We start from the raw sequence: 142537 nt of genomic DNA, 5'->3' as shown, positions 1-142537 counted from the left end.
CGAGTGCTTGCAGCTGGTCTTTGGTATGGATGTGAAGGAAGTGGACCCCAGCGACCACTCCTACATTCTGGTCTCCATCCTGGGCCTCACCTATGATGGGATGCTGAGCGGTGAGCATGGAGTGCCCAAGACTGGCCTCCTGGTGGTGCTCCTGGGGGTGAGTCTCCTGCATGGCGACTGTGCCCCCGAGGAGGAGGTGTGGGAAATGCTAGGGGTCATGGGGGTGTATGCCGGCCAGGAGCACATCATCTACAGGGAGCCGAGGGAGCTTCTCACCAAGGTCTGGGTGCAGGAAGGGTACGTGGAGTACTGGCAGGTGCCCGGCAGTGACCTTCTTGCTATGAGGTCCCGTGGGGTTCCAGGGCCCACGCCGAAACCAGCAAGTTGCAAATGCTGGAGTATTTGCTCCAGGTCAGGCGCGGGCACCTGGCTTCCTCCCTGGCCCTGTCTGAAGGGACTGTGAGAGATGAGGAAGAGGGGGCCTGAGCCCTGGGGTCCGCCAGGCCCTTTCCAGGCTGTGCTGGGTTCGGCAGCCTCTCCTGCGGGGTGCTGGGCATGAAGTGAGGCCACTTGCTGGTTCTTCCCTGTGTGTGTGTTTGTGTGTGCCCGTGAAGACAGAGCCCTGGGCGTTTTAAGGAGTGCAGGGCCAGGGAGGGTTGGGAGAAAAAGCAGGGCAAGGAGCCTCCTGGGGGTGGGGGGGGGGTTGTTTCCTGGGATGACTCCCACATCCAGAGCTTGGTGTCCTTGAGGAAGCTCTCCTGTGGAGTTCCTTGCCATAGAAGGTTTCAGCTGCTTCAGGGGCTGATTGTGTGAGTACCATCCACTCTGCAGCATTTGTTCTTACCCAGTCCAAGAGTTAAGAGTTGTATCATGTTCATGAGGTTCCTGGATCCTCTGTTGGTTAAGCGTCTGCCATCGGCTCAGGTCAGGATCTCAGGATCCTGGGATCACACCCCACATGGGGCTCCCCGCTCAGTGAAGACTCTGCTTCTCTCTCTCCCCTGTGTGTGCTTTTTCTTTCTCAAATAAATAAATACTTTTAAGAAAAAGTTTTTCTTCATGCCCTGGACACCAGCCTGGACACCTTGCCTACTTGCTTGGGCTCTGGACCGAAATCACAGGGCATTGCCCTAGGGATGAGTTGGAGAGGCGCAAGAACGGAAGAAGCAAGGAACAGGGGTCAGAAGCTGAAGAGATAGAAGTTTGCTGGTTCTTCTGATGCCTTCCCGACCATCATTGTGCAAATGCCAAAGGCAAGCACGCGCACACAAGCGTGGGGACGGGGGCAGGAGGGCCCAGGTTCTGTCAGGAGTCAAGGTGAGGACCAGAGGGAGGAATGAAGGACCATGGACCCAGTAGGGAATCAGTCCTGGGAGGCCTCTGGGTGAGACAACGGTGACATGAGGCGTGTCCTGGCTTCTGCTCTGGGTCCCAGAGACACTGAGCGCTTGTTGTGAGGAGTGGCCCTCAGGAGCAGGGATGAGGGCACCAGCCATCCAGGGAGTCCAGATGGGGAACAGAGGGTAGGGCTAAGGGACCTGAAGGACCCATCTCGGGGAATCCCTGGACTGTGTAGCCTGATGCGATGTCCACAGTCTTTGCCCATGGCTCTCAGGGCAGGGAGGGCTTTGGTCCGAGGGAACAGGCCTGGAGACAGCAGAGACCGCATCACCAGCGGTGCTGCGGCTCATGCTGAGATCCCTGAGGGAGGGCTCAGGGAGGGACCTGGACTCCAGAACAGGGACAACGCACTGAAGCCTGCCCCTGCTGTCCGCCCTGGGAGGCCTGTTTGTGCCAAGTCCACAGGCGGTGTGTCAGGACGTCCGCATCCTGGTCTGACAGAGGCTGGGGGCCTGCTTTAAAAAACCGGGGGTCAGGACCTAATGGAGGAAGACCCAGGCCTGGCCCAGGGCCTGGTGGAAGCACAGCTGTCGGGGGCTGGGGAAGAGGAGGTCCCAGCAGCTTAGATGAGGAGGGTTCAAGCACCTGGGAGGAGCCGGAAGTCACGCAAACCTCTCTCCAGGACAAACTCCACGTGAAAGTGGCTGCCCTGGTGGAGTTCCTGCTCCTCAAATACCGCAACAAGCAGCTGACCCGCCAGGCAGAGATGCTCGAGATCGTCAGCAAAGATTACCAGGACGACTTCCCAGTGATCTTGGGCCAAGCCTCCAAGTGCATGCGGCTGGTCTTTCTCATGGCCGTGAAGAAAATGGACCGTAGTGACCACTCCTACAACCTGGTCAATGTCCTGGGTCTCATCTGTGATGGGATGCTGAGCGGTGAGCATGGCATGCCCAAGACCGGCCTCCTGGTTTTGGTCCTGGGGGTGAGCCCCCTGCATGGCGACCGTGCCCCCGAGGAGGAGGTGTGGGAAACGCTGGGGGTCATGGGGGTGTATGCCGGTCAGGAGCACATCGTCTATGGGGAGCCCAGGGAGCTCTCACCAAAGTCTGGGTGCAGGAAGGGTACCTGGAGTACCGGCAGGTGCCTGGCAGCGACCCTGACCGCTACGAGTTCCCGTGGGGTCCCAGGGCCCATGCTGAACCAGCAAGGTTCAAGTGTTGGAGTATGTGCTCCGGGTCAGGCACGGGCAGCTGGCTTCCTCCTTGGCCCTGTCTGAAAGAGCTGTGAGAGATGAGGGAGAGGAGGCCTGAGTTCCAGTGGCGGCCAGGCCCTTTCCAGGATTTGGTGGGGTCGGCAGCTTCTCCTGCGGGGTGCTGGGCATGAAGTGAGGCCACATTTTGGTTCTTCCGTGTGTGTGTGTGAAAAGAGAGAGCCCCGGGAGTTCTAAGTAAGGCAGGGCCAGGGAGGGTTGGGGGAAGAAACCAGGGTGAAGAGCCAGCATCTCTGGGGGTCCTGTTCTCTGTGATGACTCTGACATCCAGAGCTTGGGTTTCTTGAGGAAGCTCTCAAATGTTATTCCTTGGAGTAGAAGTTTTAACCAGCTTCGGCAGGTAAATGTGTGCGTGACATCCACCCCACAGCATTTGGACTTGCCCAGTTCAAGAGTTTTAAGAGTTTTGTCATGTTCTGGAAATAAGGTGGGAGATCTTCCCTCCTTGTTTGGGTTCTGGAATGAAATCACGGGGCATTGGCATAGGAATTTGTTGGAAAGGTGGAAAAATGGAGCAGTCAAGTGACGGGGTCAGGAAATACGGAAATAAAAGATCTTTTTTCAAACAACTTCTTATCAAGTCCTTCTATAAAATCTTTTATAATTTTCATCTTTACAGTCATCTTCCATCCGTTCATTGTATCAACCCTTATTTTGTACATATGTCTTTCTTCCTTTAAAATTTTAGGAGGCACTTTTTTCTAACAGACCAAAATACGCCCAAAATCTAGTGTGTGGCACTGATCTATGCACTAGCCTGATCATATTTGATCACATTCTGCTTTTTTTGTATTGTTCTGCTTTGTTTTTATCTTTTTTTTTTCTTTTTTTTCCTCTTTTTTCTTTCTTTCCCTTTCTTTTCCCCTGGTTTCAGGTCTTTTCTGATTTGTATACAGTATATTTGCTGGGGACGTTGTATACCTGTTAGCATTTTGTTCTCTCATTCATGTATTCTCCTCTGGACAAAATGACAAGACGAAAGAAATCACCTCAGCAAAAAGAACAAGAGGTAGTACCGTCAGCCAGGGACCTACTCAACACGGACATTAGTACGATGTCGGACCTAGAGTTCAGAATCATGACTTTAAAATACTAGCTGGGCTTAAAAAAAGCGTGGAAGTTATTAGAGAAACCCTTTCGGGAGAAATAAAAGAACTAAAATCTAACCAAATCGAAATCAAAAAGGCTATTGATGAGGTGCAATAAAAAGTGGGGGCACTAACTGCTAGGATAAATGAGGCAGAAGAGAGAATCAGTGATATAGAAGACCAAATGATGGAAAATAGAGAGGCTGAGAAAAAGAGAGAGAAACAACTACAGGATCACGAGGGCAGAATTCGAGAGATAAGTGATACAATAAGACGAAACAACATTAGAATAATTGGGATCCCAGAAGAAGAAGAGAGAGAGAGGGGGGCAGAAGGTATATTGGAGCAAATAATAGCAGAGAAATTCCGTAATGTGAGGAAGGAAACAGGCATCAAAATCCAGGAGGCACAGAGAACCCCTCTCAAAATCAATAAAAATAGGTCAACACCCCGACATCTAATAGTAAAACTTACGAGTCTCAGAGACAAAGAGAAAATTCTGAAAGCAGCTTGGGAGAAGAGATATGTAACCTACAATGGTAGAAACATTAGATTGGCAACAGACCTATCCACAGAGACCTGGCAGGCCAGAAAGGACTGGCAAGATATCTTCAGAGCACTAAACGAGAAAAATATGCAGCCAAGAATACTATATCCAGCTAGGCTATCATTGAAAATAGAAGGAGAGATAAAAAGCTTCCAGAACAAACAAAAACTAAAGGAATTTGCAAACACGAAACCAGCCCTCCAAGAAATATTGAGAGGGGTCCTCTAAGCAAAGAGAGAACCTAAAAGCAGCAAAGAGCAGAAACGAACACAGACAACAGACAGTTAACAGTCACCTTACAGGTAATACAATGGCACTAAATTCATACCTTTCAATAGTTACCCTGAATGTAAATGGGCTAAATGCCCCAATCAAAAGACACAGGCTATCAGATTGGATTAAAAAACAAGACCCATCCATATGCTGTCTGCAAGAGACTCATTTTAGAACCAAAGACACCCCCCAGATTGAAAGTGAGGGGGTGGAAAACCATTTACCATGCTAATGGACACCAAAAGAAATCTGGGGTGGCAATCCTTATATCAGACAAACTAGATTTTAAAACAAACACTGTAATAAGAGATGAGGAAGGACACTATATCCTACTTAAAGGGTCTATCCAACAAGAAGATCTAACAATTGTAAATATCTATGCCCCAAACAAGGGAGCAGCCAATTATATAAGGCAATTAATAACAAAAGCAAAGAAACACATTGACAACAATACAATAATAGTGGGGGACTTTAACACCCCCCTGACTGAAATGGACAGATCATCTAAGCAAAAGATCAACAAGGAAATAAAGACTTTAAATGACACACTGGACCAAATGGACTTCACAGACATATTCAGAACATTCCATCCCAAAGCAACGGAATACACATTCTTCTCTAGTGCCCATGGAACATTCTCCAGAATTGATCACTCCTAGGTCACAAATCAGGTCTCAACCGGTACCAAAAGATTGGGATCATTCCCTGCATATTTTCAGACCACAATGCTTTGAAACTAGAACTCAACCACAAGAGGAAAGTCGGAAAGAACTCAAATACATGGAGGCCAAAGAGCATCCTACTAAAGAATGAATGGGTCAACCAAGAAATTAAAGAAGAATTAAAAAAATTCATGGAAACCAATGAAAATGAAAACACAACTGTTCAAAATCTTTGGAATACAGCAAAGGCAGTCCTGAGAGGAAAGTATATAGCAATACAAGCCTTTCTCAAGAAACAAGAAAGGTCTCAAATACACAACCTAACCCTACACCTAAAGGAGCTGGAGAAAGAACAGGAAATAAAGCCTAAACCCAGCAGGAGAAGAGAAATCATAAAGATCAGAGCAGAAATCAATGAACTAGAAACCAAAAGAATGGTAGAACAGATCAACGAAACTAGGAGCTGGTTCTTTGAAAGAATTAACAAGATTGATAAACCCCTGGCCAGACTGATCAAAAAGAAAAGAGAAATGACCCAAATCAACAAAATCATGAATGAAAGAGGAGAGATCACAACCAACACCAAAGAAATACAAACAATTATAAGAACATATGATGAGCAACTCTATGCCAGCAAATTAGATAACCTGGAAGAAATGGGTGCATTCCTAGAGATGTATCAACTACCGAAATTGAACCAGGAAGAAATAGAAAACCTGAACAGACCTATAACCACTAAGGAAATTGCAGCAGTCATCAAAAATCTCCCAAGAAACAAAAGCCCAGGGCCAGATGGCTTCCCAGGGGAATTCTATCAGACATTTCAAGAAGAATTAATACCTATTCTCCTGAAACTGTTCCAAAAAATGGAAATGGAAGGGAAACTTCCAAACTCATTTTATGAGGCCAGCATTACCTTGACCCAAAACCAGACAAAGACCCCATCAAAAAGGAGAATTACAGACCAATATCCTTGATGAACGTGGATGCAAAAATTCTCACCAAAATACTAGCCAATAGGATCCAACAGTACATTAAAAGGATTATTCACCACGACCAAGTGGGATTTATTCCTGGGCTGCAAGGCTGGTTCAACATCCGCAAATCAATCAACGTGATACAATACATTAACAAAAGAAAGAGCAAGAATCATATGATCCTCTCAAAAGATGCAGAAAAAGCATTTGACAAAGTACAACATCTTTCTTGATCAAAACTCTTCAGAGTATAGGGATAGAGGGTACATACCTCAATATCATAAAAGCCATCTGTGAAAAACCTACAGCGAATATCCTTCTCAATGGGGAAAGGCTGAGAGCTTTTCCCCTAAGGTCAGGAACGCGGCAGGGATGTCCACTCTCACCACTGCTATTCAACATAGTATTAGAAGTCCTAGCCACAGCAATCAGACAACAAAAAGAAATCAAAGGCATCCAAATCGGCAACGAGGAAGTCAAACTCTCACTCTTTGCAGATGATATGATACTGTATGTGGAAAACCCAAAAGACTCCACCCCAAAACTGCTAGAACTCATACAGGAATTCAGTCAAGTAGCAGGCTATAAAATCAATGCACAGAAATCAGTGGCATTCCTATACACCAACAACAAGACAGAAGAGAGACAAATCAAGGAGTCTAACCCCTTTACAATTGCACCCAAAACCATGAGATACCTAGGAATAAATCTAACCAAAGAGGCAAAGGATCTGTACTCAGAAAACTATAAAATACTCATGAAAGAAATTGAAGAAGACACAAAGAAATGGAAAAACGTTCCATGCTCATGGATTGGGAGAATCAACATTGTGAAGATGTCAATGCTACCTAGAGCAATCTACACATTCAATGCAATCCCCATCAAAATACCATCCACTTTTTTCAAAGAAATGGAACAAATAATCCTAAAATTTGTATGGAACCAGAAGAGACCCAGAATAGCCAGAGGAATACTGAAAAAGAAAAGCAAAGCTGGTGGCATCACAATTCCGGACTTCCAGCTCTATTACAAAGCTGTCATCATCAAGACAGTATGGTACTGGCACAAAAACAGACACATCAATCAATGGAACAGAATCGAAAGCCCAGAAATGGACCCTCAACTCTATGGTCAACTTATTTTTGACAAAGCAGGAAAGAATGTCCAATGGCAAAAAGACAGTCTCTTCAACAAATGGTGTTGGGAAAATTGGACAGCCACATGCAGAAGAATGAAACTGGACCATTTCCTTACACCACACACAAAAATAGACTCCAAATGGTTGAAAGACCTAAACGTGAGACAGGAGTCCATCCAAATCCTAAAGGAGAACACAGGTAGCAACCTTTTCGACCTGAGCCGCAGCAAGTTCTTCCTAGAAACATCGCCAAAGGCACGGGAAGCCAGGGCAAAAATGAACTATTGGGATTTCCTCAAGATAAAAAGCTTTTGCACAGCAAAAGAAACAGTCCACAAAACCAAAAGACAACCGACAGAATGGGAGAAAATATTTGCAAATGACATATCAGATAAAGGGCTAGTATCCAAAATCTATAAAGAACTTATCAAACTCAACACCCAAAGAACAAATAATCCAATGAAGAAATGGGCAGAAGACATGAACAGACATTTTTCCAAAGAAGACATCCAAATGGCCAACAGGCACATGAAAAAGTACTCAACATTGCTCGGCATCAGGGAAATCCAAATCAAAACCTCAATGAGATACCACCTCACACCCGTCAGAATGGCTAAAATTGGCAAGTCAGGGAACGACAGATGTTGGCGGGGATGTGGAGAAAGGGGAACCCTCCTACACTGTTGGTGGGAATGCAAGCTGGTGCAACCCCTCTGGAAAACAGTATGGAGGTTCCTCAAACAGTTGAAATTAGAGCTACCGTTCGATCCAGCAATTGCACTACTGGGTATTTACCACAAAGATACAAATGTAGGGACCCGAAGGGGTACGTGTACCTCAATGTTTATAGCAGCAATGTCCACCATAGCCAAACTGTGGAAAGTGCCAAGATGCCCATCGACAGATGAATGGATAAAGAAGAAGTGGTATATATACACAATGGAATATTATGCAGCCATCAAAAGGAATGAGATCTTGCCATTTGCAACGACGTGGATGGAACTGGAGGGTGTTATGTTGAGTGAAATAAGTCAATCAGAGAAAGACATGTATCACATGACCTCACTGATATGAGGAATTCTTAATCTCAGGAAAGAAACTGAGTGTTACTGGAGTGGTTGGGGGTGGGAGGGATGGGGTGGCTGGGTGATAGACATTGGGGAGGGTATGTGCTACGGTGAGCGCTGTGAATTGTGCAAGACTGTTGAATCACAGATCTGTACTTCTGAAACAAATAACACAACATATTTTAAGAAAAAAGTAAAAGAAGAAGATAACAGGAGAGGAAGAAAAGGGGAGTATGTCAGAAGGGGAGACGAACCATGAGAGATGATGGACTCTGAAAAACAAACTGAGGGTTCTAGAGGGGAGGGGGGTAGGGGGATGGGTTAGCCTGGTGATGGGTATTGAGGAGGGCACGTTCTGCATGGGGCACTGGGTGTTATGAACAAACAATGAATCATGGAACACTGCACCAAAAACTAATGATGTAATATATGGTGATTAACATAACAATAAAAAAATAAAAAAAAAAGAAAACACATGAGTGGTTGTCAAGGTTAGGTATCAGGGGAAAGTAGGAATATAAATGAAATATCAGAAAAAGTTGACTTTATAAGAAGGAAATTTACCATGGATAGAAAGGAACATCACCTAATGATAAAAGAGTCAATTCGGGGTGCCTGGGTGGCTCAATTGGTTGAGCGACTGCCTTCAGCTCAGGTCATGGTCCTGGAGTCCCGGGATCGAGTCCCGCGTCGGGCTCCCTGTGCAGCGGGGAGCCTGCTTCTCCCTCTAACCCTCCCCGCTCTCATGTACTCTCTCTCTCATTCTCACTCTCTCAAAATAAATAATTCTTCTTAAAACTGATCTGACACAGCAGATGTGAAATTGAAAGGTCATTATTGTAAAACTATACATAGGAGCCACAAATACACAGAATATATATTTTATAAAAATTTTCTGTAATTGATTTTCTGGTTGAATATTTTCTCCCATTAAAGTCTTTCCTAAATTTAATATGTGCCTTTAGTTTCCAACTGTGTTTGCTGGAGAGAAGATGGCCTACTATAGCATGTAGGCCACTATCCATGCAACGCTTTTTTAAACCTAAACCTAAGGTCTCAAATTACCCCTACTGAAGCAACCTAAAAATGCCCAGCCCAAGCTCCTCTCCTGTTAGACCCATGTTTCCTCCTACCCACTGGACAGCCCCACCTGGACAGCTGGCAGAAGCTCACTGCTTACATGGCTCACACTGACTGCATCCTCCACACCTTTGCTCATTAACTTACTACCACTTCTTCCTCCCTGATACTCAATCTCAGATGAGAGGAAAAGCTTCTGCCAATGGAGAAATCTCGGAATTCAGTGTCATTATAGACTTTACCTGCCATCTCAAAGTTCCTAACTTCCTAAAACTCTTGTACATCACATCTCTCACCATCCTCCCATTCAGGCTGAAAATAAGTGCTTTGTCATGTTATTTTGTTTTGTTTACTTGATATTCTTTCTCAGCATATGTTCAATAAATGTTTGCTGGATGAATCAAGTTGCTGGAGCATGCCATTCCCTGATTCAAAATGTGGAGCCTGCCCCCTGCGTGGGCCTTCCACCTCCATGGATGAAACCCACAGTTCTCCAACTGCTCACGGAACTTCAGAATTCCTATGGAAACTATTATTGAGGGTGTCACCATGGACGTCTCCTCCCCAGGTCCAAACACCATCTTGGAGGTGGGGTTGCTCTCAACAAGATGGTCCGTGGTGCTTCCTTCCTAGGAAACATGGTCTATCAGATTTCCCCTGCCCATTTATGCTCCTTGCCCTGCACTGGCGCCCACACTTTCTTATCAGTTGGATAAGAAAAAGCCATCTCCACAGGTTTTCCGCCCAACCTGCAGACTGGTGGCAACACAGGCCAGCCGTCCTAGCCACAGGACAGGACACCCGCCCCTGCTATGCCACGACCTCAGGAGCCCGGGAAGGGAGTCTGAGCCGTGGACACCATTTGGACAGCTTTCAAGTGTGTCCATGCCCCGCCCTTTATCTGCAAAGTCTGAGGTGATTGGCCCCAGGGCTTTCTCCTTCCAATTTCACCCTCCCTGCAGCTAGCAGCACGCTCCCTTCCACTGCTCCTGGGTATTCCTGGCCTACCTCAGCTGTCCTTCCTCAGTCACCCACCCCTCACTCACATAGCCCCACCCTCTATGTGGGGTTGCACTCCACCCAGGGGGAAAGCCCCCTGCCTCCAGGAGGCATCATGGCAGCTCCCAGCCCTGGGACCCCGGCAAGGATGCCCTGGACCACTAGAGTAGTCAAGAGATGTCTCTCACCTGTATTCAGGGGGAGGGAGACAAGTTTACTCTTCCTGACAGATTTAGGAGGACTCTACAGTAGTGGGGTGTCTGGCATGCTGCCGATCCATTCATCCAACAGACCTGCCCTGTCAGACCACCCCACAACTTCCAGCTGGTGATAAGGATTCAGAGGCTTCCCCAGCCCATCCACGTTCTTTCTACTGAATCCCTCCGCCTCTCCACCATCTCTCCTTTTGGCCCCTTTCCCCCTAAGCCGAACTCTAGATTCAGAGCCCTGACTGCCAGCCAGCCTGGGGCTCTCCGGACTTGGTTTTGTACTCGTTTTCTCTCATGGACTCTGGCCATCACTTTCCCCAGGATGCTCTCAGTGCCCCTCACTAGCTGAGGGTGTCCTGGCTGGTCTCCTCCCCTGGCTGCTGGTCATTCTGGCCAAATCCCTCTTTCTCAAAGTAGAGGGGGGGAAATGTCTTGTTGATACTGCAGCCGTCATCTCTGGCTTCTGGTAAGAATGACAGGAAGATGTGACATTCCCCACAGGTGCACTGGAACCTCACGGCTGTGTTTGGCCAGACTTCAGTTTGCTTCTTCTAGTTTGGGCACATAACTGGGGCTTCTCGTACTAGCCACGCTCTTGTAGACCCACCACCTGCTCATACACCAGAATGAAGACGGCCCAGAGTCACATGACATAAGACCCCAAATAGGCAAGATGGATAATCAAGAACATTCACCATGCCAAAGTCCAGAAAAATATCATCTTGACCATGCCACACAATCCAAAGATCGCTAAGATCAATGATGACCTAGATGTTGGGATTTCCAATGGGTTTGAAAGGAACCATTATAAAAATGCTTCCACAAGCTATTGCAGTTGTGATGGAATCAAATGAAAGTAAGTCTCAGGACAGAAAGATATAAAAAAAGAATGTAATTAACAAAGAACTGAAAAAATATAACTAAATTTTTTGCAACGCAGTAAACTGGCTTAGTAGGACAATGTAGATAACAGAGGAGTCAGTACCTTGAAGGTAGAACAACAGAAAGTATCTCATATGAACAATGGAGAGAAGAAAAAAATCTACAAAAACAAAAATCTATTCATGTCACAAGAATCCCAGAATGAGAAAAAAAGAAATGTAGGGATTAAAACGTATTTGAAAGAAATGTAAAGGAAAAAAAGAATATTTTGAGAAAACATAGCTGATCATCTCCCAAAGTTGACAAAAGACATGAGCCTAAAATTTAAGAAAATGAACAAGACCCAAATAGAGGGAACCCAATACAGTCATCAAGACACATGGTATAGACTAAATTCGGTCCCCCATCCCATTCACATGTTTCAGTTCTAACCCCTATGAAACTGGACCTGTCACCTTGGGAGGAACATAGGTTGAGTTAGGTCACAAGGTTAGGACTCTCATGATGGGGTTAGCATGCTTACGAGAAGAGACACAGAGAGCTTGCACTCTCCATGCACACCTACAAAGAAAGGTTATGTGAGCACAAAGCCAGAAGATGGTTATCAACAAACCTCCAGGAGGATGGGCTTCCTCAGAACCTGACCACATTGGTGCCTTATGTTGGACTTCTACCCAGCAGAACTGTGAGAAAATACATTACGGATGTTTAGCCATTTTCTAAACTTAGCATTTGGTGCATTTTTACACAAGACAAGAAAGGAGGATTCATAAGGTATAACACTGGACTTTATCAAGATTAAAACCGTCTGTTGTTGTAAAGATCTTGTTAGGAGGATGAAAAGACAAGCTATAGACTAGGTGAATATATTTTCAAACCACTTATCTGACAAAGAACTTCTATATATAAAAAATTAAAACACAACCAGGGGAGAGGAAAAAAAAAAAAAACTATCCAAATAGCAAATGGGCAAAAGTCATGAACAGACATTTCAGCAAAGAAAACATGCAGATGGCAAATAAGCACAAGAAAAACTATACATTAGTTGCCATGAGGGAAATGTAAAGGAAAACCTGATTGAGTAATCACTACTACCTACCTGTTAGGAAAGCTCGTTAAATTAAAACAGAGTAAAAACATCAAATGTTGGAAAGAGCCAGATCTCCTACATTGCTAGTGGGAATGTAAATGGAACAGTCACTCTGGTAAGACAGTTTGACTGGTTATGCAAAAGCAAAACATAAATGCAAAAACCCACTGTCCTGAACCTTTATTCTCGAGAATGAAAATTTAAGATCCCACAAAACAATATGCCAAATATTCACTGTGGGATTATTTGTAGTCTCTAAATCCCGGAAACAAAAATATCCCTCAAAAGGGGAGCAGATGAACAAACTGTGGCATTTCCAAACTAGGGAGCCCAAATCAGTGATAAAAAGTCATAAAGTTAGGATAACACAAAACGTGAATGGATTCCAAGCGTATTATCCCGAATGAAACCAAACAACATCACCGGTCACAGCTGTAGGAGTTCCCTCATGTAACAAAATGCCAATATATCCAAAATGTAAAACACAGGGGTGAATGCCATGGGCAGGGATGGGTAGCATGAAGGAGATCTTTGGGCTGACAGAGTAGTTCCATACCTGGATTGTGCTGTTGAATATATAAATGTCCATGACAAAGTGACAGACCTAGACATGTCCATCATACCACACTGTCAGTGTCCTGGTGCGAATAGTGTCCTGCAGTGATGTAGGATGTTACCTTGGGGCAAAATGTGCCAAGAGTGCCTCTGCGATGGGACATTTCTGTACTATCTGAATCTCTAAATGGACCTAAATCCCTCCCTACCTATAGGATCGCTCTACCTGTCAACACACCTCAGCATAGTTCCCTAAAGCTATCAGTCCCACCCTGGCTCCTGGAAGCTCCAAGCTTCCCCAGGACCCTAATGTGTGGGTGTCAAGCAGCAGTGTAGGAGGCAGGAGGAACCTGGTCTGGTCTGTGACTGGGCAGGCGCTGGGCTGTGATGTGCTGTACCTAAGGGGCAGAGAAGGCCAGGTGTGGGACAGGACAGAGGCAGGACACAGACTGCTCTCCTGAATCTGCTGTTCTGAGTTTGGGAAGGAAGTGACGGGGCAAGGACCTGGCTCACAGCCTGCCCTCCCTCCTCTGGACAGCATCCGTCCCCTGGCCTTAGAGATCCCCTCCCCAACCCTGCCGTCTCCTGCATCCTGCTCACACAGCCACCCCCCAAAAGTTGCCGGCATTTTACAGGTGAAGGAATGGTGGCTTAAGGAGTCAATTGCTCTGCTACACACCCCCAAAGTGGGGTCCTAGCACCTCCAAGATCCTGCTGTGTCCAGAAACATGTGTCTGGTAAGTGGGGTCTGAGCAGGTAGCCACTAGAGGTTAGCAGCTCTGGGATCATACTGTGATCCACTTCCCCATCAAATCCAAGTGACCCGGACTGCAGCAGCCTCCCCACTGGCTCCTGAAAGCAGCAGCCCTCCTATAAGTTCAGACACCATCCATCTTAGAGATACTAACCTCTCTCATCCCAAGTCCCCCTCATTTTGACCTTCCCTAAGAGACAGCTTTTTCATGGCTCTAATCAGGTTATGCCCTGGTACTATGAGCAGAGTGCCTTGAGCTCCCCCAAGGAACCATGGCTCTAGGCTCTCTTCCACCTCCACTATAGCCACAGGCAGAACCCAGCTCATTGATATCCACAAGGCACTTGAGCTCCCACATCCTACCTTGAGGTAAGGGGACAAACTCTAGGGAGAAGACAAACCTGGAAACTTACTCTCCTCCTTCCCTCTGTCCATCCACCCCTCCACATGGAGCAGCAAGTAGTAATCTGTGTCTCCCCCAACTTCTGCAGTGCTTCTGTGGCTCAGAGCAGAGAGCCCACACTCCAGGCTCCTTACTCCAGTCTATACCTACCTCACCCACAGGAGGAAATCATCCAGAGGCAGGGAATGGTCCCCTGCTTCTGGCCGCCCTCCAGCCTGGTTCCCTCATCTTGTCACATTTACTCTTCAGAGGTCTGCATCACACAGGGACATGCAGTCAGGAAATAGTTCTGGTGACCAGAGTTTGGAAACTTTATGCCAGGGCCCAAACACAAATTTGCCACATCATGTGTGATGGGGCTAGGGACAAAAATCATTTTTGCAGAAATACCTACGTATGGACATTACAGCTTATTTTTTCCTTCCTTCAGAATGCGGATGACCTCAGCAGCTGACCTTGATTTCCAGAAACCAGGATGTCTAAAAGTGTTGATGGGGATAGGAAGGATGTGTTCAGGGTCAGCTCTGCATAATTCACTGACACTCTCTCAGAGCTGTGGAGGCCACTGCCCACCAACTGGAGAACGTGATGACTTACAAGGCACAGTAGTGAGAATAACCCAGGCTATACATCACAGTCACACCGGTTGTTTCCTGTACTTATTCTGAAATAATGTTTTTAAGTTATTTAGGCCTCTGAAAAACATTAAAACTCTCACTCCTGGAGATGACCAAACTTTTCCAAGCTCCGCATTTATGGCATCTTGGATGGGAGTGTGCAGGGACGTCACCACTTGGATGCCGTTGCCTGGGAGGCAAAAGCTTCCAGCAAGTCCTTGATGTACCCAAAAAATGTCTCTACCTTATAGACCTGAGCCTGCTTCTCACCCCACGACTTGATTTGTTTTTCTATGGTCTCCACCACTCCTTCTAGGATGGAGCACCTCTTCTTCATCTGGAGGACCTTTGCCAATGTGTCCTCTGTATTCAGGGCCTGGGGTCTCTTCTAGAATTCCCTCCAGTCCCCATCTCGTCTCCTGATATGAGTTCTGTTTCAACCCCCCACCTCATCTCCTGCTATGAGTTCTATTTCAAACTCTCCAAACTTTTGGTTTGACTCCACTTTTTGGCTTGGTATCCTTTCCTCTTGAGGGATATTCCCCAAAAGATGAGGGCTACCCAGGTGACAAGCCACAATGACCTTAAGCTGAAGTCTATCCCAGGGAACTGGTGACTCACTTGTCCTGGGGTCGCCTTAGTTAAAGGACTTCCAGTCAGTTTAGTGTTCTAGGGACTTCTTGGCGCAGTGCAGAGCTGAGATGGAGGAGTCATGACCACAGGGCTCCCAGCCAACCTCTGTCCTGGGGACCCAATTGTCCTGTGCTCTATGGGGTGGAGGGTTTTGGGTCAGAGGTCTCCTGCTCAGGCTGATGTCCGAGAGACTTGGCACAGTGTCAAGCTGAATCAGAAGGCTTGGCGACCCAGATCTCCCAGTTGGCCTGGGGTTCTTGCGACTCAGTTGCCAGCTGTCTCCTCAGTTGAAGGGCCCCCACTTGGAGGGAATCCAGTCATCCTGTTGTCCAAGTGAGTCCTTTGCCCACTGCCAACCTGAGTTGGAGTGTCTGAAGGTTCCTGTTTGGCCCAGTGTTGTGAGGACTCAATTGCCCTCTGCTTTCTTGGGCTGAAGAGCTGCCAGAGAGAGGACTCCCACTCAGCCCAGTGTCCAGGGCACTCCTTTGCCCAGTGTACAACTAGCTTGGTGGTGTCATAGTCTCAGGGCATCTATTGGGCCTGGTGTTCTGGGGAATTCGTTGCCATTTTCTCAACAGCAGTAGAAGACTCCCCTTCTTTGTCCTAAGTTCCAGGTAGCTCCTTTCTCTGGTGCTGAGTTGGGTAGGGGGGCTTTTGGACTTAAGGCTCCTGCTGGGTCCACTGTCCAGATAATATATTTGTCCACCTCCAGGTCTGGTTGGAGGGGTTTTGGTCAGAGGGCTCCGCAAAATCCTGTGTTTGAGAACCTGATTGCCTTATGCTTTTCTGGGTTGGAGAGCTTTTCTTCTGAGGGCTCCTTTGCAGTCTAGAGTCCAGGTGATTCATTTGCCCGTGCCAGACTGTGTTGGAGAGCTCCTAGCCTAAGGGCTCCTGGTGTTCTGGGGACCTGATTACCCTGTGCTTGGCAGGGATGGTGTCCTCATGATCCCAGGGTGCTTGTGTTCAGCCTGGTGTCCAAGCAATTCTTGTGGCCAGTGCTTGGATATGTTGGAGGGCTCCTCTTCAGAGGACTCTCCCTCAGCCTGGTGTCATTGGTCCTCATTTGGGCAGTGCAGTGCTCGGTTGGAGGTTTCATATTCTTGAGACTCCCAGGAGGCCTGATTTTCTGAGGATTCAATTGCGCTGTTCTTTGTTGCATTGGTGGGCATGCACTTGGCCCAGGGTCTTGGTGATTCCTTTGCCTTGTACAAAGCTGAGATGGAGGGCCCATGGTCCTAAGGCTCCTGGTCACCCTTCTGTGCAGATGACTTGATTGCCTTGTGCCAAGCTTGGTCAGAGGGGGTTTGGTCAAAAGCCTCCTGGCAAGTCTGGTTTTCTGGGGACTTGACTGCCCTATGTCTCTCCCACAAGTAGACAACAAAAAGAAATAAAAGGCATCCAAACAAGGAAGAAGTAAAATTTTCACTGTTTGCAGATGGCATGGTACTCTAGACAGAAAACCCTGATGATCCCAGCAAATGACTACTAGAACTGATCAAGGAATTCAGGAAAGTCCCAGGGTACAATATCAAGGTGCAGAAATCTGTTGCATTTGTATACACTACCAAGGATGCAGGAGAAAGAAAAAATAAGAAAACAATGCTATTTGCAATTGCACTCAAAATAATAAGATACCTAAGAATAAACCTAACCAAAGAAGTGAAAGACTTGTACTCTGAGATTTGATGAGCACCCACATCCACCCTCTATTAGCTGTTGCCCTTTGGCTTTGTAGTTCAGCCTCTCTGAGCTTCAATCTGCTCATTAACAGGAATAATGCATGGCCCACCTACCTCAGAGCACCATATGGGTTCACGTTAAAGACGCATGTGTAGATGCTTCCTGAAAGGTAACCCAGCTCATCATTCAGTTCAAGACTCCTACATTGAAGGCTTCTTCTGTCCTGAGAGCTGGTATATCTTTCCAGGTGTTTCTGGGCACCTCAGTTCACACCTGGGCCCAAGTTCTCAGCTTTCAGATACCCTCTGACCTTACAAAATTTTCCCCAACATTGAGAAAATCAGATTGTGCAAAAGCTACTTTGTGGTAAATTTCTTTTACATGACCTTAAAACATCTTACGTTTCTAAGACCTGAGACAGGGATTAAATCTAATACCTACAGCAGTTTGGGACACGAATTAAGTTTAAATTCTGAAGTAGAGTTGTTCAGGTCAGCAGGTATGTGCACTTCCTCCAAAGAAACATCACCTGTGTGCGGCTCCCAGACCCAGAGACCCCCAACGCTGGTAGGCATCACCCTCAGAAAGCTCCCCTGGTCATCCTGCCTACACCCCGCCACAGCCACACACCCCTAGCCTCTTTCCCGCTTGGCTTTGCCATAGGAGGGCCTCCATGGGAGAGTCTGAGCTAACATCCTCTTGTGCCTGATCTTTGTTGACTGCCTGTCTCCCCAGGCAGCGCCGGCTTTGCGTTATTTCCCTGTTTTCCCATGCATCATAATGCATGGCATAAAGTAGGCGCTGAACAATTATTTGTCACATGGTGGTCACCCTCCCCTCTCATAAAGCACATTTTTATTCCCCTGCCCAGCCCAGCCTTCTGTGGGCCACACAGATGCAGTACCCGCCCTGTGGGATGCCTGTCTATGGCTTCCCACCTGACCCAAGCTAAGAGCACTGCCTGTGACTTTCAAGAATAAAAACAACATCCTCAGAAGGGAGCAGCTGGATTACAGGTGAGTCTGGGAATCCTTGTTTGTCTCAGTGTGAAATAGTCCAAGCAGGTCCAAGACAGCTCTAGAGAAAGACTTGATAAGACCCTGTGTGAAGTAATGAATGTGCTCTGTGTATGTGTTTTGGGGTGGGGACAATGGTGCGCAGAGCAGAAGAGAAGAAATGCCTGAATTCTAAATGAATGGGAAGGTCAGTCAGAAGAAGGGTGACCCGTCCCTGTACTGTCAAGTAGAGGAATCATGGTTTGGTAGACAGCTTTGACCCAGGCCATGCACGGCTGCAGGCCATAAGGTGCGTTCGCCTGCAGAGTGAAGAGTCTCTTTGGCTCTGTCCCTTGCTAGGATGAGACGCAGGGCAGTGTGGCCCCACGTGGTTGGGGATGCATGCTGTGCACCCAGAGTTCTAACCCTGGTTTCCCCACTGAGTGGGCAGACAAGCCCGTCAAGCTTACCATCTTTAGAATGGGGGTGATCATAGAATTATAATGGCCTTAAACAGTGTCTGGTAGGAGCACATGGGTGGCTCCGTTGGTTAAGCGTCTGCCTTTGGCCCAGGTCATAATCCCAGGATTCTGGGATCGAGTCCCACATTGGGCTCCCTGCTCAGCAGGGAGTCTGCTTCTCCCTCTACCTCTGCCCCTCCCCACAACCCCGCTCATGCACTTGTGCACTCTCTCTCTCAAGTAAATGAAGTCTTAAAAAATAAAAACAGCATCTGGTATATAGTAAGTGCTCAATAAATGTTAGCTATTATTCTGTGATTCTATGACAGAGAGAGAGGGATTTTCCTATAAGTAAGAGTTAGAAAGGATTGAATTTTAATTTTTTTGCAATCATTTAAGGAAAAATATCCAATGAAGTTATCTTCAGGGTACTTTGGCACTCAAAAGATATCACCAGGAAGAAGAATTACAATTATAATTCTGTACTATTTTAAGAGTATAATTGTGTATTTTTTTTGAAGAAATGTTTTGTGGAAGTGCCAAGTCAATAGGCCATGAACTCAACTTGAGTTCAAGGGTCCCCTAGCTTTCCTTATGTGTTCCTCGGACAAACTACAGAAAACGTCATTGGGGTTAGTCCCCTAGGGCACCACGCTGGGTAATAGAGTGAGCATTTAGTTCTCAAACTGGTATTCGTGCGTCCAGAGACTGCGATCTCCTGAGACCCTGGCCCAGAGGGTCTTGGTGGCCAGCGATGTGGGCAGAATACAACCTCTCCCCAAAGCACAACGTTTAAGGAAGCGTTGGTGGGGTGGGGCGATGGCAACGAACAAGGGGAACAGATACTAGCAGAGTTTCTCAAAAGCTCTGGAATGTTTTTTAAGAGTTATTCTTTTGAGAGAGAGAGAGAGAGTGTAAGAGCTCAAGCAGAGGGAGGGACAGAGAGAGAGAATCTCCAGCAGACCCTCCCTGGGGCATGGAGCTCCACGCGGGGCTTGGCTCCATCCCACAGCCCCAAGAACATGACTTAAGCCGAAACCAAGAGTTGGACGCTCAGCCAACTGAGGCACCCAGGAGCCCCTGGAACTAATTTTTTAAAATAATATTTTGAGGCGAAATTCACATACAATAAACCGTTTCAGAGCAAACAATTCAGTGGCATTTAGTATAATTCCCAGTGTTGTGCAACCACCAGCTCTGCCTCGTTCCAGAACCTCTCTGTGCCCCACAGTAAAATCCCACACCCATGTAACAGCTTCTCCCCATTCCACCCCCTCTCAGCCCCTGGAACCGCCAGTCTGCTGTCTTTACGGATTTGTGTGCTCTGAATATTCCACGTAAGTGGAACCACACGGTGTGTGACTGTTTTATTGTGCTGAAATACATACAACACACAGTATACGTTCAAACCATCCATCCTTACAGCCCCTTCCATCCTGTGACTCTGAAACTCTTTCACTATTACACAGTGACTCCGACTCTCCCCCCAACCCCTGACTGCCAACACTTTACCTCCTGTCCTCATGGGTGTGACTACACCAAGGGCCTCACATAGTTAGAATCACACAGTATTTGTCTTTTTGGGATTGGTTTATTTAACTTACCGTAAAGTCCTCAAGATTTTATCCATGTTGTAGTATGTGTCAGAAATTTCTTCCTTTTTAAGGCCAAATATTATTCCATTGCATGGATATGCCACTATTTGTGTATCCATTTTTCTGTTGATGGACATTCGTACTGTTTCCATCTTTTGGCTTTTGCAAATAGTGCTGCTATGAGCATGTGTTTACAAGTTTTTGTGTGTGCAATATTTTCATTTCTTTGAGTATATATGTAAGAGTAGAATTTCAGGTTCCTATGGTAATTCTATGTTTAACTGTTTAAAGAGCCACCAAACTGTTTTCCACAGTAGCTGAACCACTTTACATTCCCACCGGTAATGTATGAGGGTTCCAATTTTTCTACACCCTTACCAACAGTTGTTATTTTCTTTTTTTTTTATTATTATAGTCATTCTAATGAGTATGAAGTGATATTTCATTGTAGTTTTGGTGTGCATTTCCCTAATGACTACTGATGTTGAGAATCTTTTTGCATATTTGTTGAAAAAAAAAGTCTATTCAAGTTCTTTGCCCATTTTTAAATTGGGCTGTTTATATTTTTGTTGTTGTGTCCTAAGAGTTCTTTATATATTCTGGATATTAGACTCCTCAGATATATGATTTGCAAATATTTTGTTCCTTTTGCTTTCTTGATAGTGTCTTTGATGCACAAAATTTTTATTTTTAATGAAGTTAAATTTATATATTTTTGTTGTTCATGCTTTTGTTATCATATCTAAGAAATTGTTGCCATCTGCAAGATCGTGAAGGTTTACCTTTATGTTTTCTTCTATGAGTTTTATTATTTTTGTACTTATATCATTGATCCATTGTAGTTAATTTTTGTGTATGATGTGAGATAGGGAGCCAACTTTCTTCTTTTGTATGGGGATATCCACTTTTCCCAGCACCATTTGTTGAAGAAATCATTTTTTCCTTATTGAATAGTCTTGGAACCCAGGTTGAAAGCCAATTGGCTGTAGTTGTATAGGTTTATTTAGGGATCTTCAATCCTTTTCTGTTGGTCTGTATGTCTGTCTTTATGCTAGAATCACATGGTTTTAATTACTGTAGTTTTGTAGTGGGTTTTGAAATCAGGAAGTGTGAGTCCTCCAACTTTGTTCTTCTTCTTTAAATTTTTTTATTGTTATGTTAGTCACCACACATTAAATCATTAGTTTTTTTTACTTTAAATTTTTTGTTATGTTAATCACCATACATCATTAGTTGGATGTACTGTTCCATGATTCATTGTTTGTGCATAACACCCAGTGCTCCACGCAGAACGTGCCCTCTTTAATACCCATCACCAGGCTAACCCATCCCCCCACCCCCTGCCCTCTAGAACCCTCAGTTTGTTTTTCAGAGTCCATCATCTCTCGTGGTTCATCTCCCCCCCTGATTTACTCCCCTTCATTCTTCCCCTCCTGCTATCTTTTTTTTTTTCCTTAACATATATTGCATTATTTATTTCAGAGTTACAGATCTATTGATTGCTTTGGGAATTATGGACACTTTCACAGTATTAATTATTCCAGTCCATGAGCCTATTATGTATTTCCATTTGCTTGTGTCGTCTTTAGTTTGTTTGTTTGTTTGTTTGTTTGTTTTTATTCAAGGTCTGTTAGTTTTCAGAGTACAAGTCTTTCATTTCTTTGGTTAAATTTATCCCTAAAGTATTTTATTATTTTTGGTACATTCGTAAATGGGATTTTTTTTTCTAAATTTCTCTTGCTGCCACTTTGTTATGGGTGTTCATATTCTTAAACTACTGAGTATTTTGTCTATTTCATATAAGTTGTCCCATTTATTGGTGTAAAGTTGGGTATGATATCCCCTAGAAGGCTTTCCAGGGCTAAAAGGATCTATGGTGATGCCTCCCTTTTTATTCCTGATCTTGGTAATGTGCATTTTCTTTGCTTTATTCTTTTCTTTTAAGATTTTATTTATTTATTTGACAGAGAGCGAGAGAGCACAAGCAGTGGGAGCAGCAGAGGGAGAGGGAGATGCAGCCTCCCCACAGAGCAGGGAACCTGATGCGGGGGATCCCAGGACCATGGGATCATGACCTGAGCCAAAGGCAGACGCTTAACCAACTGAACCACCCAGGCACCCCTCTTTGTTTTATTCTTGTTCATGTCTTGTAAGGGTTTAATATTTAAAAATTACTTCAAAGAACCAACTTTTGGCTTTGTTAATACTTTCTTTTTTTTTAAATTTTTTTATTGTTATGTTAATCACCATATATTACATAATTTGTTTTGGTGTACTGTTCCATGATTCATTGTTTGTTCATAACACCCAGTGCTCCATGCAGAACGTGCCCTCCTCAATACCCATTACCAGGCTAACCCATCCCCCCACCCTCCTCCCCTCCAGAAACCTCAGTTTGTTTTTCAGAGTCCGTCATCTCTCCTGGTTCATCTCCCCCTCTGACTTACTCCCCTTCATTCTTCCTCTCCTGCTATCTTCTTCTTTTTCTTTTTTCTTAACATATGTTGCGTTATTTGTTTCAGAAGTACAGATCTGTGATTCAACAGTCTCACACAATTCACAGCGCTCACCGTAGCACATATCTTCCCCAATGTCCATCACCCAGCCACCCCATCCCTCCCACCCCCGACCACTCCAGCAACCCTCAGTTTGTTCCTGAGATTAAGAATTCCTCATATCAGTGAGGTCATATGATACATGTCTTTCTCTGATTGACTTATTTCACTCAGCATAACACCCTCCAGTTCCATCCACGTCGTTGCAAATGGCAAGATCTCATTCCTTTTGATGGCTGCATAATATTCCATTGTGTATATATACCACTTCTTCTTTATCCGTTCATCTGTCCATGGACATCTTGGCTCTTTCCACAATTTGGCTATTGTGGACATTGCTGCTATAAACGTTGGGGTGGACGTACCCCTTCGGGTCCCTACATTTGTATCTTTGGGGTAAATACCCAGTAGTGCAATTGGTGGATCGAACGGTAGCTCTAATTTCAACTGTTTGAGGAACCTCCATACTGTTTTCCAGGGGGGTTGCACCAGCTTGCATTCCCACCAACAGTGTAGGAGGGTTCCCCTTTCTCCACATCCCCGCCAACATCTGTCATTCCCTGACTTGTTAATTTTAGCCATTCTGACGGGTGCAAATATTTTCTCCCATTCTGTCGGTTTTGTGGACTGTTTCTTTTGCTGTGCAAAAGCTTTTTATCTTGATGAAATCCCAATAGTTCATTTTTGCCCTGGCTTCCTGTGCCTTTGGTGATGTTTCTAGGAAGAAGTTGCTGCGGCTGAGGTCGAAGAGGTTGCTACCTGTGTTCTCCTTTAGGATTTGGATGGACTCCTGTCTCACGTTTAGGTCTTTCAACCATTTGGAGTCTCTTTTTGTGTGTGGTGTAAGGAAATGGTCCAGTTTCATTCTTCTGCATGTGGCTGTCCAATTTTCAAACACCATTTGTTGAAGAGACTCTTTTTTCCACTGGACATTCTTTCCTGCTTTGTCAAAGATGAATTGACCATAGAGTTGAGGGTCCATTTCTGGGCTCTCGATTCTGTTCCATTGATCTGTGGGTCTGTTTTTGTGCCAGTACCATACTGTCTTGATGATGACAGCTTTGTAATAGAGCTGAAAGTCCGGATTTGTGATGCCGCCAGGTTTGCTTTTCTTTTTCAATATTCCTCTGGCTATTCGGGGTCTCTTCTGGTTCCATACAAATTTTAGGATTATTTGTTCCATTTCTTTGAAAGAGTGGATGGTATTTTGATGGGGATTGCATTCAATGTGTAGATTGCTCTAGGTAGCATTGACATCTTCACAATGTTGGTTCTTCCAATCCATGAGCATGGAAGGTTTTTCCATTTCTTTGTGTCTTCTTCAATTTCTTTCCTGAGTATTTTATAGTTTTCTGAGTACAGATCCTTTGCCTCTTTGGTTAAATTTATTCCGAGGTATCTTATGGTTTTGGGTGCAATTGTGAATGGGATCGACTCCTTGATTTGTCTCTCTTCTGCCTTGTTGTTGGTGTATAGGAATGCCACTGATTTCTGTGCATTGATTTTATAGCCTGCTACTTGACTGAATTCCTGTATGAGTTCTAGCAGTTTTGGGGTGGAGTCTTTTGGGTTTTCCACATACAGTATCATATCATCTGCAAAGAGTGAGAGTTTGACTTCCTCTTTGCCGATTTGGATGCCTTTGATTTCTCTTTGTTGTCTGATTGCTGTGGCTAGGACTTCTAATACTATGTTGAATAGCAGTGGTGAGAGTGGACATCCCTGCCGCGTTCCTGAACTTAGGGGAGAGCTTTTCCCCATTGAGAATGATATTCGCTGTAGGTTTTTCGTAGATGGCTTTTATGATATTGAGGTGTGTACCCTCTATCCCTATACTCTGAAGAGTTTTGATCAAGAAAGGATGCTGTACTTTGTCAAATGCTTTTTGTGCATCTATTGAGAGGATCATATGATTCTTCTTCTTTCTTTTGTTAATGTATTGTATCACGTTGATTGATTTGCGGATGTTGAACCAGCCTTGCAGCCCAGGGATAAATCCCACTTGGTCGTGGTGAATAATCCTTTTAATGTACTGTTGGATCCTATTGGCTAGTATTTTGGTGAGAATTTTTGCATCCATGTTCATCAAGGATATTGGTCTGTAATTCTCTTTTTTGATGGGGTCTTTGTCTGGTTTTGGGATCAAGGTAATGCTGGCCTCATAAAATGAGTTTGGAAGTTTCCCTTCCATTTCTATTTTTTGGAACAGTTTCAGGAGAATAGGTATTAATTCTTCTTGAAATGTCTGATAGAATTCCCCTGGGAAGCCATCTGGCCCTGGGCTTTTGTTTCTTGGGAGATTTTTGATGACTGCTGCAATTTCCTTAGTGGTTATAGGTCTGTTCAGGTTTCCTATTTCTTCCTGGTTCAATTTTGGTAGTTGATACATCTCTAGGAATGTACCCATTTCTTCCAGGTTATCTAATTTGCTGGCATAGAGTTGCTCATAATATGTTCTTGTAATTGTTTGTATTTCTTTGGTGTTGGTTGTGATCTCTCCTCTTTCATTCATGATTTTGTTGATTTGGGTCATTTCTCTTTTCTTTTTGATCAGTCTGGCCAGGGGTTTATCAATCTTGTTAATTCTTTCAAAGAACCAGCTCCTAGTTTCGTTGATCTGTTCTACTGTTCTTTTGGTTTCTAGTTCATTGATTTCTGCTCTGATCTTTATGATTTCTCTTCTCCTGCTGGGTTTAGGCTTTCTTTGCTGTTCTTTCTCCAGCTCCTTTAGGTGTAGGGTTAGGTTGTGTATTTGAGACCTTTCTTGTTTCTTGAGAAAGGCTTGTATTGCTATGTACTTTCCTCTCAGGACTGCCTTTGCTGTATCCCAAAGATTTTGAACAGTTGTGTTTTCATTGTCATTGGTTTCCATGAGTTTTTCTAATTCTTCTTTAATTTCTTGGTTGACCCATTCATTCTTTAGTAGGATGCTCTTTAGCCTCCATGTATTTGAGTTCTTTCCGACTTTCCTCTTGTGGTTGAGTTCTAGTTCAAAGCATTGTGGTCTGAAAATATGCAGGGAATGATCCCAATCTTTTGGTACCGGTTGAGACCTGATTTGTGACCTAGGATGTGATCAATTCTGGAGAATGTTCCATGGGCACTAGAGAAGAATGTGTATTCCGTTGCTTTGGGATGGAATGTTCTGAATATGTCTGTGAAGTCCATTTGGTCCAGTGTGTCATTTAAAGTCTTTATTTCCTTGTTGATCTTTTGCTTAGATGATCTGTCCATTTCATTGAGGGGGGGGTTAAAGTCCCCCACTATTATTGTATTGTTGTCAATGTGTTTCTTTGCTTTTGTTATTAATTGCCTTATATAATTGGCTGCTCCCTTGTTCGGGGCATAGATATTTACAATTGTTAGATCTTCTTGTTGGATAGACCCTTTAAGTAGGATATAGTGTCCTTCCTCATCTCTTATTACAGTCTTTGTTTTAAAATCTAGTTTGTCTGATATAAGGATTGCAACCCCAGCTTTCTTTTGGTGTCCATTAGCATGGTAAATGGTTTTCCACCCCCTCACTTTCAATCTGGGGGTGTCTTTGGGTCTAAAATGAGTCTCTTGCAGACAGCATATGGATGGGTCTTGTTTTTTAATCCAATCTGATAGCCTGTGTCTTTTGATTGGGGCATTGAGCCCTTTCACATTCAGGGTAACTATTGAAAGGTATGAATTTAGTGCCATTGTATTGCCTGTAAGGTGACTGTTACTGTATGTTGTCTGTGTTCCTTTCTGATCTTTGCTGCTTTTAGGCTCTCTCTTTGCTTAGAGGACCCCTTTCAATATTTCTTGGAGGGCTGGTTTCGTGTTTGCAAATTCCTTTAGTTTTTGTTTGTTTTGGAAGCTTTTTATCTCCCCTTCTATTTTCAATGACAGCCTAGCTGGATATAGTATTCTTGGCTGCATATTTTTCTCGTTTAGTGCTCTGAAGATATCTTGCCAGTCCTTTCTGGCCTGCCAGGTCTCTGGATAGGTCTGTTGCCAATCTAATACTTTTACCATTGTAGTTACATATCTCTTCTCCCAAGGTGCTTTCAGGATTTTCTCTTTGTCTCTGAGACTCGTAAGTTTTACTATTAGATGTCGGGGTGTTGACCTATTTTTATTGATTTTGAGAGGGGTTCTCTGTGCCTCCTGCATTTTGATGCCTGTTTCCTTCCTCACATTAGGGAAGTTCTCTGCTATTATTTGCTCCAATATACCTTCTGCCCCTCTCTCTCTTTCTTCTTCTTCGGGGATCCCAATTATTCTAATGTTGTTTCGTCTTATCATATCACTTATCTCTCGAATTCTGCCCTCGTGATCCTGTAGTTGTTTCTCCCTCTTTTTCTCAGCCTCTTTATTTTCCATCATTTGGTCTTCTATATCACTGATTCTCTCTTCTGCCTCATTTATCCTAGCAGTTAGTGCCCCCATTTTTGATTGCACCTCATCAATAGCCTTTTTGATTTCGACTTGGTTAGATTTTAGTTCTTTTATTTCTCCAGAAAGGGTTTCTCTAATAACTTCCACGCTTTTTTCAAGCCCAGCTAGTATCTTTAAAGTCATGATTCTGAACTCTAGGTCCGACATCGTACTAAAGTCCGTATTCAGTAGGTCCCTGGCTGACGGTACTTCCTCTTGTTCTTTTTGCTGAGGTGATTTTTTTCGTCTTGTCATTTTGTCCAGAGGAGAATAGATGAATGAGAGAACAAAATGCTAACAGGTTTACAACGTCCCCAGCAAATATACTGTATACAAATCAGAAAAGACCTGAAACCAGGGGAAAAGAAAGGGAAAGAAAGAGAAAAGAAAGAGAAAAGAAAAGAAAGAAAAGACAAAAACACTGGTTGGCCCCCCACCTTCATTTTGACCGTGGGTTCATGGGGGCCAAGGAAGAAAGAACCTGTTCCCCCTCAGTCTGAGTCCATTCCCGCAAGGCCTATGAGGTCCTCCCCTTGGAGTTCTTCCTTGTAGCAGCTGGGCTTCTGAGACTTTCCCCGTTTGGGACATTTGTTTTTCCAATGCCCTTTCTCTTTACAGTAGGCATATTGATCCCTTGCCAAGGGGGTTCTGGGCTTCCCCCCTTTCAGTGGTTGGGGTCTCCCCATCTTTGTGTTGTCCTTTTCATTCAGGGTGGCAGCATGGAAGCTGACTTTCTTTTTCATCTTTTTGTCGGTTTCCCGTTCAGCTGCAACCTCCCTGTTCATGTAGACGTTACTGGCAATCTCGATTTGTTGGGTGATGTTCATCCAGGCAAAACCCTCTAGTTTCTGAAGTTTCTTTCTGATGTCTGAGGAAGCCTGAGCCACGAAGGTGGTGTTTACCATCTGATGGCTTTCCTGTGACTCGGGGTCAAATGGAGTGTGTATCCTGTAGGCTTCACATAGTCTTTTGTAGTAGTCCCCAGGGGACTCCCCTGGTCGAGTCCGAGGATACCTTATTCATGTTCATGGTTTTCTTAGTTCCTGCATGGATTCCCCGGAGGAGGGCCTCCTGATACTTGCGGATGTGGGCCTTTTCCTCGGTTGTGGTGAAGTCCCATGCTGGGTGCTCTTCGGGTGCGGATGTGTTAGCCCAGGCACCAGGGTCGATGACTCCCACTGGTGCATGCTCTTCCAGGTACTGCCGTGCACCTTTCATTATTCTCTTCCTTTCCCCTGTATTAAACAGGGTGCGGCATTCCCCCACCCCCTCCCCTCTAGAACCCTCCACTGGTTTCTCACAGTCCATCGTCTGTCTGGTTCGTCTCCCCCTCTGATTTCCCCCCCTTCATTTTTCCGTTCCTGCTATCTTGTTTTCTTCTTCTTTTTTTTTTTTTAACATATAATGTATTATTTGTTTCAAAGGTACAGGTCTGTGATTCAACAGTCTTGCACAATTCACAGCGCTCACCATAGCACATACCCTCCCCAATGTCTACCACCCAGCCACCCCATCCCTCCCACCCCCCACTGCTCCAGCAACCCTCAGTTTGTTTCCTGAGATTAAGAATTCCTCATATCAGTGAGATCATATGACACATGTCTTTCTATGATTGACTTATTTCGCTCAGCATAATACCCTCCAGTTCCAAACATGTCATTGCAAATGGTAAGATTTCATTCCTTTTGATGGCTGTATACTATTCCATTGTGTATATATACCACCTCTTCTTTCTCCACTCATCTGTCAATGACATCTTGACTCTTTCCATAGCTTGGCTATTGTGGACATTGCTGCTATAAATATCGGGGTGCACGTACCCGTTTGGATCCTTACATTAGTATCTTTGGTGTAAATACCCAGTAGTGCAATTGCTGGGTCGTATGGTAGCTCTATTTTCTACTGTTTGAGGAACCCCCATAGTGTTTTCCAGAGTGGATGCACCAGCTTGCATTCCCACCAACAGTGTGGGAGCATTCCCCTTTCTCCGCATCCTCGCCAACATCTGTTGTTTCCTGACTTGTTAATTCTAGCCATTCTGACTGGTGTGAGGTGGTATCTCATTGAGGTTTTGATTTGCATTTCCCTGATGCTGAGCGACGTTGAGCACTTTTCATGTGTCTGTTGGCCATTTGCATGGCTTCTTTGGAAAAATGTGGTTCATGTCTTCCGCCCATTTCCTGATTGGATCATTTGTTCTTTGGGTGTTGAGTTTGATAAGTTCTTTATAGATTTTGGATACTAGCCCTTTATCTGATACGTCATTTACAAATATCTTCTCCCATTCTGGTGGTTGTCTTTTGGTTTTGTTGACTGTTTCTTTTGCTATGCAAAAACTTTTTATCTTGTTGCAGTCCCAATAGTTCATTTTTATCCTTGCTTCACTTGCCTTTGGAGATGTTTCTAAGAAGAAGTTGCTGTGGCTGAGGTTGAAGAGGTGGCTACCTGTGTTCTCCTTTAGGATTTGGATGGAGTCCTGTCTCACATTTAGGTCTTCCAAACATTTTCAGTCTCTTTTTGTGTGTGGTGTAAGGAAATGGTCCACTTTCGTTCTTCTGTATGTTGTTGTCCAATTTTCCCAACACCATTTGTTGAAGAGACTGTCTTTTTGCCATTGGACATTCTTTCCTGCTTTGTCAAAGATGAGTTGACCATAGAGTTGAGGGTCCATTTCTGGGCTCTCGATTCTGTTCCATTGATCTATGTGTCTGTTTTTGTGCCAGTACCATACTATCTCAATGATGACAGCTTTGTAATAGAGCTTGAAGTCCAGAATTGTGATGCCACCAGCTTTGCTTTTATTTTCTATATTCCTCTGGCTATTCAGGGTCTTTTCTGGTTCCAAACAAATTTTGGGATTATTTGTTCCATTTCTTTGAAAAAAGTGGATGGTGTTTTGATAGGGATTGCCTTATGTGTAGATTGTTCTAGGTAGCATAGACATCTTCACAATATTTTTTCTTCCAATCCATAAGCGTGGAATGTTTTTCTATTTCTTTGTGTCTTCTTCAATTTCTTTCATGAGTATTTTATAGTTTTCTGAGTACAGATTCTTTGCCTCTTTGGTTAGATTTATTCCTAGGTATCTTATGAATTTGGGGGCTATTGTAAATGGGTTCGACACCTTAACTTCTTCCTTCTGTGTTGTTGTTGGTGTACAGGAATGTCACTGATTTCTGTGCATGAATTTTATATCCTGCCACTTGCCTGAATTCCTGTATGAGTTCTAGCAGTTTTGGGGTGGAGTCTTTTGGGTTTTCCACATAAAGTATCATATCATCTGCAAAGAGTGAGAATTTGGCTTCTTCTTTGCTGATTCAGATGCCTTTGATTTCTTTTTGTTGTCTGATTGCTGTGGCTAGGACTTCTAATACTATGTTGAATAGCAGTGGTGAGAGTGGTCATCCCTGCCATGTTCCTGAACTTAGAGGGAAAGCTCTCAGTTTTTCCTCATTGAGAATGATATTCGCTGTGGGTTTTTCATAGATGGCTTTTATGATATTGAAGTATGTACACTCTATCCCTATACTGTGAAGAATTTTGATCAAGAAAGGATGCTGTACATTGTCAAATGCTTTTTCTATATCTATTGAGAGGATCATATGATTCTTGTTCTTTCTTTTATTAATGTATTGTATCACATTGATTGATTTGCGGATGTTGAAGCAACCTTGCAGCCCAGGGATAAATCCCACTTGGTCGTGGTGAATAATCCTTTTAATGTACTGTTGGATTCTATTGGATAGTACTTAGGTGAGAATTTTTGTATCCATGTTCACCAGGAATATTGGTCTGTAATTCTCCTTTTCGATGGGGTTTTTGTCTGGTTTTGGGATCAAGGTAATGGTGGCCTCATAAATGAGTTTGGAAATTTTCCTTCCATTTCTATTTTTTGGAACAGTTTCAGAAGAATAGATATTAATTCTTCTTCAAATGTTTGGTAGAATTCCCCTCGGAAGCCATCTGGACCTGGGCTTTTGTTTCTTGGGAGATTTTTGATGACTGCTTCAATTTCCTTAGTGGTTATAGGTCTGTTCAGGTTTTCTACTTCTTCCTGTTTCAGTTTTGCTAATCTATACATCTTTATGAATAGATCCATTTCTTCCAGATTATCTAATTTGCTAGCATATCGTTGCTCATAAAATGTTCTTATAATTGTTTGTATTTCTTTGGTGTTGGTTGTGATCTCTCCTCTTTCATTCATGATTTTATTTATTTGGGTTATTTCTCTTTTCTTTTTGCTAAATCTGGCCAGGGGTTTATCAATCTTGTTAATTCTTTCAAAGAACCAGCTCCTAGTTTCATTGATCTGTTCTACTGTTCTTTTGGTTTCTATTTCATTGATTTCTGCTCTGCTCTTTATCATTTTTCTTTTCCTGTTGTGTTTAGGCTTTATTTGCTGTTCTTTCTCCAGCTGCTTTAGGTGTAGAGTTAGGTTGTGTATTTGAGACCTTTTTTGTTTCTTGAGAAAGGCTTGTATTTCCATATACTTTCCTCTTAGGACTGCCTTTGCTGCATCCCAAAGATATTGAATAGTTCTGTTTTCATTTTCATTTATTTCCATTAATTCTTCTTTAATTTCCGTTGACCCTTTCATTCTTTAGTAGGATACTCTTTAGCCTCCATGTATTTGAGTTCCTTCCGACTATCCTCTTGTGATTGAGTTCTGGTTTCAAAGCATTGTGGTCGGAAAATATGCAGGGAATAATCCCAGTCTTTTCATACTCGTTGAGACCTGATTTGTGACCTAGGATGTGATCTATTCTGCAGCATGTTCCATGGGCACTAGAGAAGAATGTGTATTCTGTTGCTTTGGGATGGAATGTTCTGAATACATCTGTGAAGTCCATTTGGTCCAGTGTGTCATTTAAAGTCTTTATTTCCTTGTTGATCTTTTGCTTAGATGATCTGCCCATTTCAGTGAAGGAGGTGTTATAGTCCCCCATTATTTTTGTATTGTTGTCAATGTTTTTCTTTGCTTTTGTTATTAATTGCCTTATATAATTGGCTGCTCCCATATTCGGGGCATAGATATTTACAATTGTTAGATCTTCTTGTTGGATAGACCCTTTAAGTAGGATATAATGTCCTTCCTCGTTTCTTATTACAGTCTTTGTTTTAAAATCTAATTTGTCTGATACAAGGATTGCCACCCCAGCTTTCTTTTGGCGTCCATTAGCATGGTAAACTGTTTTCCACCCCCTCACTTTCAATCTGGGAGTGTCTTTGGGTCTAAAATAAGTCTCTTGCAGACAGCATATCGATGGGTCTTGTTTTTTTATCCAATCTGATAGCTTGTGTCCTTTGATTGGGGGATTTAGCCCTTTTACCTTCAGGGTAACTATTGAAAGATATGAATTTAGTGCCACTGTATTGCCTGTAATGTGACTCTTACTGTATATTGTCTCTGTTCCTTCCTGGTCTATGTTACTTTTAGGCTCTCTCTTTGCTTAGAGGACCTCTTTCAATATTTTTTGTAGGGCTCATTTGTTGTTTGTAATTTCTTTTAGTTTTGTTTGTCCTGGAAGCTTTTTATCTCTCCTAGTTTCAGTGACAACCTAGTTGGATACAGTATTCTTGGCTGCATATTTTTCTTATTTAGTGCTCTGAAAATATCATGCCAGTCCTTTCTGGCCTGCCAGGTCTCTGTGGATTGGTCTGTTGCCAATCTAATGTTTCTATCATTGTAGGTTACAGATCTCTTCTCCCGAGCTGCTTTCAGGATTTTCTCTTTGTCTCTGAGACTCGTAAGTTTTACTATTAAAAATGGGTCGGGGGCACCTGGGTGGGTCAGTCATTAAGCGGCTGCCTTCGGCTGAGGTCATGATCCCACAGTCCTGGGATTGAGTTTCACATCGGACTCCCTGCTCAGCGTGAAGCCTGCTTCTCCTTCTCCCACTCCCCCTGCTTGTGTCCCTGCTCTCATTGTCTCTGTCTCTGTCGAATAAATAAATAAAATCTTTTAAAAAAATGGGTCGGGGTTTTGACCCATTTTTATTGATTTTGAGGGGTTTCTCTGTGTCTCCTGGATTTTGATGCATTTTCTTTCTCCAAATTAAGGAAGTTCTCTGCTATAATTTGCTGCAATATACTTTCTGCCCCTCTCTCTCTTTCTTCTTCTGGGATCCCAGTTATTCTAATATTGTTTCATCTTATGGTATCACTTATCTCTCAAATTCTGCCCCCGTGATCCAGTGGTTGTTTATCTCTCCTTTTCTCGGCTTGTTTATTTTCCATCATTTGGTCTTTTACCTCACTAATTCTCTCTTCTGCCTCATTTATCCTAGCAGTTAGACACTCCATTTTTTTTTGCACCTCATTAATAGCCTTTTTGATTTCCACCTGGTTGGATTTTAGTTCTTTTATTTCTCCAGAAAGGGTTTCTCTAATAACTTCCATGCTTTTTTCAAGCCCAGCTAGTATTTTTAAAATCGTCATTCTGAACTCTAGTTCCAACATCTTACTAATGTCCATACTGATTATGTCTCTGGTAGTCGGTACTGCCTCTTGTTCTTTTTTCTCAGGTGATATTTTCCGTCTTGTCATTTTGTCCAGAGAAGAATAGATGAATGATAGAACAAAATGTTAACAGAGTAACAATGACCCCAGAAAAATATACATTAAACAAATCAGAAGAGACCTGAAGGTGGGGGAAAAGAACGGAAAAGAAAGTAAAAAGATAAAAAAAAAGGAAAAAGCAAAGATAAAAAACAAACGAACAAAAAAAAAAAAAAACAGAATATGAGCAAATATGATCAGAAGAAAGTGCCTCCCAAAATTTTAAAGAAAGTAAAGCTTATATATGTACAAAAATAAGGGTAACTACTATGAAGGGATAGAATATGACTCGAAAAATGAAAAATGAAAAAGATTTTTTTAAAAAGGAATTGATAAGATGTTGATTGAAAAAGGGAAAAAGAAAATTTCAAAAAGAAAAAGAAAAAAAGAAAGTCAAAAAAATTAACTTTGAAAGACTAAAGAATCATGGGAAAAAAGCCATGAATTCTAGGTGCAGTATTCCCCTAGTGCTGGAGTTCTGCCATTCACATTGATCGGTAAACTTGGTCTTGGCTGGCTGTTCTTGCTGATCTTCTGGGGGAGGGGCCTGTTGCCGTGGTTCCCAAGTGTCTTTGCTGGAGGCAGAACTGCCCTGCCCTTGCCGGTTCGGGCTAAGTAATCCACTCGGGTTTGCTCTCGGGAGCTTTTGTTCCCTGCAAGCTCTCAGTACAGCTTTGGAGGATGAGAGTGAAAATGGCGGCCTCCCAATCTCCACCCCAGAGGACCTGAGAAATTGGGGCCCCACTCCTCAGCGAGCCCCCAGAGAATAGCAGTCAATCACTCCTCTCTCCCCAGGCTCTGGCCTCACTCTGTGCTCACCTGGCCTATGACCGTGTGTAGCATTTCTATCTCTGGCACACAACCCCATGTGGTGTCTCCAAACCCAGGAGATTCCTGCATTGCGCTCCGGCACTGCTCCTCCTGGGCGAGGAAGGGGAGTCTCCCTGCATCTGCCACTTGTTAGGTCCCTGCTGGAGAAGAAGTGGCCCGACTGTGCTGTGGATCACATTTTATGGCAACCCCTAGCTGAGAGCCCACTCCTTGGCTCTGTCTCTGCAGCCAGCTTCACCGCTCCGATACCTGGGAGCTCTACTGCCCTCAGGCACCCCTGGTCTTTCTGTGACCCCGAGGGTCCTGAGACCACACTGTCCCAGCGAGGGCTCCACCCTCCTCTTAGCCACTGGAGCGACATCCCTAAGTAGAGCTGACTTCTAAAAGTTCCGATTTTGTGCTCCACTGCTCTATCACTTGCTAGTAGTGCCTGACGGAGACATCCACCCCTGCCATCTATCGTCCCAAATATCACCTCAGATTCACTTCTCTGCATGTCCTACCTTCCAGAAAGTGGTCGCTTTTCTGTTCAGAGAGCTGTTGCTATTCTTCTCTTTCATCTCCTGTTGAGTTTGTAGGTGTTCAGAATGGTTTGATCCCTATCTAGCTGAATGCCTGTGACTAGATGAAATTTAGGTCTCTTACTGCTCTGCCATCTTGCTTCTCCTCTCAGTAACATACTGTTTTTATTCCTGAAGCTTTGTAGTATAATTTGAAGTCAGGAAGTGTGGTAACTATGGCTTTGTTCTTTTTCCTCAGGAAGGACATTTTAACAATATAAATTCTTCTGATCCATGAACAGAGGATGTCTTTCCATTTATTTGTCTTTGCATTTCTTTGATTTCTTTCAGCAAAGTCTTCTAGTTCAGTGTACAGGACTTTCACATCCTTGGTTAAATTTATTCCTAATATTTTATTGTTTTTGATGCTATTGTGAATGGGGTAGTTTTCTTTATTTCTTCTTCAGACGTTTCATTCCTAGTGTATAGGAATGTCAATGATTTGCATAAGTTTATTCTGTATCCTGCAACTTGACTGAACTCTAACAGCCTTTTAGATTTTCTATATACCAAATTGTGTATTATATGCTAACAGTGACAGATTCACTTCTTCCTTCCTGATTTGGATGCCTGTTATTTCTTTGTCTTGCCTGATTGCTTTGGCAAGGACTTCTAATACCAAACTGAATAAGAGTGGTGTGTGTGGGCATCCACATCTTGTTCCTGCTCCTTGAGGAAAAGCTTTAAATTTTTCACCAGCGAGTATACTGTTAACCATGGGCTTATAACGTATAGCTTCTAATACATTGAGGTACGTTCCTTCTATACCGGATCTGCTAAGGGATTTTTTTAAATGATGTATTTTGTCAAGTGCTTTTTTGCATCTACTCAGATGATCATGTGATTTTTTCCTTTCATTTTATTAATGTGATGTATCACATTTATTGATTTGTGTATGTTTAATGATCCTTGCATTTCAGGGATAAATCCTACTTGCTCATGATGTATAATCCTTTTTATGTGTTCTTGAATTCAGTTTGCTAATATGTTGTTGAGAGTTTTTGCATCTGGATTCATCAGAGATATTGGTCTGTAGGTTTCTTTTCTTGTGGAGTCCTTCTCTGGCTTTGGTATCAGGGCAATGACAGCCTCACAAGGTTATTTTGGAAGTATTCCCTCCTCCTCAATTTTTTGGAAGAGTTTGAGAAGAACTGGTGTTAATTCTTCTTTGACTGTCTGATAGAATCTCCAGTGAAGCTGTCTGGTCCTGGGGGAGGTTTCTGTGTTGGGAGGTTTTTGATTCCTGATTCAATCACTTTAGTCTCTATTGGTCTGTTCAGATTTTTTATTTCTTCCTGATTCAGTTTGGTAGGTTGCTTGTTTCTAGGAATGGATCTGTTTATTCTAAGTTATCTGAGTTTTTGGCTTGTAATTGTTTAGTTTCACAATCCCCCTTTTCTGCAGTCTCAGTTGTAATGTCTTTTGTTTTCTTTTTTTTAAAAAAATTATTTATTTATTTGAGAGAGAGAGAGAGAGCACAAGCAGGGGGAGGAACAGGAGGAGAGGGAGAGAGACAAGCAGACTCCGTGCTGAGCAAGGAACCTGACATGGGACTCGATCCCAGGACCACGGGGTCATGACCTGGGCTGAAGGCAGACGCTTAACTGACTGAGCCACCCAAACGCCCCTAATGTCTCCTTTTTCACTCTTAATTTTATTTGAGTCTTTCTTAAAGGTTTTATTTATTTATTTGATGGAGAGAGACATAGCGAGAGCAGGAACACAAGCAGGGGGAGTGGGAGAGGGAGAAGCAGGCTTCACGCTGAGCAGGGAGCCCGATGTGGGACTCGATCCCAGGACCCTGGGATCATGACCTGAGCCGAAGGCAGACACTTAACGACGGAGCCACACAGGCGCCCTTATTTGAGTTTTTTTTTTTTTTTCTTAGTCTAACTAAAGGTTTGTTGATTTTGTTTGTCTTATTCATAGAACCAGTTCTCAGGTTCATCAATGGTTTCTGTTATTTTTTTTTATCATTCCCATTTCATTTATTTCTGCTCTGGGCTGTATTGTTTCCTTCCTTCTGCTAACTTTGGGCTTAATTTTTTGTTGTTGTTTTTCTAGTTCCTTGAGATGTAAAGATAAGTTGCTTATTTGAGGTCTTTCCAATTTCTTAATATACACACTTATCACTTTAAACTATCAGAGCTGCAGTTGCTGCCTTCTGTATGTTTTGAAATGCTGTCTTTCCATTTTCATTTATTTTGAGATAATTTTTTATTTTCCTTTTGATTTCTTCACTGACCCGTTGATCGTTCGGAAGTGTGTTGTTTAGTTTCCACATATTAGTGGATTTTCCAGCTTTCCTTTTGCTGATTTCTCTTTCCATACCATTGTGGTCAGAAAAGACAGTGGGTATGCTTTCAGTCTTGTTAAATGAGCTAAGAGTTGTTGCGTGTCCTATGGTGCAGTCTTTTCTGGAGAAAGTCCCACGTGCACTTGAGGAGAATGCCTGTTCTGCTGCTGTTGGTTCTCGTGTTTTAATTCATGGAACCACTCTGCCTATTGATTGGTGAATTCAATTTTTAATATTTAGAGTGATTATTGATATGGAAGAACGCAGTACTGCCCCCTTATGTCTTACCTTTGATTGTTTTGTAGCCCCTTTCTTATCCCCCCCCCCGTTTCTGTCTACCTTTGTGAAGTGCTGGTTTTCCACAGTGCGTTTGGTCTCCCCCTTTTCTTGTTTTGGGACTCTAGAGTTTTGTTTTGTTGTTACCATGTGGATTACAAACAACATCTGTTATATAAGATAGTTCTTTTTAGGCTGATAGCACCTTATTTTCATTCCCTGTGACGTTTCCACAGTTTTACTCTTCCCCTTAATTTTGATGTTAAAATGTACCTCTTTTTATGCTGCAAATTCACTGAGAAGGGATAGTGACTTTGGTTATTTTTCATGCTCTTTTCCGTTAACCTCCAAACTCTAATGAAGGGGTTAACACACCCTTCTACTACAGAGTTGTCAGCCTGAGCCTAGCCTCCGTGGTCTGTCTTCTTTGCTCCTGGGTATGGCTCTTTCTCTGCCTCTTGAGGCTGTTGATTCTTATTTTGTTTTCTTCTGACCTGCACTATTTTGTGTGGGTTCAATACTGTTAGTTGACACAAAGCTTTGTGAAAATAAGTGGACTATAAATCATGCTTATTTCCTAATTAGATCTGACCGTATTCAATAGTAGCAGCCTTTTCCCAGGCCCCTGGATCTTCATCTGCTCACCACTCCAAGATTTTTAAAAACATATTATATTAACAGTTTCAAAGAATTAGTTTTTTTTAAAATTCAACCAAGTCACACTATTAATTATGTATAGAATGATCTGTAAACAGTGAATGAACAAGGTTTTACAGGATGAAGGAAGAATTGGCTTTGTGGCTGGGTTTGCCCTAATGTTTACTCACTGCTTCCCCCGTGTGGCCGTTTTCTAGATAGCACGTGGCAGAATGTTTTAACCCATCAAATTCAAGGGAGAATAAGATAGAGTAGGTTGGTCCCTGGATTCCCTAGCTCCTAAGATCCATCATATAATTTAGAAGCCATATTCTTTTTTTTACATCTGAAAGCTTTATGTTTTGCAAAAAAACTTAAATATGATTATGTGTACACAAAGAGTGCACACATTACCTATGCTGAACAATGCCAAGAAACAATATATTGGTGCAACAGTTGTCTTCTAAAATAAACATAAAAACTGAGCCCAGGCCGGCAGACAAAAGCAAAATACTTATTTCCCAGCAGCACAATTAAGCTATATTCTAAATCGAGTATATCTTAACTAGATATTAGGGTTAGGGTCAGGGTCAATTTGAATACATTAATTATGCACAGCTTTTTGTATGTCAGTCGTAACTCCATAAAGTGATTTTAAAAAATAAAACGGGAGAGAAGATAGTCACTCAAAGCACTGATCACCTTTCCTGTCATGATAATTATGTAACTAAACGTAATTATTGCTTCACCTTAGCTGAGGACCGGGAGGTGCTCCTACAGGTACTTGGCAGGTAGCATCTGTGGCCAGCTGCCCATCTCCCCACTGCACCCACCCCCAGCTCAGCACATCCTCTTCTAGGCTCAAGGGCAGCCCAGAGGGACCAGGCCCAGGTGTGGCTCCCTCCTCTCAGGCATGGCTTCCTTCCGACAGGTGGAGAAGGTGGCCAACTCACAGACACATGGCATCTTCCTTTGGTTACTTGCTATCTGCCTCCCCTTTTGTCACCCTGGTCCTTAAACTTTAGCTCCTATGAGACCCTGGGTTTGCAAGTTTCTGTTGATATTTCCAAGTGTGCAGATCTGTGTTGTCTTTGTTCCCTGTCATTGGGTCGGAGATAAAAGCAGGAAACGTCATCATATTATAAAAGCAACAAAAATAAATATCAAGTGTGCTGTGTGCCTGGTACCGCAGACTTGAAAGAAATGGCAAACTACCTACCTCATGTCATACACAACTAGCTTTAGGGGCTCATAAAAGCATGTAAAATGAAATCATACTAAAAGAAATCTCATTACTAATCTTTTACCTTACAGAAGACAGTTCAGCGACACCTCCCCCCCATCATTTCCTGTGTGGCCAAAGCCCAGTCACACTAACACCTGTCGCCACACAAGGACACAACTGTGACATCCTCCTGGAGCATTCCTCGTCCCACTGCCCCTGCTCTGGCCAACCCTGCACACCCCAGTCCTCCTGAGATTCCCAAGTAATGACAAGCTGTGATCATCCTCCTGGAGCATTCCTGGTCCCCATGCCCTGCTCTGGCCAACCCTGCACACCCCAGTCCTCCTGACCGTCCCTTATAGTGACACAGCCCTGATCATCCTCCTGGAGCATTCCCGGTCCCCCTGCCCCTGTTCTGGCCAACACTGCACACCCCAGTCCTCCTGACCGTCCCTGCAGTGGCACTTGTCGCAGCATGCTGTCATGTGTTGTTTCTCGGTCTGCCCTTCCTGTCGGAGTAGGTCTCTCTCACAGCTGCCTGGCTGGATGACAGGTAGATGAATGGTTTCGGGATCTTTTCCGCTGGGTTAGCAGGTACACAACAAAACCCTGATGGGCAGGGTGAGTCTCTGTCCCTCTGTGTGCCCCCAGCCTCGGTGGAGCATAGTGCCCAGGACAAGGGATTTGAGAGTCTTCCTAGATGAAGTTTGTTCTGTGAAGGTGGATTCTTTCCGATATCATTATGTAACCACATAATGTGGCCGTCCCTGTGAGACAGAAAGCATGCTACTGTATTGTGTTCTAATTGCATACCGTGGCTAACAAAGAGTCAACACACGCTCACACTCACACGTTCACACTTGCACCTCCGTTTCTGAGCATCACTACCATGTAAACTACAGTGAATTCCCATTGGGCTGCAGGTATGTAGATATGCCATTAAAGGTAGAAATAGAGGAGGGTGGATATGGAGTTCTGGCTAAAATGATGGAAGTCCTTGCTTACGCGGGTAAAGAAATTAGTTTTTCCCCAGAAAACGCTACGTTCTGCTCAAAGGAGTGACATGATAATATTACGTTTTAGAACGGGGATCGGCACAGACTTTTCTGTAAAATCTTCTGTAAGGATTTTCTGTTAGGTGTTGCAATCCACGTGGTCTCCCTGACAATGACTCCACTCTTGCACTGTGGCTTAAAAGCAGCCACAGACTGTCCATAACTAATGTTCCAGCCGCACTTTATTTACAGAATACAGGGGGAGGCCACATTTAGCCCATGGGTGGCAGTTTCCCACACCCCAGTTTTGCAACCTGATTTACGATGGCGGAGAGGGCTCTTATTTTCAAATGGCAGCATGGGCATACACTGGGATCTATCCTGCCTGACCCCGGCCCTTAAACCTGAAAGGAAAGGTGATAGCAAGACTGACTAACCATTAAGGCCTCAGGAATTCCCCTGCATTTCTCTGTATGCCTCTAGCTTCCCACAAGATGGTTGTCTGTGGTTGAAGTACACGTAGGTATTGTTTGGCTGAATATGTCCCCATTGCCTAGTGGGTGTATCTTGTGGGGTATATAACACGCAGACGGTCATCTTGTTCAGGCCAAGATCATGAACATGTTTACGGTTTCCATGAGTCAGTGGAGGACCTGGCACGTGTGGGCTTCAGGATGAGTTTGATTCAGCCCTCAGCAATGTTTTTGAGCCCCTGGCTTCCTGGGCCCTCTGTGGTGCTGGCACTGGCCTGGCCTAGGCCACTTCTGCAGTCGTGATGGAAAAGCCCCTATACTGGGCGGTCCACCCCATGCTTTGCACTGCAGGCTGAGACCCAAGGTTTCTGTCACCTCCCTGGCTGGGACCAGGTCACATGCCTATGGATGAGCCAGGGAGTGGGGCCGTGGAGACTGGTACAGGTTGTTAGGTCCTCTGTTGTAATGACTTTTCCAATTGCTGTGGTGGAAATGTCTTCTGTGATGCATCTGTTGATAAAATGAGTATTGATTTCTGGTAGCGAGTGGGTCCAAGGTGCTGGCTTAGTACCTAGCACCTCAGTCCCGGCACCTCAGTACTACTCTACTCTTCTGCAGAGACAATGGCTGAGAATGAGCAAAGTTGATGGAAACTGGTCTGGAATGCACAAGGTAGGGGTGTGTGTGGGGGGGTATGGGGATTGGGGATAATAGCTCTGGACACCCTGTATCTACAATTTAACCAGGTTCAAGAAGGAGCGAGGAATCTATGGTGTTTCATAGTCAATAATGTTGTAGATGAAGAATATGCCTTTTGCATGGAGTATGACAAGACTTGTTCAAAGTATTTTCTAGTTGGTACAGTAGTCAGGGAGAACAACACCCCGATCTGCTAGGATAGGCGTGAGAGGCTGAGTGCTCTCAAGAAGGTGTCTGGCTTTTGCAGGGCTCAATGTGAGCCTGCACACAGGACAGACGAGGACAGTTAAAGGTTTTGTTCTACGGATGGAGTATTGGAAGAATGTGGCACACCTCGTAATCCTGGGGAGAGCACAGATCTCAAGTGGACTGTGGAGTAACTTCGTGAGAGTGGTGGTGATTTGCAGCATCCTGCTAACCAGATTCCTTTCCTTTATTAAGTTCTGGGGGTGGTTTCTATGCCTTTGTCCTAACAGCTTGGATTTCCAGGGGGTGGGATTTTTTTATTATTATTTTTTATAGTTATTTTAATCACCATACATTACATCATTAGTTTTTGATGTAGTGTTCCATGATTCATTGTTTGTGCATAAAACCCAGTGCTCCAGGCAGAACGTGCCCTCTTTAATACCCAACCCCAGGCTAACCCATCCCCCCACCCCCCTCCCCTCTAGAACTCTCAGTTTGTTTTTCAGAGTCCATCCTCTCTCCTGGTTCATCTCCCCCTCCGATTTACTCCCCTTCATTCTTCCCCTCCTGCTATCTTCTTCTTTTCTTCTTAACATACATTGCATTATTTGTTTCAGAGGTACAGATCTGTGATTCAACAGTCTTGCACAATTCACAGCACTCACCATAGCACATACCCTCCCCAATGTCTATCACCCAGCCACCCCCTCCCTCCCATACTCCGACCACTCCAGCAACACTCAGTTTGTTTCCTGAGATTAAGAATCCCTCATATCAGTGAGGTCATATGATAAATGTCTTTCTCTGACTGACTTATTTCAGTCAGCATAACACCCTCCAGTTCCATCCACGTCGTTGCAAAAGGCAAGATTGCATTCCTTTTGATGGCTGCATAATATTCCATTGTGTATATATATATCACATCTTCTTTATCCATTCATCTGTCGATGGACATCTTGGCTTTTTCCACGGTTTGGCTATTGTGGACATTGCTGCTATAAACATTGGGGTGCACATACCCCTTCGGATCCCTACATTTGTATTTTTGTGGTAAATATTCAGTAGTGCAATTGCTGGGTCATATGGTAGCTCTATTTTCAATTGTTTGAGGAACCTGCATACTGTTTCCCAGAGTGGTTGCACCAGCTTGCATTCCCACCGACAGTGTAGGATGGTTCCCCTTTCTCCGCATCCCTGCCAACATCTGTCGTTTCCTGACTTGTTAATTTTAGCCATTCAGACTGGTGTGAGGTGATAGCTCATTGAGGTTTTGATTTGGATTTCCCTGATGCCGGTGATGTTGAGCACTTTTTCATGTGTCTGTCGGCCATTTGGATGTCTTCTTTGGATAAATGTCTGTTCCTGTCTTCTGCCCATTTCTTGATTGGATTATTTGTTCTTTGGGTGTTGAGTTTGATAAGTTCTTTATAGATTTTGGATACTAGCCCTTTAACTGAGATGTCATTTGCAAATATTTTCTCCCATCCTGTCGGTTGTCTTTTGGTTTTGTGGACTGTTTCTTTGGCTGTGCAAAAGCTTTTTATCTTGATGAAATCCCAATAGTTCATTTTTGCCCTTGCTTCCCTTGCCTTTGGCGATATTTCTAGGAAGAACTGGCGGCGGCTGAGGTCGAAGAAGTTGCTGCCTGTGTTCCCCTTTAGGATTTTGATGGACTCCTGTCTCACGTTTAGGTCTTTCAACCATTTGGAGTCTATTTTTGTGTGTGGTGTAAGGAAATGGTCCAGTTTCATTCTTCTGCATGTGGCTGTCCAATTTTCCCAACACCATTTGTTGAAGAGACTGTCTTTTTTCCATTGGACATTCTTTCCTGCTTTGTCAAAGATGAGTTGACCATAGAGTTGAGGGTCCATTTCTCGGCTCTCTATTCTGTCCATTGATCTATGTGTCTGTTTTTGTGCCAGTACCATTGATGATGACAGCTTTGTAATAGAGCTGGAAGTCCGGAATTGTGATGCCGAGGGAGTGGGATTTTTTTAGGTCACTCTAATAGTTGGTCCCCCGGGGGTGGGCAAGTCCTGTTCCGCTGTTGAACTTGTCTCTAGCGGTTGGAGTGTGTATTACAATCCCATAGGGAAATGGCAGGGGGGCTACAGTGGTTGGCAGGCTATTGTTATTGATGATTTTTATGGGTCGGTTCCATATGATGAGATGTGAGGTCTTATGGCTAGGGATCCTCATGAAGTGCCCGTAACGAGTGCTTTTTCTGAGTTTAATAGTAGATATAGTTTTATTACTTCTAATAGCCCTCCTTCTTCTTGGTCCCCCAGTGAGCAGTGCATTACAATGTTGCCGCATTTTATCCGTGTGTGGATGAGTGTTTGAGAACGGAAAATGTTGGCAATGCCTCTACAAATTGTACACTGGAACATCCAAAGAATAAAATTGTATTTTTGACAACAAAATAGGAAGTATCCTCCTGTGATTCTTAGTTTAAACCAGGGGAGGGGGCCTTTTTGTGGTATTGGTAATGAGTACCATAGTCCTTCCTAGGGAACATTATCAGACTCTATTGGGAACTTGGTCTTTGTTATTGTGGAAGAATCAGGAGTCGACAGATTATTTGTCTCCTGTTTCATTTTCCATGAACATTTCCACAATATTTGGTTTCACATCTCTGCCATTGTGAAATCATCCCAGATTTGGCAGCAGCTCACCCTCCTGTGCAAAGGGTATGTTTGAACCAAGAAAAAAGCAGCTTCTGGGTGACTGCGAGACTCTAGGATCAGAATGCTGTTGGTAGGCAGTTACTGTGACCCTAAATTCTGAACAAGCTCCTGATACCCAGACTAAATAGATTTCAGATTTAGAAACTTCAGATAGAAATTTTGTGTCCATGATGACAACTAAAGAACACGTGTGATCCTTAAACCGAACTCTAACCCTTGACTTTAACCCTAAAAGCTAACATGACCCTAAGCCCCAAACTGGAACCCTGAATCTCAAACCTGAAATTGAACCCCACACCCAAACTCTGAACCCAAGCCCTGAATCCAAGCCCTGAACCATGAACCCAAACCCTGAACCAGAACTCTGAGTCATGAGCCCTGAACCCAAACCCCAGCAAGAACCCAAACCCAAATATGACCTTAAACTTTATCCCCTAAGCCCTAAGTCTTAAACCCTAAATCATAAGCCTAAAGCCCTAAGCTCTAATCCTAACCATTAACCTCACCCTCACCCAAAACCCTCACCCTCACCCTGATCCTAAACCCAAACCTTGATCTCTGACCCAAACCTGAACCTGAACCCAGACCCAAACCCTTGACCACACTTTGTTTATGCATTCACCATGGATGGACAGTTGCATGGTTTCTGCCTTGTGGCTATTGTGAACATTGTTCGGGTTTGGGGGCTAGGGTTAGGGTCTTGGGCTGGGGTCAGGACCAGGCTTGAGATCAAGTTTGTGTCGGAATCATGTTCAGTCAGGGCCAGGGTCATGTTCAGTGGCACTGTTTGGGTCAGGGAGTGTTGTCATTCCGTATTGTTTCCAATTAATTGTTTCTTAGCTATTTTTGGAGAAGTTGGGGGGATATTGGGCTCCATTCAGCTTGAATTTTCAGAATTTAATGGCTTCAGCTGGACCCAGGGAGCGAGCAGGTGCTTCCATTGAGCGGGGAGCTCACCTTGTCCTGCACTGCCTCCCCCGCCTGCAGAGGGCGCACGACCGCAGCTCCCGCCCGGAGCCCAGAGCCCGGCCTGCGCAGCCGCCGGGACAGGGGCGGACCTCCTCAGAACCTGAGGTGGAGGCTTCTGGGGGTCGCGTCCGCGCTGACAGGAGCCCGGCCTCCTCAGAACCTGATGTGGAGGCTTCTGGGGGCCGTGGGGCGCGTCCACGCTGACAGGAGCCCGTCTCCTCAGGACTCGCTGTGGAGGCTTCTAGAGGACACGCGGCGGCGTCAGCAAGGACAGGAGCCCGGCCTCCTCAGGACCCGCTCTGGAGGACGTGGGGTCGCGTCCACACTGACAGGAGCCCGTCCTCCTCAGGACCTGCTGTGGAGGCTTCTGGGGGCCGTGGGGCCGCGTCCACGCTGACAGGAGCCCGTCCTCCTCAGGACTCGCTGTGGAGGCTTCTAGAGGACACGGGGCGGTGTCCGCACGGACAGGAGCCCGGCCTCCTCAGGACCCGCTCTGGAGGACGTGGGGCGCGTCCACGCTGACAGGAGCCCGGCCTCCTCAGAACCTGATGTGGAGGCTTCTGGGGGCCGTGGGGCCGCGTCCACGCTGACAGGAGCCCGTGCTCCTCAGGACTCGCTGTGGAGGCTTCTAGAGGACACGGGGCGGTGTCCGCACGGACAGGAGCCCGGCCTCCTCAGGACCCGCTCTGGAGGACGTGGGGCGCGTCCACGCTGACAGGAGCTCGTCCTCCTCAGGACCCGCTCTGGAGGACGTGGGGTCCCGTCCACTCAGACAGGAGCCCGGCCTCCTCAGGCCCCGCCGCGGGAGGAGAAGGTGAGGAGAAGCCGTCTGAGCGGGGACCGCGGAGGGGGCCCGAGCTCACAGGACGCAGCGGAGGAAGGGCGGGTGCGCAGACCGCGGGGTGTCCGTGGCTCTGTGTGCGGTGACGTGGGGTCCCCGCGGTGCCGTGCGCGGGGCTGTCGGGGCTCCGCTCTCCGGCCTCGGATCCGCTCGGCGGCCCCCGCGGCCGTGTCCACGCGCACCCGGAGTCGGTTCCTGGGGCTGCTCCCGCGGTCTGCGGTCCGGGCCGGCCGCCCGCCGCTGTGCTCCGGCTCCCCCGCCTCGGCCCCGCGGCTCCTCCCCGCGTCCACACCCGCGTCAGGGCTGTGGGTTCCGTGTCTGCGAAGACCCCGCTGGAGGCCCGTAGCGGCGGCGCGGACTCGGCGGACGGCGGGGGGAGAGTAGACGTGTCCGCAGCGTGCGCTCTGCCCTGAGCGCGGGGCGTCTTCCCGGCGAGTCTCCCTCGACGTCCGCGGTCCGTGTCTCACGGGGTCGGAGGGCAGGTGTGTCGGCTCCTGGGGACGTGTGCTCCTCGGTGTGTGGTTCTTCTCGATGCGGCTGTGAAGGAGCCTGTGCTCCGCGGGTCTCGTCCTGACGGTGTGTGAGGAGCGCCTGGAAATGCACCGGATTTTTGTCTCTCGGGTTTGCTCCTGGCCAACTTACCGAATTTATCCGTCCTGTTGACCTTAAACTGAAAGTGCCGGTCGTTTTACCAGCAAAATGGGCTTCTTTGGGAGGAGCAGAGACTTGCCGTCCGGGACAAGCCAGCTCCGGCCACATCGCGGACGAGAAAGGACGGAGAGGAACAGCGTGTCGTGGGGAAGGAGGAGGCAGCGGGGGGCGCTGTTCCGACGGGAAGTCCGCCGGAGAGAAGCCGGCTTCGCGGTGACGGCGGCTCGCCCCCCTGAGCTGCGGGGAGCGTGGGGTTCCTGGAGGAGCGGACACCTGCGTCCTCCGCTCCGGGGCCTGCGACTGACGGGTGTCTGCTGTGGAGGCTTCCGACCCCGGGCCTGTGACTGACGGCCGTTCCCGTCCCTGACCCTGAGCGGCGGGCTCCCCGCTCCGGCCTCCCTGCTGGCGTCCCCAGTCCACGTTCCTGAGGTGCCCGTCTTGCATTTTCACAGTTCTAACCAGGTTTTGGGGGAGGGTTGTGGAAAATGGGAATTCCAGATCCCACTGCTTCTGCTGCACCCGAGACACGGGGGCTGCTGACTGAATCCTCCCGCGAGTCTCTCGCTACCACGTGGCCTCCTTCAAGGGCCGGTGGGCTCTCCGCGGTGGGGGAACCGGGTCTGGGAGGGCGCGGCCTCCGTCACAGTCTGGTGTCGTCTCTGCTTCCGTGACCTGGTGCCGCCGTGGCGGTTTGAAGAGTCGTGGACTCTGCGGTGATTTCAAAGCGCGGTCAACCTGTCACCGCAGCGCAAATACGCTTTACCTCCACACTCAGACCCCGGCTGTCGTCTCCTTACCACATTTACCACTTCCCGCGGGGTGCTTCAGGGCGTGTTACCCCAAACAGGGACACTGTCCCGCGGAACCACCACATACCCGTAAATGAGGAAACCATTACACTCTCCACATTATAACCCAGACCACAGACCCACTTCCACTGCCACCACCTGCCCCACATCCGAAATGGCCTTTTCCATTCAGATCCAGTTTTCTTTTCCTGGAGCTGCTCTGAGACTTTCCCTTATTCGCACAACTCTGATGGATTTAAGGATTTAAGGATGGATTTCGAGCCATTTACAGACGGCTCTAATCTGAGTGGCATTTTCTGTCTGGCTTCTGTCACTTGGGCTGTTTTCAGTGTCCATCCACGTGGTGACATGCATCAGTCCTTCGTCCACTTTTCCACCGTGACTAAACATAAATAACCTTTACCATCTGAAACATTTCAGGTACACAATGCTCTGGCCTTAGCTGAGTTCCCACGGTTGTACCTCATTCTCCAGAACATGTTCATTCTCCCCGAGGGAGACTCTGTGTGCATTAAACACCCAACTCCCCGTGATTTCTCTGGAGAAGGGTCTATCCAAGTCCTTTGTCTATTTTAAAACTAGGTTGTCTTTTTGTTGAGGAGTTGTAAAAGCTCTTTACATATTCTGGACAACAGACTTACTAGATACATCATGTACAAATATTTCCCTCTGGGGGCTGTCTTTTCACTTTCAGGATTGTCACTTCTGATGTACAAAGATTTGTAATTTTTTTTTTTTTACTTTTTTTTTTAAGAGCAAGGGAGAGAGCGTGTGCGATCGGTCAGGGGCAGAGGGAGAGGGAGAGAGACTCTCAAGCAGGCCCTACGCTCAGCGTGGAGCCTGACATGGGGCTTGATATCATGACCCTAAGATCATGATCTGAGCCAGAACTAAGTTAGATGCTTAACTGACTGAGCCACCCAGGTGTGCTGAAAAGATTTTTAATTTTAAGGATATTATTTTATCTATTTTTTCTTTCTTTTCTTATGCTTTGGTGCCAGAGCTAAAAGCATTGCTAAATCCAAGGTTATGAAGATTTATCCCCATTTATTTCTTCTAGAGTTTATAATTTTACCTCTTACATTTAAACCTTTACTTATTTTGAGCTAATGTTTCTATGTGGTATGAGGTAAGGGTCCAGTTTCCTTCCTCTGCACATGGATAACCAATTGTCCCCCAACGTAATGTTGTCCACCCTTGTCAAAATTCAGTGGACCATAGAAGAAGGGGTTTATTTCTGGTCTCAGTTAAATCCCACTGATCTGTATGCATACCTTTTTAAAAGGGTATGCATAACAATAAAAATTGTTATTTTATTTATTTATTTAAAAACTTTTTAAATTTAAATTCAATTAATTAACATATAATGTATTATTTGCTTCAGGGTGAATGCATACCTTTACGACAGTATCACAACGTTTTCTTAACTGTTGCTCTGTATTAAGATTTGAACTTTGGAAGTTTGACCTTTCACCTTTGGTTTTCTTTTTCAAGATTGTTCTGGCTATCTTGTGGTCCCTTGAAATTCCATATGACTGTTAGGATTAGCTTGTGCATTTCTTCCCAAAGGCCTTTGTGAATTTTCTTGGGAACACAGTGAATTTCCACATTGCATTGTGTACTATTGCCATCTTATCAATAGTATATCTTTTCATCACCATGGGGTGTCTTCAGAATTATTTAGGTTTCCCTTACTTTCTTTCAGCAATGTTTTGTAACTTTCAGTGTACAAGACGTGCACCTTGATTACATCTATTCCTAAATATTTGGTTAATGTTGATGTTCCCTAAAATGGAATTGTTTTCTTAAATTCCTTTTTGGATGATTCATTGCTAGTGTATACAAATAAGAGAGATTTTTGTGTATTGATAGTTTGTCCTGTAACTTTGCTGAATTAGGTAACTGGCTGTAATCATTTTTTGTTGATTCTTTTGGAAGCTCTATATAAGATGATGTCATCCCTGGTCTCTGAATAGACAGAGTTCTAGTGTTTCCTTTCACATGTGGATGCCTTCTTTCTTGGCTTATCCTTCTGGGTAGAACTTTCAGTCCAATATTGAGCAACAGGTGAAAACCAGCATCTTGTCCTTGTTCCTGATTTCAGAGTAGAGCTGTCCATCTTCAGACTTAAGCATGGTGTTTGCTGGAGATTTAATGAGAAAATTACTCCTTATTCCTGCTTTCGTGAGTATTTATATCAGCAACAGACATTGGACTTTGGTTAGAACATTTTCTGCATCAATTAATATGACCACATGTTTTTATTTAAAAATTCATTGTGCTGTATAACATTGCTTGTTTCACTCCATTGAATAACCTTTGAGGTGTTTGTGCAGAGTCACTTGCTTAGGGTGCACAGTCTATTTATGAGCTCTTGGTTTTGCAGTTCTTCTGATCTGGCTTCTTACATCTCTTTTAAGAAAGGCACAGGAAGGTATTTTGCTGATTTTGTGGGGTTGGTAGTAGTGGTTAGGGTTAGGAGTTAGGGATTAGGGTTAGCGTTAGGGTCTCCCTGTCCTCTGCTGCACAGAACCCATTCTCCTCTGGTAACTAGAGTGATATTTTCGGAACATAACCTTTGGGCCTCTCTGTGGTCTGCTCCCCCCCTGCCCGTCCTCTCCAGCCTCACCTCTTCCACCACGGCCCCCCCTTCTGTGGGCCACCCAAGTGTGTGGTCGTCCCACATGTGCCCTGGGCCTGACTGCAAGCCTTTGCTTTTGCTGTGCCCTCTGCCAGGATCACCCTTCTATCCCCCTGCTTCATATCTGGCTTGTTCCCCCATTGGCTGGGTCTGCGCTTGCCCTCTGGTGACCTGACTCATGTTGAGTGTGCTTATCCCTTCTTTAAATGTAGTGCCCGCCTTCCCTGTGTGAGCGATTTACTAACGTGCCGGGTATGGGGCAGGCCCAGGGAAGTAGCCTTAGCGTCTGCACAAAAAAATCAGTCTCAGAGGGGCTCACCACACTTGCTGACAATGGGGGAGTTGCTGTCCTCACAGGGGGGAGCAGGTAGTACCCTTAAAGGGGGACCAGCCATGGGACGTGGTTGGACAAGACTTTGAACCTTTTGGGGCCGGGGAGATGTAGACTGGACCTGGAAGCTTACACCCTTGGATTCAAGGCTGGGGACTAAGAAAGCCCCCTCTCTTCCTGGTGTCGTCTTTTGCCTTCCCTGTCCATGGGCTGGACCTGATTCCTGATGTGGCAGAGTTTGAGGGTGACCCCTCCTAGGAATACCGGTGGCTTACTGAGCACCTTGTCAGCAGGATGCCCACTAGCCTTCCAGGGAGGACCCTACAGGAAGTGGAGACAGGTCTGCGGGGGCCAGCGGCAGCCCACTCAAAGCAAAGTGGGACAGGTGGCCGGCCCTGCTGATTCTAGCTGCTCTGTAAGACATAGAAATGAGGGCTGTGCCCAAAGGTGCTTCCTTTCTGGAAGGTGGGGACGGGATCTGCAGGGGGGGCGGCCAGTGGAGGGCACCTACAGGGTTTGCCCAGGAGCTCAGCACAGGGGGAGTGTTCCTGGCTCCAGCATGCTGACTGTGGGGCTGCATGGGTTTCCAGCCTCCGAAGCCTCAGGCTCCCCTTTGGAAGTCAGGCTGCTGATGGCCCCCATCTCTGGGAACAGACATTAGGGAGGTCCTGCTGGCAGACTCCCTCAGGAAGGTCAGGAGGTGGCTGTTGCTTAAAGCAGCCCAGGGCCTGCCCCCTTGAAGAAGGTACACACGTCCATGGCCCCCAACTCTGGGGTCCTGCTGCCAGCCTCTGGCAGTGACCCTCTTCCTGCCCTGTGCACTGCCCCTGTGGATACGTGGTCTTCCTGGAGCTGTTCCTGCAGACAGCAGAGAAGCACTTCATGGTGGGGCACGGGGTCACCTACTAGGTTTTCACCAATCAGCCAGCTGCCGGGCCCCGTGTGCCCCTCCAGGTGGGCCGGAGGGTGGTGGTCCTCATGGTGGACACGGGGTCACTTACTACGTCTTCACCGACCAGCTGGTTGCTGTGCCCCGTGTGCCACTCTGGGAGGGCCGGAGGGTGGTGGTCGTCGAGGTCTGTGGCGTCCTGCTCTGGCAGGATGTGTCCATGTGGCACAGAGCGATGATCAGCCGCTTCTGCGAGCAGCGCTTCCTCTGTGACATGGAAGACCTGGTGTGCGTGGACGTGGATGCGGGAATGAAGTTCTGGGACCATGAGGGCATGGAGATCCTGTCCCCCCTCTTTGGTACCCCACACCCCGGTTTCTACTGGGCAGCCCATGAGGACTTTAGCTACGAGTGCTGGCCACAGTCCCAGACCCACATCCCCAGGGACCAGGGCAACTTTTACTACATGGGGGCCTTTTTGGGGAATTGGCGATGGAGGTTCCCCGACTGACCTTGGCCTGTCACCAGGCGATGGTGGCCAACTGGGCCAATGGGATTGAGGCTGTGTGGCCCGATAAGAGCCACCTGAACGGGTACCTGCTGGACCACAGGCCCACCAAGGTGCTGTCCCCGGAGGACCTGTGGGACCCACGGCTGCTGGGCTGGCCCCCATCATTCCCCGGGTCATGAAGAAGCTGAGATCCATGGCTGTGCCCAAGAATCACCAGGACACCCAGAACTCATGAGGGGCTGTCCCCAGAGGAGCTATGGGACCCACGGTATTGGGCTGTCCCCTGAAGGACCTGTGGGACCCGCGGCTGCTGGGCTGGCCCCAGTCATGAAGAAGCTGAGATTCGGGCCATGCCCAAGAATCACCAGGACACACAGAACTCATGAGGGGCTGCCCCCAGAGGCCATGCAGGACCCGCAGCTGCTGGGCTGTCCCCTGGAGGACCTGCGGGACCCGAGGCTGCTGGGCCGGCCCCCCATCATTCCCTGGGTCATGAAGAAGCTGAGATTTGTGGCTGTGCCCAAGAATCACCAGGACATCTGGAAGTCACGAGGGGCTGCCCCCGTCTCCATCAGGGGGTGCTGCCTTGAGCGGAGCTGTCAGAGCAGATTCCTACTTCTGTCCCCTTGAGGGAAACTGTGGAGCCCAGCACTGCTTGCACGGGCACGCCAACGCCCCAGGCACCCCTGTGCACAGGAGGCCTGCCTGGGGGCACACGTTCCTCTCTTTGTGGTCACTACATTTTGATCATTTCGGGGTCATTTGCATCTGTGAACGGCTCCAGTTTTATGTCAGAGGTTTTTCTGTGTCAATGCTGAGCAACCATCTTTAAAAAGAACAATTGAGGGAAAAGGTTTTCTCTCTGGTTCTAAACAGACATTGCCTGTTGGGGCTGGGAGCAGCCCTGTAGCAGCCATGGAGCCAGAACAGGTGCTGGCCGGGTCTTCCCTCCCAGTCCTTACACCTCACCGCAGCCATGGGGCTTCAGGGTCAGGGTGTGCCGGGCCACCTCTCAGACCCCCCAGTGCCCTCACCACTGGAGGCCTTGGCCGTGGCCACTAGCTCGGCCTCCAGGAGCGTGGAGCCCTCTGGGCTATATAAGGTTCCTGCCTTGGTTTTAAATGGCTATTTCTGGGCGCCTGGGTGGCTCAGTTGGTTAAGCGACGGCCTTCGGCTCAGGTCATGATCCTGGAGTCCCAGGATCGAGTCCCACATCGGGCTCCCTGCTCAGCAGGGAGTCTGCTTCTACCTCTGACCCTCTTCCCTCTTGTGCTCTCTGTCTCTCATTCCCTCTCTCTCAAATAAATAAATAAAATCTTTAAAAAAAATAAATGGCTATTTCTATGCTGGTGTTTGTGAAATGTGGGCACTCGCTCTGTCTGGATGCACGTCCCCTTGGGATTCCTCAGTGCCCACCAGTGGGTTTGCACTTGTGCACTTTCTCTGGACCAGCTGCCTGCACTGTGTCTTAGCAAGCACTTACTGAGCTCAGTCACCCAACAAGGGGCAGAGCGTGAGAGCGAGAACTAAGATACAGGCTCCCTGCTCCTGGGCCCTCCAGGGATTTGTGACGGCCCCGACGTCCTGACTCATTTCTTTTGTATTGTGGTATAATGGACATACAGTTGATACCGTGAAGCGCGTTTCAGTGGCAATAAGTATATTCCCTGTTCTGCACCGGCTACTTCCGGTCCATTGCCACAATGTTTTCATCATCCCCAACTGAACCTCTACCCACGAGACCCTAACCCCCCATTCCCTTTCCCCAGCCCCGGCACCCAGCAGCTCCTTCCACCTCTGTGATGGGAGTGCTCTCCATCCCTCACAAGTGGGGTCCTCCAGTGTCGGTCCTTTAGGGACTGGCTTATTTCACATGGCATAATGGCCTCAAGGTCTGTCCCTGTGAGCCTGAACCTGACCCCACTTTTCCCCCAAAAGTGTGGCTCAGCCCTCTCCTGTCTGAGCCGAACCTCCTCAGTCCCCTCTGTTCCCCTCACCTTCCTCCTCAGCTGAAGATGATCCCAGCCAGTCTGCAGCTTTGAAGACCTGTTCAGTCTGGTTGCTAGGCACATACCCCGGGGGCCTCGGGCCTCACCTATACCCCATCTGTCCATGTCAGGTGCCTGCCCCCCTCCCCCAGCTGACCACCTGCACCTCCCACAGGTGTCCCCATCTCAGGAGAGGGAAACACCAAGTCCAGACCCTTGGAGTCCTCTGGGACTTCTTGCTTGCTACCAACTTTCCCAGTAGTGAAGTGGCTACTGGAGGACATTCAATGTCCAAAACATTTAAAGGCATACGTGAGTCTCTGCTGCCTAAGGCAATGGATAACAGTTGGGGCAAATAGAAACCAGGCAGAATCACCGGAAGAAAGGCTGAGGAATGGGGAGCTTTAGGGAAGAAGGGTCTGGAAGCTCTGACTGCCCCTACCTGAACTTCAGATGCTCCTCAGTTACTCCTGTGCCTCTGGTATCTTCCTGGAACCCTGACATGGCTGTTTTCAGACAGCTCGTCCAGCGGCACCCTCAGTTTCTGGGAGGTGTATTTGCTGGAATCCACAGTGTGTCCTGCTGCCCCACCGGGATCGCTTTTTGAAGGTGCATCGTCCGGGCCATCTGAGGAGCCAAGACTGTGGGTCTGTGACCTGGAGGGATTCTGAGCAGAACTGGTGGGATGGGAGGGCTGCAAGGCCCAGAGGCAGGTTTCCCGAAAGCCGACTGGGGTCCCCGGCATCCTACCGTTTTTGAATCAAAGCCCTGAGATCTTTAAAATGCCAGCAATGTTACAGCATGGGCCAGAAAAGCGAATGTCCCTGTGCACCCAACCCCACCTAAACTATTGGCCATTTCTTGTCACTTGAGCTGAGGTCAAAGGATTGGGAGTCAGGGCTTGAGGAGGGTCCTGGGCCAGACTTTGTATGTGGGGGACAAAGGCCATCCAGACAAGCTTGTGCTGAGCCTGAGGAGGGGGTCTGTGTGGAGACCCCAGCTGCAGGCACTGCTGTCCACGGATGCCCCCTCAGCCTGCCCCAGTGCACCTGCTGCTGGGGGAGAGCCTATCCCCTCCTCTCTGCCTGAGGGCTCTCTCCTGCACCAGGTGCCTCCTCCCCTGCCGGCCACTGCCATCCTGCACCCTGGGAGGGTGGCTACCCCGAGTTCCTCCAGCTGCTGGGGAAGCACCTGCCCCCTCCTCTCTGCCTGAGGGTTCTCTCCTGCATCAGGTGCACCTCCTCTCCTGCCAGTCACTGTCAGCCTAGAGCCTCGGAGGGTGGCTACCCTGACACCCTCCAGCCCTGGGGACAGAGCTGCTGTGGGTGAGATGCGGTCTCCCAGCAGGTCAGAGCACCAGGCCCACATAGTGCTCACTCTCCTCCTGCAGGCTCACTGTGCCACATCCTCCCTCAGTCTCCCTGGGCCCAAGTCTTCCTCTGCTCGCGGACCATCCTTGACCCAGGCTCCACACGCTGGCACTGGGAGCAGGTCGTCTGGACCTTCTGGACTCTCGCTTCCATGCCCGTGACATGGGTACAGTCCGGCCTCACAGACTGCTCAGAGGAGACCCAGCACAGGAAGATGCAGGCCACTGCAAGGGAGATGCTAAGTGACCCCAGAGGGAGCACACAGTCCTTGCAAAAAGCACCAGGCTCACGGGACCCAGCATGGGATGTGGGCGTCAGGCCAGGGGGCACAGGGAGTCCTGGTGGGGATGGCCCTGGTGGGGAGGCCACGGAAGGGTCCCAGAAGAGGCAGGAGACAAGGAAGACGACAGGATAGAGCTTCCCAAGGAGGTTGATGGAAGGATCAGAGAATCGCAGAGACCCTTGGGAAAACCAGAGGCCCTGGAGATGTTGGCTGAAACGTGTCATTTGGTCAGAAAAGTTGGGTCACAACACCCCAGTCGACACTGGATGATTTACTCTTTGTTGGTTCTAGGAATCAGTAGGTACCTGCCATTAGAACTCACATCGCATGAAGTCTAGGATATACTTACTTTTCATCACTTTTCAGGACTAGATTTTTCTAGAGGAAGTGCTAAGCATGGGTCTCTCCATTCTTTGTGCAACTGGCCTGTGTTTTCAGGAGCAGATTCCTGGTGCTCATCACCAGTGCTAGCCCTGAGGACTGCCCCCGTCACCTCCCACAGTGGACGTGACCATGTGGGTTGGGGGGTGCTCACTGATGAAGCCCCAGTGCTCAGTACACAGCAGGGACCCCAGATCCTCTGCTGAATGAGGGAGGAAGGAGGGAGGGAGGGAGGGGGAGGGAGGTGAGGGTTGGAGGTGGGGAATGAATGAGGGAGAGAATGAATGAGGGAGGGAGTAAAACCACAGAAGCTGGGTCCATAAATCAGGAGTCCTTATTTGGGGTGAAGTCCGAGGGCATCACAGCCTGGGCCCTGGATGGTGGTTCAGGGCACGTCCATCTGTCCTCCCAGTGCTGACCTTCCTTCTCCTTGGACCCGCTGTCATCCTGGATCCTCTCCCCCTCCTCCTCAAACAATTCTCAATGTTCCCAGGGGCAGGGTGGCAGGAGGGGTGGGTCTCAGGAGGGGCTTCCCGGATCCTGTGCCCCGGATGACACCGGGACAGTAGCTGCAGGGCATTCTATCATGAGAACTGGGACCGTGGATCCCATCCATCTCCTTGGGCATTAGTCTTGGTCCATTCCCTGCTCTCTCCAGCACCGCTGTGATGAACACTCCTGACAATAGGTGTGTGAAAAACCGAGCCAGAGTTTCCAGGGCTGAGTCCGAGGCTGAGGATGGGTGCACCTGTGGCCTGGGATGGGTGCTGCTCACTGTTCTCCCAGATAGGGGTGCCTGTCACCCTTCTCTCCAGGGGACCTCTACTTCCTCATGTTCTCCCCAGGGCTGCTGGTCCCCAGACCAGACACCTGCCAGTCTGACGGTGACCAGCACTGCCTCCCTAGGGTTTCCTTTGCCGGAGCCCTTCCCCAGGAGCTCCCGCATCTCTGACCCATATTCCCTGCGTGCCTATCCTTCCGCCTTGGACTTGCATGTGTTTGGTCTCCATCCCTGTGGAACCCAGTGACTTGGAGCGTGGTTTGGACCAGAGTCAGGTGAACCCTTTCTTTGGCCTTGGGTTGTGAGCAATGCTTTTGCCCTTTGTGGTGTGTCTTCCAGCTTTCTGCATTTCCCTGGTTTCTGTGTGGGTCTCAGGAGGAACCAGCCCTGTCCTGTCTGGGTTCAGGCTGTGGTGTCCCAGCAGGACCAGGGGTCTCGGCCCCGAGATTGTGCCCATAATTCCTAAAGTGGCCTCTATGATTCCATCTGATGTGTCATCCATCGGGGACTTCAATATCAAATAAGGGAAATTTTATGACAAATAAACACAGAAGAAAACGAGTCCCCTTTGAAAATAGGGGGGCAGACACAAAGGCCCCTATTGTGTGATTCCACTTACAGAAACATCAGGAATAGGTAAAGGAACAGAGAGAGAAAGCAGCTTAGGGGTCACCGGGGTCTGGGCTGCAGGAGAAATGGGCAGGGAGGGCTTCTGGTTCGGGGACTCCTTTGGGGAATGAGATATTCTGCGGCAATGTTCTGGGTGTGGTGGCACAGCGTTGGGCATGTACTTAATGCTCAAGACGTGTTCAATTGAAAACAAGTAATTTTATTTAAAACAAATAATAAACAGTATATAGGACATGGAAGGATAAAATAACAGTTAATATGTACCAGAGAGAAAGAACACAGGGGGAGGGGATGAAACAATCGGGCGGGGTCTCGGGTTCCAGGGATGGAACTAAGGGTGATTGTACGAGGAGCTCTCCCTGCAGGGCTGTGGGCTCTGGATGTGGCTCTGGGAGCCCTGCAGGAGCAGGAGTAGGGGCAGGGCTCAGGATAGGGGCAGGGACAGGGGCAGGGGCAAGGGGAGGGACAGGGTCAGCAGTAGTGGCAGGTGCAGGATCCAGGGCAGGAGCAGGGACAGGATCTGGCTCAGGGGGAGGAACAGGACCACTGGCAGGGGCAGGGGAAGGGGCAGTGGCTCTGGCAGGAGTACGGACAGGGGCAGGAGCAAGGGTAGGATCTGGGTCAGGGACAGTGGCTCTGGCAGCGGCAGGAGCAGGAACAGGGGCAGGGGCAGGAACAAGAGCACAGGCAGGGGCAGGGGCTGGGGCAGGGGCAGAGGCAGGGGTAAGGGAAGGGGCAGGAGCCAGGTCAGGATCTAGGTCCGAGGCAGGGGCAGGGGCTGGGGTGGGGGAAGGGGGAGTGGCAGGAACTGTAGCAGGGGCAGGGGCAGGGGCTGGGGCAGGAGCAGGTGCCAGTTCTTCCTGGACAGCGCCAGGCTCTCCGTGGGCAGGTGCCGGGTCATCTGCCGGCTCCTGGTCTCCTCCTGAAGTCACTGCAGGCACCAGCCCTCCCTCCAGATCGGGCTCTAGCTCCTCAGGTGGTGGAGCAGCTGTGAGAGGAGAAAAGCTCACCCCTGTGCTTACTCGCCATGGGCCTTTGCAGAGACAGAGCCCAGCCCAGGGCCTCCCAGAGAAGCCACAGCCGGGAAGGAACCCTCACGGGGACGTGTCCCCAGCTGCAGTCCACCTGCTGGGTGCTCTGTGCTCAGTCGTTGCTCCTGGCCCCACACCAGCCTCTGGGGGCTCCTCCCTGTGGGGCCGCACCGACCCGTCCCCACACACCACAAACACCCAGCCCCGGCCTTCTCACCCTCGGCCTCGGCCTCCATGGGCTCCGGCTCCTGGACCACTGTCCAGTGGACGACCACCTGGGACGGTGGTCCGCGTGGTGTCGGAGGTCTTGCCTGGCAATCCCCAGCACCTGTTTCTTGGGATGCCTTTGGGGTCACCCCCTCTGTCAGGGAGGAGGGCACGTCCGCCAGCTGCCTCTCCGTGTCCTCCGTGGCCTTCTGCAAAGACAGGGACCAGTAGCCGGCCCCAAGGCATCACAGCCCTGCCCGGCCATCTGCACTGTCCTCCTGCCCAGTCCCCCTGCTGCTCCCAGATCAGACACACACCTGTGCGTGCACAGCCCTGCACCCGGGATGCAGTGACCCATCCCTGCACGGCTATCGGGATAAACCTTGGGCAGAAGGGGCAGTGCCCACACACCCCATCCCACACAGCCAGCCTTGACCTTGAACATGACCTGCCCACTGGGTATCTGACCCCTCAACAGCCTGCTCCTGCTCGGGGTGGCCCCACCCCCATGACCCCTCTTTACACACACACTCACACACATATGCACACACACACACACACACACAGGGAGGGCATCTGGGGCTACACAGGTCAGAGCGAGTGGGGCTGGGTGGCCGGCTCTGGGCCTCCTGGTGTCACCTTTCTGTCCTTCCGACCAAATGGCCAGAGGCGGTGGGGAGCCCTGACATGAAATCCCCAGCGGGGGACAGCGTCTGCAGGGCTCCCTTTCTTCCATCTGCAGCCTCGGGACCTCGGCATGCAACACGTGAACATCTTGCCTTAATGATCTCCAATGAAATGAGCTGGGCAGGGGGCTGTCTGTGGAATGTGGGTGCCTGGTTACCGGGGTTCCAAATTCTGTTGGGCTCTGTTGTCAGGGAAGTGAGGTCACCAATGCCTGGGGTCCCCTTACCCAACTTCCTCCTCACACAAGAGCCCCCCGAGGGGCCCCCTCCCCCGCTGCGGAATGCTCACCCTCCCCCCATGCCCCATCCATACAGTGACACCCCCACAGCCCCCGGGAGGCCTGGGTGCAGCCGGTGTCCCTGCTGTGAGGACACAGAGCTGGGTTCAGACCGGACTCCTGTGCATGCCCAGGGCTATGACCCTGGACAGACCCCGTGCCTCTCAGGGCCTCCCCAGGCTCCCCATCTGCACATCGGGGTATTCTGGCTTCTACTTCTAGGGACGCCATCAGGGGTAGGACCTCTACACATGTTCCATACCTGCTATCACAGGAGGCTGGGGCATACTTGGCAATGCAAGGATGAGCCAGGGGCTCAGCTTGGCATGGAACACAGCTCAGAGGGGCTTGGGTCTGCTCTGGGGTCCAGGCAAAGCCACCCCCCTCCTGCCTGTGTCCCAGCCCCCGTGGGAAGGTAGGAATGAACTGATTCTGACCTTGTCCCCTGGTGACACAGACTTCCAGGGGCTCCCATTAGGGTTAGGCTCAGGTCCCAGGGCCTCATCTGTGCCCGTGTGCTGGGCAGTCCCCACAGTGGTCCCTGGCACCCCTGAATCCTGGTCACACATCCCTGTGGAATCCCCTCCCATCCAGGGTGGATGGCCTATGTGACGGCGCTCTCCGGAATAGAATGGCACAAAATGCCGGGATGTCATTTCCAAGCTGGTGGAGGAAAGTCTATGACTTCTCCTGGTTCCCTCTGTCCTGTGTTCATTCTCTGTCTCCTTCTCTGTCTCTGTGTCTGTGTCTCTCCCAGGAGCAGGATCTGTGGGTTCCATGAGCGATGTGAGAAACCTCAGAAGCCTCCCTTGTCCCCATTTCCCTCTCCGGTCCCGGTGCTCCAGTCCTTCCTAAGGCCTCCTCACCCTGACCAGAGCAGTGATTCTGGATCCTCTTCCACATGGGGACCCTGAGGCTGCAACAAGGAGGGCCCTGACCTTGGTCTCCAGACTGGTGGCCCAGTACTCTGCCCCGTTCTGCGTAGCCAGGTCCTCAGCTCCCCAAGCCCCGAGTCTCTCCTCTGCTGAGAAGGACCTCGAGGGGGTAGAAAGCATTTTCCCCAGACTGGGATCACAGGGGGTCGGGGATGGAGATCCAAGGCCAACAGGCTCTTCTACAAGCCTGTGGGACCCTTGGGACACTGCATCTCTGTAGTGCAAGTGACAGCAGAGGAAGCTGAGGCCTTTTGGGCTATTGCCTTCTGGACTTGGGGGTGGGTATCTCTTCCTACTCCCAAGTGCCCAGGGTGGTGGTGGACACCAGAACCCAGACCCTGTCTTTTCCCAGTGCCCTGGCAACCCCCCGGGCTTCTTGGGGACCCCTGACCATCAGCCTGGCCTGTCTCCCCTCCCCATGCTCTGGATCTCGGTCCTTGCCAGGAGTCCTGATGCCCTGCCCCATGGCCCAGCTGTCTCCAACCTCTTTCTTCTTTCCCCCTTGTCCCCCACCTCGCTCCCAGGGTGTCCTCCCCTTCTGACCCCCAGCTGGGCAGTCAGAGTGGTATGTGTGGGTGGGTTTGCAGGTGCACATGCCTCTACATGCCTGGGGATGCCAAGGTCATGTCCCCACATGGGACATGGTGGGTAGCTCTCCCCGAGGATCTGAGGGGCTCTCACCCCCAATGCGACCCTCATGGGAGGGTTGGGCCTGGCCTAGGACTGGAGAGCAGCCCTGCTCCTTGGGCTCTGCACCCCTCATTTGTCTTGGGCCAGTGCCTGCCTCTCTTGACCCAGGTTCCCAACTGTCCCTGAGGGTTGGACATGGAAACGCTTGTACGTGGCCGCTCCTCCAGGGGTAGGTGGGGGACAGGTGCACCAGGCACCCAGACCTCCCCACCGAGAGGGCCAGCCAGGTGTGTCATGGCCAGGTGTGCAAAGGAGACCTGCATGCAGCACCTGTACGGTGAACCAGCCCTGCAGCGGATGTACACGAGACCCATGGCTCTGCACCTGACCGGTCCCCCACATTCCCTCACCACAGCCGACTACTCTGTGGCCCCAAAGTCCGCTGGGCCCCGCAACCACGCCCACCCTGGGCGGCAGGCCTTAGGGTGCAAGGCCAGGTGGGTAGGACATCTGGGGACGCACAGGTCATTGAATACCCCTCCCACCCAGCTGCCCTGGAATGCAGACTCCCTCTCAGGGTCCAGCTAAGTGCAGGGCTGGGCCAGTGGACCTGCAGGCATCAGTGGAGGCCGACTCAGGACAGGGAGAAGATCAGTCTGCCCCTTCCCCTTCTCCACTCCTCCTTCTGCCTTTTCTTCCTGGCAGGATCTGGGACAGAGGTCCAGCCTGTGCCTGGCTGCAGCCCCGGCTGGAGTCAGAGGGGCGGGAAGGAGGCCGGGGTGGAGGGGCCCACCAGGAGGATGCCCGAGTGTGAAGGGGGTCATTACTGTAATGAGGGACCCCATGAGCATTCAGGGATTTCAGCCCTTTTTAGACATGAGCAGTGGCCCCAGGACTCGGCCCCTGCCCCATCCTTCACTCTCCACAAGGCCCTGTATCCTCCCCAGCCCAGTCCTGGTCCACAGCCAGTCCTCCCTCCGGCCCCAGGGGCTCCACGGGCTGTGAAATCATTACAAGGTGGAACCGAGCCATCCCTATGAGGCCTGGTTCCGGGTCCTGCAGCCCCACAGTGAGGAGAGCTGAGGCCAGGCAGGAGCGGGGAGAGGGCAGAGTGGACTCTCCCTGGGGGCCATGGATCCCTGGTCAGTGCAGACCCTATTTGTGCTGACCCCTAAGGCACCCAGATTCCAGCTCCTGGTCAGGCTCCGGGAGGGAGACCAGAGTGTGGCTCCTGCTAGCTCAGATGTGTCACTCTGTCCTGTAGCTACAGACTGTCCCACCAGCTGGACTCCCCCTCCTAGTCGGCCAGCTCACCTTCAAGGTCAAGAACAGGCCATCATGAAGGTCGGGGGCCAGTGTGTGGCTGGTCAGGCAGGGGAGGGCTCGCTTTCAACTCAGGGAGTCTCTGGCTGGTCTAGCAGGGGCTCTGGAGAGCTGGCTTTCCAGCTTCTCTGCTGACCAGCTCTGGGACTGGAGCCATTTACCTACCCTCTCTGGGCCTCGCTCTCCTCCTCTGTGCAATGGGGTGATGCTGAATGATCCCTCCCATGGCAGGAACATGTGGAGTGCTGGTGATCGACGTAAGCTGGGCACAGAGCCTGGATTGCAGAGTGCAGAGGGGGATGGCGAGCGGTGTGGGCAGTGAGCACTCCTTCCCCCAAAAGCAATTCAGCTCTTTGATGCAGCCACCAGGCCCCTGGCTGGGAGCCCAGGAGCAGTGGCCGACCACACTCCTGACATCAGGCCCCTGCGTGTGGTAAGAGGGGAGGAGGCTGCCCCCAACCAGTACATTGAAATTCTGCTTGTGTTAGAATCTGAGCATTGGGGTTTGGTTCTTTCACTTGCTGGGCTGACGAGTCACACTTGCTCTCCATGACTCCTCCTCAGATGAAGAGCTCTTGCAGGTCCCGGGAGTCCTGGACCTGGGGAGGGGAGAGGGGCCAGTCCCCTCCCTGGCTCCTGCAGGAGACCTGTCCTCCCAAAGACAGGATGGTTTCGGGTCGTGATCCTGGGCCAGGGTTGGACACAGCTCCTCACTGCTCCTGACTCTGGGGCTGAGGGGGCCTTTCTCAGGCATAGCAATGCCCACGGAAGGCAGGGGCTTCAGAAAGAACACACTCCTGGACCCGGTCCCGCCCCAGGACGGTGGCTGCCTTCCCCAGCTCCGGAGGAAGAGGGATATCCTCTGCTTCTTTGGCGGTGGTCCTCTGACCCATGAGCAAGCCCTGAAAAGTCTCTAGTCCTCCTCTGGAAGTGCACCAGCCCTGAGTGGGCCAGTCACTGTCCACACACGAAGACGGACAACGTTTTGAGGAAATGTGGGAGGTGATCCTGTGCAAATGGCCTGTGGGTCGGTGGGGCTGGCTGCTTCACTGCCCTCCAGCGGACCCCCTTTCCCTGGATAGGCATCTTCCTGGAGTCTGGTCTCTGCCCTTGGAGGTCCCTTCCTGCTGGTTTCAGAACCAGGGGAGAGACTGTGGTGTGGCTTGGAAGGCTCCACCCCAGCCTCCTCCCTTTTGCACACATCACTGCTCCCCAAGAAGCAGGGGCTGTTGCTCCTGCATGCCCCGCACAAGGCTGGTTTAAGGCACTCATTCCCTCCAAGTCCCAGCCGCTCTGGCTCCGTCACATACATCATGGCCACAGCTGCCTGGCTGGGCGAGGAGTCCAGGAGAGCTCTCCTTTCCCGGGATCAGGGTTCACACTCCTGGCCAGAGAAAGAAGTCCCATCTGTCTTCTGCTAGAGAAAGTGAATTCCTGGGCCGGGTTGCCCTCAGGTACCTGAGGACATGGGGGTCCCCTGCAGGTCCCCTGGAAAGAAGGGTGTTGGGCACCCCAGGCCTGGAAAACAGTGAGCAGCACCCATCCCAGGCCATGGGTGCAGCCATCACCTGGCAGTGCTTGGCCTCAGACTCCCCCCCGGAAACTCTGGCCGGTTTTTCACAGATGTGTTTTCAGGAGTGTTCAGCACAGCGGTGGTGGAGAGAGCAGGCAATGCACCAGTACTAATGCCCAAGGAGATGGATGGTGGCTCAGTCCGTTAAGCCGCCGACTCTTGATTTTGGCTCAGGATGTGATCTCATGGTGTGGGATCGAGCCCCACGTAGGGTCTGTGTTCAGGGCAGCGCGGGCTCACGATTCTCTCTTCCACCTCCTGTGTCTACTACCACTCTCGTGCCACGCTCTCTCTCTAAAATAAATTAATAAAATCTTTATAAAAATGGAATCATACAGAATGTACTTTTAAAAAATGGTAAAAAATCTATCATAAGATCTCACTGATATGAGGAATTCTTAATCTCAGGAAACCAACTGAGGGTTGCTGGAGTGGGGATGGGTTGGGAGGGATGGGGTGGCTGCGTGATAGACATTGGGGAGGGTATGTGCTATGGTGAGCGCTGTGAATCGTGTAAGACTGTTGAATCACAGACCTGTACCTCTGAAACAAATAATACATTATATGTTAAGAAAAAAGAAGATAGTAGGAAGGGAAAAATGATGTAATAGATGGTGATTAACATAACATAATAAAAAAAGGAAAAAAATTGTAAAAAATCATAACATTGATTTTGCCATTTTAAACATTTTCAGTATAAAGTCCGGTAGTGTGAAGTCTATTTACACTGCTGTGATACATATCTTGAGAACATTTCATTTGCAAGTCTGAAATTCTGTACTCATTATTATTTGTTTTTCATGTAGAAAGCATATTTATTTATTTACTTATTTAATTAGGTTCAGTTAGCCAACATATAGTACATCTTTGGTTTTTGATGTAGCATTCAATGACTCATTATTTGCATATAACCCAGTGCTCATCACAACATGTGCCCTCCTTAATACCCATCACCCCCAGATACCCCATCTCCCCACCCCCCTCCTTTCTGTAACTCTCAGTTAGGTTCCCGGAGTCCAGAGTCTCTCGTGATTTGTCTCCCTCTCTGATTTCTTCCCATTCAGTTTTCCTTCCCTTCCGCTGTGGTCCTCCACACTATTCCTTATGTTCCATATATGAGTGAAACCATATGATAGCTGTCTTTCTCTGCTTGACTTATTTCACTTAGCATAATCCCCTCCAGTTCAATCACGTCAGTGCAAATTGTAGGTATGTATCCTTTCAGATGGCTGAGTAATCTTCCCTTGTATATATGGACCACATCTTTATCCATTCATCTGTTGAAGGGCATTTCGGCTCCTTCCACAGTTTGGCTATTGCAGACATTGCTGCTATGAACATTGGGGTTCAGGTGCCCCTTCTTTTCACTACGTCTGTATCTTTGGGGAAATACCCAGTAGTGCAATTGTTAGTTAGTAGGGTAGTTCTATTTTTAACATTTTGAGGAACCTCCATACTGTTTTCCAGAGTGGCTGCACCAGCTTGCATTCCCACCAACAGTGTAAGAGGGTTCCTCTTTCTCCACATCCTCTCAAAATCTGTCGTTTCCTGACTTGTTAATTTTAGCCATTCTGACTGGTGTGAGGTGGTATCTCATTGTGGTTTTGATTTGAATTTCCATGATGGCTAGTGATGGTAAACGTTAGTCGTTTTTATGTCTTTTTTGGAGAAATGTCTGTTCATGTCTTCTGCCCGTTTCTTGATTGGATTATTATTTTGTTGTTGTTGTTGTTGGGGTGTTGAGTTTGAGTTCTTGATAGAGCTCGGATACCAGCCCTTCAACTGTAATGTCATTTGCAAATATCTTCTCCCATTCCATGGGTCACCTCTTAGTTTTGTTGACTGTTTCGTTTGCTGTGCTGAAGCTTTTTATCTTGATGAAGTCCCAAAAGTTCATTTTTGCTTCTGTTTCCCTTGCCTTTATAGACATGTCTTGAAAGAAGTTGCTGTGGCTGATGTCGAAGAGGTTACTGCCTCTGTTCTCCTCTAGGATTTTGATGGACTCCTGTCTCACTTTGAGGTCTTTCATCCATTTTGAGTTTATCTTTGTGAATGATGTAAGAGAATGGTCGAGTTTCAATCTTATGCATGTGGCTGTCCAGTTTTCCCAGCACCATTTATTGGAGAGACTGTCTTTTTTCCATTGGACATTCATTCCTGATCTGTCAAAGATTGGTTGACCATAGAGTTGAGGGTCCATTTCTGGGGTCTCTATTCTGTTCCATTGATCTATGTGTTTTTGTGCCAATACCATCCTGTCACAGATTTGTAATATAGATTGAAGTCAGGCATTGTGATGCCCCAAGTTTGGTTTTCTTTTGCAACATTTCCCTGGCTATGTATTCTTGGCTGCATGTTCTCATTTAGTACTGTGAACATGTCTTTCCAGCCCTTTCTGGCTTGCCAGTTCCCTGGTGTTATTCTGACGTTATTCTGATGTTCCTCCCTCCGTAGGTAAGAAATCTCTTCCCCCTGGCTGCTTTCTATATTGCTTCCTTGGCTCTAAGATTTGCAAGTTTTCCATTTTTAATTCTAATAGTGTATTTATAGACTACTTTGGATTTTCTATGTACACCATCATCTTATCTGTGAATAGTCACAATTATCTCCTCAGTGGGTATTCTTTTTGTTTCTCTTGGCTTATAACACTTGGGAGATTCTCCAAAGTAATGTTGACTAGAGTAGCATTGTTTGAAGATTTTAGTATACCTTTCGCAATATCCGATAGAAAAACAGACAAAACATTGGTAAGAAATGTGACCTATTTGACATATATGGAACATTACATAGTAAGTGCAGAATACATTATTTTCAAGTGGTCCTAGAATATTTACCCAAATAGACGATACATTGGGCCGTGAATCAATCTACACATTTTAAAATCCTGAAATTAACTAGATTATATTCTTCGACCACAGGGGAATTGAGCCATAGTCATAATGAAAAGAAAACCAGGAAGTCCCTCAATGTTTAAAACTTAAATGTAACTTTGCTACATATCCTAAGGGTCAGAGAGGGAATCAATGGAAATTCTCGATCTTTCCTACATCAGAGCTCACAGACAACGGCATTCTATCCATGAAGAGCACCATGAATAAGGTAGACAGGAGCTGAGGCTTAAGTCCGAGTTCTGCCTGCCTCAGCCACACCTGGCAGCCTTGGAATGTGGTCGCCCCCGGCTGCCCTTTCTGGCAGCCCTGAGCTAAGGGGGACAACATGGCCATGTGGAAATGGGAAGCTCCACACTCCTAGTGATGATGGTGTCTCCCACCCAAGCTGCCCTTTCTGGCAGCCCTGAGCTAAGGGGGACAACATGGCCATGTGGAAATGGGAAGCTCCACACTCCTAGTGATGATGGTGTCTCCCACCCAAGCTGCCCTTTCTGGTGGCCCTGAGCTAAGGGGGACAACATGGCCATATGGAAATGGGAAGCTCCACACTCCTAGTGACGATGGTGCTATTGTATTGTCCTCACCAGTCCAACAACATGATTTCTGAGTGAAAGATGACACAATAGCAGCTTCTTGACCTTCCTTAAGGTTTGAAAATCATCTTGTGAGTCATCTATTAGAAATAGGGTTTCAACACGTGTTCATTTATCTGGAAAAGAAATAGATCCAAATAGTAATTATGGCTTCCTGAGCACCTGCCGTTGAGCGCCATCACACTGGCTCTTTGTGGAATTCTCCCTCTTAAACTTCTAAACTATGAGGTAGGTATTATTAGTCACATTTTCTAGATGGTTAGACAGGGGCTCAGAAACGATACGAGTCACAGAGGATTTGAGTGTCAGAGACCTAAGTGGGATCTTCAAACTGACTCCAAATCCCTTGTTATTCCATACACGGTACTATTTCCCTCTTTTTTTTTTTTTTAAGGTTTTATTTATTTATTTGAGAGAGAGAGAGAATGACAGAGCGCAAGAGCGGGAGGGTCAGAGGGAGAAGCAGACTCCCCGCCGAGCAGGGAGCCCGATGTGGGACTCGATCCTGGGACTCTAGGATCATGACCTGAGCCGAGGGCAGTCGCTTCACCAACTGAGCCACCCAGGTGCCCTGCTATTTCCCTCTTATCTCTGGTCTTCTCTATCTGGAAACATATCAAGGATCAGGAATTTTATGTTGTGTGGCCAACTGGAATGAATTCAGTTGGCCTTTTAACCTCTGCCCATCGTAATTGAAGGATCTTTGAGTGAGATACTCCAAGATCTCTAGGAATAGAGACATTATAATATTTTTCTAATATTACAGTTACTGAAAGAACTATCTTTTTTTAATTGATTCAGGCTCTGGTATGATCAGAGTGTACCGTAAGACAGGTCTGAAATAGTATTTAAAAACACTCAGCTCAGGGGTGCCTGGGTGGCTCAGTTGGTTAAGCGACTGCCTTCGGCTCAGGTCATGATCCTGGAGTCCCAGGATCGAGTCCCACATCGGGCTCCCTGCTCAGCAGGGAGTCTGCTTCTCCCTCTGACCCTCTTCCCTCTCGTGCTCTCTATCTCTCGTTCTCTCTCTCTCAAATAAATAAATAAAATCTTAAAAAAAAAAATAAAAACACTCAGCTCAGCCTCTTCCACAAAGTGAGACCGTGCTTATAAACACAGAAACACAGCTGAAATAGTCTCTTAGCTACGATTGTTTCCTTCCCAACCATCGTAGTGTTTATATGGTATGACTAGGACTTACATTAGTCAAAATCAGCAAGGAAAGAACTGAGACAGTGTATCCAAACTTTAGGAGCACTTCATGTTTCCATTAGTGCTGTGAAAATGAGCTACTCTGTTTTATTCTGTAGTCTAAGGGAATGGTGCCAGACATCTCTAAGATGTCTAGTAGTTCTAAAATTCTGACTTTAGGTTATCTGTGTGCTTCAGAGATTTGGGCAGGAGAAGGGGAGGAGCCCAGCGTCTCTGAACCCCTCTGTTACCTGTGTGGACCATGGAACAGGTAAACTTCTGTAGGCATCATTTTGATTTCTTGGTACTATCGTTAAAGGTACTTTTGTCTCAAGTTCCTCCCTTGAGTAGTAATTCTAATGATAATGGAAATTTTAATCTTTTACCATCCGTGGGCCCGGATCCGGGGCTCCCAGAGAAGCTACCCTTTAACATTTTACCAAGCTCCGAATGGGCAAAACCTCAGAGCATGGGTCCTATTTCTGTCCTGAGCACATATTGTACATCTGGTTTGAGAAGAAAAAGATAACCCCCAAATGCCATTGCAAACATAAAGATAAGAAAAACGGAAGAACCTCTCTGGCTCCCATAAGATTAAAGTCATACCGACTTGCACAAACGGAAAGCACAGGAAGAAGTCTTTAAGTTTCTGGAACGTTCTCCCTCATGACGATGTGTAACTCTGTATGTAAAACAACACAGAACAAATATATAAACCTGCCCCAGATGTTCCTTCCCTGGAGCACTCCCTTCTTTCTGAAGATTGTGTCTCCCAGGCAGCTGTCCTGAGCTGGGTTTGAATAAAACTCTCTTCCTTTCTCTCTCAGCTGTTTACAAGGGTTTGCTCATTCAGTGTCGACAATAACAATACGTTTTCATTTTAAGTGAAAAATAAATGTTCCTGGTTCACGACTCCAACAGCACAGAAGGGCGGCTGTTCTTCATCCTGGAGCTTCCCTGCAGAACCAAGCATATGTATATATATATTCCAGCATAAAAGAGCTCATCCTACAAGGATGCTTTGAAGGTCCAAGAAGCACTATCCACTCCATGGGTGAGACCAGAAAGTGAAGCTCTTCCCGCTTAGAGAATTACTTTTTGGGTTTAAAACTGCCTTGGAAATGCGTGAAACCATTGCATTTCCTAAAGCCCAAAGCCTCGGAAGGTCCGAGTGTGGCTGACCTTGCGGGGGGCCAGGAACAGCTCTGCAGGCAGGGTTGGTGCAGGAAGGGAAGGGGCAGGGCTCTGGGGGTGGTCTGAAGCCCGAGGCGTCCGCGGAATGGGCCGGGTGTGTGCCTGGGGCGGACCCCGCCCATAACCCCCGCCCATGCCTGCGCCGCCGAGCCAGGTGCTGGCTTGAGGAGGGGCCTCCTGGACCACCTGCGGTCGCGGGGAGCCCCGGGGTGAGGGCGGGTTGGCCGGTAGAGGCAGGCGCGCCATCCAATGGGCTCGGGGCACCACCCTCCCCGACCAGTCACCGCGTGGGGGTGGAGCTACCTCTGCGGGAGGTCCCGGAGCTGCCCGGGGGTTGCAGAGGTCTGGCAGCTGGGCCCGCTCCCAGAGAGTACACCTGTGGCGTTCGCGGCTGGGTGAGAGCGCGCTGTGGGCTGGGGTGGGGGTCCCGGGGGCAGGGTGCGCCCTGGATGGGAGTTGGGGGTTCTCGAAGGCGGCGGGGAGCGAGCTAATCCCGCGAACTCAGATGAGTTTTCTTTTTCCCTTGAAAGCCCTTCAACTGGCGGTATCCCCCAGCCCCGTGAACTCCAGGGCCCCGCTCACCCGAGTTTTTGTGGGATGGGTTGCGGACATTTCAGGGTTTGCCTCGTTCCCCTGGAAGAGTGCACGTAAGGACCGCACACAGTCCCCAACTTCAGTGGGGTGCCCCCTGTCCCCTGGCACAGTGCAGGTAATGGACCTTGAGCAGCACCCCGAGTTCAGCAGGGTGTCCCCTGTTCCCCCAGGCACAGGTGTGGTGGTAACAAGCCCCAGAGCCATCCCCCAACTTCAGCATTGTGCCCCATGTCCTCAGGGGGATGGTGGTAATGGTCCCTTATGATCGTCTGGGAGGGCCCTCCATGTTCCTGCTCCCCCAGGCACAGGTGCGGTGGCAACAAGCCCTAGAGTCATCCCCCAACTTCAGCATTGTGCCCCTTGTCCCCCGGGGATGGTGGTAATGGGCTGACTGGGTGGTGCAGGAGGATCCTCCAGGTGGGGGCCTGGAGGCTGGAGTAAACCAGACCCCACTGAAGTTGCATGAGGAATAGATGAGTTGAGGTGTTCATTTGGAAGAGTAATTTCGCTTTTCCAAAAATGTCAGAGTCATTGGTCTACACTAGAATGAAGATAATGACTACTTAAAAAACAAGTGTGTGTTTCCCCTCCTCCCAGAAACCGAAGCAGGTGTGCAGGCCATAGGTCGGAGGTGCCTTCTCATCCCCACCTGACAGCACTTCTCTGCTCTGGCTCCAGGAGACCCGAAGTTCTGAACATCAGCATGTGAGTCAGTGATGCAGCTTGTCACAGGACGTCAGCGTTCAGAGAAACCAGCAGGTCCATTTGGCGCAGTGTCATCATCATGTCAGGACAGGAGGTAAAACTTCTCGTGAACCCCAAACCTCCTGGGCTTTCCTCTTTTCTCTAGTTGAGCCACGAAGTAAAACTTCAGTAGCTGTCAGCATTCTCCATTTGGTGCAGGAGTTACTTCATTTCCCTGCAGGTAGAAGATTGCAGGGGATCCCATTTTCTCTATTCATTATTGCTTACAAAATGTATTCTGATCATCTGTTTCCTAGAAGTAACCTTTATTAGAAAGGGAAGGTGAAATTTACTCTTTGTGTGTTTTTAACATATCATTTGTTCCTTCATCTAACAGCGTTTATTCATTTGGGCCTAGGATATGGTTGAGTGGCCAGCATCTAGAGTTAGTTGGCTTTTTGTCATCAGATACAGACTTGGATGATGTCTTGTCATTTGTCAAAGGTGATGTTTCATAATTGATTAGTCTTTTCATCAGAAGAGTTACAGTTAGGGTCGAGGGAAAAATCAAAATTATTCAAAGCAGCCTTTTACTGTTTAAAGGTTGAGCTTGAGGGGCGCCTGTGTGGCTCAGTCATTAAGCGTCTGCCTTCGGCTCAGGTCATGATCCCGGGTTCCTGGGATCGAGCCCCGCATCGGGCTCCCTGCTCCGCGGGGGGCCTGCTTCTCCCTCTCCCACTCCCTGCTTGTGTTCCCTCTCTCGCTGTGTCTCTCTCTGTCAAATAAATAAATATTAAAAAAAAAAAGTTGAGCTTGACTTTCTAGTTTTTCTAAATGTGTCGTCTAGATATTTTGACATGCTGATTTTCTCTGCAGTTTCTTTGGTGGTGGAGTCAGAAGGAGAGTCTTTGAGAATTCTGCATGCTGGTGGCATCAAGGGGCTTGGCGTCAGGAGCATTGGTTTGAGTTCTGGAACTGCTTGCCCAACCCTAGGTGAGTCAGGTTATCCCACAGAGCTTCCATTGACTCCTTATGAAATTGCTGGAATCAAGTATCTATGGAAAGGCTTTTTTCACAGAAACTGTTCTGCCTAATGAAAAGCAATTAAAAATGAGGTGATTTGGGCTGTATTATTCTGTGAATAATAGTTTTAAACCCCCCCGTCATAGGATATGGTGTTTTGTTGTACAAGGAGTCCTCAGAAGGCTGCAATGAAAGAAGCAGGTCTCAGAGCATGTCCATGTTCCATTGATACGTTCCTTACAGTTTGCCCAGGTAGGAAGGTAAGTGGAGAGAAATACGACAGAAGGGGAAAGTAGTGAACCATTCATTAGGTAGCCTTCCACCTTTCTCATGAAAGCCTTGGGCCAGTGTCATTTTGGAAGAAGAGGGGGAGTCCTGGAGCTCTGCAGCGGATGGGGGAGTTCCAGGTCTGGGTAAAGCTGACAGGGGTCTCAGAGGAGAGCTGAGTGCATCGAGCAGGAGGGTGTGGGCAGGGCGGGCTCCAGGGGTGGCTTTGGGTCTCCCGGGTGAGAGTGGTGACAGGTGAGGGCCGTGAGGAGGTTCCTGGCCGAGGACAGGTGAGGCCCAGGTGGAGAGCTGGCCGAGCACCTTCTTCTGTGCCACCAGCCTCACCCAACACACACGACGTCATCATCTGTCCCTGTCACTCCAGTTCAGACGTCTCAGAGTTGCCAGGCCAAGACGTTTGTTTGAGCTTCTTTCTTTGTGTGTGTGAAGTTTCAAAACTTTGATTATGGAAATGACGGGTCATCGGAACATCTGTTACTCTTTTATTTCCTGCTCTTCTTTCCATCACCAAAGTGAATCATACCTGCTAGTGGAAGGGGCTATCTGTGTGTTTTTATATCCCAATTTAATTAAACAGTGGGAAAATAATCTTCCGAAATATTATGAGAATCCTTGGTGGGTGTTTATGTTTTCCTCTTCCATGAACAACATTCCGAGATTAGAAATTATGTTTTAAAGTAAGCACAGCCTCAGAGCTGTAACAGGGTGCCCTGTCCTTTGTGAGAGGGGCACATGGAGGAGTGTAGGTTCTTTAGGAGCTCGGGGAGTGGCACATCGTGCTCCCAGAGGAAATTGAGCCCCCTGTTAGCCTTCCCTGAGGGGGCTGCTTACGTGGCCCATCCTGGGCTCTGGAAGCTTGACCCGGTGAGTCACTTGTGACTTGAGCTGAGGAATTTGTGAAGAAAATGGAAGGAATCCTGGAGGGTGCCTGCATCCTTTGTACTCGGACAACTCCACGTAGCAAAGGAACTCATCATCCCGTGAGGCGTGTCGGGATCCCTGAGGGAAAGGGCTTCACTTCGTGGGCTGAGGTAGTGTCTTCATCCTTATCTGGACCAGAGCCATGTTGTGTGGCTATGGAGATCCAGACCCTTATGTGACCATGTCATTATTATTATTATTATTATTATTTTAAGAAAACAATATAGACATTGACTTCGAGATACAAATATTGTAAGGAAAAACACAAGGTCAAATATATATATATAATGATTGAACTCGTGGCCTCTCTCATTAGTATGGGTAATGTAGGGCTGTCCGTATGAGAAAGACCAAGGAATTATATTTCGATTAGTGTGCTGTGCACATGTAGTGTTTTATTCTGTCATTTGCCTTATTTTTCTGGAGGGAAAATGGAGTGGTGACTGGAGCTTGGTTTCTGATTTTAAGGAATGGGAGACAAGTGAATTGAAAGAGCAGTGTTGATGCTGACATGGTGCTCAATGCCCAGTGAGCGAAGGTTTGAAGCTCGGACTTGGAAGCCTTGGTGTTCAGCGAGGATGTTGTCCGAGTTTCCAGCACATCGAGTCACTTGGCTGGTGTGCCTAATCGGGCTAGTTCCTGCCTTTCTAAAGGCAGTTTGAAAGTGGCTTGAAACCCTAGGGTATTTGTGGAGTGGTCTGGATGGGACATCTGTGTGGCCAGTGTAGATGCCACCCAGGGAATTCCAGAGCTAATGGTGAGCACATTTGTGAGGCTGGAGTTTGCTTCTCTGTGAGAAGCATTGAGCTGGAGTGGAAAGAAGTCGCTGGGTCTTATGACTCACTGTGTGAGCAGGTCTGAGCCTGGCGGGGTAGTCGGATCAGATAGCTGGGAGGTTGTGATGCCGTGGTGGTGGACCGTCGCTCATGATGGGCAGGCCAGCTTGCTACAGGGACAGGGACTGGGCTGTACTCCCTGGCCAGCCCTCCTGCTGCAGATGTGATAAGAGAGTTGCTTCCTGTTAGGTGCCTGAGCCCTCGGCTCAGCAGGGTGGTTGGTGGGAAGCAGCCCACAGGCAGCATTATCGATTCTTGCTCATTGTGCCCCCTGCTTCCTCAGAGGAGGCACAGCAGATGTCCTCTGCCTGGTGTGTGTGAATTCAGCCAGCAGAAGCAGTTCTTCCAGAGCCCCACCCCTGAGAAATCCTCTCCATATTCCTGTGCTGTGTGTAAGAGGTCACTTTTCATCTGGAACTGAAATCTCAGCTCCTGCCATTAGGGTCCAAGGCCACACAGGACACCAGTATCCGTGCAGTTCTACTTCAGCATGGGGCCTGATGTGTGAGACTGAGGCCGAGCCTGGTCGGCCTGTTGATGCCGCTGCAGGCTCCTTCCTGGAAAATGTGCAGCACAGCCTGGTTTGTGATGATATCGCAGGAAAGAGGGACAGGTGCACCACTCTGCCTGACTGCAGGAGTATTCTGGACATCAATCCCAGGTGGTTGGTGCAGGGAGGAGAGATGTCTGTTTCCCAGGATGTTGGCCAGAGGGAGAGTTGGATCCTGGGATGGGTCTCTGTTCACCTTTCTCAGATGAGCACCTCAGGCAAGGAGAGGAAGTGTGAGTGCTCACCTGTAATTGAGGGAGGTGTCTGGTTTCAGGTCTCATGGGCAGGTGGATTCCTCGTGTGGCTCATTTTCCTGATAGTGTTCAGGGTGCAGTCGATGGACCCCTGGTCCTTGGCATCCTGGCTGTGCAAGACCCCTGGGGCACCTTTTCCCCTGGGGCTTTGGACCAGGAAATCGGAGGGAGTCAGTGGTGAAAGCGTCAGTGTAGGCCTTCGTTTCTGCCCTGCCGAGATGGACTGGTGACTGTGATAACTGCTGCAGAAATACAGAGCAGGAGACAGGGCTGGGGTGCTGCAGGGGAGGTAAGGGTGGTGCTTGCTATTTACATAGAGCCATGTGGGACTTCACTAGGAAGGTGATCCTTGAGTGAAGATCTAAAGAAGGTGAGTGATAGCACATCAAGAGCATTCTAAATGGAAGGAAAGCACGTGCAAAAGTCCCGAGGCAGGAGCATACCAGGTTTGTCCAGAAGTAGCAAGAAGGCCCTGTGGGCACGGGAGACAGCCTAGGACATGACCTCAGGGAGGTGACAGAGGGAGACAGAAAGCCATTTCAGTGCTGTGACCCCATGGGACCCTCTTTCACTGGGCCATCCTGGCTACAGTGTTGAGAACAGATGACAGAGGGTTGAGGATGGGCAGGGGAGGTCCATGATGAAGCTTTTCCAGGAACTCAGGCAAGAGATGGCCTCTAGTGTGGACCGGACAGGTGGCCTTGGAAGGAGTGGTCAGTCCTATTCTGGGTATGTTTAAGATGGAGCTCACCAGATTTGCTGATGGGCTAGATACTAGGAATGGGAGAAAGGAGGAATTGGGGTAACTCCCAGCTGTGGCTGGTTGTCCTGAGCAAGGGGAAGGAGGAGGTTTCTGGGGGTAGGAGGTCATCTGTGTTCTGCTTGCTCAGGAAGGTGCCTTTCACGGTGGATCTGCTGATGTGCGTGTCCAGGAGAATATTTAACATCTACTCCCTCAGCAACTTTCAAGTACAAGTATCCCCCACTTTTTAAAAGTTCACGGTACACATGGCTTTTTTTTTTTTTTTTAAAGATCTGTGTCATTACCCGGCTTCAATAAAAGGAGGAATCCTGAAAAGGATTTCGCTCTTATGAAAAAAGTCGAAAAGTGAGCATCGCGTTCCTCATCTGTTTTGCGGGGAGCCACTGCAGAGGCGGTGTGCACCTCAACCAGGTCTTTCCTGGGAACCGCTCTCCGCATCCAGCCCCCAGCACTTTGAATTGTGTCTGTGAGCATCTGCTGTGCTTCATCTCCATTTATTTTGGGCATCTATTAGGAAGCTGTGTCCCGAGGCCTAGGAAAAGCCAAAGAGAAGTCGTTTTTGGAGTCTGAGCACGCGATTTTTTTCTGTAGAAATGAATGGTGATTCCTCCTTTGGTCTACACCTTTCTTGCTGTGAAAGGTTTCCTTCCTAGGAAGGAAGGAAACTACTTTCAAATAGCGGGGAAACCTGTACCCCATCCTGCAGGGTTAGCTTTAGTCTCCATGCTGCACAGAACGTTCCATGACTTATGCATTTTATCACTCAAACCTTGTGCCTTTTTTTTTTTTAAGATTTTTTTACTTATATGAGAGAAAGAATGAGAGATAGCACGAGAGGGAAGAGGGTCAGAGGGAGAAGCAGCCTCCCCGCTGAGCAGGGAGTCCGATGTGGGACTTGATCCCGGGACTCCAGGATCATGACCTGAGCTGAAGGCGGTCGCTTAACCAACTGAGCCACCCAGGCGCCCAAACATTGTGCCTTTGACCACCTTCCCCCATTCCTCCCCCATCCCTGGATCTGGCAACCAGCAATCTGTTCTCAGTATCTGTGCATTCAGTATTTTTTTTTCCATGTGGAACGTCCATGAACGTCTGGTATTTGTCTTTCTGTGTCTGCGTTACTTAGCATAATGCTCCCAAGGTGTCTGTCTCTATGTCTGGCTACTGTGAAGAATGCTGCAGTGAACATGGGAGTGCATCTGTCTTTTTGAGGTAGTGTTTTTGTGTTCTCCAAATAAATCCACCCAGAGCAATCACTGGGTCATGTGGTAGTTGTATTCATTTTTCCAGGAACCTCCATACTCTTTGTCACAGGTGCTGCACCAATGTACATTCCCACCAACAGTGCACAGGGTCCCCTTGTCTACACACCCTTGACCACACCTGGTGTCTGTCTCTGGGACAAATGCCATCCCGACAGGTGTGAGGAGATAGCGGATTATGGGTTTGACTTATGTTTCCCTGACGACGATTAGTGATGTTGAACAACTTTTTCTGTGTCTTTTGGCCACCTGGGTGCCATCTTTGGAAAGTATTCACATATTCTCCCCATTTTTTATAGAGGTTTTTCTGTGTGTTTTGATTTGTATGAGTGTTTTGTATATTTTGGATATTAGCCTCTTCTCACACCTATGATTTGCAGATTTTTTTTTTCTCATTGGGTAGGTTGCCTTTTAAGTTTTGATGGTTTCTTTTGCCATGTAGAAATTTCAGTTTGATGTCGTTCCCCTTGTTTATTTTTGCATTTGTTGCCTTTGCCTTTGGTGTCCGATCTAAAAGACTCTTTGCCAAAACCAATGTCGAGAAACTCACTACCTGTGTTTTGTTCTCGGAGGTTTATGGATTCCGGTCTTATATTCAAGTCATTCATCCATTTAAAATTTTTGTGTGTGCTGTAAGAAAGCGATCCAGTTCCATTCTTCTGCATGTAGTGTGCGGTTTTCCAGGACCGTTCACTGAAGAGGCAGTCCTTTCCCCGTTGCATATTTTCTGCTCCTGTGTCGTAAGTTAAGGCCATACATGTGTGGGTTAGTTTCTCAGGTTTCTTCTTCTTCTTCTTCTCCTCCTCTTCCTCTTCCTTCTCCTCCTCCTTCATTTTTTTATTTTACAGTTTATTTTTTGGGAAAGTATTTTTTCCTGTTGGAATATATGCAGTGTGGACTTTATTGATTACATGTTCATACTATTTGTTAGGACATTTCTCTGACGTGTGTTTTTGTAAATGACTTGCCGGATTTTAGCTTTCAACAGGTTTAACATTTGGGCAGAACTACTCAAAATGTTACATTCTTCCATCAGATAAGAGATTGTGTCTGATTGTCTTTTGTGATGCTATCAGTTGTGATGATTGATATCTCTGTTTCTTTTCCCTGATAGGTTTATTAAAGTGATTTTAATATTTCTTAAAAACGTGGATTCTAAATCACTGTTATTTAATAATATGTGTTTATATAAAACAAGTTTAAAGAAATGCATTTATTGGAATCAGCTGTTGAAACAGGAGATAAATATTAATTCCTCTTCAGAGTTAATAATTATATCAGAGCTAAGTCAAAATATACCTTTAATGTACTGACTCTAATAAGTAAGCTTTGCCAAAAGTGCTATGATTATCATTTCCTGAGCTTTCTATTCGGTTCCATTGACCTGTGTGTCTCTTTCTATGTCAGCACCATACAGTTTTGATGACCACAGCTTTGTAATCTAGGTTGAAATCCGGGCGTGTGGTGACTCCTGCTCTCTTCTTTCTCCAGATGGCTCTGGGTATTCGGTGTCTTCTGTGATTCCATATGAATTTTAGGGCTGTCTTCTATTTCTGTGAATAATGGCACTGGAATTCAGATCGGGATTTCATCACATCTGTAGATTGCTTTGGTTGCTGTGGACATGTTAACATGATTAACTCTTCCATTTAATGAGCAGGACGTATGCTTCCGTTTATTTGTGTCGTCCTGTGTTTCTTTGACCCATACACGCCCCCTCAACATACATGTGTTTTTCCTTCCTTTTCCAACATGTGTTCAGTGTACCAGGTCTTTCTCATTCTTGGTTACTTTTCTCCTAGGTTTTTTTTTCTTGATGCAGTTGTAAATGGCATTGCTTTCTTATTTTCTCTCTGTGAAGGTTTGTCTTCAGTACACAGAAATGCAACAAGTTGGGACACCTGTGTGGCTCAGTCGGTTAAGCATCTGTCTGTGGCTCAGGTCACCATCCCGGGGTGCTGTCATCGAGACCCGCAGCGGACTTCCTGCTCCGTGGGGAGTCTGCATCTCCCTCCCCCTCTGCTGCTCACCCTGCTTGTGCTGTCTCTCTCTGTCAAATAAATAAAGTCTTTAAAAAAAGACATGCAACAGGTCTCTGTATATTGACTTTGTATCCTGCAGCTTTACTGAATTTGTTTATTCTAACAGTTTTGTTGGAATCTTTATGTAATTCTATATATAGTATCATGTCATTTGCAAACACTGACAGTTTTCCTATTTGGATTTCATCTTTTCTTTTTTTTTTCCTTTTTGTCTGAATGCTTTGGCTAGGGCTTTCAATACTGTGTTGAATGAAAGTGATGAGAGTGGGCATCTTTGTCTTGTTTTTTTGTTTTTTTGTCTTTTTTATTTTTTTTATAATATGTTATATATTTATTCATGAGAGTCAGAGAGAGGCAGAGGCAGAGAGAGAAGCAGGCTCCCCGCCTAGCAGGAAGCCCGATGCAGGACTCGATCCCAGGACCCTGGGATTGTGACCTGAGCCGAGGGCAGACACTTAACCATCTGAGCCCCACCGGCGCCCTCTTTGTCTTGTTTTTGGTCTTAGTGGAAATGTTTTCAGCTTTTCACCCTTGGGTATGATGTCAGCTGTGAGCTTTTCATATATGGACTTTGTTATCTTGAGGTATGTTCCCTCTATACCCAGATGGTTTAGAATTTTTATCATGAATGCATATTGAACTGTCAAGTGTTCTTGTTGAGGTACAGCAGAATGGGGGGGTTTGCCGGGATAGGCGTGCAGATTTCTCCAGGTCAGAGACCTTTCCGTAGTTCCAAATGATGCAGGATCCTTCTCGGTGGCAGCCCGAGTTCTCTCCTATTATTGAGGTGTCCCCAATGCCCAGAGCTTTGTAGCCGGGACTCTGGGGAAAAACCCATCAGAACCCAAGCCAGGGTTAGGGTTCGGGACTACGGGCATGACAGACCCGATCTGCTAGCACTGTGGCAGGCTTTCCAGGGGACTGAGTTGAGGGCGTGAATCAGGATGAATGTCATGCCAGGGATTTTGGCCAGGGGGCCGCTGAAAGTGGGGGTTCGCTAGGATGGGCCTCCGGAGTTCCCAATGGCGAGGTTTCCTTCTGTGTGTCAGTCGGTGTCCTCTGGTATTGCTCAGTTGTCCTCAATCCCTGGAGTTTAGAGGAAGGCCTCTGGGGACAGATCCTTCACAAGCCAAAATAAGGTTAAGGTTAGGGCTTATGTGCCTGGCAGGCCCGATCTACCAACACAGTGGTGAGCTTCCCGGGGAGCTGAGTTGTGGGCATGGGTCAGGGTGAGTGCCAGGCCCAGGATTTTAGGCCCGACCACTGATTGTGGGAGATTGATGGGGTGGACATGCAGGTTTCTCTTTTTTTTTTTTTTTTAAAGATTTTATTTATTTATTTGAGAGAGAGAGAGAATGAGAGATAGAAAGCACGAGAGGGAAGAGGGTCAGAGGGAGAAGCAGACTCCCTGCTGAGCAGGAAGCCCGATGCGGTACTCGATCCCGGGACTCCAGGATCATGACCTGAGCCGAAGGCAGTCGCTTAACCGACTGAGCCACCCAGGCGCCCCATGCAGGTTTCTCTTGCCCTGAATGCTTTCTGGAGTCCAAACGGTGAGGTTTCCTTCTGGGTGTAGGCTGAGTCTTCTGGTACTTCTCAGGTGTCCCATTTCCTGGGACTTTGGAGCCAGGCCTCTGGGGACAGATCCCTCAGAAGCCAACCTAGGGTTAGGATAATGGCCTAGGGTTATTTCAGCCACATCTGCCAACACTGTGTCATGCTTCCCAGGGCTCTGAGTTGGGGGATGGGTCAGAGTGAGTGTCAGGCTCAGGGTATGCCGCCAGGGGACCCCTGAATGTGGGGTTTTGCTGGGATGGGCAAGTAGGGTTCAATCTGTGGGGATTTGTAGCCAGGTTCTGGGGACTGACCCCTCAGAAGCCAACCTAGACTGAGTGTTAGGACATAGGGACACGGGAGGCCTGATGTGCCAGCGCTGCGTCGAGGTTCCCGGCGGTGGGGGTCAAGGGTGTGGGTCAGCGTGAGTGTCTTGCTCTTCTTTTCGGCCAGGGGACTGCTGAAAGTGTGGGTTCGCTGGGATGGGCATGCCGCGTTCTCCTGCTATGAATCCTTTCCGGAGTTCCAAACGGTGGGCTTTCTTTCTGGGTGGAAGGTGAGTCCTCTGGTATTGCTCTGGAGCAAGTCCTAGGGAACAAAGCACTCAGGAGCCAACCTAGGGTTGGGGTTAGGGCCTAGGGGTTAAGGCCTAGGGGTTAGAGCGTAGGGGTTAGGGTGTAGGGGTTAGGGTGTAGGGCCTAGGGTTAAGATTAGGGTTAGGGCCTAGGGTAGGGCCAGGGTTAGGGTTACGGCCTACGGTTAGGGTGTAGAGTTAGAGTTAGGGGTTCGGGGTAAGGGTACAGGTTAGGGTATGGGTTAGGGTACGGGTACGGGTTAGGGAATGGGTTAGGGGTTAGGGTACGGGTACGGGTTAGGGAATGGGTTAGGGTTAGGGTATGGGTTAGGGTTAGGATACGGGTTAGGGAATGGGTTAGGGGTTAGGGTACGGGTTAGGGGTTAGGGTACGGGTTAGGGTATGGGTTAGGGTTAGGGTATGGGTTAGGGGTTAGGGCTAGGGGTTAGGGTACGGGTTAGGGTATGGGTTAGGGTTAGGGTATGGGTTAGGGGTTAAGGTTAGGGGTTAGAGTATGGCTTAGGGTACGGGTTAGGGTACGGGTTAGGGGTTAGGGTATGGGTTAGGGTACGGGTTTGGGTACGGGCGCTCTGGGCTCTGCTGACACTGTCACAGTGTCCACAGGAGAAGGGTGGCCCATGTGAGTGCTCACTGGCTCATTGTGTCAGATCACGCTAGAGCAGAGGGGCAGCTTGGGCAGGGAGTCTCAAACTCTGCATCCGTTTGTGTTCTAGTCTTCCAGCAAATACACCATAGGCTCTTGCACCCACCTGGTAAGACATGACTCTGCCTTCTAGGAGTGGGCAACCTGGAAAGAGGACGAGATTAAGACAAAGTACACAGCATAGTGATCTCCTGAAAATGGTTTTTGAGTGGCTGAAGGCCAGAGGGAGGATGGGTCTATTTGGTGTCTCCCTGTGCTACCCTTCTGGCCTCAGTTCAGGGTAGACAGAGGGATGTATGTATTCAGTGTCTCACTGGATGACTGGGGACTTCCTTTGGGGCTGCGAGGACCACCGCTCAGAAGGTAGGATCAGTGCTGCGCCAGGAGCCCAGGGCTTTCTAAAGGCAGGTGAAGCTGGGTATGAACTGGTGAGCTGGGCATGAGCAGGTGTGAGCCAGGAGTAAGCAGGGCAGGGCAGAACTCCTGGGCCTCCACCTGTCCTGGGGTTAGGACCTCCCATCCCTGGAGACCTCCCCTTGATGGCCCTCCAACAGCCCTGAGAACAAGCCCTATAGGGAGGGTAGTCTACCTCAGGAGACTGCGGTCCTGGGGCCCGCAGTGTTGAGCATCCCCTTCCTCTTGCCATCTCTGGGCTCAGATATGCAAGCCTCACCTGTGATACAGGTCTTGACTTTCCCATGGCTCTTTCCTCAGGGGTCCCCCTGACAGTTGGTGTTTGCCCTTGGTGCAGGGTCCTGAAACACTCTGTGGACGCCACCTGTGAGGAGCAGGGCCCAAGCCCTGGGTACCGCATGGAGCTGTCCATCTTCTATGTGGTCTACTTCATGGTCTTCCCCTTCTTCTTCGTCAACATCTTTGTGGCCTTGATCATCATCACCTTCCAGGAGCAGGGGGACAAGGTGATGTCTGAATGCAGCCTGGAGAAGAACAAGGTGGGTGCCTCTCTCTTCTGCCCCATGTGCACGTGTGCATTGGATGCTCTGCTGGGCTCCCCTGATGGGCAGAACCACTGGAGTTCCCTTCCGCATGGGACTCGCTCATCACCGCATAGCTGGTGGCCAGCACAGGGGCAGGGAGGGACCGAGTGTGGCTGGTCAGAGCTGCCTGCGAGGATGGAAGAGACAGGTGTGGGGTGCAGTGGGTGCTGCAGTGTGGGGTTCCCCCCAACCCCACCATGTTCTCAGTGCTCCTTTGTCCCCGGGCAGAGGGCTTGCATCGACTTCGCCATCAGCACCAAGCCCCTGACACGGTACATGCCCCAGGACAAGCAGTCATTCCAGTACAAGACATGGACATTTGTGGTCTCGCCTCCCTTCGAGTACTTCATCATGGCCATGATCGCCCTCAACACAGTGGTGCTAATGATGAAGGTATGTTGGCCCAGCACGGGGGACAGTGGGTGCCAGCTGAGGTGAGAGAGAGAGAGAGAGAGAGAGCCATAGTTGCAGCTGATCACGTCCTGGTCAGCATGGGATGCCTACAGAAGCCCAGTGCTCTGGGTTCTCTGTGGACTGAGATGGTGAGAGTGTCCTGGGAGGAAACGGGGAGAGCAGGGATGGGTATCCCTACCCTGGGCAGGCGTGCAGTTCTCTCTGCTCTGGCAGGAGGTCAAGGCTGGGGTGTCTTGGGGCAGCCGAACCTGCAGCCAATGGCACTTATTCCCCGTGCAGTTCTGTGACGCACCATATAAATATGAGCTAATGTTGAAATGCCTGAACATTGTGTTCACATCTATGTTCTCCATGGAATGCGTGCTGAAGATCATCGCTTTTGGGGTGCTGGTAGGTGCCTTGGCTCCCTCTTGGCCTTTTGGTGGTCTGCATTCTGGCTCCCTCTCTGTAGGGGGGATCTTCAGGGACTTGTAGCTTAGAGCTGGGAATTGCCAAGCCCCCAGAGCAAATGTGACATTGCAGGGGCTCCTGAGAAAGGGGCTGCTCCAATACCCTGAGCTGCCTGAGCTCTGCCCCGAGCCCAGTTCCTGGAGACAGGCGGGGCCAGCCTCCTCCTCTTTGGACACACAGCTCTCAGTTCTGCACCTGCCCAGACCCACAGGTGTTTGCTTACTCAGCTGTGGTGTCCCCCCTGGGTGGCCCATCTGTCCCTTTGCTCCTTTCTTGATTAGGGGTACTTCCTGCAACTCCTTGCCTGGCAGAGCCCTTACCAGCCTCTAGCAGTAACTGCTCTTTTTTCTCTCCAGAACTATTTCAGAGATGCCTGGAATGTCTTTGACTTTGTCACTGTGTTGGGAAGTGTTACTGATATTTTAGTAACAGAGATTGCGGTATGTAGTGTTTCCTGTCCTTCCTGCAGGGCCCCAGAATGGTTTCCTTCCAGGTAGTGCTCCTCAGTGTGCCTCCAGGTCCTGAGTGTTAGCCCCTTCTCTCTTGCCAGCGTTCCCCAGGAGCCCCTGGAAAGAAGGAGGCTCCTCTCCAGAGGTGGAGTTGGGGATTGGGTATTGTCTTGGGAAATGCTTTTTCTTGGATAAGACAGTGGTTTCCAAAAGGTCTTCTAGGCTGGTGGTCTGAGAGTCACCTGGGAGCTTCATTGTAACAACTGACCAGGAAGACAAGAATCTTTTAAATCTGTGTTTGTGCGACAAATCTAACAACTTGGCACCAAAGTACATGAACTAAAACCAACAAGAATTTAGAATATTTTAGACTATTAGGTTTGTTTTACGTGTGTGTGTGTAAATAAAATGAGATACTCATTCATATCAAACATACACAGATTATATGTAAAAACTGACCAAGTGCTAAAATATGAAATTGTCTCGACAAATTTCAAGGAATCTGAATCATAAAGCAATATTCTTTGAGTACAATGCATTATGTCAGCATTAAATGGCAAAAAATCTCATCTCAGTCCTAAGGTGACTTCTCCAGGAGCAGACACTTAGGGTGGGGTTCTTGTACAAGTCATTTCTTAGGAAGCACTCCCGGGCAAGACCATGAGAGGGAAGTTTGGGGAAATGGACAGCTAAGAGAAGGGGGATCAGAAATGGATCTGGAGCCAAGTGCCGGGGTGCATCTGGGTCATCCCCAACGGAGGCTTGGAGACAGGGTGGTCACCCCTCAGAGCTGCAGAGCTCATGCCTCTGTACGGATTAGTCCACAGCTAAGGGCTGCACCTGGGGGCTGCAGTTGTCAGATACCTCCAGCCCTTCTGAGTGCACCCCACGTGCAGGCAAAGCAGGCTCTGGCACCACTGGGGAGGGAGGAATATCAGACTCCTTGGTAACAGCACCGCACTGGAGTGCACGAGTGTCTGCTGTTACCCTGGCCCCACTCAGCTCTGCCCACGTCTCACACTGGGTTCACTTCCCTCCTTCTTCAGGATGATGCTGGTCACGATGTGTGGGAGAAGAGGGTTGGTGACCAGCTAGAGCTAGTCTGAGTTAAGTTGATGTTCATTAACTTATTCTTCCTAACCCCTTTTGGGGTCCCCTGACTGGTGGCCGGCCTTCTGCCGCTCTAGTTGCTGGGCGGGATGAGGCAGCCCACACTGTCACCCTATGAAGCCCAAGTCCCTGCTTGTCACACCCTTGTGTGGTTCTGGCTGCCGTAGTAGTCCAGTCGTAATTAAGACTGGTCATAGAGCACTAGAAAGGCCCTAGTGAACCCCCTGATTTCCAGATAGACTTCTTCCTACCCTATGTAATGGTAGCTCTGCCCTTCTCCATTCCCAGCATCCAGTACCCTGGCCAGCCTAGAAACTCTGCTCTGCCTGCTGATCTTACGGCATGAGGAGCACAAGTGACAGGGGCCCACCATGACTTTGGTGATCCACAGTGGAAGCCTTCCCTACCCCTTGAGCCAGGACCTCTAGATTTGCCAAACCTAAACTTATGGAGATGATGAGAACAAAGTCTGACCTGGGTTGCTAGAGGATAGTGAGAGGGGCCACCCCTACTTCCACCCCTTGCTTTCTGGATCTGTGTGACAGTTGGACACCCAGTACCATCTCTTGTTTGTCAGTTCATCTTGAAGGACAATATCCCAACCCTGTGAGGTACATCACCAAGCCAGCATTTAATCTGTGTCTTTAAGAGGCTTTTTCAGTGTTTTATGAGGTTTCCACCTCCTGAATGATGTTGAATATTATATGCCAGTGGATCCCGAGTCACCTGCTCCTTTTGTACCTGCTTCTGCTTGCTCAGTTTGGAGTCGATGTTATGTGGAATCCAATATGGGTGAATCCCTGGTTCTGGTGTGGGCCAGGGTATTCCATGGGCAAAGACAAACCCACACCCAGAGTATGAGTGATCCCAGTAGAGACACATCACTGCCATTTCCAGGTGAAAGGATTCTCATGGAAGCAAATTACCACCAAGTGGCTGGCTGACAGCCTAAAGCATGGTGCATTGTAGAGGCCTCGTTGACTTCTCATAGTGGGCTGGGTGTTTAGTAGTGGTCATGGCTGGATCAGCCCAGCCATGGGCTCAGGCACGGCCTTCATCTCAGCCATCATGGTCACTCCATTCATGGATCTACTATGTGAACACTGGGGCTGGTGAGAATAGAGGCTGGCTGTCATCTGTTGGGTAAACCATCTCAAGGCCTGGTTTTTAGTGCCCCTACAGCTGTGGATGCTCTGTGGTGGACACTGATGTGTAATACAAGGACCTGCATGTCGCATCCATTCCCTAGGCCCATCTGGATGCCTTTCCCCAACCTTTGTTCCCTCCGGAGCCCTGGCCAAGCTTTAGCTCTTGCGTAAGGTCCTGTAATCCATACCACAGGCAACTTCTTTCTCCATCCGTGCCATGGCTGCTAGATTCACCACCTAGAACTCTGCCTCACCACTGTCTTCCAGCTCGTCTCTGTGTGGGGTTCTAGTGACACCAATGTATTGAGCCAGCCACTTCATGTAACAGGCTTGAGTTTTTCCTCCTGGCTTTAGTGATCATCCCATGATATGTTGGGGGTAGGAGTGAGCTAAGGAAGACAGGTGCAGCAAAGGTGCGAGGCCTGGGGCACTGGGCCACCTGTCATGAGACTGTGCCCTCTATTTTGAGTGAGGTAGGAAGAGGAGTGACATCATCTGGCTTTTCAGACCAAACCTCTGGCTGAGAATAGAGTGCAGGGCACAGGCAGAAGCAGCTAGGCAAGTTAGGGCTTAGTTGGGTTATCCCAGAAGCAGACCCCAAGACAGGATTTCAATGCAAGTCATTGATTTGGGAGGTGATCCCTGGAATACGAGGGGAACAAGGAAGTGGGCCAGGGAGGGGGGCAGCCAGTACATGGTCCTATGAAGCCGGGTACCACTGTGGGTCCTCACTGGGAGCCCTGAGCCTCCATTATCCCAGCAAGGGGCGGGGTGAGTGGGGTATTTTTCAGCAAGTGCTGTTAGCTACTAGTTGAAGGCTGCTGGGGAGAGGGGGCCAGAGAATGTTAATTCTCATGTCCTGGCCTGGGAAAATTCTCAGGAAAAAAAGATGTGGATGCTGACAATTGAGTATTGGGCCTGTGAGGATACGAGTGCCACTGAATGCCACAGCAGGGAGCCCGGCAGAGGGTCTAAGGTGAGAGACCGTCATTCCGGATGTAGTTTCCAGTAGAGCTGCAGATGGACCACATGTCTCTAAAAGTTGAGCAAGAATGGCATCAAAGTCTGAGCACTTGGGAACGTGGATTATCATTAATTGAAATGGGAAAGACTGTGGGTGGAACAGGTTTGTTGTGGACTGTTTGTACATGTGGACTGGATGCAGTTTGTACATGTTAGATTTGAGTTGCCTGTTGGCCTCCCTGAAGGAATCATCCAACAGGCCGTTGGACAGATGGGCCTGGAGTTTGGAGAAGAGATTCATGCCAGTGTCATAGGATTGGGAACCATGAGCATATGAGATGATATCAGATCCATGAGACTGAATGAGATCAATAAAGGAGAGAAAAGAATGAGCTACTGAGTTCTATGATGCACCAACATTTAGTGACAAAGGCGTGGCCGGAGGGCAGAGAGGTTATCCAAACCATTAGCAAAGGTTAGTGTGCAGAATGTGCAAGGCTCTTCTGTGAATCATTAAGACAAACAAAAGCAACCGAATGGAAAAATGAACTGAAGGCATAATTGGGCATTTTACTAAAAGAATAAGAAACAGAAATGACCAATTAACATAGGAAAAGCTGCTCACCCTTATTTGTAATTAAATGTAAAATGAAATGACACTGAGATGCCATTTCACACCCTCTGGTTTGTCAAACGTCAAACAGGAATTCCAGGCATGGCAATGGTTAGCAAGTGGGACAGCCAGAACCTCCACGCTACTGCTGGGGGGTGTTCATTGGACAACCTTTTCGGAAGAGTGTGGCAGTCCCTGGAAAGCTGGACATATGCATGCCTGCAGCGACTTAGACACATAAGCCAGAGGGTGTCTGGGCAGGTGACCTGGAGACACTTTCACACAGAGGGTCGTGGCTACCTTGTTCACAGTAGCAGCGGAACGCACTGATTGTTAGGGGACGTGAATGTAGTGAAGTGCCGCACGCACTGGAGGGTGGTGGTCTCCACATCAAGAAGGATGTTTTTCAGAAGCAGAGTTTGCTTGCCGTCAGCACAAGTTTGCCCAAGTCCGCAAAGGCTGCATACGGTAGCATCCCATTGAAAAGGCTAAGAAAAGTCAAGTATAATGCATTTTAAGAGTTTGTCGTAAGACAGTAAAGAAAAGCAATTATTAACAAGAATTAAGGGTAGCTACTACATCTGGGGAGGAGAAAGGGAGAAAGGACGGGCTTCAAAAGTAATGGTAACATTCTGTTTTCTTTAAGCTGGGTGATGAATATATGGACATTTTATGATTTTTCTTTGAAAATGTGCATCCGTACACATATTTATACATATTCTTTTGTGTATGTGGTATGTTTTATGGTTTTAAAAAATTAGTAATCCAAATAATGCGGGGAAAGTTCTGAGCTGCCATTTTCACACAAAAACCAAGGATGTTCTGTCACACCAACCATTGGCATTGTGGCATTGCCCAAGTGCTTCTCATCCAGAAATAGTTCGTACCAGTGTGGTTTCTGGAAGGAGCAAGCTGGCTGCTGATCCTTACGGGCCCCGTCCTTGGACACAGGCATCTTTGTTCCCTGGATAAAGGGATCCAGACATTGCGCTCCTGTCTGCAAGGGCACAGCTCTGGGGGTTTCCTCATGTGTGTGCCTCCTCGCCCAAGAGGGCGGACTGATGAGCAGGCATTTAGGGTGGGGGTGGCCAGACATGCAGAGAGCACGACGCCCAGCTGTCTTGCAGGGAAACCTCCACCTCCAGAGAGGCCCGCACACAAGGCAGAGACCTTCTGTGGCGCAGGTGGCTGGAGCAGCCCAGTGTCTGTCCCTCAGCTGTTGGACACGCAAGGCCAAGGGGGCTTGTGGTTGAATCAGACCTTGCCTCAAATAAGCCCTCCATGGCCGCTGCCGTCGGCCCCCGATGCCTAGCAGGGCCGGTGGGAGGGCTGAGGAGCCGCTTGGCTTGGAAGCTCTGCTGTGCCCTGGCCGCTGGTGCTCTCGGAGCTCAGTCCTTCACCCAGTTCTCCCAGAGGGGAAAAGATGAAAGGAAGTCGTCATGTGGATTAGTGGTGTCTTTATTTTTGTTCATTTGTAGTCACTTCAGATGTTACTTTGTGATGTACTTTTTTTTCCTTAGGCAAAAAGATGAGTGTCAGTTCCCACCACCAACTTAATCGAAATAGAGTAATAGTCTTAACGAGGGTCACGTAGAGACAGCATTCCCAAGCAAGCATAAAACTGACATTGATTTCTTTGCCTGGAAATAAAAAAATAAGTGTCTGTGAGTCATCTTTGGATTTGTATTACAAACAGGAATGCAAATGAATGCCACCCTGTCTGCATAACCTACAGATTTCAAAAATATGTTTTGATTTGGTGCATTTTAAGCCAAATATGCAAAGTTTACTAAAATCCTCAAATTTTCCAGTGAGGTATTCAAAGTTTGAGTTTTTGCTTGTGTTGATGACTCATTTTCTCTTTTGTTTTCTGTTTTTGTTCTTGATTTACCTTAACCTACCTGCTGACTCACGCCATCCAACCAACAGACAACGCAAAAACCATGTCTCCATCTGTATGTTGCACACCTGCTGCTCAAACATCCCAATTTGTAAATAATACGCAAATATCCATCCATGAAAACGTCACATATAGGAAACGGTCGGTTTCATGACTTTCAACAGTTCTTAAAACTCCTTGCTTTGCTTGCTCTCCTTCTGTTCTTCCTTCCATTTCCTGTGGCCCCTCACCACTGCCTTCCTGAGGGGTGTGGTCAGAGACTGGCAGTACACCCATCCCCTCTGGCCTCTTCTTCTCGGCTCCTGGGGTCCAGCAGGGGCTTCTGAAGGCCCTCCCAGGAGCCACTGGATTCAGGAGCTGGCCTTGGGTCTAGAGAGGAGGTGTAGTGTCCCCTGAGTGAAGTGGCCAAGTGCCCAGTGTTTCTTGTCAGGGTCGGGCTCAGAATTGGGGAGATTTGTGTAGGACATGAGTTTGGACCTGATCCTACAGAGTCCATGGTTTCTCTTGCACCGTCTTCCTTCTGCTCCCTTCCCCACTGTACCAACATACAAGGCTGGTTCTCCCCGGTGGCCTCTGACGATGTCTCCTGTAACATTCTCCCTGGACATGCCCTTCCATAGGGAACGCTCTCTGGGTCTCAGGGCTGGAGGGGATTGGAGATTTTGTCTTCATGATTCAAAAAAGGGTGGTGTAAGGCCTGATGGAGTGGGAAGAGGGTCTGCCCCCAGAGACAGTGAAGCTCAGGGCTCTTGCACCCAGGCATCATTGGAAATTCACATAAAGTAGCAAATATTTGAGATTCCTGTTACAATGAACATTAATGATAAAGTGTTTCACAAGTGTAGCAGAAGATCTTGAGTTGTGAGAAAATGCCATTTGACGCCACAGAAATTTTCGACTCACTCAGGCCTTTTCGTGGCCTTTTCCCGTCCACTTGGGAAGAGCACCCCCCTCCCCCCCGTGCCCTTCCTCATCCTCCAGAGCACACATCATCACCTGACATGCTGCGCATGTTGGGGTATACAGAGCTTTGCTTTTCTTCATCATTGTCCCATGAGAACAAAGCTGATTAGGAGAGCAGTTTGTTGCAGCATAGACTGTGGCCCCCAGCAGATGTGCACAGGTCACTTTGCTTGACCCTGACTGGAAACAGTGATGTACTTGGATGCAGGAGATGCCGATCCGGGTCTGAGGCCTGTTGATCCCCTTTGTGGGGGCCATGTTTCACAATGCCCGGTGTACCTTTAAATCCCTTAAATCTCGGACTCCTCACCGTCTGGGCACAATGTCCTAATGTCTCCATCTTGTGGATGAGGAAGCAAGGGGCTCAAAGGAACCAGGGACCAGTGTACCCTCAAGGTGAATCAGCTACCACATTGAGAGGTGCGATGATGCATCTTTGGGGTGCTCTAGACCTTTCCTGATTCAGAGGCAGATGGCAATAAGGAAGGGTGTGGCTTTGAATTAGTGGGGGAAGTAGTAGGTGCTCTCTGGTGTGACAGAAACCACGGACTCTGGGAGGATGGGGCAAGCTATGTCCATCTCCAAGGGGTTGGCCGAGGCCAGAGGCGACTATGCATAGCCGTGGGAGGCTGCCGTGTGCTTGCTGCCCCCTGCTCTCCTGCATGCGCTCGCATGGCGTTGCCTGGCAGCTCCCGCCCTGGGCACAGCCACGGAGTGCTCTGGCTGCCACACTGTGCTCGGAGTATCTGTGGCTGCTGTCGCCATCTGTCCTCATGGCTCTCTAGGGCTGTCTGTCTGTTGCCACCCCCACCCCTCTCCCGAATGCCCACTGGAGCCCCGAGAAAAGACATCTGGGAGGAGGGGTGAGAACTCGAGTCTCAACAAAATGTAGCAAGTGACTTGTTGAGCTTTGCGTTCATGCACCATGTGGATGGACAGTGCCTTCCCCTGCCTTGTCTTCCGTCCCTTCTTTCTCACCCAGAGCCTAGATTTTCCCCAATATCTCCAGGAAATCTTCTCATCTGTGCCAGTGGCCTGAGCAGAGCGCTTTGGGCTGGGCAAATGATAACTGTGTTATCACAGTCTTGGCCCCTCCAGACCCAAGTGAGCAGGTGCTTTAGAGGCCGGGCCCTTGGAAGCTCCCTCCCGTTCCTCTGCTTTATTGTCTTGTACAAAGGATTTCCCAGCACTGTAGACAAAGTCTCCCTTCCATCTCTGTGCCCATCCTCCCGAGGTGACTGCCTCATTTGAGAACCTGGGGCCCATGGGGCAGGGGTGGATGTCTCTTGGCCATGCTGTACCACTGAGATTCTCTTTCCCCAGCACAAGCAGGTGAGGGAGTTCTAGGCAAACTGTGTGCCCTCCAGGGTCACAACTCAAGGTCCACTCCTGTCTTCTTGCTGCTCTGGACCACAGTCAGCACCTCCTTGTGACTACCAGACCTCCCACCCCATGGCTCCAACATCTAGCCCTCCAGCAGAGACAGTCTAGTCTCCAGCCACCCCAGTGGGAACTGAAGAGGCAGACAAGGGCTGGGTTGGGGCCACTGTCCTTAGAAGTAAGAGTGAGACCTGCCTCTCCACCAAAGGCCTCAGCCCAGCCTAGAGCAGATGGGCAGCCCTGGAGGGAGGGCGGCCAGCTCTCCCCAGGCTCCCCATGCCTCCTGCACGTGCTCTCCTACTGCTGCTCTCATTCAACACGTCGTGTTCTTTTCTCTTCATCTGACCACTGAATCTGGCGATACGATGTGTCTAGGCCTGAGCTGCTTGCATATGTTAAAACACCAAAGTGGCAGGAAGCTGCTGTCAGGCTGCGTGCGGGCACCTGGTCTCCAAGCAGACAGAGGGTGGGAGACTGCCCAGGGCCACAAGCACCCCTACGTCGTGGACACCGTCCAGAGCCGTGCTCCCTGAAAGGGATGTGCCAATAACTCAAGGCGCCCCTGGGCCAGGGTGGTAGCCTCCCTCCCAGGTAATCTGTGGAGTCCAGAGTTTATTGCTTCTTTTTTGCTTGATTTTGAACCTCCTGGATGAGGGAGCAGTGCTAGATACCCTGGGATCTCTGGAGTTGAGACCATTTGCGGATTTCATAAGTGGCTTCCGTGGTGTGGGCAGCAGGATCGCCAACACTTACCCTTCCTATGTTGACTTGTCTGCAGGCACCAGGAGCAGCCCCAGAAGAGATGTTTGCCCCTCTGCCAGGTCCCAGATAGCAGGGGCTTTGCTAGCCGTATGGAGAAGCGAAGGGCCCTTCAGAGGCTCTCGGTGAAGAAGGAGCCCTGCCCGGCACTTGGATGGCTTGGCTGTGTCTTGCAAGAGGCGGTCAGTGTTAGAGGCCCATCCACAGTTCGTCTCCTGGCTCCACCTGGCAGCAAGGAGCTGCTTCTGAGAATTTTTCTCTCTCTCCCTCCCTGTTGGGTGCAGGGGAGCCTAAAGCGGAGGGGTTTCTTTGATTTGCTGCATGAGAAGTGATTTGCAATGACAAGCTTTACTTTTGGAAGGTTTTCTGGTGGCCAATTGCTGCTTATACCGTAGAGCAGTGACGTTTTGTTTTATCTCTCTTTGTATGCACTTTTCTTCGGGACCACAGCACACCAGGGAGAGGTGGGTGGGGAGCAGTACCTGAAGTTGCAGGAGGCTGGTCTCCACAGGTTAGAGAACAGCCTCTCTTCCCTACAGAACAATTTCATCAACCTCAGCTTTCTCTGCCTCTTCCGTGCTGCCCGGCTCATCAAGCTGCTGCGCCAAGGCTACACCATCCGCATCCTGCTGTGGACCTTCGTCCAGTCCTTCAAGGTGAAGCCCAGGCACGGCCCTCGTGTCCTGACCCTCCCCTGTGTGATGCACAGTGCTGTGGCCACCAGCTCCTCCTTGCCACCAGAGCAGACCCTCCTCGTGGAGGCTCCTTGTTGGCACCCGTTATCCTGTTGTGGTTTACAAAGACATTTTAAGTGATCCAGAGAGCATCTTGGTAATGCTCACTGACTCTGAGGTGGGTTCTATGACTGATTATGACGAAGGAACTGAGGTGGTCTCTTGGTGGAGGGGCTTCATGGTCAGTGGGGGTGGATTTACGGTCACTGGGGTCTGGGTGGCCCCAGAGATCCGGCCACCGTCCACTCTGTAGACGAGGCCTGAGCAATGTAGCTGGGCAGCCCTCCCTGGAGCCGCCCTGTCCTCTGTATGTCTCCACAGGCCCTGCCCTACATGTGTCTGCTCATCACCATGCTGTTCTTCATCTACACCATCATCGGCATGCAGGTGGGTGCGCCTGATGGGACAGGGAGCAGAAGGGGCCCTGTGCCCTGGGCCAAAAGGGCACTGATCATGGTCATCAAATGGTATCAATGACAGATTGGCACTTGGGGAACATTTCTATGTTTGAAGCACTTTAAGAAATTAATTCTCGGAAAGGCTGTTCTACCGATAAGGACATGGAGGCTGGGCACCACGGGTTTGGGCCTGTCACCCAGAATCCACTAGTGAGGCGTAGCTCCACCGTCTGTAGGAAAATGCTCTGCTGTGCTCCTGAGTGGAACCCCATTGGGCTGTTAGGGTGTTGATGGGCATGTTTGATTCGGTGGTGGAGCTTTTGAGCACATCTGCCTGGTGCTGAGTGGCTTGCAAAGCACCAGCTGGTCATTCCGTTAGTCCAGAGAGTTGACCTGATCCTTTACAGGAAGTTATATATTACAGAAGAAAAAAGTCAACAGGATCACACCAGATCACTGTACTGGCAAGTTCAGCTTGGATAAGTTAGATTGCCTTTATTTTGCCAAAGAACCCTTTGTCAGCTACTTGGAAAAACATTTAAAAGACAAAGCAGTGTTCCAGTTTTAAATCTTTGGCATCTGGCCACTTTTCAACAGTAGGATGGGAGATGGATCTAAATGTTAAATTATAGTGGGAGAAGCCATTGTCTTAAAGATTAGCTGAAATATGATTTTTAAACTCTACTTCAGGGATTGAAAAGGTTCTCTTCCTTTAAAATTTGCTGAGATCTGATGCTATTTAAAAATATATATATATTTGTGCCTGCTTTGGTTTTGGAATTTATAAGACCAGAAGGGTCACTGATCTTTGTTTTTGGTGAATATGTGATAGTTCATAAATTTTTCAGCCAGATTCCAGATTTTAAGCCAAGTACAGTTACTGACTTGTTTGCATTCCTAACCCTAAAAATAAATCAATTAAAATGGATAAAAAGCCCATTGTGATATTTGCACAGAAATTTAGAAAGAAACTTTCAAATTGACCTCATAGCTATTACCAATAAAATTACTGCTTGGGAGTCATTGATGACAGGGTGAAATTTCAAGTGCTTCCTGTCTTATATATAGTGCAGCCCATGTAAACTTAGCTCCAGGTGGCATTTTTACTCGGCATGCAGACTTGCAGGTGTAGACATGAGGAGCTGGGGGGGGGGGGCGGGCAGTGACGTGTTTGGCTGGAAGTGCTGACCCCTCCAGCCCCTGCCGCAGTGGTGGTGGCTAAGGGCAGCGTCCTGTGCCCTGTGGGTCCTCACGTGCACATATCCTCTTCTGCCTGGCCACAGCTCCTGAGGGCCCAACAGTACCAGCCTGAAACCTTCTTTCTCATTTCAGGTTTTTGGAAATATTGCCCTGGATGATGACACCAGCATGAACCAGCACAACAACTTCAGGACGTTTTTGCAAGCCTTGATGCTGCTGTTCAGGTGTGTTGTTCGGGGAGTCAGTGCAGGCTCTCCTCCGTTCAGGAGAGACAGGGCGTGTGCTGACCCAGAGGGCCACCCCCTCCGACCCCAGCCAGTGCTGGCTTCCCCTCAGTGGGCCTTCCCAGCTTCTTCTCCCCTCTTCCTCCTTCCTTCCCTAAGGGTTCCTGGGTCTTGGGACAGATGGAAGGGAAGTCCATGAGGGAGGTCAACCTGAGAGCCCCAGGTGAGGCTGGCCTTGACCACCTCAGCTCAGATCCCTGGGGGTGGCCAGAAGGCCTCTGGTGAAGCTGCAGCCAAGGGTCTGGGAGGACAGAAGGTGTCCAGCAGGGCCTTTTTCGGTGTGCTGGCCATAGGCTTTGCATCTGCTCACCTTGTTGAATGCAGGGTCTGTGGGATCGGGGGTGGGGGCGGGGGCAGGGCAGGGGGACACAGAGTGTGCTACTCAGGGACCCAAGGAGCTCAACTGGCCAGAGTGAGTGCCTCCAGTGCCCCATGGCTCAGAGGACTGCAATCCCCTAGGCTCTAGGCTCCAAGGCAGGCAGAGTAGCTTGTTTCTGGCTCAGGCGCCTCCCTGTGTGCTCGACAGGGCTGCATGTCAGCTTCTGTTCCGAGACGTGACACACTCTCTGTGGCCCATCCTGGCTTGGGGGCTGTGGGGAGGGGGTGAATGTGTCTCACTGCCTCCGTGTCCCCTTCGTTAAGGCAAGCCCACCACATGACCCTAGGAGGGAAGAAAGGAGCGCTTCGCAGGGACTTGTGGAGGAGGGGTGCTGACATAAAACCCTTCCTGAGGTGCCCACACGCGTGTTTGTTCATGCAGATGCACCAGGATGCTGTGAGGCCTGTGCTGGGAGATGCCCAGCGCGGTGAATCCCAGGCCGATGCATCCAGGGCCCGTGGAGGTTCTTCTTTTTATGGAGGGAGATCAGACCGATCTGCTTAGCTAAGCTGCCTGGAGAGAGTTGTCTGACTCTTGTTTTTTAAATCAGATAGACAAGTTTCCTTAGGCCTACACTTTCTCCAAATGACATCATTTCTCTGGACTTTAGCTATTACGTTCATTTCATCTCGTCATTAATTAATGTCCTGCCTCGTGCTGCAAGAGTTGAGGCAGGCCTATGAAACCAGCCTCAGTTTTAATTCTTTGTTCTCAAAGATCTCTTCCTCCCTGGTCTCTGTGTCACGTGTGAGCACCAGTATCAGTCAGGCCTGGCATTGGACAGCTGCCCTGCAGGAAAAGCCCCCTACTCCTAGCCATCGTTAATGGGGAGTGGGCTCCACTTGTGCCGAGAGCTGGCCATGCAGGCACACCCAGTGTCGGGGGGGGCCCAGGCCTCTGGTCTGCCTGCTAGTCTAGTGCACATCTGGCCCTCGTGCTGGCCACACACCCAGGGACAAAAGTCCATGAAAAAGGTCCTCCAGGGTGGCCACTCAGGCTGGTGGGGCTGTTCTTGGTGTGTTCAGGAAACAGCAGATGCTGGTGTGGCTGGAGTGGACTGAGCAGAGACCACGGGGAAAGAGCAGGCTGCGAGTTTCACAGAGCTGTGGGCAGTTGTGTGAATGTTGGCTTTTGCAGTAAGTGAGGGGTCATTGAGAGGAAAAGTGACCTGATCTCACCTGTGTGTAGTGGACCCACTTGGCTGTTGGGTGGGGCAGAGCAGGAAGATCCGTGAGGAAGCTATTGCAGCAGCTCAGGGGAGGTGGTTGTTGCTTAGCCCAGGGTGCTGAGAAGTGGTAAGAGTCTAGCTGGTTTTTGAAGGTAGATGAGCTGATGAAGCTGGTGAGAAGGAATGGAGGCAGGGATGCCTGCAGTATATTTGGCCTAAGAAACGGGATGGAGCCCCCATTTCTTGAATCAGGGAAGGCTGGGATGGCACATGCTGGGTGAGGGAGGCCAGGAAGGGCTGTGTTGGCTTCGAGGTGCCAGAGGTCCATGAAGGGGCGCTCACCATAGTGCTGACTTTTGGTGCAGTTCCTTGTTGTCAGTAACTAGTTCTTTCCGAGTTAATGATCAATTTGAAAACCTAATGCCAGAGGATTCTTTTTAAGAAGCAGGCATCTCTTACCTAGACCTTACATATGAATGGGTTCTCTGTGGGAGGGAGCCCAGGGAGGGTATGCACTTGAGCCAGCTCTTCTGAGGTTTCTTCTCAGGCTGGCCTGGGCCTTCCTTTGTGGGTCTCATGGCTCTGCCCTTCTTCTCAGGGGTGCCACTGGGGAGGCCTGGCGTGAGATCATGCTGTCTTGTCTCAACAACCAGGCCTGTGAAGAGCACACCAATGCCAGTGAGTGTGGGAGCGACTTTGCCTACTTCTACTTCATCTCCTTCATCTTCCTTTGCTCCTTTCTGGTAAGTCCTAGTCACTGTGCCCATGTGTCCACCTGTCTCAATCCATCCCAGGCCCCCCTTCCATCTCTCACTGATCCCTGATACTGATTCATGTCACATTACAAGCGGATTCTGTGTTGATGGTCTTGTTTCCCCAGAGACGATGACCTCTAAAAGGAACCACTCTGTCATGAGCTCCTGTGGGCCTTGCCTTTCCTTCTCAGAAAGGGTTTTAAGTTTCCACGGGACAACTGTCCTTTAGTCTTTAGCCTCTGCCATGGTGATGAGTTACAAAGAAGCAGCACTCCAGCTGGTGTGCCTGGGGCAGATGAGCCTCAGGAAACTGGTTGTTGGGGCGGTAAGTGGACTAGGTCCAAGTCAGCAGACACCTCTGGGAAACTTTGAGCAGGGGCATGACACAATCTGGTTGATACTTTAAAACCTTGCTCTGGCCTCTGGTCAGGAGAGGCTGAAGAGTGGTCAGGAGGTAGCTGGAGGTGACAGTGCCTAGAGAAGGGTGAGGATGAAGGGGGTTGAGCTGCACTTTAAAGACAGAGCCAACATGACTGATGAGTAAGCACAGGCATGAGAGAAAAAAGAGAAAGAAAGCCGCACCTGCCGTTTGCTGGGGTGCTGGAGAAACAGGCGCTCGTTCACGCCAGTGAGAATGTGACGAGGTGCAGCAGCTGTGGAAGACAGTATGGTAGCTCCTCAGTAAACTGAAACTAGAATGGCAGTATAATCCAGCAACTCCACTTCTGGGCATATGCCAGAATTGAAGACAGGGACTTGAATAAATATTTGTACACATATGTTCATAGCAGCATTATTCACAATGGCCAGGAGGTAAAAGCAACCAAAGTGCCCACCAACAAGTGATTGGTACACAAAATGTGACATGAACATACAAGGGACTATCATTCAGCCTTAACAAGAGAGGCAGTTCTGGCCCATGCTTCAATATGAATGAATCGTGAAGTCATTATGCCAAGTGAAATAAACCAGTGACAAAAGGAAAAATAACTGTATGGTTTCACCTATCTGAGGCCCTCGAGTGAAGTTCACAGAGACAGAGTAGGATGTAGGATGGCGGGTGCCAGGGACTGGGGGAGGGGTGGGAGTTAGGGTTTAATGGGGTCAGGGTTTCAGTTGGGGAGGATGGAAGAATTCTGGAGATGGACTGTGGGGATGATTGCACAACAGTGTCAGTGTGCTTGATGCCGCTGCACCGTGCACCTAAAAGTGGTTAAATTGGTAAGCTTTTTGCTATGTATGTTTTACCGCAATTTAGAAAATGGTATTAAAAAAGAATTAACATAAATCCTATCCAAACTCTTTTTATTTTTTTAGAGGGGGGAGGGAAAGAGGGAGAGAGAGAATCTCAAGCAGACTCCATGCTGATTGTGGAGCCCGACGTGGGACTCCATCTCACGACCCTGAGATCATGACCTGAGCTGAAATCAAGACTCGAACGCTTAACTGACTGAGCCAACCAAGTGCCCCCATTCAGATTCTTTCAAAAAGTAGAAGAGCAAACACCTCCTGACACATCCTGTGATGCTGCCATTGTCCAAATACCAAAGGCAGGCAAAGATGCCACAAAAAAAGAAAACTACAACCAATGTCCCTGATAAATATATAGTAAGAATCCTGAACAAGATACTAACAGACTAGTTCCAACAACACATTAAAAGGATTATACACCATGATCAAATGGGATTTACCCCAGGAATGCACGGATGCATTGTCAACATACAAAGATTAAGCAATGTGATCAGGAAAAAACCCACATGATTATCTCATTGGTGCGGAAAAGCATTGGACAAAATTTAACACCCTTTCATGACAAAAACACTTAGCAAACTCGGAGTAGAAGGGAACATCCATAACATGATGAAGGACATGTATGAAAAGCTACAGTTAACATTATACTCAGTGGTGAAAGACTACAAACTTTTCCCCCAAACAGCAGGAATTAGACAAGGATGCCCACTTTTTTTTTAATTATGTTAATCACCATACATTACATCATTAGTTTTTGATGTAGTGTTCCATGATTCACTGTTTGCATATAACACCCAGTGCTCCACGCAGAACGTGCCCTCTTTAATACCCATCACCAAGGATGCCCACTTTTTATCACTTCTCAACATCGTGCTGGATGTCCTAGCTAGAGCAGTTAGGCAAGAAAAAGACATAAAAAGCATCCAAATTGGAAAGGAAGAAGTAAAGTTATCTCTATTTGCAGATGATACTATTCTATATGTAGAACATGCTGAAGAACACACACACACACACACACACACACACACACACACACACACATGCTACTACTAATAATAAATGAGTTAATCAAAGTGTCAGGGTATAAAATCAACACATAGTAAACAACCAGAAAAGGAAATTAAGGCAATAATTCTATTTCCGGTAGCACCCAAAAGGATAAAATACCTAGGAATAAATAAATACCCATGGAAATGAAAACTTGTACAGTGAAAACTGCAAAATATCACTAAAATGAGTTAAAGAAGACCTAATTAAATGGAAAGACATGCATGTCCATGGATCAGAAGACTTAATATTGGTAAGGTGGTAATGTCCCCACAAAGTGAGCTCTAGATTCAGTGTGATCCCTGTCAGAGCTCCAGTGGCCTTTTTACAGGAATGAAAAAGCTGATCCTCAAATTCATATGGAATGGCAAGGAGCCCCAAATAACAAAAAATCTTGAGAATTAAAGACCAAGTGAGAGAACTAATATTTCCCTCTTTCAAAACTTACTATAAAGGTACCATGAGTAAAAACAATGTGGCTGAAGAGATACTTTTCCAAAGAAGACATACAGGTAACCAACAGGTACATGTAAAGGTGCTCAGCATCACTTATCATCAGGGAAATGCAAATCAAAATCCTGAGAGCCAAGATATGGAAACAACCTAAGTGCTCATCAACAGATGAATTAGATAAGGAAGATTTGGTGTGTGTGTACACACGCACACATGCCCACATTTTTCAGCAATGGGAAAGGAGGAAATCCTTCTGTCATTTGTGACAACACGGATGGATCTTGAGGGCATTATGCTAGGTGAAAAAGGCCAGACAAGGGAAGACGCGTACTACATGTATAACTTATATGTGGAATTTATTTAGAGGTCAAACCGTAGGAACAGAGAGTAAAAGAGTTGTTGCCAGGGACTAGAGAGTTGGGGAAATAGGGAGAAGTTGGTAAAAGGGTACACACTTTCAGCTATAATATGAATAATGTCTGAGGATGTAAAGTAAAACATGGTGACTATAGTTGATAATACTGTATTGTATAATTGAATTTTTCTGAGAGTAGAACGTAAGTGTTCTACCAAAAAAAATAGGTGATGGATGTGTTAATTAGATGGTAGGAATGATTTCACAATGTTTATGTATGTATATATACCACAATATGCACTTTAAGTCTCTTATAATTATGTCAGTTATATATATCTTAATAAGGATGATACCGGGGCAGTATGGTATTGGCATAAGGATAGACCAGTGGAGTGGGATGGAGATTCCAGAAATAAATCCAAATATCTATGGACAGTTGATTTTTGACAAGGATGCCAAAGTTGTTCAGTAGGGAAAGAATAGTTTCTCTAAGACATGGTGAAGAGACAACTGGATGTCCACATGCAAAAAAATAAAGATGGACCCCTACCTCAGCCCATATACAAAAATGAACCCAGAATTGATGAAAGAGCTAACACTACAAAACTCTTAGAAGAAAGCATAGGGGGCAGAACTTCATGATCTCAGATTTGTCCGAGGATTCTTAGATTCAACACCAAAATCACAAGCAACGAAAGAAAAAAATAAATTAGACTACTCAAAATTAAACACTTTTGTGTGTCAAAGGGGATTATAAAAGATGTGAAAATACAATTTAAGGAATGGGAGAAAATACTAATCCACATATTTTATGAGGGGATAATCTCCAAAATACATAAAGAACTCTTAGAACGGTACTACAAAAGACAACCATATAAAAAATGGGCAAAAAATCAGAATACACATTTTAGCCAAGAAGATATACAAAGTGGCCAACAAGCACATGAAGACATTCATCACCTTTGGGCATTAAGGAAACTCAAAACCACACACTCCCTTCACACTCACTAGGATGGCTATAATGATAATAATTTTTTTTTCGGGGGTGGCTGCATACTAACACAACTTGGTAGTTTTTATTGTCTAGGACAATGGTCACAGACCACAAAGACTCGGGAAGACCCAATGCTTGGGCCCAACAAGAGACAATACTCTCCCTCGCAGTTCAGAGTCCTCTGGGCTGTAAGGGGACAGGCTTTTTCTTACGTGGCTCTGGTAGAAGGTCCATGACTGTACTCAGTACAAGAAGAGCCACAGCTGAGCCTACTTATGTGGGGGTGGGTGGATAAGGTGGCCATCCTCATTTCCATTACTCGGGTGCAACCCTGAAGACCCGGATGTGGATGGCCGAGTTGTTGCGGATGCGGGTCAGCGGCTCTCGTGTATCAGTCTCTGGTTCCAGCTCATCGACAAGCTCCACGGTGGAGGTATTGGCAGCCACCTGCAAGGACCCGAAGCTGCCTGCCTGAAGCTGTAGGGCAATGCTGATGGCACGGTTGATGGCCAGGCCCAAGTCATGAATGCAGATCTCACTGCATGAATTCTGACCCCGAGCTCCTCCGTCCAGAAGCTTTTGGCAGCGGGCCAACTGGGCCTTAAAGTCAGTGTTCATGTTGACATAAATGTCACTGGGCCTCCGGGGCAGGCGGTGGGGGAGCCGCTTCCGAAGGGTATACTCCACCGGGTCCAGCTCAGCCTCGACAGCCCCGCGGGGCTCTCGGTTTTCTGCCATGCTGTGTGCCACTCTCCAGTCCACAGTCCCCTTCCCGAGCACGTGGCCCGCTCCGGGCAAAGCCACTCAAGTGCTGCGCCCACCCGCTCGGACTGAGCGTGCGGCGCCGGACACGCAGGACCGTGGAAGAGAAGAAAAGCCGCGCGCCAGAGGATCGCGAGACTGCGGCCGCCCTTACGGCTCGGGGATCCTGAAAGATAATAATTTTTTAATGGAAAATAACCAGCATTGGCAAGGACATGGAGAAATAGTAACTCTTGCACATTGTGATAGGAATGTAAAATGTAGCAACTTTTGTGGAAAACAGTTCAGCCCAAAGGTGTAAACAACCCAAATATCCATCAATGGTTGAATAGATAAACAAACTTGTATATACCTACCATGGAATATTATTCAGCCTTAAAAAGCAATGAAGTTCTGACCCAAATGAATGGCTGAGCCTCAAAAATCACGCTAAGTGAAAGAAGTCAGGCACAAAAGGCCCTATATGGTTCTGTATTGTAGGATTCCTTTTATGTGAAGTACCCCAAATAGACAAGCCAATAGATGCAGAACAGAGATTGCTAGGGAACGGGAGAAAGGGGAAATAAGTGAGTGACTGCTTACTGTAGGAGGCATTTTCTGGGGTGATAAAGAATTTTTGAGGGGCACCTGAGTGGCTCAGTCATCAAGCGTCTGCCTTCGGCTCAGGTCATGATCCCAGGGTCCTGGGATCGAGTCCCGCATCGGGCTCCCTGCTCCGCGGGAAGCCTGCTTCTCCCTCTCCCACTCCTCCTGCTTGTGTTCCCTCTCTCGCTGTGTCTCTGTCAAATAAATAAATAAAATCTTTAAAAAAAAAAGAATTTTTGAAACTAGAGAGGTGGTTGCATAATATTGTGAATACACTGAAGCCACCGAGTTGTACTCTTCAAAATGATTAAATGTATGTTATGTGAATTTCAACTCAATTAAACAAAAAAGAAGCTGAGCTTTTGGCCTCTGGAGTCCAAAGTACTAACTCCAAAGTCACTGTTTTCCTTGAAGACTGGCTAGGTGGGGAAGAGGGTGGTGATGGGAGGTGGGGCGGGAGGGGTGCCAACATGAATTAGGGTAGGGCAGCAGAAGCAGGGAGTGGGAGGGACCTGGGTTAGTTTGCGGGACCAGAACCCCGGGGTAGGAGGCTGGCTGCTGCAGGGGCTGGTGGTGGTGGTGGTGCAGGGGAGGCCCAGAGGCTGGGGGGAGCAGGGCTGGACGGGCTCTGGCTGAGTCAGAGTGGCCTCCGCTGCCACGATGGTTTCGCACAGACTTTGGCTGGAGGGTAAGGGCTAGCGTAGAGGCGGGCTGAGGTCTCTCTACGTCACCCCTTCTCCTTCCTGTCCTGCAGATGTTGAACCCCTTTGTGGCCGTGATCATGGACAATTTTGAGTACCTTACATGGGACTCTTCCATCCTAGGGCCTCACCCCCTGGACGAGCTCATCCGGGTCTGGGCTGAGTATGACCCGGCCGCGTGGTGAGTGGCCCCCGTGTTCCGTGGTCCTCAGGGTGGTCCGTGCCACGGATCTCGGGACAGGGCTGGGTGGCTTCAGACCTGTGTCATGTGGCACAGGTTTTGTCAAACCCCTTCAGGTTTTGGCGGGGTCCGCAGAGGGTGGTGCCAGGTCCCCTTCTAGGTGGCACGCTCCTTCTCATGCCCACAGTGCTCTTACACAGCTCCCTGGGCTGAGAAATGCTCTGTGAGACCCTTAGTCCAGCACTTGGGAGGTTCCAAGGGGTCTGTGAGGATCAGGTCTCTTGCCAAATGGGAGTGTACTGTCTCCTCACAGGTCTGTCACATGAGGGGCGTGGAGGGCTCAAGGGAGAGGGTGTGGACACAGCAGGAGGGCCTTCCCTTGGGGCCTCACCATCCTCATGAAGCTTGGAGGCCTTCATGGCAGAAATGACATTCTTCCTGCCAATGGGCTCAGGCCTCTCCCTCTCTGCCATCTCTTGGGAACAGGAGCCAACATGCACCTGTGTCCCCAGCCCAGGCTGCAAATAGCGGGCGCTTGGTGAACTTTCACTGAAATTAAAGGAGCTACCAGGAAGGGTCTAGTATGTTGAAGACCCTTTAGTCATGGTGGGAAAGGGTTACTGTGTTGCATTAAGTGAGGGGTAGTTTGTTTCCAGACAGAGCAAGTATGTCATGAGGGGACTGGCTTGCATTAGAAGGGTGTTCCGTGATCCATGGGAGAGTCCTGCACACCCAGGACACATACTCTTATCCTCGGGGCTAGCAAAGCAGCATGGACTCACCATCTGCCCATTTGTTCCTTCATCACTCGCTTCTTCATTTGCTTATTCATTCATTCACTCTCTCAAGCGGATACTTGAGTAGTTATTCAGGGCATGCTCTCTGCAAGGCCAACACAGGACATGGAAGGGCCAAGACACCTGGCTGCTGGGGAAGGCACAGGCCGGCTCATCGCCTCGCTCATGGTGAGTGCTCAGCAGACATGAATGTGAATGAACCAAGTGCATCAGTAAACGGATGGGCATCCGTCCCTTCCCACACTCGAAGGGAATGAGAAGACTGTGAAGATGGGGTGTAGCCACTTCCCACCTCCTCTCTCCGAGGCTCCCAGCCTGCCCGTGTCCCCCTCGCACAGCTCTGTGTTTGGTCACCCCTTGCGTGGTAGAGGCCTGGAGGAGATGGTCAGTGTCGTCGTGGTGAGGACCCTACTGCCCACAGTTTTTCCCTAAATTGGAGCTCAGCAAGGGGATTGCTCCAGAGCTCTCTGACCCTCAAGCCCCTGGGAGCTTGGCTGGGCTCCCCCACCCTCCTCTCATCCAGCCTTCCCGGAGCCCCTACCCCATCATGTGAGGATCCAGAAGATGCTGTATGAGACCCTTCCCAGGCTGGGCAAGTCCTGAAACCACTGGTAGCACCAGGAACCCTAGGGCATTTCCATTCCTGTAGTGTCTCTGGGTGTTTTCCATTGTAGTGAAAACTGAATAATTTTCACGCAGTGCAGAACAAGCATGGATTTATTTATGTTTCATGGTGTAGGTGACCGTTTTTGTGGCCTCGGAGAGTCCTGTCATTTTGCTGATGCGTCAGCACATCGGCCCTGCAGTGCCCAGTGTCGTTCTGGCTCAGGGGTAGGTGTGGATTCTCTGGTCAGGAGGGCCCAGTCAGGTCAGAGAGCAGGAGAGACTCCAAGTGAGGCAGGCTTGAGGCTCATTCTAGGAGGGTCATCTGCACTGTGGTCTCAAGAGATGCTGCTGTTTCTGGGCACATTGTTTCCAGTATATGTGCTGCCAAAGGGAGGACCGGGCACGTTGTTTCTAAAGGGTGTGTTGCAGGGAAGCAGAGATGCTGTATGGGCAGTATGTTCATAGGTGCACGACAAAGGCAAGTCAGTGCAGGCCTGTGAGAGGGGAGGACTTCCCCCCAATCTTTATGAACTGTAGACCCAGGGCTTCCCCTAGTCCAGCCACAGGTGGAGCAGAATTTGGACATACAGGGAATGGACTTGGGCCAGACTGTGGTTTTGTGATGGTGCACAGGGGGCTCAGACTGTTTCCCAAATCCAGAGTTCTGAAAATGGGGCCTCTGGAAGGCAGGGGCCATTGGGAGTGGGGTAAAGAAAGTGCTGTGGAAGAGTAGACAGCAAATATAAGCGTCACCCCAGAGGTGGCATCTGTGAAATAGCACACAAGACCATGGTCCAAAAGTAGCATAAATGTGACCCGCAACTAACACTCAGACTTGCTGCTCCCAAGTGGCCTGGGCTGAAAACATAGCCTGCCTCCAGATGGCAGGGGATAGGGGAAGGCCCAGCAGAGGCAGCTGAGGAGACTGAGTCCTGGGCACAGGACCGAGGGTGCTTTGAGCCCTTCCGAGCCTCCGTGGCAGATGTAGGGTTGTGGTCCGCTTTATATCCCAGGTGGCCACTCTGCTGTCTCCTCGTTCTTGGAGAGACTTAAAGAACAACAAAACTTTGTGAAATTTCCCAAGCTTTCATATGTGTGTATGGCTCTGTGGGTGCGTGTTGCATATGTGCACGGGTGTGTTTGTGTGCACATGTGGCATGCGTACATGCATGTGTGCAGCAGACATACATGTGTGCATGTGCGCACACGCACATGGTTTGTGTGTACACGTACGAGTGTGCACACGTGATTGTGCAAATGTGCGAGTGTGGTGCATGTGTGCACGCGTGTGTGCATGGGTGTACATGCACATGGTTTGTGTGTACGCGTATGAGCGTGTGCGCGTGTGCAACTGTGAGTGCAGTGCATATGTGCACATGTGTGTGCTTGTGTGCACGTGTGTGAATATGCAGCAGACATACATGTGTACATGTGCGCACACACACATGGTTTGTATATATGCGTACGCGCGTGCACACGTGATTGTGTGCAGTGCATGTGTGCACGTGTGTGTGAATGCACGTGTGCATGGGTATACACGGGTGTGCATGTTTGTGTGTGCACATGTGTGTGAGCACAGGTGTGCGTGGGTATGTATGTGCACATGTGCGTGCACACATGCCTGCTGTGGGGAGATGAAGAAGGCATGGGGTTGTTGCTTTATGGTGCCGCCTTCTCCCATCTTCCCCGTTGCCTCACTTGGTGAAGGGTAGAGAGTCGAGAGGAGAATCACAATCACACCTGTAAGCGATCTGTCTACTCATCCTTGTGTTCATCCATCTGCCCAGTCAACATTCCTGAGCATCCGCCGTGTGCTGGGGACCAGGGGTGTGTAGGTGAAGCAAGCACGTGCTCTCGGGATGCTGAGTCCAACGGGACTGTGGGAGAACAGAGGAGCCATAGTGTGAGCCCGGGGTGTTCGAGGAGGGAGAAACCCCATCTGGCCGGTGAGTCAGAGGAGGTGGCATTTGAGCTAAACTGAAGAGGGCAGGATGGATTGAGCTCTAGAGAAGAGGTTGGGGCCGGGGCTGAAGGGAAGGGGGTGTGATTGTGTCTGATGGAGAAGAGAACGCATTGCAAAGGGGCTGGAAGGGCGGCTGGGACAGGTTGAGAAGGTCTTGAAATTTGGGATAAACAAGGAGCTTTGACTTTGCTTTACAGACAGCGAGGACAGTTTTTTGCATTGCAGTGACAGTATGGTGCCCCCACTTTCCATCTGGTGCCGTGTGAGGGATTCGATGGTGGAAGAGAGAAGATGAGCCAGAGAACAGGCTGTGAATTGGGTTGGGTGATTATTGGGGCTGGGGGCTTCACCATGCTTCCAGACCCTTCGTCATGATCCTTTAGGTCCAGTGAGGTAGCAAGCACCTTGGGTGAGGCCAAAGTGGGGCTTCCTCTTTCTTCCCTCTTTTGCAGAAATGACTTGGAGCTGACTGGACAGGAAAGAGAAACGTCGGTGTTGGCCAGGGTGCCCACCCTGGGACTAGGGGGTCCTTAGCCGGGCCAGCAGACTCCAGGAGATGCAGGAGGTAGAGACGGTCAGGAGAGCCAGGCGTGGGGTCTCCAGAACTCAGGGAGCGAGAGCAGGGGCTGCCAGAGAGGGTGGGCGAACAAGACCCCGGGGGGAGGCGGACCAGTGGTTGCAGTGTGTGCACAGTGGGGGCTTGCGACAGGAGCCAGCCCTGGTTCTGTATGGTGTGCCTCCTGCCCGCGTCAGGCTCTGGAAATGGTCTTGGGATTGCCCTGCCTCCCGGGGCTTTCTGAGCCCCAGGATTCCCTGCAGGGAGCTGCCTGTCCAGCCGCCCGGCTCCTCTTCCTGTCGCAGGCTGGGTGGGCGGGCGGGACGGGCTCATCGTGCCTTGGTTGCCATAACCTGTGACATTTCCTTTCCACTTGCCGGGTTCATTGTAAGGATACAGTTTGTTTGTATACATTGTACATTGTAAGTACAGTTTGTTGCGTTGTATTGCGCCACCCGTCGGCTTAGGGAAGAACTGCCCTCGTAGGTTGGCCTACAAGGTTTGCAACTCAGAGCCTCCATGGGACATACCCTTCCCTGCCCGAAATGCAGACGCAGCGCACACTCCCTGCCTGGTTTGGGAATGAGGACACCTCAGCTCTCTTTCCTCCTGCCCTGCCCCGCCCCCCGCACTCCAACCTCCTGGACGCTCTGGTCCCCCATCTGATCTCCCGACCCCTCCCGCTGGCTGGGGAGAGGCAGCCTTCTGAGGCGGTGCACACGAAGCTTGCTGGCTGGGCCTGGAGGGCAGGGGTCGGCTGCTGGGTGGGAGCTGGGGGCCAGGCCCTGCCTGTGCCCGAGGAAGCAGTTGTCTTTCCCGGCTTTGCCTCCAGGCTCTGCAGGGTGGGCTAATGGTCAGACAGGCTGGAGGCCAAGGGCCCCAGAGGAGGAGCTCATGGGCACAAGCAGGCCAGGAGGAGCGGCCCCTCCCAGTCTGAAGAGCCTGACAACCGAGGGGCTTCTGGTCCCCGAGGGAGGCGAGGACAGAGGCAGTGGAGGCCCAAAGACGGGCCCTCCTGCTTCACCTCTGGATCGATCCACTCAGCCAAGGCTGGGAACCCTGGGAGGAGGGCCAGGCCCTGGGGCAGCTGTGCCTGCCAGGAAAAAGCTGTCCCCTTTCTCTCCTGGGTGGCCTGAACCCGACCTCGTCTCTAGGACCCCAAGCAGGTCCCATAGGCAGGTGTCCCCAGGGGTGGAGGTGAGGCTGCAGGCCTGGTGGCCTGTCTACCTTGGAAGACAGTCATCGGCCCCCAGACACCTCCCTGGATCCGCAGCCTTGTCCCGTGTGTTGGGGCCAGCCCTGCCCCTGGTGTGGACAGGAGGGTGCAAGAGTGGCTCCAAGCCACACCCCACCCCAGCTGCCCACCACGCCCCTGCCCCCTCCACCCCCCCCCCCATCTCCCATTTCCTGCCCAGCCCTGACTCCCAGCAGCAGCCCCGCCCTGGGCGGCCTAGGGTGTCTCTGGGCTTGGAGCAGGACTCACCGGTCAAGTTTGTCTCTAGAGCCTCGGGGCTCCCCCAGCTCTAGTTTTCTGGCTTGTTGTAGAGTTTTCTCCACTTCTTTAGCCTCTAGGCTAACTTGGAAGCAAATTGAGCGTGACGGAAAGCTATGTTTCTGCCATGGTTCTCAGGCCGGCCTCATCAGTCACGTAATTCTGTCTGCCGGCTCTCCCGGCATGGTGAAGCAGCTCTTCTGATTTGGCATTATCTGTGGTTTCTAAAAGTGTAAAATCAGAAGTTGACAACCCAAAGCCGCCCCGATGCAGCCCTTCCTCATCCCTCCATGTTCATTAGCTCAGATGTCACCCCTGCCCGCTGCCCTGCGTGGGGCTGGAGTGTGGAGGTGAGGCTGGGAGGGGCAAGGAGGGGTCGGGTCAAGCAGAGAAGTCCCTCATTTTACGTATTTTGACTTTTGGCGTGTAATTGGACGCTGGTTAACTGGATCTGTTTTCTTGTCTGCTTCCTCCCCCCCACCCCCTCCCGCCGCACCCCTTCCTGTGGACCCCACCCTGCCTCTGCCTCCCTGGGCCGGGTCTCCAGTGGGCGCATCAGTTACAATGACATGTTTGAGATGCTGAAACACATGTCCCCACCCCTGGGGCTGGGGGAGAAATGCCGTGCCCGAGTTGCATACAAGGTAGACCCCGACCCTGCACCCCGAGGCTGGCTGTGCTGGGGCTGGTCTCCCGTCTCCTCTCGGGGCTTGTCCATCTGTCTGTCTGCCGCTCTGCTGTCTCACTGTTTCTTCCTTTTCTCTGCTCCAGCCATGTCCTCTACCTTCCCAGACAGAGGGACACAGATACCATGATGGTGTCTGCACCTGCCCCTTGTGCCCGCAGGTCTGCCCCCTCTGAGAGCCCCTGAGAAGCTCAGGAAGATGGAGCCAGAGCCCTCCACCTGCCTTTTTTCCTTTCCTTCTCTTTCCCAGAAATGAGGGGACAGACCACCTTTCAGACAGAAGCTGTTTTTGTTCCAGGCTCAGGACCGCACTCAGCTTCTCTGTCCCATAAGCACCTGATGAGGGTGGAGGTATCCAGCCCTTTGGGTCTGAACCTGGGGTAATAGGGGCCTGCAGGGCCTCTGGCACTTCTGAGGAACCCCCACTCAGCTCCGCACATGCAGAACTTCCCCAGGTCTGGGCTGCTGTCAGCCTGGGGAGGCAGCATCCCCAGGGCTTTGTAAGTTCCACAGCGGGAAGGAGGCGCTGTGGCATTAAGAAGGAAAGGATGCCAGGGAGAGGCGTTCTGCTGTCATTCCTGGGGCTTCAGAGACTGCTGCAGGGTAAGGACAGGTAGTCCCACACCCCCTCCCTCCATCGCTGAGGAGCCCAGGAGGCTGAGCGGCAAGGAGGGGGTAAACTGAAGGACATCTCCAGGCCTCCCTCCTTGGGGGGCGGGCAGGTCACATGGCCCAGCCCCAAGCCTGCTCCCACCTGCCCCATGTGCCCTTTGGTGTGTAGGCACCTCCCATCCCTCCAGCACCACCCCCCACCCGTCGCGCCACACCGAGAGCCCTGCTGCAGCTCCCATTGCTCCCAGAAAACAGAGCCAGCCCGAGTCGTGCGGCTCCACCAGCATGTGTCTGGAGCCTCTCTGCCACCGCCCTCTCTCTGAGCGAGCTTCCCAGCAGAGCTTTCCTCTCTCTGGTTCTGTCCGTGCTGTCTGTCTCTGTGCTCTCAATCTGGGCCTCCCTCTGTCACCTGGCTCAGCACAGCCTTTGGAAACTAAGTGGTTCCTTCAGGCCATCGGCAGATGCCTCTGCTGTCCTCCTCAGCCCTCCCCTGCCTGGCATGCATGTTGCGCCTGCCTGAGGCCTGCATGCAAGACTGTAGCTTTGTTCCCAAGAAGGAGAGTTCTGTCCACACTGATACCTGGGGCCAGGATGGGCATGCAGGGCTCTGATGGGCTAGCCTTTAGGGCCCCTCCCCAGCTGTGCTGGCCAGTTCCAAGGTTCTGGTCATGAATAGACCAGGGGAGGCCTCAGGGTGGGTAGGAATGGATGGGCTTGGGGAGCTGGGGAGGGTCCAGGAGATGCTCAGGGTGCTATGACCAGGAGGTCCTAGGCCCAGGGCAGAGATGCCTGTCTGTTTACCCTGGCCTTGTCCTTCTGCCACTTCCAGAGATCCCTGCCCTTCTAGGGCCTGGACAGGCAGAGGAGAGCCTCTGGTGAAGGTGCCCTGGACAGAGCTCTCTTCTTTTGGAAATCACCTGCTTGCTCCCCCTTCAGGCTGGGACCCGACTCCCTGACTTCCCTAGAGAGGAATCCCTCTGCCTCTCCTCCTGCCATCGGTGCTGGTCTACAGGGACCCTGTGCTCTGGAAAGCCGATTTTCCTGGTGTGCATCACAAAGGTGATGTGTGAGGTCCTGGGACCACGATTAGATGTGCCAGGTGGGGCTTTGCCAGCATTCAGGGGGGCAGAGTCTGGGCTTGTGTCTCTAGCCACCCAGTCTCTACTAGGCCGAGGATTGGATCTAGGGCCCAGACACTGGGGGCAGGGCTGGGGGCCGGGCTGGGGGCCCCCCCGGGAGGGGAAGAGAGGCTGCTCTGTCATGGGATGTGGGCTTGGCAGAGGACAGGCACAACCCGGGGAGGGGCCCTGTGCCCCCTTCTCTAGCTCTGTCTTATGGTAGACGACAAGAGAGCGGTGAGAGAAGACAGGTGGGTCACGGTGCCCCTAGGGCTCTACCTGGTCAGCTAGGTGACCTCCCAGGCTGAGACCGTGCCAGACACACCAAGGGTACTTTTCTTCCTGGACACCACCTAAGTTCTCAGAGCCTCAGGCTCTGGGCAGCTGCTGGCTATACCCGGAGGTCTGTGGTACAGACACACATCTGTCTCCCGCTGTTCTGTCCTTGAAAAATGAGGAGAGAAAAGGGGCTGTTCACCTGATGCAGAAACAGGGAGCAAAGCAGCAGGGCACTGCCCCCAGTCTGGTCCGAAGTACTTTTACTCCTGTGCAATGGCCCTGAGCCTCTCCCTACCAGCCTCCACGCTGGCCCTGTGCAGTACCATCTGTTCTGGGTCCTTCTGACTGGAAGGTGCTGGCTGCCTCTTCCAGGCCCCCTGGCTGGGTGGTGAGAGGCAGAAGCCTTCCTGGGGTGAAGGGATGCCTCACTGGGAGTGGGAGCTCAGAGCTGTGCTCTTGGCTAAGCCGCCCCTTGTCCAGTGCTCCACGCTGCCGGTGGAGGAGATGACGTTGGGCAGAGCTGTAAGGACAGGGGTCTTCCCTCCTGTCTGTGGGCCATCCCAGGGTGCCTCGCCTCTGTTCTGCAGCCCAGATCCCTCCCTCTTCAGCCCAGGCCCCATGCCCCTTATTCCAGCCTTGGGCAGGGGTCCTTCTGGCTAAGCATGTGCCTGTTCTTTCAGAGGGATCCAGGCTTCTGGCTTGGTGCTATGCTACAGTCTTTACCTGGACTTTATTTTTCCGCAGCTAGGAGAAGGAGGGACTGCTCCAATGGGGGGGGGGGGCGGTGGTCCAAGGGTGAGTGCGAATGCTGGCAAAACTCCCAGCCACCCAACTTTGCCTGGGCGCCTGCAGAAGCCACCCCCAGGAGGTGAAGCCCAGCCTCTAGGGGCCTCCAGCCCCTTGTAGTCCTGTGGTGGAGGGACCCTAGTAGGCCTGGCCCTGACCTGCTCCCCTTGTCTCTAGCTCCTGGTTCGCATGAACATGCCCATCTCCAATGAGGACATGACCGTCCACTTCACGTCCACGCTGATGGCCCTCATTCGGACTGCACTGGAGATCGAGCTGGCTCCAGGTGAGCAAGGCAGCATCTGGGGAGGGCACCAAGCCAGGACCGGGCGGTCTCACTCCAGAGCCACCCCAGGTGGGTGTGCAGGGAAGGGGGGTGAGGAGGCTTGTCTGGAGACGACCAAGGACAGCTGCTCATGGCGCCTCTGTTGGGCACTGACCTCATCCCCTGATAACCGCCCTGCCTTTGAGCCTTGTAATGATCCCATTTTCATGTGCGGGAGCTGAGGTGCAGGTTAAATGACCTGTCCAGGTTACCCAGAGCATGGGACGGCAGAGCATAGGTTCACGTGAGGTAGCACCCTTCCAGGGTGCAGCGTCTGTGTGCCTTCTGTCCGCTCCCCGTAGTGACCCCGGGCCCTGTCCGGTCCTCTCCTGAGCTGACTGATAGGACTGCATAGCCTGTGCCAAATCTAGGAGAGAATAAACCTCCAGTGTATCCTGTCCACCTTCACCCTCCTGTGAAAATTAGAAAAATTAGAGCCACCAGAGGGGATCTGCACTGTCTCTGCCCCCACACCACCCTCCTGGCCGCACTCGAGCCCTTGAGCTCAGCCATTTCGTTTGTAGCGGATGAGTCAAGGCCAGTCCCGTACCCTGCCCCCCTTGCCCTCTAGGTCCCGTTCTCATCATCTACCCACAGATGTCATGCCAGAAATTCTGCACCCTGCTTCTTGCCCTGTCAGTTTTTTCCTCCCTATTGGATTCTTTGTATCAACTTATAAACAAGCTATGATCTCTCCCGTCTTTAAAAGGTTTTCTTCTCCCTCCATTGGCTTCCCTATGTTTATTCTTCCCCTCCTCGCGACCAACTCCTCGAGAGACTGGTCTGTATTGTCTTTCTGGTCTCTCTTGTCCGGTCTGCAGGTGGGTTTCCACTGCAATGCTGCTGGAGCCACTCTTGCTGAGCTGTTCGGCGACCTCCGTGTGCTCGGTTCTCATTTTACCTAATCCACAGCTCAGCCTTTCCTCCGTGGCCGTGTCCGCCCGCGGCTCAGCCCTTCCTCCGTGGTCGCGCCCGCCCAGGGCTCAGCCTTTCCTCGGTGGTCGCGTCCGCCCGCGGCTCAGCCTTTCCTCGGTGGTCGCGTCCGCCCGCGGCTCAGCCTTTCCTCCGTGGTCGCGTCCGCCCGCGGCTCAGCCTTTCCTCGGTGGTCGCGTCCGCCCAGGGCTCAGCCTTTCCTCCGTGGTCGCGTCTGCCCGCGGCTCAGCCCTTCCTCCGTGGTCGTGTAGTTCTTCTTGAATCCCTTTGATGTTTCCTGTTCTGTTTTCTCATGTCTCCCACCCTCTGAATGTCACTGTGCCCCTCAGACTGTTCCCTTTGCCACGTTTGTCATTCCACCTATTTTCATGGCTCTAAATACTGGGAATTCCAACTTTGTGTTTTTAGTGCAGGCCTCCTCCTGAACTCCAGACCTGCATTCTGCATTCTCATGTGAATTTTTACTGTCTCCACTGGGAGGCCCAGGAAGCATTCCAGAGTTCACTTGGCCAAACTTGATCGCCGCGTGTTCGCCATGATCTTTCCCGTCTCCATCAGGGGAAACTCTGTTCTTCCAGTTAGTCACTCAAGGCAAAAACCTCTGGAGTCATTCTTACCTCCTCTTTCTTTCTTTCTTTTTTTTAAAATCCTTTTCCCAGTTTTGATCCATATATGATCTCCTGTCATATCTCTTGACTCCACCTTCATAATATACCAGAATATGATCACTTCTATGTCCTCTCCCACTGCTAGCTCCTGGTCCAAGCCCCTCTCTCGGGTCTTGACTCGATTCTTAGAGTAGCTTCAGACTGGTCTGCCTCTGTTCTTGTCTGCCTGCAACAGAACAGCTAGAATGATCATGTTAAAAACCAAAGCAATAAAATTAATAAACCTCTGGCTAGACCAATCAAGAAAAAGAGATAGAAATAACCAATATAAGGAATGAAAGAGAGAACACCACTACAGGTCCTGCTGCCATTAAATGGATAGCAAGGAAATTTTATGAACAACTTTCTGTCAATAACTTCAACAACTTAAATGAAATGGAAAAATTCCTTGACACCAACTATCAGGCTCATTCAAGAATGGATAACCTGAGTGGGTTAAAAAAAGGAAGAGAGAATCTGAGTAGCACTATAGTTATTAAAGAAATTAAATTATAGTTAAAAGCCTTCCAACAAAGAAAATCCCCGGCCCAGTTAGCTCCATAGGTGAGGTCCACCAAACATTTAAGGGGGAGATAATACCAGCTCTATATAAACTCTTCCAGAAAATAGAGAAAAAGAGGACATTTCTCAACTTACCATATTGTGCTGACATTGCTCCTACACCAAGATGAGACAAAGACATTATAGGAAAAGAAAGTGACAGATCAGTATCCCTCATGACCGTAGACACAAAAATATTCCACCCAGTTTTCTCAAACTGAGTCTGGCTGTATATATATCTATTTGCTTGATGACAAAAGTAGGGTTTATCCCAGGAATGCAAGTTGAGTTCAAGTATAAAAAATCAATCAATATAATTTAATATATCAAAGAAGTAGAACTATATGATCATCTCAATAGATGCAGAAAAAGCATTTCACAAGAATTCAGTATCCATGATTTTAAAAATTCTGCATAGAGTAGAAACTGAAGGAAGCCCCCTCCATCTGATCAAGGATATCTATGAAAAACCTTCAGCGAATGACACACTTAACAAAGAAAGACTAACCCCTTTTTCCCTAAGATCAAGAACAAAGGAAGGATGTCTGCTGTCACCATTCTTGTTCAACACCATACGTTAGGTCCTAGCCATTGTAATGAGTTAAGAAAAAGAAATAGGCATACCAATTGGAAAGGAAGAAATAAAACTGCCTGTATTCACAACTGACATGATTATCTATGGAGAAAATCTGAAAGACTCTAAGAAAAAGTGAATAAAATGGAGGCATCTACGGGCCAAGGAATGCCAAGGATGGCTGGGAGCCACCAACATCTAGAAACGGGCAAGGAAGAATTCTTCACTAGAACATTTGGAGGAGGCACAGTCATGCTGGACACCTTGATTTTGAGCTTCTGGCCTCCAGAACTGAGATAATAAATTTCTGTTGTTTTAAGCCATTAAAAAAAGTAACTAAAACCATCCCCAAGTATAGAGCAAGGTCACAGGATACAAGGTCAGTGTGCAAGAAGCAAATGTATTTCTATATATTAGCAATTAACAATTGAAATGGGAAAAAGTTCCATTAAAATCACACCAAAAACATGAAGTACTTCTTTGTTGTTGGATAACTCTAAAAAGTATATATGTGAGATCTCTATGTTGCAAATTTCAAAACATTGAAAGAAGCAAAGAAGATCTAAAAATTAAGCACTGCATCATCTTCATGCATTGGAAGATTCCATATTGCCATGATGTCAATTCTTCCCACATTCATCAATAGAATAAATGTTCACCCAATCAAAATCCCAACAGGTTTTTAGGTAGAAATGTACAAACAAATTCTAAAATGTATCTAGAAAAGCAAAAGAACTTGAATAACAAACAATTTTGAAAAGAGAACAAAGAAAACTTACTCTACCTGAATCAAAGACTTTCTATAAAGCACGTCAATTGAGGTGTATCGTGTTGGTGACAGGACAGAGACATGGGTCAGTGGAACACAATCGAGACTCATACTTACATTGCCAATGGATTTTTGATGAAGTTGTAAAGGCAATTAATGAAGAAAAGATAATTTTTTCAACAAATGGTACTTGAAAAATTTAGACAACTATCCAGAAAAGGGAAAAATCTTGACATTTAGTGTCTTAGTCTGCTAGGGCTGCCAATAACAAAGAACCACAACTGAGTGGCTTAAACACAGAAATTTATTTCTCACAGTCTGGAGGCTGAAAGTCCAAATCAAGGTGCCAGGAAGGTAAGTTTCATTCCTGGGCCTGTTCTCTTGGTTTGTAGGGTGGTCACCTTCTCACTGTGTGCTCACATGGTCTTTCCCTGAGTGCATACAGAGAGTGAATGAATTTTCTGGTGTCTCTTCTCATAAGGACACTAACTCTCTGGGTCAGGGTCCCACCCTTCTGACCTCATTTCACCTAATTGCCTCCTTCTCGGCCTTATACAGTCACAATGAGGGTTCCGGCTTCAGCATGTGAACGGGGGCAGCACACAATTCAGTCCATAGCACATACCTTTTACCTCCTACAAAAATTAACTTGAAATTGATCATAGACATAAATGTAAAATGTAAAATTATAAAACCTCTAGAAGGAAACACAGGAGAGAGATTTTGGCAATTTTGAGTTTGGCAAAGATTTTTGAAGACACAAAAAGCATGAGCCATAAAAGAAAAATTGAGAAATTGAACTTTATCAACATTAAAAACTTTTGCTCTTCAAAAAGACATTTAAGAAAATGAAAAGACAAAGCTAAAGCATTGGTGAAGATATTTTTGAACCATGTATCTGATATAGGATCAGTTTCCAGAATAGATAAAGGTCTGTCACAACTCAGTAATAAGAAAATAAACAACCTAATAAAAATGGGTAAAGGATTCGAATAGACATGTCACCAAAAAATATCTATGGAAGGCAAATAAACACCTATAAAGATGCTCAATATCATTAATCATTAGAGAAATCCAAAATGAAGTCTACGGCCATACCACCCTGAACGCGCCCGATCTCGTCTGATCTCGGAAGCTAAGCAGGGTCGGGCCTGGTTCGTACTTGGATGGGAGAAATCCAAAATGAAGCCATAGTAAGATAACACTACATGGTTATTAATACGACTAAAGTACTTTTCTAAATGACAATATTAAGTCCTGGTGAGAATGCATAATATGGAATTCTTGTGATCCTAGTTTGGCAGTTCCTTACCGTACGGCCCAGCCAGCCCACTCCCAAGTGGGAAGAAAAGAAAACATACATCTGCACAAAAACCTATATGCAAATGTTCACAGCTTTATTTCATAATCTCCTCAAAATGTAAGCAACTCAAATGCTCACAACTGGTGAATGGATAAACAAATTGGGGTCTATCCATACCACAAGGTAGTACTCCGCAATCAAAAGTAACAGGCTACTTATACACTCAACAACGTGGACTGAATCTCAAAGGCACCACGCTGAGTGGAGAAGTCCTACTCAAAAGCCAATACACCCGATGACGTTGTTTGTGGGGCATTCTGGAGAAGGCAAAACAGACCGAGATAGAAAACACACTAGGGATGGGACGGGGTGAGAGGAGGCCAAGGGGTCAGCTACAAAGGGAGCACAGAGGGACTTTGGCAGTGGGGCCATATACCATGACTCGATTGTGGGAGTGGATGTGTGGCTTTATGGATTTACCAAAGTTCATAGAATGGGATAACTGAAAAGGGTGGATTTCATTGTATGTACATTATACCATAGTAAACCTGATGCTAAAAAAAGGTCAGAGTATTTTATCCCTCTGCTTATCATGCTCTGCTGCTTCCTATCTCAACATCTGCTCCCTGCAGCCTGTCACCCCCACCCCCCGCTCAGTGAGCCTTGCCTTCCTGGCTGGTTGTGTGACACACCGAGGCCTTTGCACCCCCTGGTCCTTTTCTGCCTTCGGGGTCTTACACACACACCACCTTCTCATGAGACCTTTCCTGACTACCCTGTCCAAAATTTCAGCCCTCCTAATATTTCTCATCCCTCCCTACTTAAGCTTTTTCTGCACCCAACACACTAGGTTTTGAACTTACTGCCACTTTATTGTTGAGTCAAGCCACATGGTGCCACAAAGGCGGCTCCTTTGCTTTTGTTCCATCACCTAGAATAGTCCCTGGCATGGGAGGGTGCTCTCTTGATAGTTTTGAATGGCTGGACGAACAGCTGGACCGCCACCATATCCCTTCTCCACTCCCAGGGCCCACGCACACAGGCCTCTGTCTCTGCACGTGCCCATCAGGGACGCTCTGACAGACGCTGTGGCCGTGCTTCTCCCCGCTCTGCCCTTTCTCCTGGCACGGTCCTTGCCCCATTTCCCCTCACACCACACCTCTCCCTGCCGGCTCCCCCAGGGGGCCCGTGAGACAGCTCCTAACATCTCTCTTCCCCTCCACACCCTTGTCCTGCCCCAGCCGGCACCAAGCAGCATCAGTGTGATGCAGAGTTGAGGAAGGAGATTTCCTCTGTGTGGGCCAATCTGCCCCAGAAGACCCTGGATTTACTGGTGCCACCCCATAAACGTAAGTGAGGGCAAGAAATTCTCCTTGTTCACCCCCCTTTTGTGTCCCACCCAGAGGCAGAGCCAGGAGGCCTGGGCCAGGGTGACCTCGTCAATAGTCTAGACTTAGTTTCCACCTGCAGGGAGAACGGTCTTACCAGTGGGTGCATAGGGACTGTGGGAAGGGATTCCCTGGGCTTTATTCTGTTGACCACAGTCACCCACATTCCTGGTGGGGGTGTATACTTAAAAAAATCCAGAGAACAGCAGGGAGACTCCTACAGTTAGAGATGAGGTGCTTAAAGATTAAACCCCACATCCACTTCATTGGGAGGAGATGGAGGGCCCTGTGGAGAGTCAGTACAGCTCCAGAGGACACGTGCTCAGTGTCCACAGATGCAACTTCGGCCAAGCCCTGTGCCCTTCCCTGAGCATGTCCAGGAGTCCCTGTGGTGGAGGCTGTTCCCTTGCCCCCCCCACCTCCCCTTCCTCCTCCACACCCCACCCTCTGTTTTCTCTCCCTCCAGCCGATGAGATGACCGTAGGAAAGGTGTACGCAGCTCTGATGATATTTGACTTCTACAAACAGAGCAAGACCCCCAGAGACCAGATTCACCAGGCCACGGGAGGCCTGTCCCAGGTACCGAGTTCCAGGATTTCCAAGAAGTAAACCTCAGACTCTGGCACCCGTCAGTTGTTTTGACGGCAGAGGAAACCCACATCCTTCCTGGGGATTGCACGGCGGGAAAAGGAAGATGAGAGGTTCCTACTGTAGCCTCACTCTCCGGCCCCAAAGTCAGAAACCCCATACAGCCTGCATGCTTTCCAACGGCTGGTCTCTTGCTGGTACTTGGGGCCCCCCTGACTTGGAGATTTAGTGTTCAGGAGCAGTAGACAAGGGGTGAGGACATGTTCCCTGGAGATCCCACTGTTTTAAGTGTTAGAAGAAAGAAGTTTGAAGAATATTTGAGGAGGTTGTTTGGGGAGGTTCGAGGAGAACCTGATTACCGTGCACATTGGCAGGGACCGGAGAGATTCAAACTGATGGGTCTAGGGTCATGATTTCTTCCACTCATGACTCTGACTGGGCTGGTTTGGGGCCCCATCTTCCTGACATCATCCTTCAAAGATAACAACTTTCCCATGCAGCCAAACCATCAGTGACCATACGTAGACTCTGTCTAGAAAGTTGCCTGGTGTTCGGAGCTTACAGGGACATTCACCCATCATGGGATGGGAAGTATCTGATGCCCACACCACATCCCCCGTTCCCCTGTCTGTTGCAGACACCCATCAGTGCCCCCCCCGCCGCCCCCCAAGCCCTGAAATGTCCTTAGAATTCTGCTCAGTCCAGGGCTCATGCAGCCTCTACCCATCAATCCAAGTTGATGATGAGATGAAACCTTTTACCATTTTTAATTGGATGAGGTCCCCAGATTTTGTAGGTAGGGATACTGAAGCTCCAAGAAGTGAAATGACTTTCCTGATGTCACTCACAGGCCAGGTTGGGAGTAAGCCCCCGCCTACCTCCTGTGTAGGGCTGGGGCAGGGCAGAAGGAGCACCAACCCATGCTGTGGGGTCAGGCCAGCTTTCTGGCACACCTGTCTGTGCCCTTAGAGCTCTTCCTCTTCCCTGCGTCCCTTCTACAGATGGGCCCTGTGTCCCTGTTCCACCCTCTGAAGGCCACGCTGGAGCAGACACAGCCGGCTGTGCTCTGAGGAGCCCGGGTTTTCCTTCGGCAGAAGAGCTCTGCGTCCCTCAGCAACGGCGGGGCCGTGTGAGTACCTGGCCAGGGTGCGAGGTGCACGGAGGAGGCAGGACTCCTGGTTTCTCCCCCTCCCAGAGGGGCTCCCTGTAGGCTGTGCTGCAGGACATGGAGCCCTCAGGTCCCATCACCACTTTGGGAGACTGGCCTCTCTGTTCCACCCCGTGCCCACCTCCCCCCGAATGGTTCCCCGCAGATGCTGCCTGAAAGCTAGTCCAGGCGGGCTGCTGGAGCGGTCCATGGTGGACTCCAAAGCTAATTCCCAAAACGTTACACGGGTGCCTCTGATGGCACTGAGGTCAGTGGATTTAGACAGTCGGTGGTTCCCACTGTCACCTCCCATTGTGCGTGCCCATTTCCCTTTCTAGTGAGGGGCCTCTGCCTCTGCTTCCTCACTGCCCGTTGAAAATGATTTGTTTTGACCCCATTCTGTTGACGGCCTGTGTGTGTCTAGTCTTCCTAACTCCTCTAAGACATTTTTCCTCAGATCTCCACTCCAGTAGTGATTTCTGAAGCAATTGTATTTTGTAGACAAATTGGTAACGTCCTTGTTACCTAACCCCTAACTCTTGCCACAATAATTCTTGGTAATGAACCACCCAAAACCAAGTGTTGCGAACTAACAGTCACCTACCTGTCTTGCACCGTGTGTCGCTGGGGGGTGGTAGCAGGCAGGCTCCTCTCAGCCACCCCCTCAGGGCCAGCAGAGTCCCAGGTCTGCTAACACCCTTATTGGCTAAAGAAAAACATTGGCTGAGCCCAAAGAGGGGGGCCTGTGCTCTGCCTCATCCAGCAAGGGCTAAGGTGTGGGGCCTGGTACCAGGCTGGGCACAGCATGCGTGTTTAGGGCTCCTGATTTCCTCCTCATCTGTACATGTTTGGACGTTTTTTTCTGCAGCCTAGTTGTGGGTCTTGGACTGTTAATCAGGTAGGTTTTCCTGAGTACTACACTGCCCCTAACGTAGTGGTCAGGGCCTGCTGTGCACCAGCGTAGACAGGATGTCCGCCCTCTGCGTCATGCATGCTGTGCACATGTGGCCTCCCACTACTCCTGGGAGGCCCTGTCTAGAGCCGAGGAACCTGCCGGGTGTCCCTAGACCAGCAAGCGGTGGGTCCAGACCTCCCTCGGACTCATGTCCGGGGGCCCTCTCTGCCCATCTGCTCTGAGCCCTGGTACTGGGTCCACATCCCTTGCTGTGTGGCCACTTGAGAGCCTGTACTTGAAGGGCCTCATGCATCTGGGCTGCTTCTAACCCAGAGTAGAAGGGGCCAGTATAGGTTCCTGGCAGGTTGGAGCCAGGTCCTTGGTGGGCATTCCAAGGCCCACAGACCTCTGAGCCAACAGCACAATCCTCTCTTTTCTACAGACAACCCCAGGAGAGTGACATCAAGGAGTCTGTTTCCTGGGGCACTCAGAGGACCCAGGAGGTACCCTATGAGGCAAGGACACCCCTGGAGCGTGGCCACTCTACAGAAATCCCAGTGGTGCAGCCAGGAAAACCGGGGAGGGCTCCCAGGGCTGGGGAGTCAGGCTGGGGATGGGGGATGAGATAAGGATTGGGGTGAGACAGGGATGGTGGGAGATGGCAGGAGTGTGGCGGGGAGCCCAGGATGGGGGGGAAGGTGAGAGTGGGGTGGGGGCCGGTGTGACTGCGGGCTGCTGTATGCCCAGGCTGTGGACGTCCAGATGCAGAGCATGGCCCTGAGCGGTCCTGATGGGGAGCCCCAACCCGGACTGGAGAGCCAGGGACGCGCGGCCTCCATGCCTCGCCCGGCTGCAGAGACTCAGGTGGGTGGTCTGGGAGGGCCAGGGTCATGGGAGGGTGGGGGCGTGGGGGATGAGGAGCCCTGGCTTGGGGAGGGCTTGTGTCCCGCGTGAGGGCTCCCTACCTGCACTGCGGCCTGGACACTGTCAGCCCCGTTGGGAGCTCCCAGGACGATGGTCTCAAGAGGTGCAGCCAGAGTCCTCGGAGGCCTGCCAGGAATCCCCACCACCCACCGGTGCTCAGCCTCCTGCGGTGGCCCTGGGCCTTCCATCTCCCAGCCCAGTGTCCCTGACCCAGACTCTCCCTCTCTCTAGGACACCCCTCTCCCACGCCAGCCTGCATTGCCCCCCCGGCCCCCCCGCCATGCACACGGTGCCTCACAGCTTGGTCCTCCCTTTCCCCCATGGATGCTCTGGGGAGGACCTGCCCTGTTCTTTTTTTCTTTTAAAGATTTTATTTATTTTATTTGAGAGAGAGCACATGATGGGGGGGGGATCAGAGGGAGAAGCAGACTCCCTGCTGAGCCCAATGTGGGACTCGATCCTGGAACTCCAGGGTCATGACCTGAGCCGAAGGCAGTCGCTTAACGAACTGAGCCACCCAGGCGCCCGACCTGCCCTGTTCTTTCTCTGGACTCTGGAGGCGGCACCACCTCCATCCCCTGCTCCTTCGGGGATGCTTTGAGTACCGAGCAGGAAGCTCCAGGGCAAGGGGGCTGTGGGCCCATTCACAAGGACTCAGAGAGGGGCCTGCAGACCTGAGGCTGTGTCAGGGGGCCCTGCTTTCACTTCCTGGGATGGTGAGGGGCTTTAGAGGGGCATGTCCTCCAGCCGGGGACCTTCAGTGTTTGCCTGCGGCTGGCCCTGTCCCTGCCTCCTTTTGTGGTTCCTGGTTCTGCACATTCCAAATGACTTCATTCTCTAAACTTGTCTCTGCCTCCCATTGGTGGTGGCTCCCGCCCTCTTCCCCTTCCTGAGCCTGGCCCGCTGGGTGGCCAGCTTGAGGACGCCGAGTGGAGGCTGTGGGTCAGCTCCCCTTGGAGGGCCCCTTTCCGCAGGTCCCGATTTCAGCCCAGGGCAGGAGCCCCATGGCCCTGGCCCAGCAGAGCCATCACACGCAGCCACCCCTCAGGGTTCTCCCAGCCAGGCCCGCAGCCTCCCTCTTCCTGGCATCCTCCCTGTCCCCCAGGGACACTGAGGCCAACAGCTCTCTGGGCCCCGCTGGCAGAGACGGACAGCACCTTGTGCAGTGTGCTCTGGGAGAAAGGGTGGGCCTGGGTGGGGAAGAGCTTTCTGGGGAGAGGGAGGGGCCTGGTGGTTCCTGAACCCCAGGCCTGCAGTGCCGCCCTGGAGCCTGCCCCAGGCCCCTCTCTCAGACTGTGTGCCAACCCACATCCCACCCGCAGCCGGCCCCCAACACCAGCCCCAAGAAGTGCTCCGTCTCCACACTGGCGCCCCAGCGTCCCCACGTGGCTCATCTCTGCAGCGCTGCCCTGGACCGTGCCCCAGCCAGCCAGGCTCCGCTCCATCACCACCACCGCTGCCATCGCCGCAGGGACAGGAAGCAGAAGTCCTTGGAGAAGGGGCCCAGCCTGTCCGCAGACACAGATGGCGGTGCGTGCGGGGATCCCTCCTATGGCCAGGGCCTGAGGCATTCCTTTCTGTGCCTCCACCATCCAAATGGCTCTGAGTAGGGGGCTGTGAGTCCCAGGTCTGGGGACCAGGCAGGATCACCCACGCACCTCAGCTCTCCCCCTGGGTCCCCCTGCTGGCCCTGGGGACTGGGTCTGGGCTGGGGGTCTGTCTCCCCACCTGGCTCGCTGTGCTGACTTCCCCTCTTCCTGGCCAGCACCCAGCAGTGCTGCAGGGCCAGGCCCACCCCCGCGAGAGGGGCCCCCAGGCTGCCGGAGGGAGCGCAGACAGGAGCGGGGCCAGTCCCAAGAGCGGAGGCAGCCCTCTTCCTCTTCCTCGGAGAAGCAGCGTTTCTACTCCTGTGACCACTTTGGGGGCCAGGAGCCCTCGCAGCCCAAACCCTCCCTCAGCAGCCACCCCACGTCACCAACAGCTGGGCAGGAGCCAGGACCCCCAAGACCGGTAAGACAGGACCCCCCTCACTGTCCCTCCTTATGAGCCCCCCCCCCCACCATGCTCCGAATCCTCCTTCATGTCCTGGTTCCCAGGCCCGAGTCTGTGCTCCCCCCCTCCTTGCTCCATTCCTCCCGCACCAGCCTGATCCTCCCCTCCCAACTGCCCTGGACTGGCCTCTGGTCTCCCTTCTCCCTGAGCTGTGCCTGTCCCTTTGTTCCCCACTGGTCCCCAACCACCTCCCCAGGCCTACCGGCACCAGCGGCTTTCCCCCCTCCACCACACACCCTACGGATCCCCTCCCAGGGTGCCTGCCTCTCTCCATGCCTCACCCCCCACCTCCATGGTTCTCACCTGCATTGGCCTCTGGTCTGGGACTTTGATTTTTTTTTTCTCTGTTCTATTTTCTTGTTGGGTGGTGGTTCAGTGAATGGGAGCCCCTTGTTGCCAACATCCGGTGCTAGCACCCCTGGCCGTGGTGGGCGGAGGCAGCTCCCCCAGACTCCGCTGACCTCCCGTCCCAGTGTCACCTACAAGACGGCCAACTCTTCACCTGTCCACTTTGCTGGGGCACAGACCAGCCTCCCCACCTTTTCCCCAGGCCGGCTTAGCCGTGGCCTTTCCGAACACAACGCTCTGCTCCAGAGAGACCCCCTCAGCCAGCCCCTGGCCGCCGGCTCTAGGATCGGCTCTGACCCTTACTTGGGGCAGCGTCTGGACAGTGAGGACACTGCCCGCACCCAGCCCGAGGACACGCTTACCTTCGAGGAGGCTGTGGCCACCAACTCAGGCCGCTCCTCCCGGACTTCCTATGTGTCCTCTCTGACCTCCCAGTCGCACCCCCTCCGCCACGTGCCCAACGGCTACCACTGCACTCTGGGGCTCAGCTCGGGTGGCCAGGTTTGGCATAGCTACCACCACCCCGACCAAGACCACTGGTGCTAGCCGCACCTCTGCCGCGCGCCTGCTCAGTGGGCGCGTTCCAGCCGATGAGTTTTATCATCCACGCTGGACTCCCAGGGATGTGCAGGGGCACCGAGGCAGGGGCAGCAGCCCCTGGGAGGAGGGGCCCCGCCTTTGGGGCCAGCTGGGGGGAGGCCCCGCGGCTCCCCCCCACCCCCCCGCCCCCACCTCCTCTTTCGCGCTGGACCAATTCCTAAAGCCCTTTCGGAGAGGGACGTGGCTCTCTCTGTCCCCTTGTATGCTGCCTGCCTGGGTCTCGTGCCACAGACCCTACACGGGAAGTCACTGCATGTGCTGAGTGGGACCCTGTCAGTCTGAATCCTGTGTGATGGCTCCCAGCGTCTGGGGGGTGTGCCTGGGCCACTTTTAGGAGGTCTGGATCTGGTAGAGACCATCCTTTATCCACGTGTGTGGTACGGAGCCCGGCATGTTTACACGCCTGGCCAGATAAGACAGAGTGGATGGTCAACAGCAGTAGCCTCGGGAGCCCGGCCTGTGGCTCCGTGCATTCTTGTCGGCGCCCACAAACACAAACACATCCAGCGTGGTTCTTTGTACTGAAACAGCAGGTGGACACCAGAAATACACTCACACACACTCTGTCCTCTCCCAGATGCTGTCAACCTTGACAGGGACCAAATCTGGAAAACATTCTTGCTGTTGGTTTTGGTTTTTAATTGAAACACCCTTCCCTCTTTTGTCAATTCCATATACTTGATCTAGAAAGAAGAGAAAAACAGAAAAATGGGGAAGGAAATAGTAACAGAACTTAAAAAAAATCCAACCTGTAGGAAGCTCTCAGCTCTTTGGGGGGGGAGTGGTCTCTCTCTCTCTCTCTCTCTCTCTCTCTCTCTCTCTCTCTCTCTCATGCGAGGAGATGCTCTTGCGTCCAGCCTGGGTGGCCCCTCAGCTCCCCTGGCTTCTGCTGCTCTCGACCAAGTGCCTGACTTCCGAGCCCTCTCGTGCCAGGCTCCTGGGGGCGGTGACGTGAAGCCTGTGTGAAGCGTGGGTGAATCCTTGGAACTGTTTCCAGTTCCAAATATCAACCAAGTAGAAAGCTGGTGTCCATGGAGAACACTCATATAACATCCAGTGGGACGGTTGTAATTGGAAATGAAGCGACCATTTCCCTGTTTTCCTCCCACAAGTGGAAGGGTTTCCTGGGAAGCCACAGAGCAGTGTAGAGCGTGTCCTTATATGGGGTGTTTTCAGTCTGTTCTACGTCTGAATCTCAGGGACGGGATGCCTGCCAAAGAGGGCGTGGTATCTGTTGTGAAAGTTTCTTTTCAGATAAGGCCAGAGAGAGGGAGAGGTCGTGGGAAGAGGGAGAGGTGGGGGAGTGGAGATGGACCCGGCGGGCAGGAGGGAGGGCCTGTGTCTGTGCAGGTGCGGGCACTTGGGACGGCCCGACTGAAATGAGGCCAAAACTCGGAGGAAGCGATGGGGCAAGGAGAAGCTTGGCGACTGAGGCTCAGGTAGGAGCCATCTGAAGCCCAGCACTGTGGCACAAGACATGGGAAAGCAGGAAGCGAAAGGGAAATCCAACCTCATGGCCACTGTCAAAAGGGAAACACCGTAGGTAGGAGGCTGTGCATAAAATGCCGGGAGACCCTTTGTTTCGTGAACAAAAGGAATATTTAGATGATTAGATTTTGGTGCATCCTCCGTGTTTGGAAATGTCAGATGATCTCTTCGCTGGATCATTTGAGTGTTCCCATTGGCTGTTGCCCCATGACTCACCTTAAAGAAACCTGGCCTGTGACGTGTGTGTGCGTTTCTCTGTGTGGAGGTGTGTCCCAGTGAGTGGATGTCGTTAACCCATAGGGCTATGCAACAAAAGACACACATTCAATAGAAATAAATCACGTAAGACCACCACCTGTTCTAGGGTTTCAGCATGATTGTGACCAAACCATTTTAGAGAATCTCCTTACTGGAAGGCACAATACTCTGAAACTTTAAGATTACAGAGTATTTTACATGCAATAGGAAATAATAACTGGAATGGTATCTCAGACTCTGCATGAGATAGCTCTGTTCCTGTTGCAAAGCAGAAGGATGTGTATTTTGATACTGATGTTTCATCTCTGTCCCACGTTATTGTGAATGTATCCATTCTGTGCAGAACCGCAGCTGCTTCCCAGGCCATGTTGGGTGGAGAATCACTGTTCTAGCCCCACTCGGCCTCACCAGTCTGTCTGGAATCTTCTAGACACTGGAATTGGTGAAAACTACAGGGAGTGAGGGAAGAGATACTGTGTCTTGTTTTCCTGACTTTGAGTTTTGTTTCTGTATCGTCTCTTCTCAGCTATCATATGTTTCCACTGAGATCTCACAGTGAGTTGCCAAATTTGAAATGCATTAACCAGTTGTCTGCATCTGGACCAGTCAAGCAGTGGCTGTAGTTTGAATAAGTTATGTGTGCATGTAAAATATATACATATATACATATATACAAGTATGTGCATGAAATGTATATCTTCGTACTTTTTGATACAATGTACTCATTTGTTAATTTTTAATTATTTTTGACATAAGTCAAAGGTTTGTTGCAAAGCTTTATATTTAAGAACAGTGTTAAAAAAAAAACCCAAAAAGAAGTCCCAACCATGCAACACAACTGGGACCTGCTTTAAAACAATCCTGTGATTGACGAGTTTGCTGCCTGAGTAATATTGATCACCCAGACTTTGGATTCTGCTATTGTTTCTACAATGACATTTGGTATGAATCAAAGTCCTTGGATTAAAATAAAACTTAGCAAAAAATCAAAACAAACCCCACCATGCTGCTGGGTGATGTATGCAAGAGGTGTGGGAGTCAGCAACCTGTGCGTCCTCAGGAGGCAGGGCCACCTCCATGGGCGTGTGGGCAGGAGTGCAGAGCTGAGCAGCTCTCCGGAGAAAATAACCCCCTAAAACTGATTTGGGCCTGTTCGTGATGCAAGTGTGGATCAGCCTGAGAATCTGGGTGGGGTTGGGGTGAGGGTCATGGGTTGGGGTCAGGGCCAGGGTCTGGATCGGGGTTAGGTTTAAGCATAATTGGCTTTCTTCCCCCTCCTCCATCTCCCTGGGCCTCCAGGGTAGACAGGACTCACCCAGGGTCGCACACGAGTCGGAGGTGAGCTGGAGCATTGGTTTTCAGCCCTTCACTCCTGGGCTCAGACAGAAAAAAGTGAAATGTCCACCTGATTCCTGACAGTTTGAGATCCAACTCATCCCCAGTCAGGGGTTATAGGGGGACTCAGAGGTTATAAAGGGTTCTTCCGCCCTCCCACCTGGGAAGGGTGCTGCTGGCCCCACTCTGCCTGGGCAGCCGCAAGTTCCAGCACGGCCCCACCCCACGAGGGCACTCTGTAGACACGAATGGATTCATATAGGACTGACTGCCATGGCCTGCCCGCCCCCATGTACAGCCTTCTTCGGGCTGTTGGGCCCCCCCCCCCCCGGCGCTGGCTAGATCCTTCATCCCATCTGAGTGATCGGCAGGAAACAGGCAGTAGACAGGACAGCCCTTGGCCTCTGACCATCCAGGGAGGCATCTGTGGCCCTCCAGCTCAGGCCAGAAAGGGTCCTGACAACCCCCACAGCCATTACTGAGCTGACTGTGCTCCTGGCAGTGTAACAGGCCCATGGGCAGTGTAGACAGCCCCACAGGATGTTTCCATTCCCAACGTCTGTGTGGTTGAGACAAGGGCTTCCTCCTTCACAGTCTCTTAACCCTCCAAATGTTGGATGTGGCCCTGTCCACAGCAGCCATACAGCCATTCGGCAGACTGACCCTGCAGTCCTTTGGCCTCCCGATTGTGATGTAAACCTTTGACATACGTATTTGTTAAGAATTAAGGTTAGGGAGTAACTGTGCCTCCCAGCAGGCAGTTTCTCAGTGAGGCTGCCTGGTTTCAGAGTCACATGCATGATTCAGGGACTGTGGCCTCCAGAAAGTCTGCCATGTGTGGATTTGTGGTGTGGAATAATCCTTGAGCCTCCCACTGTTTCATTGAGCGATACTTTCCTTATCATCCTCACATTTGCTCTCTGTTCTTCATAAAGGGGAGAGAAGAGACTGGAGAATGAGCCAGTTTGTTCTTTGGGGAGGAGCGATTAATGTGGGGGGCAGGTGTGACTCCGGGGCTCCTTCCTCCCAGGGAGAAGAGTGAGGTCTGTGTGCCTTCCAGTCTCTGAGATGTGAGGACCCAATATCCAAGGCAGGAGCCTTGAGTTTCCTACCAACAGCAAAGTTGCTTTTTCAGCAAGTAGGAGAGCGCCTTGCCGTCATGGGAAAATAGCAAGAGCACTGGATGGGCGGCTGCAGCCCGTGACCCTAACGAAGTGACCCCTTCCTTCCTTGGGCTTCAGATTCCAAAGCCGTGCAGTCAGTCACCAGTGATGCGGAATCTGCTGCTTTCCCAGCCTGGCATCTCTTCTCACGTCCAAGTCCAGCATCTCAGCTTGCCTTTGGGAACCCCATGTCACCTGCCTACCATCCAGACAGTTCCAGAGGGCAGACCCCACTTTCCACCCACTTCAGAGATGGGTGTATGATCCAAGTCTACCCAACCCCTTGCTCTATTTTCTGGGTGCTCTGATGGCTTCAAGGATGAGAGTGTGACCCAAGCCGGGCCAAAGACAGTTAAAGCCATGACTTTTCATGGAACCCAAGGGAAAGAGAAACCCTTCCCAGTAGAATGGATGGTGAGTGGGTGTCAGCCTGGAGTTGTGGGAGGCCCCAGATGCAGTGAGAGAGACTGTGCCTATGAATGGGGCCACCCCAGAGCACTTAGCAGGATGGAGGGTTGGAGAGGGTCTAGGTCACACTGTGAGAGTGTGAGCCTTTGGGCCTGCCAGGTCCAAACCCACTCTTGTCTCTTGCAAATATTAAGGTATTTCTACCATTAAAAAATATTAACTTCTTTTACTTTAGTAAGTGTGTCCAGTCCCTTGCCATCCAAAAAAGAACTGGGTGACACATCAGGATCCACAATCCCTGAGACTCCCCGTGCACAGTGTCCTCGCTGAGCAGGGTATGGCTGGGGGAGAGGAAGACAGTGAGTGGGGTCGGGTCTAAGGGCAGCTCCAGAACAGTTCTGTCCCTGTTCCTTTTCTGTCCTAGGAGAGGAAAACCCCAGAACAGTGAGAGGAGAACCAGCAGTAAGATGAGGCCCTGGATGGCTAATTGGTCTGCCTGTTTTTTCCTTATTTTAGCGTCCATTTTATTATTGTGCATTTTTATTAGGAAACCACCCATTTCCTCTAGGCTTCCAGTCCGATGCAATAGGTTTCCCTTATTTGACCTTTAATGTCTTTTTTTTTTATAAAGATCTTATTTATTTATTTGACTGCGAGCGAGCGAGAGAGAGAGCACAAGCAGGGTGAGCAGCAAGGGAGAGGGAGAAGCAGGCTCCCGCGGAGTAGGGGGCCCGACGTGGGGCTCGATCCCAGGACCCCGGGATCATGACCTGAGCCGAAGGCGGACGCTTAACTGACTGAGCCACCCAGGTGCCCCTAATTTCTCCTCTTTTTCTAGTTTTCTACAAAATTGTCACAATTAGTGAACAAATATTGATATGTTGTTTTTAGCGGGAGTCCGTATTTTATTCAGGTTCCCTCTGTTCTACCTTTTCTCGCTCCAGGATCCCATGCAGGGCACCATGTGACATGTGTTCATCATGTGTCTTTAGGCTCTCCTTGGCTGTGACACTTTCTCAGTCTTGCTTTGTTTCAGTGACCTTGGCAGTGTTGAGGAGGACCGGTCAGGCATTTTGTAGAAAGTCCCCCATTGGGATTTACTTGTTTTCCTCCTGATTAGACTGGGGTTATGGGTTTTGAGGAAGCAGATCAGGGAGGTAAAGTGCTTTGTCGTTACTTTACAACAAGGGAACACTTGTCACTGTCCATGTTAACGCTGGTCACCTGGCTGAGGCAGCATCGGTCAGGCTTCCCCACCAGGAAGTTACTCTTTCCCATGTGCAGGAAGACAACTGCCCTGAGCCCCCACTTTAGGAGAGGAGAGTTAGCTCCATTTACTTGATGAATGGTTATCTACATCTATTAGTTGGAATTCTTATAGGAGAGGTCTATGCAATCCTCCCGCTTATAAAAAGCTATGTAATTTGTTAATAAAAAGGCAACAAAGCAATGTAAAAGATCCCAGTCCCATTGGCTTCATTGAACAATTCATGAAACAGGCAGCATCCCATTTAGCAAAAAGAAAGGGGCTCCTTTGAGCTGCAGGGAGGGGAAGGATTTTAAAGGCAGAGAGGGCATTGAAAAAAAGAAATTACTAGAAAAGGATGCACTATTTTAGGCAATGTCCCCCTCCTAAGGGGAACAGAAGGGGCCATTCAGTTCATTTTCCAGGTTGACCGGTTAAAGTTTACGTGGAGGTGAGGGTGTGTGGAACTGCAGTTAGGTCACGTAGTAAGTCTTGGTTTGCTGGCTTGGGTCTCCTGACATAAGTGACTCCATTTTGGCCCTGTGGTTTCTTTTTAAAAAATTGTCTATTTGGGGGCACCTGGGTGTCTCAGTCAGTTAAGTGTCTACCTTCAGCTCAGGTCATGATCTCAGAGTCCTGGGATCGAGCCCCACGTCGGGCTCCCTGCTCAGTGGGGGGTCTGCTTCTCCCTCTCCCTCTGTCTCTCCCCTCTGCTTATGCACTCTCTCTCCCTCTCAAATAAATAAGTAAAATCTTAAAAAGAATCATTTATTTTTACCAGCGCAGACACCAGGGTAGGTTATGTTCCAGCACGACAGTGTTTGGTCGCTGGCTCATTCCTCCTTTGGTGATGGAGAGCACTTTCCATTGGCTCCTGCTTTCCATTGACATCATTCCATCTCTGTGGCTCTTTTCTTGGTACTTCCTTACTTTCTGATACGTCAAGATTATCCTGGCTCCTATACTTACTGTCCAAGTTCTAGCATCAGCAAGTTCTTTAAGGAGCTCTGGGTAGTAGAGAACGGTATTAAAGTCTTACACGGGGGAGCTAAATGTCCATGCTCAGCGGACAATGCAAGGCAATATATGCCTGTATTCCCACCTATGTCGACACACCTAATGATAAAGATTTCTGTGTGGAACCGTCTGCGTCCATATTAAGCTAAGGATGAGTTTATACTGATGTCTCCAACCTGGTCCGCCACCACATGGGGATTGTGATCTACTCCCTTTGCTGATCTGTAACTTCCTACTCTAACAGTGACAAACCTGGCTCTCACCACCGGCCCTTTATTTAATTCATTGCTCCATTCCAGATTACAGATGTGGTGTTTTCAGAACTGTTAGCTACCACTCTGATGGCAGAGAACTTTATCAAATGGAGTCCACTGTGTACGTACAGTACATTTTTTCTTTAATCTACAGATTCCATTCATTTCCAAAGTTACTTAGGTCAGCACCTTTTGTCATACAACCTACAGTGAGGGGTTTTTCCCCCCATATGTTTCTAATACAGTTAGATTATGTGTCACGTTCTGTATTCCATTGAAAGGGAGGAAGAAATTTTCCTTGGTCCAAGGTTCTTACCGCGGGATGAAGAAAGAAATTGACATGAAACAGATAAATGGGAGAAAAAAACCTAAAGTGCAATAATGTGCACATGGAGACCCAATAATGAACCTGAGGTCTAAAGAAATGACCAAGGAAGCCAGGTTTTATACTTTTTGGACAAAGAGTAACTACACCTGTGAAGAAATCACAGGACAAAGAAAACTTAACCTTGGGAGCTTCGATTAGTAAGGAATTCTAAACAAAATTCGGGCTGGGGTTGTAAATTAGTAAAAAGTAACAAGGGTTGTTTATGCAGCCTTATGGGCTCCAAATCTCCCATCTCTGGTGATGTCAAAATCTCTTTACCTCCTGGTATAGGGACACCTTCACATGGGAGATTGATTTCCTTTCCAGGGGGACAGAGGAGGGTCTAAGTGTCCTCATTGCATAGGCTGTCTCTTAAGTAACTTTTATTTAAAATGATCTGTATGTCAAAGTGGCAGATTTGGGGCAGCCTGCCCTTGGCCCCCACACCATCCTGTGACACTCCCACATCCTAAACAACTTACTTTCTGTAGATTATTATTTACTCTTTGGGATGTAGAAATGTTTGTATTTTTTAAAGATTTTATTTTTAAGTAATCTCCACACCCAACATGGGGCCCGAATTCACAACCCCAAGATCAAGAGTTGCACGCTCCACCAAATGAGCCAGCCAGGTGCCCCAAAAGGTTTGGGTTTTGTCAAATGCTTAACGGCAGGTATAAATCATGAAAATATCATGGAATTCACTCCCAGATCCTTATATCATCTCTAGTTTTGCCTTTTCCAGAATCTCCTACAAATCGGGTCACTCAGTGTGCAGCCTTTTCAGACTGGATTCTTTCACTTAGAAAAATACATGTAAAGTTCATCCATGTGATTGTATGGGGTGATGGTTCATTTCTTTTTATTGCTGAATAGATTAACAGGAGAAAAACAAGTCAAAGTTTAATATCATGCATATGTCCTGTATTCATGGGAGATACCCAGGAAAATGGTGTAATTCCTTGAAGTGGCCCAGCCCTCACCCTAAATGCTATCTTCAGCTAAAGACCAAAAGATTTTGGGTGGTGGGAAGGCCAGTTAAGGGATGTTATCAGGTGAGCACAGTAAACGAGGGTATGGTTGTTACACAGCTTTAAGTCTGTGCCTTCTCTTTTGGTAAGAGTTTCTTGAGATTTAGTAATTCTGTTCCTGATACAGAGGGAGACAGGCTTACAAATGGGGTGTTCCTTTATAAGTGTACATTTCACTCACCAAATGGCAACTTTTACCCAGTTTTCAGAGATTCTCCCATGTCTGGCGTTTCTTAAAATTAATCAGCCCAAATATCCCTTGTGCCAAAGAGGTATATTTTGCATGGCATATTCTGCTTCCTTCACATGGATGCACTTAGTTTGCTTATGGATTCATTAATGGAAGGACATCCTGGTTTCTTTAAGTTTGTAACCATTATGAATGGAGCTACCGTGCATAACTGCATGTGAGTTTTTGTTCGGAAATAGTTTTTCAAAGCAGTTGCTAAATACTAGAAGTGCAATTGTTGGATCTTAACATGAGACTAACTTAGGTTTGGAAAAAATGGCCAAAATGTCTTCTGAAGGGACAGTTGCTGCCATTCCTCACCTTCCAGCAATTGGTGTTCTTGTTTTTGGAGTTTAGTATTTGTGATAGGTGTGCAGTACTGGCTGTCTCACTGTTGTTTAAATTTGTACTTTCCTAATGATGATGTCAAACATAATTTTGTATGCTTATTTTGTATCTGAATATCTTCTTTGTCCAGGCATCTGTTCAGATCCTTACCCATTATCAATTAGGATGTTTGTTTCCTTATCATTGAGTTCTGATAGTCTTTTGTATTTTTTTAATACAAATCTTTTACCAGATTTGCGCTTTGCAAATATTTCCTCCCAGTTCGTGGCTTGTCTTTTAGTTTTCTGAGCAAGGTCTTTCACAGAGCAAAATTTTTTTTTTAAGATTTTATTTATTTATTTGACAGAGAGAGACACAGCGAGGGAGGGAACACAAGCAGGGGGAGTGGGAGAGGGAACACAAGCAGGGGGAGTGGGAGAGGGAGAAGCAGGCTCCCCGCTGAGCAGGGAGCCCGATGTAGGGCTCGATCCCAGGACCCTGAGATCATGACCTGAGCCGAAGGCAGACACTTAACGACTGAACCACCCAGGTGCCCCGCAAAAGTTTTAATTTTAGGAAGTTCATGTTATCAATTTTTTTCATTCGTGGATTGGCTTTTGGTGTTGTGTGTTAAAGCTCATCACTGAACCCAAGACCATGTGGATTTTCTTTTTTTTACTTTTTGTTTTTTGAAAGATTTTATTTATTTATTTGACACACAGAGAGAGAGAGAGAGAGAGAGCAAGCACAAGCAGGGGGAACAGCAGGCAGGGGAGAAGCAGGCTCCCTGCTGAGCAAGGAGCCCGACGGAGGGTTGATTCCAGGACCCTGGGATCACGACCTGAGCCTCAGGCAGCCGCTTCACCGACTGAGCCACCCAGGCGCCCCCTTTATTTTGCTAGTTTTACATTTTAAATTTATCTACAATTTTAAATGAATTTTGGTGTAAGTTGTAAAGCCTGTGTCTGCATTTCACTTAATTCCGTATGGTTTCTAATTAATAGTTTCTATTTCTGGAGAAGTCAGGGGATAATTGGACTCCATTTCAGTTCGAATTTCCCAAATGTAATGGATTCAGCTGGACCCCAGAAGGGTCAGGTGCCTCCACGGAACTGAGTGCACCGCATCCTGCACTGCCCCCACCTCCCGCCGGGAGGCGCCCGAGTCCCGCCCCGCGACCCGTGCGGGGCATGCGCGCTCAGCCCTCCTCCTCCGGGGCGAGGACAGGTGTTCCAAGGACCCCCGCCGCGGCGCTCGCGCTCCCCGGGCCTCGGCCCTGCGGGTCCTCCCCGCGGCCGCACCGTCGGGGTCGGGGCGGGGCTCCGCCTGCGGCACGAACGTCGGCGGCTCGGCTTCTCGGGGCCGCGCGGACGTGGTGGTTTGAAGAGGAGCCGACTCTGCGGGAAACCCGCCCGCGCAGCGCAGCCCCTCCCTCTCCGCACTCAGACCCCAGCCGCGTGTCCTCGCCGCCCGCGGGGTGCCTCAGGGCGTGTTACCCCCGACGGGGCGCCGTCCCGCGGACCCGCCACCGACCCCTCAGAACGTGTCCGGTGCGCAGTTCCCGGCCGTAGCTGGGGTCCCGCGGGGGCACGTCGTTCTCCAGAACTTCTTCCTTCTCCCCGAGGGCGGCTCTGTCTGCGGGGGACGCCAGCTCCCCGTCCCCTTCCCCTCGGCCCCGGCAGCCACATTCTACTGTGTGTCTCGGGACACTTCCTGTAAGTGGGACCACAGGGCGTCTGTCCTTCTGTGACTGGCTGATGTCGCTCAGCGTGATGACTTCCCGCTTCATGCGTGGTGTCGCCTGTGTCGGAGCCCCCTTCGTTTTTAAGGCTGAATCGTGCTCCGTGGTGTGTACACCGCGTTTCGTTTATCCATTCGTCTGTCAGTGGACACTTGGGTTGCTTCCCCTTTTGGCTGCGGTGACAAATGCTGCGCTGAATAAGGGTACTTCTCCTTTCGATTTTGGGGTATGTATCTGGGAGTATAATTGTTCAACCATACGGTCATTCTACTTTGATCTATTTGCCTAAATGCCAAAATATTTTATACATAGACTGCACCATTTGTCACAAGCAAGGTGTAAGGGTTTCCGTTTCTCAACATCCTTTCCAAAATTTGTTATTTTAGTTTCCTTGATTATAGAGATTCTCTTGTGTGTAAAAGGACATCTAACTGGTTTAAACCTTCATTTCCATAAAGACTAAGGATGTTTAACATCTACTCATGTGCTATTCACCATTTGTATGATTTCTTTGGAGAAAGGTCTATCCAAGTCTTTTGTCTATTTTAAGAAATGGGTCGTCTTTTTGCTGAGGAGTTGTAAACGCTCTTTACATGTTCTGGGCAACAGACTCTTATTAGATACATAATGTACAAATATTTTCTTCCATTCGGCGGGCTATCTGTTCACTTTCCAGATAGTATCTTACGATGTACAAAGATTTTTAATTTTTTTTTTTACATTTCTTTTTTAAGAGTGAGTGAGTGTGCGAGTGGTCAGGGGCAGAGGGAGAAGGAGAGAGAATCTTAAGCAGGCCCCACACTCAGTGTGGAGCCTGACGTGGGCTCTATCTCATGACCTCGAGATCATGATCTGAGTCAAAATTAAGAGTCGGACGCTTAACCAACTGAGCCACCCAGGCACCCAGAACAGATTTTTAATTTTGAGGATATTATTTTATCTATTTTTTTCTTTGCTTTCTTACGCTTTGGTGTCAAATCTAATAGCATTGCTAGATCCAAGGTTATGAAGATTCATCACCACTTATTTCTTCTAGAGTTTATAGTTTTACCTCTTACATTTAAGCCTTTAATGTATTTTGAGTTAATGTTTATATGTGGTGTGAGGTAAGGGTCCAGTTTCATTCCTCTGTACACGGATAGCCAATTGTCTAGCACCCTTTGTTGAAAAGACCCTTCTCTCCCCCAGTGTAATGTTGTCCACCCTTGTCAAAATTCAGTGGACCATAGATGAAGGGGTTTATTTCTGGGCTCTCAGTTAAATCCCACTGATGTGTATGCATATCTTTTTTAAAAAAATTATTTATTTTTAAAAATGTTTTAAATTTAAATTCAATTAACATATAATGTATTATTTGTTTCAGGGTGAATGCATACCTTTATGACAGTATCAAAATGTTTTATTTACTGTTGCTTTGTATTAATATTTGAACTTTGGAAGAATGACCTTTCACCTTTGATTTTCTTTTTCAAGATTGTTTTGGCTATTTTGTGGTCCCTTGAAATTCCATATGACTGTTAGGATTAGCTTGTGCAGTTCTTTCCAAAGGCCTTTGTGAATTTTCTTGGGAACACATTGAATTTCCACATTGCATTGTGTACTATTGCCATCTTATCAATAGTATGTCTTTTCATCACCGTGGGGTCCTCAGATTTATTTAGGTTTCCCTTTCTTTCAGCAATGTTTTGTAATTTTCAGCGTACAAGACTTGCACCTTGATTACATCTATTCCTAAGTATTTTGTCAATGATAATGTTCCCTAAAATGGAATTGTTTTCTTAAATTATTTTTTGGATGATTCATGGCTAATGTATACAAATAAGAGAGATTCTTGTGTATTGATATTAACTGGCTGTAATCATTTGTGGATTGTTTAGGAAGCTCTGTCTATAAGATGATGTCATCTCTGGTCTCTGAATAGACCTAGTTCTACTGTTTTCTTCCACATGTGGATTTCTTGCCTTATCATTCTGGGTAGAACTTTCAGTACGATACTGAGCAATGAGTGAAAGCCAGCATGATGGACTTGTGTTTGATTTCAGAGTAGAGCTGTCAGTCCTCAAAATTGAGCATGATGTTTGATTAGAGTTAGGGTTGGGGTTAGGGTTAGGGGTTAGGGTTAAGGGTTAGGGTTAGGGTAGGTGACCCTGTGACCCATGAAGGCCGACAGTCAGCATGCTAGAGCCAGGAACACTCCCCCTGTGCTGAGCTCCCCGGCAAACCCTGCACGTCCCCTCCCCTGGCTGACCCCCTGCAGGTTCTGTCCCCACCTGCCATGAGTTGAGCACCTTTGGGCACAGCCCTTGTTTCTATGGCCTACAGACTGGGTAGAATCAGCTGCACGGGTTTCTAGCCTCTAAGCCTCAGGCTCCCCTTTGTAAGATGGGGTCCTGATGGCTCCCATCTCTGGGAGCCGAAGGTAGGGAGGCCCCACCAGCAGACGCGCTCAGGCCAGGCCAGGAGGGTGGCTGTTGCTTAAAGCAGCCCAGGGCCTGCCCTCCTTGAAGAAAGTGCACACGTTCACGGCCCAAGTTTTGGGGTCCTGCCGCCAGCCTCTGGCAGTGACCCTCCTCCAGCCCTGTCCCCTGTCCCTGTGGATACATGGTCTTCCTGGAGATGTTCCTGCAGAGAGTTGAGAAGCAGTTCATGGTGGGACACAGGGTCACCTACTACGTCTTCACCAATCAGTTGCCCGCCGGGCCCCATGTGCCCCTCCGGGAAGGCCGGAGGGTGGTGGTGCTCGAGGTTCCCGGCACCCCGCGCTGGGAGGACGCGTCCATGCAGAGCACGTGATGATCCGCCGCTTCTGTAAGCAGCTTTTCCCATCATCGTGCGCTGAAATAAAGTTCTCAGACACCAATCTGAGCGGCCATGCAGGGCTGCCTCTGTAAGTAGGGCAGCAGCAGCTGGGTTCTGCATATCGCTTTTACGTCATTTTTTATCAGAAAAGCAAAGGCAGACGCCTCAAAGCGTGGGAAAGGAGGACAAAAGGATGGCAAGTATGCTGAAGCTGTGAAGCAGGCCTGCACCCTCCTCTACGCGCAGGCACGCAGGGAGGCCGTCATGGGATCGGGGAAGAGTGGGACGTTTGTGCTAGCAAACGCCAGGTGCAGGAAGGGGGGCACGGAGGGTTACATTCTTTCCTGGCTCCTAACCTTTGCCCTGCCCCTGGGGATCATGGGATCCTGCTCCTACCGGGCCATTGTGGTCAGTAGCCTGAGAACAGGAATGCTGCTGACGTTTCAGCTGCTTCCACAATCACTCCTTAGGGCTGACAATATATTTTCTAAGATTAACTCCACAATTCCTCTGTGAGGTGGACTACCTGGTGTGCACAGAGGTGGACGTGAAGTTCCGCGACCACGTGAGTATGGAGACCCTCTTCGGCACCCTGCATCCCGGTTTCTACCAGGCGGCCCACAAGGATTTCAGCTACGAGCATTGGCCACAGTCCCAGGTGCACATTTCCCAGGGGCAAGGGCTACTTTGACTACAAGGGGGCCTTTTCTGGGGGGTCGGTGGTAGAGGTTCACCAACTGACCTTGGCCTGTCACCAGACAATGGGGGTCAACCTGGCCAATGGGATCGAGGCTGTGTGGCACGATGAGAGCCACCTGAACAGGTACCTGCTGGGCCATAAGCCCATTAAGGTGTTGTCCCCAGAGGACCTGTGGGACCCACAGCTGCTGGCCTGCCGCCAGAGGACCTGTGGGACCCACAGCTGCTGGGCTGCCCCCCATCATGAAGAAGCTGAGATTCATGGCTGTGCCCAAGAATCACCAGGACGGCAGCAGTGGTTAGTACTTGAGGAGTCGTTTTGGTGCCCACCGGGTCTTTCACTCGAGTTAACAGATGAGTCAGAAGGAAGGACGTCATCAGTTAGGAAGTATAGACGAAGGTCAGAGTGGAGGTGGGTAAAGGCCTCTTTCAGAGAGCAGGGAAGCTCTGAGCTGCTTCTATACACCTTGCCCCGCTCATCGCTTCTGGCTGCCTGGCCCTGAGTTCTGTCCTTTCAATGAATTGGTCATCTAGTAAGTAACATGTTTCTCTGAGTTCCATGAGCCACTGGAGCAGATTATTCAAACCTGAAGAGGTTGTGGGGACCTCCAATCTGTAGCCCATAGCTCGGAAACAGGGGTGACTTCTCTGCCCAGCCACTGGCTGACCACTAAGTTAACAGCACAGGGATTCAGTAGCCATACACACAGCAAAGAATACAGACTTGACAAAGTAAGTTCAGAAAAGTCACTAAACCAACAGTAGCAACTACAACGAGCAGCAATCATGAAGCCTGGCGTGGGGAAGGTCTGATGTTCGGGATGCTTCCATTATAATAATCATAATCACACCCTGGACTTGTCACTGGGGCCAAGTCCCCTGGCTGGGGGCCAATAGCTCCTACATGTTCCATGTGCCTCTCTCCCTGGCTCCTCCAGCCATGCACTGTCCTGTGCTGCTTCCCAGTAGAGGTCCGTTTTCACCAAAGCCAGGAAGATGGGATGGGTTTTTCTGACTCCGCACCCCCCGCCCCACAGTGTTGCAAGAGAGGAAAAAGTTTTCCTCAACCCTTTGAAGGTCCCTGGCTGAGTCTGGAAATTGACAAAGACAGATGGACGGGAGAAAAGCAATCAAAATGTATTGATTGTTTTGGTGGGAACCTCACAAGACCATGACGACCAGCAGAGGTGACTGGAGCAGACAGCTCTTCTACCCTTTAGACAAAGAAGCAGTAAGTGTGTGAAGAATTGACAGACACAGGGGTTTGGACTAGGGCTCGTAAACGGTAAAGAAGTTAACTAGGAAGATAAGGGTTCGTTTAACCAGGTGTGTTCGTATAGACCCCGTGGTCCTAAATTCCTTGACTCTGGTGATAAGCACGTCATCCCTGTGGTCCGGGGAGAGAAAGTTCCACATGGGAGTATTCTGACCTGCTTAAGGGAAGAAGGGCTGATGGCTGGGGGTCAGAGAGACCTTCTTGCTTCTGCTCTATGCAAAAGTTCTTTTAGCTT

General features: G+C 49.3%; 3 protein-coding genes and 1 pseudogene across 3 annotated transcripts in view; 3 read left to right on the top strand and 1 right to left on the bottom strand.

Moving 5' to 3' along the window:
- Positions 1 to 2732, top strand: part of LOC114203319 (melanoma-associated antigen 8-like) — a 3250-nt gene extending 518 nt beyond the window's left edge. The window contains 5 exon segments of the mRNA XM_088021294.1: positions 1 to 326; positions 329 to 459; positions 2024 to 2365; positions 2461 to 2566; positions 2683 to 2732. The exon segment at positions 1 to 326 is cut by the window's left edge and continues 518 nt beyond it. Of these exon segments, the coding sequence (XP_087877420.1) occupies positions 1 to 326; positions 329 to 459; positions 2024 to 2365; positions 2461 to 2566; positions 2683 to 2732 (955 nt within the window).
- A 46368-nt stretch (positions 2733 to 49100) lies between these two features.
- Positions 49101 to 53301, top strand: LOC148164795 (histo-blood group ABO system transferase-like; annotated as a pseudogene).
- Positions 53302 to 81566: 28265 nt separating this feature from the next.
- On the top strand, positions 81567 to 126610 carry LOC148164793 (voltage-dependent N-type calcium channel subunit alpha-1B-like). The gene is given in 23 exon segments (XM_088021293.1): positions 81567 to 81640; positions 82225 to 82265; positions 82268 to 82298; positions 83074 to 83275; positions 83549 to 83713; positions 84014 to 84124; positions 84541 to 84624; positions 94009 to 94125; positions 94525 to 94590; positions 95934 to 96025; positions 98231 to 98375; positions 104589 to 104716; positions 110678 to 110774; positions 113788 to 113896; positions 119964 to 120071; positions 120577 to 120689; positions 121700 to 121827; positions 123183 to 123300; positions 123421 to 123438; positions 123488 to 123604; positions 124987 to 125194; positions 125430 to 125670; positions 126079 to 126610. Coding segments are annotated over 23 exon segments (3045 nt in total).
- LOC148164794 (ribonuclease P protein subunit p20-like) lies at positions 102632 to 103225 on the bottom strand. Its single transcript, XM_088021360.1, has one exon. The coding sequence runs from the start codon at positions 103223 to 103225 to the stop codon at positions 102803 to 102805; it is 423 nt and encodes a 140-aa protein (XP_087877486.1). The 3' UTR covers positions 102632 to 102802.
- Positions 126611 to 142537: the final 15927 nt, after the last annotated feature.

This window comes from Eumetopias jubatus, unplaced genomic scaffold (assembly GCF_037043125.1).
Source record: "Eumetopias jubatus isolate StellerSeaLion01/CBP00866 unplaced genomic scaffold, mEumJub1_p1.0 scaffold_2, whole genome shotgun sequence".
Classification (NCBI taxonomy): Eukaryota; Metazoa; Chordata; class Mammalia; order Carnivora; family Otariidae; genus Eumetopias; species Eumetopias jubatus.
This window is presented reverse-complemented; position numbering and strand designations above follow the sequence as displayed.

What these genes read in the sequence shown, in the direction of transcription:
- LOC148164794 (XM_088021360.1), bottom strand. Translation starts at nt 103,225, where the DNA reads ATGGCAGAAAACCGAGAGCCCCGCGGGGCTGTCGAGGCTGAGCTGGAC.